The sequence below is a fragment of the Carettochelys insculpta genome, chromosome 28 (assembly GCF_033958435.1).
Source record: "Carettochelys insculpta isolate YL-2023 chromosome 28, ASM3395843v1, whole genome shotgun sequence".
NCBI classification, from domain to species: Eukaryota; Metazoa; Chordata; order Testudines; family Carettochelyidae; genus Carettochelys; species Carettochelys insculpta.
In genome coordinates, this window is record NC_134164.1 from 4734442 (window position 1) to 4861876 (window position 127435).

Consider the following 127435-nt stretch of genomic DNA (forward strand, 5'->3'; position numbering starts at 1 on the left):
CAGTCTATGACTCCTAGAACCGGTTGGGTTCAAGCATCAGCTGGAGATGGTAGTTTACACACGCACACCAGTGCAAATGGCTGCACAAGGTGCAGTGCGAGAGGGAGTCAGGGACACCACTGGATTTTCAGATGACCGGAGAAGACTTTGAACAGTCGCAGCAACAAGCAAAGCAGAGCAAACGATCCTTTTGGACTAGCCAGGAATGCACAGCCTGAGATTTCATGCCAGGGACATAATCCACATGTAGACTAAGGGCTCATTTACACGGCATGTTGGCGCTGTGGCAGTTAGGCAGCTAGTTTTAATCTTAACTCAGGTGAGTCACAAGGGCAGTGAAGATGTAGCAGCCCAGACTTCAGTGTGGGCTCCCCCTGCCGAGACAAGCCCGTTGGGGACCGGGGCTGTGCCACCATGTCTTCACTACTCTTGTAGATTAAAACAGGCACAGATAGGCACACTGGTGCTACCTTCATTTGTGGTGGGGAATCTACCTGTGGGCTAACGCAGGGGTGGGAAACACCCAGCCCATGACCCAGGATAACCCATACACCTGGGTGCAGCTCACTGTCCCATGGAGTGGCACCAAGACCACTTACAGCAAGCACCTCAAATGACTCCATGGCCTTAGTGGAGAGGCTGCTAGCTCTTAGCTCTTACTAGTGAGGTGCCTTCACTAAGCTCCAGAGGTTGCAGGTTCAAGTCCTCCCATGGGTGGTTACAAGTGGGGGCTTTTCCCACTTCCTCAGCAAGGAGAAGTGTGTAACCTGCACACCTAGCTCACAGTTCCATGTGGGGCACAAAGACCATGGACAGGAATAACCAACAAGCCTCCTCTCCAGCTTTAGCTGACAGGTGTCTGTGCTAAGCTCCAGCTGCCTCAGGTTTGACCCTGCCTACAGGCAGTTACACCAGATCCAGCCCCCTGCTTAATTTGCTCAGCAAGTCTGTGCTGCAGGCTTGGAACGTCGATGCCTTTCCCACGTGCGGGGCCTGGCCAGCCAGAACAGGTGCCCAAAGCTGAGTGTGAACAAGGGCTTTTTTGGTTTTGGTTTTGCTTCTCGTTCGGGAATCAGCGAATGAGGGGGGCTCGTTTTTGTGTTTTGTTTTGCTTTTTACCTGTGTGTGGCCCCTGACTGATTTTTCTGTGGCTCGTTGACCCCGACCCAAAAAAAAGCTCCCCCCGCCAACCCTGGGCTTGTCTTCTTGCATGGCATGCCAGCAGCTACCTGTGGCCTTGTAGTGCATTAGTGGCGATCCTGCACAAATGGGAGAGCGGCACAGCTAACCTACCTCCCTGAGAGGCAGTAGCCATGCCAATGGGAGAAGCCCTTCTGTGAAAACATCACCACCTATGTCAGGACTGGGCTGGCGGCACCAGAGCCCGGGCTGACTCAGTGTTGCCTAGGGAGGTTTTTCACACCTTTAGCTGTGCAGTTACACAGATGTGTCTGTGCCTCAGCTAGGCTGCCCGCTGTGGCAGAAGGTACTGCTGAGGCCTCCTTCACTGTCTGTGACTCTCAGGGAAACCAGCCGTTTGTTTCTGGGAAGGCAGAGTTCAGCAGCATTAATTATCATACTGCTTTCTCTCGAGGGGGTGTTAGTACCAGTGGCTCCTGCGCCGCCCCCCCACCCCCGCTTTCCCCTGGCTCGAAGGCCTGGGTCCCTCATTTCAGTAGCGAAAAGGCCCCATGAGGCATAACTGGGCCTTTCATCTGGTGCACGCGCCCCGCATGGCGAAAAGAAGCGAGAAATGGACTTGCTTTCCCCACCCCCTTGTGTAAATGGTGATGTGAACAAGAGAGCTACCAAGATAAAGAGATTAGCAGAAAACTCATTCTGAAAAAAGAGTAATGTGCTGTCTCGGTAAAAAAAAGCACTGAGCCCTGGCTTGGAAAAGTACTTTTGCCCAGGCAGAGTTAACCACGTGCTGGAGTAACTTCCAATGCAGGCCCCAAGTCCCTGGGGCCAGAGCAGGAATGTGTAACTTGGGTAAAGGTTGCGGATTAAGGCTCCTAAGGCCAAATCCCAGCCTGGAGTCTGCTGGGGCATTGCAGGAGACCCATGAAAAAAATAAAAGAGGGAAAAAAAAGATCACAGAAAGTAAGTTTTAAATAAATGACAAAGTTACAATCAGTCGTTATTTTTAAATTAAATCTCTTCTGAGAACATTACGAATGGCTGTCCTGACATCTGTGGTGCTGTTTACTTTTTCGTGTAACAAAGTGGACGTAGCAGCTGGAGTTGGCTTTGATGGGAGTCCGGGAACAGTTGGGGGTCCGTGACTGTTTGGAGAGGGTGACTGGGGGTCTGTACTCATCAAAGTGTTGGGAGCCACTGGCATAATCTAATGTCCTGCAGGTGTTAGGCTTCCACAGAGCATGGACACAAGATGACCTGCCTCCCGAGCCCCTCCCCATATTTAGTTATGCAATTTTTTTCATGCAATCGCAGTCCACACCGTCCTCCTTCCCCTGCCCGGCCAAGATTCTCTGCCCCGAACCGCACTGGCTCTGCTCGAACCTGGCATGTCCCGTGATGGGCTGCCCTGTATCTTGGGCCATGTTTGTCCGCTGCTATTTTCAATATTCTTTGCCAGCACAGGCTCCTGCACTTTCCAGGACTCCTTCAAGAGGGAGCCTGGGCTTACGTGTAAGGCTGGATGGAGATCTAAGAACCCTGGCACCCGGCTCTAGCCCCGGCTCTGTGCGACCTTGGGAAAGTCGCAGGACTTTTCTAGAGCTCTGTTTAGCCTTCTGCTAAAAGGGAGAAATACTCCCATGCACCCAGCAGGGCGGACAGCCACCATGGGCTCCAGGGGAAGGTGTGTGTGAGAGGATGGTACTCAGCACTCTTGGAAGGGGCTGGGTCTTGGGCAGAAGGGGCAGGGCCTCAGGCATTCAGCCCTTAGCTCCTCCCAGACCGTGGTGAGCCCCCTTCTCCGGTGGCATGCGAAGAGGCCTGGGGCTTTGGCTAATGCATTGCAGCAGCAGCTCAGAGCTTTGCACCCCAGCGAGGCTGCATGCACCCACCTGCTCTCTGTCTTGTCTATTACGGGCAGGATTTTGCGAGTGGCAGGGCATAAGGGAGTTCAAAGATTCCACTGAAACCGTCCAGGGACAGGGACTGTCTCTGTGCATGTGTACCTAGCCCAATGGGACTTGACTCAACCCAGGCATTTAGATGCTAGTCGGACAAATGTCACAAGTGTCCCCCAGGCGGATGCACTGGCAGAGGCCTGGGCCTAACTCATTCCAGACTTTGACTGGAGAATGTGGCATGAAGACAAGGCAGCAGGACCCACCTCCCTTCCCAAAGCAAGTTCCAGACATCGGCTGATGCCCAGAGACTTTCTTGGGCAGATCTTACCTGGGAGCTGTACCATACACTCTCCCCTACCTGTAGTACTCATTCATTCTCAGAAAATCACCAGGTACATTTTAAGTCCCCTCTGCTTAATTCATCGACAACGTGGTTCAACCTTCTGCTTTTTTTCTGCTGGCAAAGCCGTCTCCTTCCAGCCTTCTCTGCTGTGCTCTCCCGCCCCTCGCCCCCTTCATTCATTCATCCCAGAATAAGTGGCTGCAAAAGTTTTTTTTTTTTGTTGAGCAATAAAGAAAGTGAAAAGAAGAACTTTCAAAAACATCAGGAGGAAGGAAATTACTTGAGCAGAGCCTGGAGTCAGAAGGGTAAAAATACCTGCACTCTAGCTGTTCAGCCAACATCTCTGACCCACTACTCTAGTTTGCTATGTATTAATCTTGTGGATGCAACGAAACCACCAAGGGCAAATCGGAAACAGGTTCTTGCAAAGCAGACATGAACTGTCATAAAGCACCCACACTGATTCTTAAATGTTGACAGTCACAAGCTGCAAGTTCTCCCCCTCTCTCCAGGAGCAATGCCCGATGCCGTGTGCTCCGCAGCGGACAGCACCAATGCATGCTGCTGCTTCTCATTTTGATACTTAGCAAGGAAACCATCCATGGAAATACAACTCTGACTAGATTAAGCCCCACACTCAGTGAATCCAAAACAACGCTTTACAAGGATCCGAGGACCTAGAAATGCTGTGCAGACCTTCACCAACGGAGCCTGCTGAGGCTGCTTTGAAAGAGGGAAGCATTGTAAAATCATCCCCACTCCACTCCTAGGGAAATCAAGGCACAGAGAGGGGAAGAGACTCATACCAGACTGCAGAGGGAGTGTGTGGTACAGCTGGGGACAGAATCCACATGCCAAGTCCCCGGCTCGAATCCTTACACTGGGAAGGAAATGTCCCTTTTCTCATTTACAGCGAGGAAATTCACATCGGTCTTGCAATCTAGTTAAAGAGACAGTGCCACCTTTTTGGTTTTTTTGTTTTTTTACAAATGAGAAAATTGAGGAAAATTAAAACAAATTTTATAAAACATTTGCAATAGAATTTTTAAAAAAAATATTTCCAGGCATTGCTCCTTCCCTCTCTCCCCAGCTGGACTGGCTGGGGAGCCTCCCTAGGAGTGCAGCTGAAAACCAGCGTATGGCTATTTCGAAAGGATGGGGAGGAGGCACTCACCACTGTCCATGGTGTGACTTCCGCTGGTGCTATAGCCTGCAGGTGAGCGAAAGCACCAGGTAATCCTGTGTGCTGCCAGTGGGCAGCGTTAGTCAGCAAGGGTCCCTTTTGAAACTCTGCCTTTTATACCCAGAGCTGTAAAGAGCACATGACATGCCGACAAAAACGCTGAGATTTAAGCCGTGCTCCTCCCACCCGCCCTCTGAGCTGCACCTTTCAGCACAGAGTGCACTTCTGCGTTGGACAGCTGAGGTTCCCCTGTGCAGAGGCCTGGAAAGAGCAGTAGGGTCTGTCCCGGTGCCAGTGTACAAGGAGGGGGCTGTAGCCAAGATGGGAGGGCAGCGCTCTTGTTATTTCACCTCCTGGTCATTCATCCAGGTGAGACGAGACAGCGATACAGTTCGTGTAATCCCCACGCCTCAGGGTGCAGCTCACTGGCCCACGTCGTGTCACCCAGCCCACTTACCCAGGGAAAGAACAAGTCTCCTCTGCAGCCTGAACGGTGTGCCTGCTGGCTTTTAGTTCAAGCTGTAACAGCTCCTGCACTAAGCTACAGAGGTCCCAGGTTTGAGCCCCTCTGTGGGCAGTTGTGTTAGCCCAGCTACCAGCACAGAAGCAGAACACACAGAAGGAGGAAGCCTGTCCCCCAACAACGATCGTTTTATTTTTGACCATTCCAATGGCCAAAGCAGGTGGGCTACTTTTGACAGTCTCCCTCCCCACCCCCCCAAGAACTTTTTTTTTTTAACCTCTTCCTGGAACGAGGTTTGAAAAGGAAAACCACACAGCAGAGTTAGGTAAAATACTTAGAAATCGTAGGTGGAATGGTTTTGACTTACACACTTTACTGTACATAGGAGCAAGTGTTTTTTTTTAATTCTCTCCCGGCCAGCAGAGTGATCAGGTCGATAGGAGCCCCCCTCCCGTGCTTGCAAAGACAAAGCGATGTTGGCTGCGGTCAGAATCAATGAGAGTCAGGGGAGCCAGGCAGATGTTTTCAAAGTTTCTTCTGCAGCTTCCTGTGTACTCTTCAAAAGCTGTCACTCCTCCGGGCAAAGAGCTGTGTGTTGGCAGAGCTGAGTGAATCTATGTAAATAACTTTCTGCAAAGCGCGGATAGAAAATTTTAAAATAACGTGCAACGGGCTCTGCGCGCTCTGAGTTTCGAAATATTGTCACCCGTTGCTTAGCCATATTCATGGGGTTTCTCCTCCCTCAGAAAAGGAGATTTGATTAGTGACCACTAGCTTCGAATCCTCCCAGATGGTTATAACTGTCTTACCCAGCATGTGAAAATGTGCACCACCACATGTGATGGAATAGCTGATGCCCACTGTGGATGGTGATAACTGCTCTGCTAATCAGCTGGGCAGCACCTAAACCTCTCCAAGTGATAGGCTCCCAAGGAACCCTGCTTGCTGTATGGCTCAGCACATGGACCACCACACAAACAGACAAGCCCAGCACCCAGTCTCCTTCAGGCAACCAGCAAATATCCACCAAACACCAACATACATACTACAGACAACCACTTACCCCAAGGGTCCTGTAACTGCTCCTCCTTCACTTGGAGAGCTCGGTCAGTAAATTCCCATCAGCTGCTCCTGTTTGCTAAGCTCCGAATGCTGAAGGCCAAACTCAAACCTCAGACGTGCTAAGTCCTGTCCTACTTCCAAGCCCTCTCTGTAGGGTCACATACTAAAGAACTGTGAAACAATAACTCGGGACGTATGGGGGCCCAGACTACTCACTTTTCTGCTTGCCTTCTGGCTCAGCTGGGAAAATTTCACTCAGAATCAGTGAAAGACGCCCAGATTAATCTAAACTGAGAAGTCAACAGGTCATTAAGCACCGAAAGACAGAATTTCGAAAACTACATAAGTGTTCAACTGCCACTGACTTTCAGTAAGAGTAGGGTACTTAGCTGTCTTTGCCACCTGCCCCCGAAATGGAAGTGCAGTGAAGCACTTAAAACTTCATGGAGACAAGTTTGCCATCTTCTCCCAAAGTGCAAAAATGACTTTTTGTGCCAGAGCAGCACAGAAAAAATTCCCCATGCAAAATAAGGTACCCAGACGGTCATATCTCCCAATTCACTCACCAAAAGTTTTGTTTCCAGCTTCTTAAATTCCCCTGCCCATTCTCAAACTGGTCAGAAAAAAATCCCAGGGAAAAAAATCAGTTTTGCTGAAGTCAGCCGTCCCCTGTGTCCTCCCACCAAACAAAACAGCAGAAGTGAAATCTCAAGGGAATAGTTGGCATTAAAATCAGTCATTTTAGGGGGATATCCTGAAAGATCAGCTGAATATTGGCTCATCATGTGGTTAGTGCAATACTGCCCGTCCACTCAGAGAAGGAAACATGGGGCTTTGCAACAGGCTGATTTTGCAGATAGTCAGGGTCAGGCAGTTTGCCAGAAGGGCTCTGAATGCCAGCTAACCACAATCCATTAGACTCAGTAATTGCTGTTGGTGAACCAGCTGCAAAGGGCACATGCATGTGGTCACTGGGAATCCACCTCCCTGGTTCCATTACGTTACTGTGCTTCATTTCAGTTCTCTTTTTAAGTAGAATGGCTTGGTGTGGGGTTATGAATAGTAGGCATGTTAGGGAATAATTTAGCTCTCCAAGCAGGAGATGAGGATCCTGATTCTCCCACAGACGTGCAGTTTTACCACAAGCAAATCACTTGCCCAGATCCCTGCACATTCACCCAATGCCCATACACTAAGGAAAGTGGCTTCTAGACTCTCATATTTATGTCATGATATGAACTAAGCAGAACTGCTTTAGACAAAGCTGCAAGGCCCATACCTGTAAGGAGGCCAAAGGGCCCACACTTCACCAGGAATGGAACACTAATCCAGATGGGATTTAACTAGAAGCCAATATAAAGTCCAAGAGCTAGTTAAAGCCTGTAGAAACCTGAGTTTTAGTTCTCTACGTTGAGGGCTTTATACAGCTTTCTAGTCTAATGCAATTTGATGAGATGAGATAGTTCTCTGAAAACATGCACTCAATGTGCAGCAGCAGTCGGAAAAGCAAACAGAATAGGAATCATTAAAAAGGGACAAAGAATCAAACAGAGAACATCTTATTGACGCTATAGAAATCCACAGTACATCCACATGTTGAAAGCTGAACAGGTATGGTCACCTCATCTCAGAAGAGATATCTTGGTACTGGAAAAAGTTCAGAAAAGGGCAACAAAAATTATTAGGGGTTTGAAACGGTTGCCATATGAGGCAAGATTAAGAAGACTGGGAATTTTCAGCTTAGAAAATAGAAGACGAAGGGGGGGACATGAAAAAAAAATCTATAAAATCATGAATGGGGTGGAAAAAGCGAATAAGGAAAAGTAAGTTGCTTGTTCCCATAACACAAGAACAAGGGGTCACCAAATGAAATGAATAGGTAACTGGTTTAAAAACTACAAAAGGAAGTATTTCTTCTTGCAGCGTGCAGTCAGCAGCCCCAGGAAGGAGACAGAACGGGTGGACCCAGGAGCAGCGCCCAACACGGAGAGCACCCCATCACCACCAGGGCATACCCACAGTCAGAGGGGCTATTGCCGCTCAGACGATGACGGCCTATGGGCTTACACAGTCACCCTCCAGTGGCAAAATGAGGTTGCTGAGCAGCAGCTCTGGCAGAAAGGGGAGTGACAATGGGAGTGGGCATGGGCCTTGGACCAGTGGCTGGCTGGTGTGGACTGCCTCCTGGACATCTTGGAGGCCAGGGGCCACCATGCCCACCCATGGCCTCTGCTACTCCCCATTCCCACTGCAGCCATTGCTCCCACTCCTGCCCCTGCTTCTCCCAACCCTCCTCCCCCTGACTCCATGCCCCAAGTGGTGCTGCAGGCACTGCAGTGGGCAAAGGCCATGGCTGGCCCCCTGCCTCCCAAAGCCCCTGATACTCACCAGATCCCCCCTGCTCCTGCTTCAAAGTCTGACTCTGCCAAACGGCTCCCACTGCTATACCTTCCTGTGCTCCTGGCCCCAACCCAGCCACAATGGGGACCCCAAACCTGGGATGGGAAGGGAGCCCATGGCCAACATGCTCACAGGCCTCTGCCCTCTCCCTGGACTAATGACTCCCAGCATGCAACCTGTGAAACTTCTCGCCAGAGGACGGTGTGAAGAGCAAGACTTTAACAGGGTCCCAAAAAGAGCTAGATAAATTCCTGGAGGGCAGTTCCATCAATGGCTTATTTTCCAGGATGGGTAGGAATGGCATCCCCAGCCTCTGTCAGAGGCTAGAAATAGATGATAGGAAAGGGATGACTTGATGATCATCTATTCTGTGTATTCCTCTTGGACCCCTGGCCCTGGCCACTGTTGGAAGACAAGAGCCTGGCTAAATTGGCCTGAGCGAGTATGGCCATTCTTACGAAGGACAATAAAACACATAGGAGGGACTCACCAGAGTGAATACAGGGCTGCAGCAGGCATCTTTTTATAATTTAGGTGGAAACAATCAATGAAGGAAATAACGAAGAACCATTAATAAGGTGCACCAATGTGGTTAAGTAGCTGACAGCTCACTGGGCGTAGACAACACACAGAAGTTGGGCTTTGAGTTGCATTTTTTTTTCTTTAAGTCGAGGAACAATCGAGACAGCTGCAGAAAGCTGTTGTGCCAGCAGCAAAGAATTAACCTCCCGCAGGAGATTGTGTGAGGAGATAATGAGAGGAGGCCAGACCTGGCAAAGCATGAGGAGGTTGCAGAGATTGTATAGAGATGACGCCACAGTGATAGCTGGGGCCATGAGGCCAGTGAAGGACTTGGAAGAGAAGGAGCATGGTTTTGCAGATGAGGAACCAACAGAGAGCTCTTAAAAACACAGGTCTGAGTGTAAGGGCTAAACTATACTTATGAGGAGGTTGATGTGGGAAGATCGATCTTCCAGAGTTCGATTTTGTCGCATCTGTTAAGATGTGGCAAAATAAGCCTCTATGGGCTCGGTCATCAATCCCTGTTGGACGTCGACATGAGACTTCTGAACCCCGGACTACACCAGGGAAGAAAGTTGTTCTGGTACACTGATTCTAGCTATGCTAATGGTGTAGCTAGAATTGCACATCTGAAATAGACTTTCTTCCCTACTGCGAGAGTCTGATGCAACCTTCTGACCTTTGGATAGGGTTAGGTTCATGTACGCCCGCTAATGTCTAACACTAAAATGTAGCTCCCAACAATGTAACTCACTCACTACTACAACTTGACAACAGTTGCGTCGATGCATGGTCCATGCAGATGGTATGTTGGTACATTGACTGTTGCTGCCTTTCAGAAGCTGTTTCACAATGCCCCATGCTGGAAATTAAATAGGTACAAGGGCACCTGGAGAAGAGTCACCCTACCAACACATGAAGAGTACTGTGGACGTGAGAAAATGACGTAACTTAGGTCAGCTTAATTTTGTCATGTAGACTTGTCTTGGAGGAAGTTTTAGATGTCAGAGTACGAAGGGGCAAATGCATGAAGGAGCTATTCAGTTGAGTGGCAAGGTGTGGCAGGCCAGTCTGTGCTGCAGAGGGAATAATACTGTAGTCAGGCTTGCCGATTGGTCATTGAGCAAACACAAGTGAGGGAAGTAGACTACTGGAGCCAAGGAAGATGTTGGTTTCTCTATCACCCAAAGTCTTTAAGTCAAGACAGGACATCTTTCTACAACAGTGTTTTCCAAACATCAAACATTTGTGTAACCCTTTTGGGACTTCAGCCTTATCGGCATAGCCACTCTCCCTGTGCCGTTCCCATGCTTATCTCCTGATTTTCAGTAATTTATTTGCTGCCATGTACCCCTTGAAACCTTTTTGCATACCACCAGCAGTACGTGTATCACCCTCTGGAAACACTGTTCTAAAATATCTGCTCCAGTTAGTTCTACCACTAACAACTGGGCCTATTTCAGAACAACTTGGGTGAACTTTCCGGCCCTTGTTATTCAAGAGCTCAGAGTTGGATGATGATTCCTTCCAACTTTGAATTCCATGAATCTATGTAATCTCAGACTCAATGATGCTTCCAAGAGTACTTTGAAAGGTGGGAGGTCAGCATTAAGGAAAGAGCGGTTATAACGCACACACCTAATGACTTATGAGACCATTCTGGGCCTGTCTCACTTACTTGGGGATCACAGCTGTGGTGATCAATCCCTTGAGGGTTGAGTTAGCAGGTCCTGTGAAGACCTGCTAAATCGACCGCCAGTCGCTCTTTTGTCAACTTCAGTACTGCACCAAAATGAGAAATGTAAGGGAAGTTGCCAGGAGAGTTTCTCCTGTTGACCCTCCACAGTGGAGATCCCACGGTAATTTGACCTAAGGTACTTTGACTTCAGCTGCGGTATTTGTGTACCTGGAGTTGCATAAATTAGGTCAACATTGTCCTGTTGCGTAGACCTGCTCTAAGAGAACTGTGTATAGGATGGCTAATCAATGGCTATGAGTGGATACAATACTTAAGTCTACAAATATCTGAAGGTTGTTAACACCAATGATGGAGAATAATTATTTAGGAAGGTATAGGGATGTATAACTAGATATAAAGGGATAAATCAAAGAGGGAAAATCAGGCTGAATAGATGAAAAATTTGCCAGTGGTGAGATTAGGTTATTGTGTCACAGACATGGTGGGTTTAAGCTCAGCACTTGGGACATTTAAAAACCAGAGACTAAAGACTATACATAAGAACAGGAAATATTCCTGCATTGTATGGGTCACATAATTGGTATTCCTCACCTTCAAGGTCTAGAATTCTGTGACCACACTCCATCCTTGGTAGAAAATAACATGATCTGTAGACTTTGAGTTTGCATTTTTGTGCTCTAAATTTTTCCCACTTTCAATGTTTTTTTTTTTTCTTCCCTCATTTCTTTCATGCTTAAGAACGCCAAAAGTGGGGGTGGGATTTCAAAGGATGCTTTCTGGTCCGTCTCAACAGAACAAGGTAACAGAGAACAGAACTAAACTCTAGCTGTTTATGATGAATTGTGGCCTTTGACATCTAGCAAATGTGCAAAGCAAATGAGGGATGTTGCTGTGACAACATGTTCAGCCTTGACAATAACAAAAAGCCACTTCAAAGAAAACCCAGAAGGTCAAAAAGCAATAGAAAGGGAAGAGGAGAGAACAAAACAGCAAGAGACAGAGGAAAAACCAGAGCATGGGCCCGAGCCGTCAAACCTGCATCTGGCCAGATGAACGCCCGTTGGTTTCAATACGAGTTTCATCTGAGGGAAGTTTGCAGGATCTGGCTCCAAATCACTATCAAAAGCCCGTAAGACAATAAACAATAATGCTTTGTACTTTCAGATCATCTGCCACATTTAGGGACCCTCACAGGACTTTATAAACACGGGCTAAGCTTCAGAAGCTTCTGCAGGATGTAGGTTACCATCACAGGAATCGTTCTACAAAGCAAAAAACGTAGACCTTGTCCAAACTAAACAGCTGGGCTATGTCTACATGAGAGGGTTTTTCCGATGAAACCGGGCTTTTGTCGAAAAAAGCACGGAATGTCTTCACGCAGATGACAGTCTGTTGACGAAAACTGGCACATCCGCCGGCAGTATTGTGCCTTTCCGCACTGAGGAATAACACTTTTGTCAACAGTTTCCTGTCAACAAAAAAGCCATATAGATTCTCTGGGGGCCCCATGGCGACAGACAGGGCTTCTAGTTCACCAGGCAGCTCTGTTTGCAGAGCTTCCATTCTGCTGTTCTGTCAAGAGAAGGCAGGGCAGTCTGGATGTCCTCTGGAGAGCAGATTGCTCTTTCAATCTGCTTTTATGTGTCGACACGATCCATTGACAGAAGTTTTGCCAAGAAATCCTTTCCAACAGACACTTCTGTTGACAGATGCTTCTTGTGCAGACATAGCCTTAGGTTGATGTAAAGCAGCTTATGTTGACCTACGTCCAAGTGTCTACACTACAATGAAGTTCCTAGCGATGTAAGTCACCCACTGTATTGACCGAGGAACTCCAGCTTTGTCTATGTTTACCTTTACTGTTAGTCTACTTCACCTATGCAAACTGCATAACTGCAGTTGACATGCCTACTGCAGTAAGGTCAATGGGGGCTCCTCTCCCGTTGATGCTGGCTGCCCTTCTTGTTTTGCTGGAGTAACACCATTGACAGGAGTGCGTTCAGAGATCGCTTCGGTGACACAATAAATCCATGCCTGGTGGATTGACCCCTGGCATAGTGAAGACACACCCTCCCTCTCTGCAAGAGCTGTACTGCTGAGGTTGATGTCTGGGTAGACACTGCCTTACTCACATTGCCTCTTGGATGTCAGCCCCGCAGTCAGGGGTTGATAGCCCTGAGCCTCGTTGCTGCCTCTGGTGAGGGACTGCTGGTAGGGAGGACAGCTCAGCTGACCACCGCCTGGTTTGGGATCTCTCCCCTTTCTTCCTCAATCCCGCCCCAGGAAACACTGGTAGAGCTCCAGATTTATGAGCCCCAGCAGTGGCACTTCAATTGTTGCTGCCCCACAAAGGCAGTTTAATCCTTGGACGCGCTCCTGGTGAAGACACACATTGCCGACAGAAGCTAGTGTGAACATCAAAACCCCACAGTAGTTACTCCGTGGCTGCCAACTACAGAACTGTGAAGTCCTGATCCACCATCCCAGCTGTAACGATTAGACTGCTTGTGACCACTAACACAGAACATCTCTGTCCCTGTTCCTGGGCAAGAGGGATTTTTGGATTCTGCACCAAGAGACGTTATACCTATTCAGGAAGCACCCACTCCCAAAGTTAGAAGATTTGTGGTCGATTCAGCAAAGGAGCGAAGTTCCCCCAAAAGAATGACAGGCTTACAATGCTGCCCGTTCAAGAGGAGATCCAAATGCTGAAGGATCTGGCTCAGGGCAGCTTGTGAGGGACTTGTTTCAGAGGTCACTGTGTTAGTCTGTTTTAACAGCGATCACAAGAAGGCTTGGGGCACCTTAAAGACTCACATTTGGGCACAAGCTTTTGTGGGCTGGCACCCACTTTGTCAATGTTTCGCAGGCTTGGTCTACACTAGGGAACAAACTCAATCCCAGACGCACAATTCTAGCTATGCCATTAGCATTGCTAGAATTGATGTATCAGAACTGACTTTCTGCCCTAATACAGACGGCAGCTCTTCAGGGTTGTGCCAACATCCCTTATTCCACGCAATGGTGTGGAGTACCAAGGTCGACAGCCAAGCCCAGAGAGATCCATTTTGCCATATCTTCACACACATGGCAAAATCGAACTCCAAAAGATCAATTGTGGCGTATCAAATACCTGATAAGTATAGACATATCCTCAGTCAATTCAATAACTGGCAGAGATCTGCATTCCAGCTCACAAAAGCTTATGCCCAAATAAATGTGTTAGTTTTATGGCGCCACAGGGCTCCTCGTTTTTCTGAGAGACTGTCTTGTCCATGTGCTGTCCCCAGTCCAGTACATAAAAGAAACTGAACAGGGCAGTCTGCACTCATGCAATGCCCCCTCAGTGACTAGGGCTCGCAGCTCACGATAGTTGGATCTGGTGAATGCAGCAAGTTGCACTTAACTGCATGGCATCTGGTTGCCTTTGAAAAATCCCACTAGGTATCCAGCTGCATATACAGGTGCCTAAATAACTCCAAAATCCCAGATCTATGTTATCTGACAAAAAGGTGTGTTCTTACAGCAAGAAAGCAAACCTGTTCATGCTGTCAGTGTAAAATCCTAGCAGAGATTTTTACCATAGCTATCATTTTAGCGCAGTGTTGCTAGTTAAGGTCAAACCTAGCAGGAGGAATGGGGGTACAGAACTTGCCTAGTGGCAAAAATAATTTTGCCTTGTTTTCACTCAAGTTTACAATTACAACACGAATCCTTGTAAAAACCCATCTATTTTGGCAGGGAAGACAAGTATTTCCTGCAAGCTGAGCATCTGGGCTGCCGCCCATGAGATTTAGGTGCTGCCCTGTTGATTAGCAGAGTGCCCACAGACTGTGTTTCTATTGCTGGTGCACATCTGTCTATGCCTTCGTGAACATAACAAAATTTATTCTGCCCATGGATAGGAAACAACTAGAGGGAACACTGAGGACATAATGTTAACTTCAGTCTGGGAAGTGCAGTGACAGTATTTTACACTTCCTCGTTACCTTTCCCCCAAGAATCAGAAACACCTTTGCAAACATTAGCGACCAACATGTGCTCTCTGTTAAATCAGCATTAACTCTGGATTACCTCCACTTACAACTGAATTGAGTGCAGTGGAGTTACTCCAGATTATATGTACCTGAGAAAGGAATTTGACCTCTATTAATTGCATTGAAAAGCTTCCGTGCAGCAAAAACCACCAGACACAGCTAGCATGTGGGAAGTTAAGAAAATAGGTATTAGATTATATGACGTTTAGTGCCTCCTTTCTGCAGTGCATGCAACAGACGGGGCCAGCACATGGTGAAAGTATTTACTGACATTGTGTGGTGGTTCTTCTCAACCACATTTTCTCACATTCTGCAAAAAAACAACTGGAAGTTAAAATCTTGTGCAAAAACTACACAAGACCCTTGAAGCGCTTTAGCTTTTTTGGAGACCTCAAAGGTGGCTGCAGACCTTGGGACAAAGCGCACAGTGCTAATAACTCAGTTGACAAAATACTTCATGAAAACCTTACCCAGCAGTTGAAATTTCACTTTGGGCTTAACAATCAATTATGTTCCATATTAAAGAGATTAATGACTCCTTTTATATGTCACCGAAGCAATTTTCTCTCTGTTGTGTCCCAATACTATCTTTTTTTTCCTTTCTTTAAGTACACCTTTGCCTAATGTGCAGACCTAATGAATTCCACACACAGTTCTTCCAAGGCCTTGTTTTACTGTCTGTTGTTGCATGTAAAAAGTGGCTTTACGTTTGGCAATAAAAAAAAACAAAACTTAGTGGCGTCTTCTTGATTTGTCCACTTCTCTCTTCCATAGCTTGGGACAGACAAGAAATCCACAGCTGTTGCTCACAGTCAATGATGAAGCAAGGTAAGAAAGTTTTTGGGACATGTATTGTAATTTGGGATTAATGTATCCCACAGCCTTAACAGACAGGGATATATACTTCCAAATTAGATAACTGTCGTTTCAGGCTCTGTTCCAAATTTGGTAAGCCATATGTAATGTGCCCTAGCCAGAGATTCTTGATACCGTGCTTTCCAGAGCTCATTGCTGGTCAATGTTTTCCAAGCTAGAATAGAATAAAGTATAAATTATTATCCCTGACAGATACTTAGCTGTAATTCTTATTGTATCTGGACAGCTACAGACAAAGGCTCACAAAGGACACCTAGTGGCTGCATTCCCTAGTCCCTCATAACCCTACCTTCATTCATCTAGCTCAGATTCTTTCTATGTAATTCACTCACTGATTTACCCTGCAATAGGTTTGATTTGACCTATTTGATTAACACTGGTAGATACTTCCATTAACAAGATGCACTGAAATTGGTGATAGGGGTAAGCAAAGAAACAAATCAAAATAAGATTGCGTGTGTTTTATGTATAAGTGAAGAGACAAAAATTTTCAAAGCCAGATTTTAATTTTCATTCCACACTGGCTGTTTTTCCCAGACCAGTGCAATATGCCAGGACAAGTCCCTTTACTCACCCATAAGACGACAGCACACTCCCTTACTTCGGCAATTAATCCCCACTGTTGTCAATGGTTCAGCTTTGGGATAATCCTTATAAACCAACCTATTCAAGGTACTGCTCATCAGCTAGAGAATGTTAACTCTTTCCCAGCCAGCTGCTAGAGAATTCTAGATCCACAAAGGTATTTAGGTGCCTAGCCCCCAGAGTATTAGGCTCCATTGCAAACACACACAACCAGCACTTCCTATATCTTTTGCAGAAAAAGTTCCCTAGGTGTTTAAGATTCTGCTTTTAATCATGTGCACTCCAGCCCCCTCCAGGCAACCTATCTCCCACTTGAACGGTATTCCTGGCAAGCTGAGCACTTGGGCAGCCGCCCAGCAGATTAGCAGCGTGCACACAGTTGGCAGCATGTTTCTACATTGCTCATGCCTCAGTGCACATAACAAAATTTATTCTGCCATCTACTATATATTTGAGAGATTTTGTCTGATTGTTCAAAAACTCCTCCTAAACTTTAAGAGCAAGGAGCACCAAATTTGGAATCCAGCTTCCTCTTATCATAACTTAAAGCAAGGCACAGATAGGCACCTAGTGAGATTTTCAAACTGCCAAAGTGGCTCAGGTTCCTAAATCCAATGGGTGTCGATGAGCTTAAGGCACTTACATTGTTTAGGCCCTTTTATGTCTATGTACCACTTTAGGTGCCTAAACATCTCTGCAGATCAGGGCCTGGTTCTGAGATTAATACCATGTCATGCAGAGCTTTCTGTGCGTTTTCGTTTCTTAGGATTATGCTTTCATGCCTGTGTTTCTTGGGAGCCTTTCCCACCCCCCAGTGCCGTTACTGATAGAAATAAGGAAACTCTTTACTGCTTCAACTGCTTAGAAAATATTTAATAACAATCCACTAGTGGGTGCTGGAGGCCTAGCTCTGAGAACTGTCCAGCAATGAAGCAACAGACCTGGCTGACTTGCTTCCAGCCCCACTAATGGTTACCTGGTGAAACTGCTTCCAACTAACTGCTTCCAACCACAGCTACCTGATACTTAGGGACCTGCTCACAAACGTACCTCATAAAGCACCTAACTGTATAAACCTATGCAAAACTGCTGTGCTATACAACATTTCTCCTCACCCTAGCTCAGCGGTGATCAATTTATGCACAGAAGCATAAGGCTTATAACATTCCTATCCTAGCTATTATGGTTACGAACAGCCTTACTCATAATTGTTTACCGGGGTAGTGTGCACCCACAAACCCAGGTCGGAGTCCCCTGTATTAGGTCCTGCACACACACAGAGTGAGAGGCAGGTTCCTGCCCAGAAGAGTTTGAAAGCTAAACAGGCCAGACGACAATATAAAAACAAAGTGAGAAATGTGACAGCAGCTAAGGTTGTAATTCTGATTTTTTCTGAGGTGGGGAGATTGGGATTCATTACACAGGGATAAGCTATTTCAGCAAGTTAGGTGTGGATTTATTTGAAGAGTTAATTCTAGGTGCTTGAGCTGGTACGTAAAACATCTTTGCAGGTTTATCATGAACTAGGTCAAACAGGTTCTACAGTGCTCAGAAGAATTAATTTTACCACTGAAAAAATTACCTGCTCCTTTTCATACACACCCTCTACTGAAAGACATCCTGTCTCTGCCAGTAATTAGTCAATTAAAATATGCCATGGGAATATGTCTTGCTGAAGATATAGAACTTAGGAGAAACCACAACCTTGCAGATGAAAGCTGTTACAACATAGGAGTTGACAATAGCTACCTCTCTGCATGTCAGCAAAGGGCTTTATTAAAGAAAGGCATCTTTACATCTAATCAAAGGAATGACTAACCATTAGCAGTTCCTCCAATAGCACCAATACTTCCTTGTTTCTGAAGACCATATTGTATTGATTAGATACAGATCAGCAACATACCTTGAAAAAAAATCCCGGTGTGCAGTGTGTCTAGGGATTTCCAGGGAGAATAAGAAAAATTAGTGTGTCAAGTATTTTATATCTAAATTAACCATCCCACTAAATACAAAAAGTGCTAATTGGGAACAAAATGTTAATAATTTAAAAGGGCAATAGCCCTGCCTTTCCAGCCTCTTCCAATGACTAGAATAATTTGATTCTAACAATAGGAGTTCCCCTCTGTGTGTGTTCTGTTGATAATTATATGTTCCAAATGGGAACAGATTAACAGAATGGCAAATGCAAGCGTGATGTTTATCCCTCAGCAACTGAGGAGACTAAAAGCAGTGAAATAAATTTACAGAGTGGTTACTTTAACTGCTGGAGTAAGAACAGATTACAGCATGTTACGTTTTCATATTGACAGCTGTCAGTTTTCAGGCTTAATATCTTCTGCACTAATAGCACAAAACAAACACTAATTTACAGGCAATTATATTAGTAACTCAGACCCCGATCTGCATGTCCCACCTAACCCCCACAATCAATTCATGATTGGCGGAGAGGCAAGTGTGCATCCACCCGTTATATGCAGGGCCTGATCCCATGGGTGGCCTCTGACTGTGCCTACCAAATCCGGTCCAAATAAAACCTGATCAGGGTTGCAGGGAGGTGCTGCTACCTCCCACCGTCTAGGAATGTTCTAATCCCCAAGCTCTAGGGTTCTCAGATGAGTCTTCCTCCATCTTGTTGGTTGGAAAGCCTCTGGGCTGGAGTCATTCTCACATCCTCTCTCTGGGACACACTCACCATTGCACTGTGGATAAACACTCAGATGTCATAGGTCAAGAGTAAACAATTCTACAGTCTACATAAAGTCACTGCTGGTTCAGAGTTTAGGGAAGGGCACTCTTCTAAGGCATGAGACCCCCATTCAAGTCCATTCTGCCCTCTGGCAGAGAGCCTAAAACTCAAACATCCTAGGTGAATGCTCTCATTGCTGGGATAAAAGTTACAAGGTAGCTGGCACCTCCTCTCCCTTAGCTCCTTTGTGTGGACCAAGTCAGGCATCAAATTCCTTCCTGTAAGAATCACAGAGAAGCCTGACTTCCGATGAATTCCTATTCAAGGATTACTAAGCAGAAACAGGCACCTGTCTGACAGAGGTGGAGGGGTGAGTGGGTGAGGACTTAGAACAACCCTCCCCCATCAGCACTTTCTTTGTATATGTAACCTAATCACCTAATTCAGGCTCTGTGGATTGCAGTGGTGTTACTGTGATTTTCTAGGTGGCAGGATGCTCAGTCTTGTAATACCTCAGTCTCCTTGTGGATAAAGGCTTTTGTGATCCATATTATTTGTGTAACAGTCTGTGAACTTTTAGAGTCTAACACTTTTGGAGGGGGTAGTTAAGATAGATTCCTTTGTGAACAAGTTTTGCCTTTGATCAGGAAGGCAATTTTAAAAAACTCTCTCTTGTAGTGGCAACAATTTGCTACTGCTTATTAAGGTTTCTCTTCCTCTCAAGACATGATAAAAATGCGACGTGCATGAGCAATTGGATTATCAAGCTATTTATGTGTCTGAATCAGATACTTATTTTTTCAGGAGGGTACCAGCCTTTAGAAGTGATGGGACAATGCGCTGAGCGATTTTAAAACCACCCACACATGCTTACTTTTCTGGAACAGTTACAATCAAACATGTATGTTTCAGAACAATTTATTCCTTCCAAGAATCTTAGCAGCTGTGTTTTACGTAAAGCTAAAGCTTGGAAATACCTGAAATGTAATATTACCAACACAGATACAGCTATTTCAGCTTAACGTTGGAACAGCACTTACCTCAGGAGAGGCTGACTTTTACAGACAGTATTTAGAAAAGCTTTCATGTTGTTGGTCTTTGTTTCACATTGCTTGCTTTAAAAAGTATACAAAGATGTTAAAAAAAGAAACAAACAAACAAATCAAGAAATTTTTTCCACAAGAATCGGGTGCATGTTTTAGAATTAACCCTGCCCTTCCCCCCCACAATAAACACTTTTCTCTTCAGGACACATGCCAAAAAATCAGAGTTTTTGTCATTTTATCTCTATAAAGCTGTAACAGATCCACTAATTACTTCCTTACTTCCAACTGTGTTTTTATCTTTGCACTTCATGCTACCAATCTGCAGTACTTACTAAAAAAAACAGGTGTGCAGATGTGTACAATTTAACAAACATCTAAAATTAAATTATCTGTAGTAACCGGTACATAACCATTCTTGGTGTGCAAGCAATATGCAACAGCCACTGGCCTGGTTATATCACAAGTATTCCTCACTACCTCAACAAGCAAATGTTTTGAAAATGTGTTATTATTCCAACAAGATTTGCCCAAAGGGTAAAACAAAACATACACATGTTGAAACTAGGTGAAACTTGTGATTATGTGCACGTGTGTATAATTTCCACAATAAGGACTTAAAGCAATAATCTAGATGCCAAGTCCCACTATCGTTTCACATGAGAACCCACACTGTAACAATTATTGAAGGCAATCCAGCAAAAGCCTCTACTCAGCACCAACTGTCAAGAGAGGTTTAGAAACAGTATCTTACATCTTCAATTCTCCTTCTGAACAATGTGTACATGAATCTGAAGCAGTGGTTCTCAACCTGCGGCCCGTGAGCAGTTTGTAACAATATGGCCCATATAATTGTGGGCTGCATGTGCCTATTGCAGTATATGATTTAGTGACAATTTGAAAACAAAAGGCCAAGTTCAGACCCCTTAATGTTTTTGAAATTCTCTGACATCAAATCCTTGCTGTGCAGCCCCCTTAAGACAGAATTTAGGCTAGGATGTTAAGAACAAATACTACACTTGATCTTCGGTTATGACTAAGTTCTTCATCTCTTGCAAATCAATTATTGCTTTTAGCCCAACCTAACATACGTAGAAATTTCACTTTGTTCTCACATTTAAATTAGTATTTCAAATCAGTCAAGGGGAGTTAAATGTTTATATGCAAAAAGAGCACAAGTCAGCGGCTCCTTATGGCATCTCTGCTTCAAACCCTGTGTTCAGTGGTCTACATTTAAAAAAGACACCATGAGAATGTTTTTTAGAGATCTGTGGCATGTAAGCTCTTAGGCCAAGAACAAATACAAAAAGCATAAACCAAAAAACAATCCCAAACCAAACATTATTGCAGAATAACTGTTTACATGTATTATATGACAGAAATGATGCTCATGTAGCACGGACTTGAAATTTTAATTCACCTCTGATTTAAAAAGGGAAACATGCTGGGGAGAGCCATTTCTATCAAACATAGTCAGTGTCTTACAAGACATAACACAGAGAGAGGTATATTTTTTTTAAAAAAGTTCTATTTTATTTTGTTCAGAACATTTAAAAAAAGACCAAAGGTTGGTTTGTTTTTTTTAAAGACCATACTATTAGAAATACTACTATTTAGTAAAAACAGCCTAGGGTTTACATGAAGCAAATGCATCATGTGGTCTCTTGTAGCAGGAAATAAGTCATGAAATGTCTGGTGACTGCCTTATTTTATCAAAAATTACTGAGCATTTTATTTGGAAGGGGTAATTGTTCAGAGGAAGGGGGACAACAGAATATTCAGGTTTTGAAACTCCTAGAGCTCTTGAAAGATCAAGTCATGCAAGGTGGCTATTTGTTACTGTTTGTTCTGTGTTCACAACAGTCAGCATTGGAGGGCAAGAAATGTGACATGTCTGAGCATTCCATTGCTTTATATTTTACCACACATTTGGATAAAGTCCTTTGTATTGAACAAAAAGATCAAAGAGCATAGATGAACAGGGACTGATGCAGATTCAAATCTCACATTACATAATATGGCCCTGGGGCATACCAAAAAACAATAATAGCATTTGAAGCATATCAAGCTTCTAATCATTTGGAAATGTGCATATGACTCTTCAGAACACACAAGAACAACTTGCCTTTTCTCTTACGAAACAGCTGCTCTTACTGTATGAAATGGAGCAGAGACCACACACAAGAAATAGGACCAAGCCCTGCTGAGGAAACTCTTCAGAGTTAAAGGCAAGTTTTCAGTGAGCAAAGGCTGAAGGAACTGGTGCTTATTGGAGGTATTGCACCCGGCAAAAATGGAGGCAGCTTTCAAAGCAAAGCAGCTTTCACTTTGCTGTGCTTTTACCCTAACACTTCATGCTCTTTTCCTGACACAGAGATGGCAAACATGACAACTACCTGAAAGACAAATCCATTACTTCAGCCAGAGAAATTTTGTTTGAGACAGAGAAAAAAAGCTAAAACAAAACAATGAAGGGGCTTATGCAGCAAGATGACTGATCTTCTTATGATGGCCTGGGAACCAGTGGAGTTTCCTGGTTGGCACCACTGCAAACTGCACCAGAGCATCTAAAAATTCTCATCCAATCAGTGTTTATTGTACAGAAGTGAATTCAAAAGCTGCAGTGTCTCCAACAGCCAATTCAATGCTACTTCATTAGCATCCAGGGCTGAGCACATATTTTGTACTCCCTTATGGCAAGCAACATGATGGCTAAGGCTGAGAACTGGAGCAGAACTGGTGATCTTCACAAAAGGTCAAACCCGAGCTGTACTTTACCTCATCTTTAGCAGAGTGGGAGGGGATGCCACTTCAGTCATCAAAGTTGCTCCTAGCTAGGACAGAGTAGTTACCTGATGTTTCTTATGTAACAATCATTAACAGAGGTCAGGGAGGCAAGAAATCAGGCCATCAAGGATGCTATCTTTATGTATATCATAGAGCAATGGTTAAGGACACAAATACCATCTCTTCTTTTGAAGGCTACTAGTAAGACATTCCTCACTCCCTAAAGGCCCCTTTAGATTGGCCATGCTGGTATGGATGCATTAGGTTAATCAAGTAGTTAATGCCCAGCATCCTTTGGTGACAAATGATATGGACAAGGAAGGCAAAAAAAAAAAAATCTCACAGCACATTTCAAACTCAAACCAATACTTTGTTAAGAAGAGACATGGAATAAGCTGAGGTTTACTCTTTCTTCTCACTATCATCAGGGTTGGAGTCCACCGGAGGCTCCTCCACTGTTGCACTATTACTTTCTGAACCAGTGTTACTGTCACTAGTTCCTTCCTCTGCAGTACTGTCAATCCCTTCCTGGCCACTTTCCTTATCTTCTGGTGTGGAAGTTCCTTCCTCACCGTTCTGCTGGTTCTCTGCAGTTTGTTCTGGGTGAGCCTCCTCTGGAAGAAGACATTACAGAAGTGACATTTACACCTGTCCAGTTGGCTATGCAAATACATTTTAGGAGCTAGAGAGCTACAGGGGAGAAAGAAAGGTCAGGGATATCTTTGATACTCTGAAATCAGCATCTATATTGTTTAGAAATTTTTAGTAGTGTTTGCTTTGGAAAGATTTCAAAACATAGGTGTACGTTCCACATTATGTCCCTTCAGCTTCTAATCCTAAGTAGAATGCTAGCCACAAATTAAAAAAAGAAAATGAGCAATAAAATCCCTACCACATACACCTATCGCAAAGTATTATGACAATGAGCTGTGGTGGGAAATGATGCAGCAATCACAGTTACAGTTTCTAATTTTTGTGCTAGTGCCACCATTTTTGGTTTGACAAGCAAATCTGACAGTCGGGGCAGTATGCAAAGTTTAAAGCAAACAGGCACAGTGAGGGAAGTGCAGATTTCTCACAGCTGTTAAAAGCAGAGAGAGGGCTCCCTCTCCACCCACTCTAATAACCAAAGTTATTGGAAATCTTTCGAAAGTTTTGGAAACCAAATCTTTTCTGCGGGGTGTACCAGGCACCCTATGCAATAGGCTGTTGTACTTGCTATATTTCTTTTCCCCTTTTCAAAACTCATGTTAAAGCTGAAAAAAAGTCTAAACCTCAGTTATGGCCCTTCCTGCTTGTTGCACTGATGTAAGAGAGTTCTGAAGCCAGTCTTCAGATGCACATACCTGTCTCCATGGGGATGCTCTCTTCCTCCTTCTCCTCTGTCTTGTTAACTGCTTGCTCTTCCTCAGCAGCTGCATTAGTCTGACTGCGCTCAGCTTGCTCAGCTGCCTCTTTTTCCCTTTCCTCTTGCCTCTTGCGGGCCTGTTCCTCAGCCTGAGCAATTTCTGCTGCTATTTTTTCCATGTCCACTTCCACCTTCAAACTGCATAACTGGCAATCAGAAGAGAAAAACCCTTTTATTAGTCTAGTACTTTGCTCTCTCAGGTTAGCATTGTGACGCCAGGCAAAGCAGATATCGCGAGCGTTGTGAAACAAACAAAACAAAGAAAGACGAAAAACCTCATTCTGTGTTCAGTAGTGCTGCATGGGACACATTCTTTGCAATTCTCAGAGATATGTGACAAGACTATGCCACAAAACCAGAAAAATAAGGTAGGCCATGATTCTCGGCTATATTCAAGAACTACACACTATGTTTGAGAAGCCTGCATACAAAGGCGATTTTAAATCATCTTTGTCATCTCCGAAAAACAACAAGAAGTCCTGTGGCACCTTATAGACTAACAGATTTTTTGGAGCATAAGCTTTTGTGGGCAAATACCAACTTCGTCAGATGGGTATTTGCCCATAAAAGCTTATGCTTCAACACCGCCGTCCTCGAGCAAGCTGGAATCCCAACCATGCACACCCTCCTCAGGCAGCGTCGACTCCGCTGGCTTGGTCACGTCCACAGAATGAATGATGGAAGGATTCCAAAAGACATCCTGTATGGTGAGCTAGCCTCTTGCAAAAGACCTCCCGGATGCCCCCAGTTGCATTACAAGGATGTCTGCAAGAGAGACCTCAGAGAGGTAGACATCGAGCTGGACAACTGGGAAGAACTAGCAGACGACCGCAGTAGATGGAGGCAGCGGTTACACAAGGACCTTCAGAAGGGCGAGTTGAAGATCAGACAGCGAGCAGAGGAGAAGCGAGCGCACAGAAAGCACAATAAGGACTTGCCAGACACCCACTACATCTGCCAGAGATGCAGCAAGGACTGTCACTCTCGTGTGGGTCTTTATAGTCACAATAGACGCTGTAAATGAAGTCCTCAATTGAAACTTTAAAGGGCGCGAGCCATAGTCTATGCAGACTGAAGGATGCCTACTACTTATGCTCCAAAAAATCTGTTAGTCCATAAGGTGCCACAGGACTTCTCATTTTTGTGGATACAGACTAACATGACTACCCCTCTAGTATTTGTCATCTCTTGATCTGGGAACACAGCATTGGTCTCCTTGACTTAAGTTATAAAAGTCTGAAGGCTGCTTTTAATTAAGATAGCTGCCCATATCCCCACTAGGTCATTCTGAAGCCTGGAATCACCAAGGTACAGGGAAACTTCTGGCCAATACTTCATGCCTTCTTTATCTCTGGCAGACACGAAATATTGTAGAACATAAACTCTCTATATTTAAAGGTGCTAAATAGGGGCTGGGTAGAGGATTCATTTTGAATAAAGTGCAACAATAATCTCCTAAGGGAAGAGAGACTATTTTAAAGCTGTACCCTTTTCAGCTCATTGTTAAAGGATTCTGTGCTTTCCAAGAACTTCCTCTTCTTTTCCTGGTGACGCTCTTCTATTTGTAGGAGCTCAGCTTCCAGTTTTCGCTACAAATGAAAGTGACTGAGTTACGGAACTTAATACTCAAATATACCCAACCCTGGATAAAATACTTTGATACATACAAACCATGTTGATGGATTTTTTTTATATCTCTCTTACTGTTACGATGGAATCTGACTTCCCTGATTTGATGCTCAATAGCTGAAATGTGTAAATGAGGGAAGTCTCCCATCCCCAAGTTGTAGCAATAAGAATTAATAAAGAAAGTGGATTAATTATACTGAGCCCTAAGGAGTTGTACAGGCCCTTTATAAACATATAGAATGATAGGTGTTTGACCTGAAGATCCTGAAACATTCACACGTGCAGTCTAGGTCTTTCTCTATATTTACAGTGTCTAGCGTGCATTACGTTCACTGGTACAACACAAAGAAGACTGAAATAAGAGAAGGAAGCAGGAGGCAACACATTTTCCCCTTTGTTTTGCAGTTAAAGAAATCTCCCCTGTTCCTTGTGTCTGACTAATTTGCTCAAATGCTCTGTGTTTGTGTCAGCCTTGCTTTTTCAGCTGGTATCTGTACCGGTGATGTTACATGAAATGTGTTTTAAATGTGACTTTTTATTAGACATTCATACTTTTAATTTAGGGTTACAAATGTTAAAAGGGGGGTAACTTACCACATTAAAAAGAGGGCCACTCACAAATACACAGCTATAGATAAAAAGCTATTGAAAGTCGCAAATGCACTAGTTTCTTTAAATCAAAACTTCTCTTTACATGTGCTTGCTGAGGACTGTGATATTGTATTGTGATATTTAAGAGGTTACAACTAAGAGTTTAACCTTTACCTCTTAATTACTCCATTTTATCCTTTAGTAAATACAATGTCACAATTTTATATGATGCATGGTAATCACAGAAATTTGCACTTATCCCTTGCTCCTCCCAAAAAGCCAGGGGGAGGTTAGTTATCTGGGGCATGAAGAGTAATGACACTGCAACAAGTACATTCATGTCGATGACCCAAATGATTTTAACTTTGGAATACAGCCCAGAACAATTACATTTAATAACTTTAAAGGTAATTAATCCTTACCTGATGAACCATTAAGGACTGAACTTGGCGTTTGAGAACTTGCATTCTAGCTGTAGTGACAACAGAGCGGACATCTGGCACCACGCTTTCACTCAATATCTCACTGATCAGACGATGGTTCCTCTGGAAACGAGCTGTCGCTGTGTGCTTCATAGAAAATCCATCATCATAATCTGAAAAAAAATTTAACAAATTTGACAAGTCACGTGACAAGTCTCATTAAAATACACTGCAGTCCTCAGTTCAATCAAGAACAAAATTGTGGTCATGACACCACAAGTCAGTTTATGTACAAAGACACTAGAATTATGGAGCATTAAAATAATCAAACAAATTCAACTCTGAGACACAGTACCTTGGGGTACTGTGAGATAGCAAAGCATGGGAGCTATGATTTCAGTCAGATCCTACAAAGGGCAACAAACTGATCTATCCTCTGTAAACAGAAATCATTAGTGCCTATGCTAACAATACTTTTCATGTGTCAAGAATGAGAGAGATGAACAACACACTGACTACACAAATTATGATAATGAAACTTCACACATTATGGTGTTCATTACAATCCATTCCTCACTAAAACACAGAAGAATTCAACAAAAATTTGTGTCTCAAACCTAATGGGTCTAGTTTTTAGATGTGCTGAGCAACTGTAGCACCAACTGAAGTGAAACAGAAATGGCAGATGCTCAACATCTTGGGTCTTAATGCAAAAAAGCCACACAAATAAAACCTACTCTAACTTTGTTCCCAAACACCAGCAATTAATAAGTAACAATCACTTCCTCGGAACATCTGAGATAAACATGCACTAAAAGAAAGTTACAGGTTAAGAAATGTCCAAGTGCTTCTTAAGGGACAAGGAGAAAATACCAGAGAGAGGTTTGGTCTCAAGCCTATGATGAGTCACCCTAACAGGTAGACCAAGGCTTTTTTCCTTCAAAATTATTTTATTCTCAGTTGTGGTTTTTTTATTTTACACAACTTTTCTAGTTATAAGTCCATGTTGATATTGTTGCTCCCCTCATCACAAAACAGGAGGGAACAAAAACTGGAAATGAATTCTGCTATGTCAGAAAGCATTTCTGAGAAGGCCAATTTTGACTGTAACTAGTGAGACTGAATATTACTTTCCTGGGGAAAAAAGCTCAAGAGTTTCATGTTTGGGATGTATACAGTATTAGATGAATTTGAAAATAAAAAAAAAAGTGGAAGACAGTAGAAATCTTGGCACAGTGCTATTTCATAGGTTATTTTTCAAGCCTTTCTAATCATCAGCCCTAGAATTTCATCAAGGCTACATCTACGCTACAGAGATCTTTTGAAAGAAACCCCTCCTGAAGATCTCTTCCGAAAGAACCCCTTTCAAAAGAGTGTGTCCACACACAAAAAAATGGATTGAAAAATCAGGTCCCAGGAGGACTGCTCTTTTGAAAGAAGGGCCCCAACAGAGCACCTACACATGGTTTCTTTCGAAAGAAGCTTTCAAAAGGGGAGGCTCTTCCTGAAACGGGAAGGGAAGAGCGATTTTGAAAGGAGAACCACATTCTTTCGATTTACTTTGAAAAGAACACTTTGTGTGTAGACACTCTGCAGGATCTTTTGAAAGAACTTGCTAGTGTAGACAAAGCCCAAGAGATTGCTACTAGAAGCCCATTACATCTGTTTTTGCACCAGACAACTTCTCTTAGGCTACATCTACACAAGCCCAAATCTTTGAAATGGCCATGCAAATGGTCATTTTGAAGATTACTAATGAAGTGCTGAAATACATATTCAGCACCTCATTAGCATTCAGGTGGCCCCAGCACTTCGAAATTGCTGCAGCTCGCTGCTGTATGGCTCGTCCAGACAGGGGTCCTTTTTGAAAGGACCCCACCAACTTATTCCTGGGAATAAGGGGATTTTGAAGATGGTGGGGTCCTTTCGAAAAGGACCCGTCTGGACGAGCCGCGGCAATTTTGAAGTGCCGCAGCTGCCCACATGCTAATGAAGTGCTGAATATGTATTTTAGCAATTAGTAATCTTCGAAATGGCCATTTGCATCAGCTTGTCTGGAACCAGACCACAAAGCTCAGGGCTCCCCTCCATGATACCCAGCATGCAGCGGGTGTGAAGCCCCAAGCCTTGTGATCCGGATCAGATATGCCACAATCCAGATCCAGATCCCTGATGTTCTCCCAGCTGGAAGGAGCATCAGTGGCTTGGGGCAGCCTACCTGGAGACTTTCTACTACTGCTCCAATTGGCTAGAATTCCAGCCAAGCAGGGAGGAGAGGGTACAGAGCTGCATCCACAGGTGCTGCAAAGGTAAGTGCACCTCTGTTGCCCAGACTCAGTATGCTCAGGCAACTCCTGCACCCCACTCCCATCCAGACCCCTCACCCCCATCCTGACCCCTCCTTTCCAGACCCTGCAACCCAAACCTTCCTTCTCGTCCTGTTCAAACCCTGCACGCCCCATCTCCACTCCTCTCCTGCCCAGACTCCCCACCCACACTCTGCTGCTTCTGCCCTGCCCCTCCCAGCCCCCTCACCCCCAGCCTGACTCCCCCTTCCCTCCTACACCCCAAACCTTCCTGCACCCTTCCACTCACCTAGACCTACACCCCCAGCCTTCTCCTGTACCACCTCCTGTCCAGACCCCTATTCCTCTCCTAGACCCCCCCACCCCTTCCTGCCCAGATCCTCCCAACCACAGCTCGCTCCTGCACCCCACTCTGGTCCAGATCACCCACGCCATCCCCCTCCTGCATCCTCCTTTCTGCCCAGAACCCTTAGCCCTGGCCCTCCTACAGTTGGGGGCCACATCAGTAAGATATTTTTCTTTTTTGCTTCTCACTTCTGTAGCACAACCCCTGCCCTGCCTGCCACTGATTTGTCGATGGGTCAGTGGTGCCCAACCTGAAAAAGGTTCCCCACCCCGTCCTAGATTGAAGAACCTTCTATCATTGGAAAATCACAATCAGCCATATGTGATTTCATCGTGGGATTACAGGTCCCTTTCTATGCCATCAAATAGTGGATCAAATGCACACCTGACAAACAAGTACATCTGCCTTTAGTGTGTGGCACTCTTGGCTCTGTGCAAGTTGAATGAGACACAGGTATAATCAAGTTGTAATGCAGGCTGTGAAATGCCAGTGGCTAAAATGTCCTAGGCACATTCATGTTTTACGCAGCCTATACTATACACAGCAAGAAGTGCCCCTTGCCAAGGAGATTACCTCTGGGCTGCTCTGGGTGGGTGGGGGAGGTATAACTGCCTGGCTGCATTGTTCACTGTCAGGTTTCAACAGGTAATGATTCAGCCTTTCAGCATCATTTTATAAACTGAAATTGACAATAGCGTTGCTTGACTTTTCTCAGGGGGTGTGATATGGATGCCAAAGTGCTATTTCCTTTCAGTTAAAGAAAATATTTTGACAGTTTCCTCATTCCTGCACTTAGTGTTGACGAGTTATCTTTTGACTGAAGGAAGCAGTTGAACTTAAAGTGTTCAATCACTATGAGTGTGTCTACATTTGCTCCCAGCTTTGAAGGGGGCATGGTAATCAGAACCTTGGGAAATTACTAATGAAGTGCTGCGGTGAATACACAGCACTTCATTAGGCTGATTCTCCCTCAGGGCAACTTCAAAGTGTCCAACTTTGAAGTTCCAGCATGCACGTACCTCCCGGCACTTTGCAGTCCCGTCTGAGGAGTAAAGGGACTTTGAAGTAGTGCGGGCACTTTGAAGTGCCCGCGGCTACACACATGCCAGCACTTCAAAGTTTGATGCTTCTAAGTTGCCCTGGGGAAAAATTAGCCTAATGAAGTGCCGCATATTCTCCACAGCACTTCATTAGTAATCTCCCGTGGCCCTGACTACCATGCCCCTTCAAAGTTGGGGACAAGTGACACAGCTTATATGGAATAAATCAAAAGACAATCAAGTAGGGTCTGCCAAAACGACTTGCACCTATTATTAAAGTACAACTTTCCTTTCAAGTAGGACCAAGGGAGCCCTATGAAGTAAAAGGTACTGCCTGAACTACAAACAGGTCAGTGGCTTTTGTCACAGAGATGACAGAAAATGTGACTTTGCATAAAGTCAGTGAAATCTTGGAAATGGCTGTAAAAATAAATATGATTAGGCCCCCAAATCAAGCATTGTTGCCACCTGGTTCTGCAACCCCATGTGCAATCAAACTAGACCTATCAGGGCCTCCATTTCCATCTGCAGAGGGGCAAATGAGACAAAACCCAAGTGGCACTGCAACTCTGTGAACCAGGTCACAATGTTGCTGAAGTGAAAATGACATTCAGCCCCCAACCCCCTTGCCTCTCCTGTAAAATTTAGAACAGAATTTTTAGTAAAATTGTAGCCTGTGCCACTTTGGCTGTTTGAAAATATTTCTAACAGGACTGCCAATTAAACAGACACCATTAGAGCTTTAAAAGAACTGTTTAAGAGTGGCATGGCTGCTAGTTGTCATTTCAGTCTTAAGCTTAAAAAGAACAGCTACGTCACCTTAACACAGTTTGGGGTAAGATAATTTTGAAAGTTAGTGGTAAAGTTACATGGGTCATGTTTTCTTTGTTATAAGCTGTGCAGTGATTCCCATTATAGTCTATGGGTAAATTAGTCAATTAATAGCTTCCACAACTGAGGGAATAAATAAAGCAACTGCTTGAAACTTACTCTAGATTTTATATCCTAAGGAGACAATATACCTCACAAAAATGCATACAAATCTCCTTTCTGCTTACCATCTGGGTCTTCTGCTGGCTGGATGCTCATGTAGGGTTCACCTTTCTCCATACGTGATTGTCTTTGTCGGCTTTCTTCTTCCAACGCAGCTTCAGCCCGACTCTTTGCATTGATGTAGGCAAGGTAAGCGGGCGAATTATGGTAGGCCTTCATGGATTCATTGTACTCTATCTGAAATTGGACAGATATCATTATCTACTGTACACTGGCAACCCTATTTTGCTTATTGACATCAGCCAAATGGTCCAAGAGGACAATCTGGAATGAATGTGTTGACTCTGTTTTAAATCGCACTTCTCTTTTACATAAATAGACTCTCTTTTAAGTACATAGAGAATAAGGCCAGAAGGGAACATTGTGATCGTTTAGATGACCTCCTGTACACCATAAGCCAGGGAACCTCCACCATGCAGTCCTGCAATAGACCCATGACCTCTGTCTGAGTCCACAGATCTTGATTTAAAAGCCTTCAAGTTAAAGAGAATCCCCTGTTTAATCTAGTTCAAACCAGCAAGCGATCATGCTGCAGAGGAAAGCAAAACAATCTCAGGGTCCTTGATAATCTGACCTAAAGGAAAATTATTTCTCAACCCCAAGAATGGCCATCTGTTAGACTGTAGGCATGTGGGCAAGGCCCACCAGCCAGATTTCTGAGACAGAATTTTCTGGAGGGGGAAAAGAATTACACAAACCTTGTTCATACTACTCTTGATTTACGGTGCACTACTAATTTCAGTGGTGGTGGTTTACCTGCACACAGGATTCAAAAGGAACTTAATTCTGAAAAGTCATCTATTGTCCAAACTCCTCTGATTAAAGACTAAATCGTACATTCAAGTTGTTATTTTGTCTACAGCCACTGTTGAGTCAGCCCACTGTTTCCAAGTCTAATACTTCCAATCTTTACAAATTCAGAAATCCTGAGAGTTAACCTGATTTCCTGTCCTCCCTCATACCATTAACACTTGTGTCAGAATCTACTCCCTGATTCCATCAGGATGGGCCAGATCCATTATTTTTGTCAATTCCATCATCACGTACTGCAAATCCCATTTTCCATTTTTTGTTTTGTTTTGTTTTCTTCTGTCCCTCCCTACACATGGCTGGGGTGATACAGCCGGTCTATTTTCTCACTTCAGGAGCAGAACTGTATCACTCCACCTGCCTACATTGATTTACTTACCATTCCAATCAATTCTTTGCATGTCATTTTAAAACCTGTTTGTCTCAATTTTGTAAAGCATTTTCACAGAACCACAGAAATGCAGTGCTGGAAGGGCAGTCATCAAGTCCTGCCCCGACAAAGACAGGAACAAGTAAATCTAGGCTAACCCTGACATGTGTTTGTCCAACCTGTTCTTAAAAATCTCCAATGACGGGGATTTCACAACGCTCCTTGGAAACCTATTCCAGAACTTAACTATCCTGACAGTTAGGTTACACGGTAAGGAAATTTTCTAAGTCTCTCTTGCTGGAAATTAAGCCCATTACTTTTTTTCCTACATTCAGTGGACAAAGGAGAACAAGTGATCACAGTCCTCTTTCTAAGAGCTATTAATATATTGGAAAACAGGCAAGCCTCTCTCGACCCCAGTTTTCTGTTTTCAAGATTAAACGTGTCCAGCCCTTTACCCTCTCCCATAGATCAGATTTTCTAAACCTAATTGTTCTTGTTGCTCTCCTCAGGATTCTCTGCAAATTTGTTATACCTTTCCTAAAGAGTGGTGCCTAGAATTGGACATAAGTGCTCCAGGTGAAGACTCACCAATGCTGAGGGCAATGGGACAATAACCTCCCATGTGTTACATACGACACTCTTCTCAATACACCCCAAAATTATATTAGCCCTTTTTTTTTTTGAAAGTGTATCATATTATTAACTCATTTGTAATTTGTCATCCCCTATTATCCCCACATAATATTTTGCAGTACTACTTCCTGGCTATTCTTCTTTTGTAGTTGGGCATTTGATTTTTCTTTCCTAAGTAGCATTGTGCACTTGTCTTGGTTGACGTCAGTTCTCCAATTTGTTCTGAATTTTTTCCTGTTCTCCAAAGTACTTGCAACCCTTCCCAGCTGCGTAGCATCGCCAAATGCTTAACCATACTTCTACTCCACTCCATTATTCAAGTCATTCATGACCTTTGTTGAACTCTAATAGAAACCCCCTCTCAGGCTGACAGCAAAACATTAATAAGTGCTCTTTTGAATCTGGTTTTTAATGGAAATATTTTGGATGAAAACCATTCTAAGCACTTATTTGATCAGGTTACTTATGACATCAGATGCATGCAATTTTAAAACAACACAATACATGAATAAGAGATGTCAAACAGCTTGTAACTGACTAACATAGCTTTGGATATCTATTGTTGTAGCAGCCTTGCAAAACTCTTTAAAAACTGTCAGCATAAACACAAAATATATTATTGCCCTTTGCCATTATGATCAGATAAAATGATATTTTCTTGCCTACCCGCGCCCCCCTCCCCCAAAAGAAAAAGGCATTCTGGCACATTACAATTTTGCAAGTCTGTACAGAGGGGTAAAAGTAACTTAAATTTCTTACAGATACTGTCCTATCATGGGTTGTGATAGGACAGTAATGCTACGTCACATCAGACCAGAAGTGAACGTATTCCACCTGACAAGAAGTAAAAACTGCAAACAGAAATATCGTTAATGTACAATATATGTAATAAAGCAATAACTCTGATCTTCTGTTATTAATGCAGTTTCATTCCCACTGGAGTATGTGTGAGTATGGGGAGGCTTAGGGCAGGGGTCTGGAGAGATGTGAGGAAGGCGCAGGAGTCAGGGCAGAGGGTGGGATGTGCCAGAGGCTCAGGGCTAGGGGTATGTGAGGGAAGTGCTGGAAGCTCAGGGGAAGGGGCTGCATTTGGGGATCGGGTGGAGAGGGGCTCAGGCAAGGGGTGGGGGAGACACCAGGCATATGGAGCAGGGGGTTGGGAGATGCAAGAGGCACGGGAGGAGCAGGGTGTGTGTGGGAGGTGCAGGAGTCAGGGCTGGTGGTGGGGTGACAATTGATGGGGGAGGACCTGGGGTTGGGTAATCTTACCTGGCCACAAGGAAGCTGTGTGCCTTTACGGGGTTGGGGGGGCAACCCTGCAAGGAAACTGGTAGCAGTGTGAGAGACCCTCTGCCTTCTTCCCAAGGGCCACTGGCAACAGTGCACACTAGGGATGGCACGTAACCTCCCCGGCGCTTGGCTCCCTTAAAGCATGCCCCCAGCTGGCCTCTTTAACGAGCCTGCTGCTTCACTGGGCTGTGCACGTCCACTCCCCAAAGCCAGCGTCCAGCAGCAGGAGCCTGGCTGGGATAGCACATTGCAAGCTGCCTCCCTGCTGGCTCTTTAAACGGCGTGCTCCAGCTGGCTGTTGCCAGAGTGGCGCATCAGGGCACAGTCCCTAACTTTCACCTTTGGCTGTACCATAGAAAGCAAATCATACACCTTTATTCATAACTGACCAGCTGAAGCTATGGAGCAACAGTTTTGAAAGAGCATTTTGTTGTGGAAATATCAAATCCACTCAGTTAAAATTCCCATTCAAACAAACATTTCATTTTGAGTTGGGTTTATATATGGAAGGTCCTGTTGACAATTATTATTGAAGAGGTTTACGAGTATACATAGGGACCGGTAAATGATAACCCTCACACACACCATGTAGGGAAGATAAAATCTAATTTTCAGATTAGTTTCTAGAAGACAAACATCAAACAGCATAGGATAGAAGACATATTGTGGGAAACAATCCTGGAAAGGTGTAGATGACCTAATAAGTTATTTTCTATTTATATGTACTGTGAAATGTTACAAGGCCCTAATTTAGCAAGGCACTTAAGCATATGCTAAACTGAGAGCACAAGAATGCTCCATTAACTTCAATGGGACTATTCATGTGCTTAAAGTTGAGTCCATGCTTAAATACCTTGCTGCACTGGGGAACAAGCTTAGCTCTTCTATGCCAGTGATGCCAAGGGCACAAGATGGGAGAATCAGCATTAATAACAAAAGATTTCATCCCTTTTACCTTTTCTGCTTCATATTCATTCAAGTACTCTTGCTTCTCCTCATCAGTGAGATCTCGCCACATCCCTCCAATGATCTTGCCTATTTCCCATAACTTCAAGTCAGGGTTGGATGCCTTCACTTGGTCCCAGACCTTAACAGAAATAGTTGGAGTTTTACTACTGATATTCATCATAATATTCTTTCAGAAAAGATCTCTATAAAACAAAGCTACATTAAGAATGCCTCTAGCTACCTCCAGTGATTACTTTGTGGGGACAAGAAGACAGTACTAAAGTCATCTACTGAGATCGGCAACAGCCTGTTTACTGACAACAGCCTCAGATGTGAATCTTGCCCTGAAACCTGTGAATTCTATTCTAAAATGCACATCACTGTATCTCTGGGGAAAAAACTGAACATATGATTCTGCAAACATGTCTAGCAGCATTTATGTTCAGATACATGACAACGTGCATTGAACTATTCAGAGCAGAACTTAGGCCTTTATGCATTCAACAAGTTTTCAGTTGTCATGCTGATCAACTTCCATTCCAACAAGTTCTGAGTCCATCAAAAACCAGCATTATTACTTGCCATGTGTGCCTAGGAATACCATTTAACTTGAAACTGGATCAGACTCCTGACTCTCCACAATACTCCATTTCCTACTGCCTCTCAAACAGTTCATGGAAGAGTGAAGCAGTGCTACGGATTAGACAGGTCAAAACACGCACATTCCTCCCACTTCTTCTCTTCAAAATCTAACAGCAGCACATTATTATGTCACAATGAGCACTTTCTTTACAGAGGAAGTTCTCACAATATGTCAAAAACTGATGTGTGGAGCAGGTGGATCTTTGAGAGCAGAGGTAACAATAGTAAATCACCATTTCTGAGAAAATCTTAATTTCCCTTCTTCTAACCCTGTAGATAAAAGTCATGTAACACAGGGAAAGAGAAGGTTCTGACCTTTCGTCTTCCTAGAAGAGGTCGACCTATGAGTAGACCACTGTTGCCATTATTCCGATGGGGAAAGCAATTGCATTTTAAAATCCCTTTTGTGGATAAACAAGTTCTGCAGGTTGAACCTTTCAACAGAGTTTAGAAATTGGAACTAAAAAGACTCACATCAAATGTTGGCATAAACTTGACCTTTAATACATTTATTCAACCTAAATCTAAACATGTCTACCCACCTTCCTGCTGTACCGCATGTAGGGCATCAGAGGCTTATCTGGTGGTTTTGGGGGTTTAGGAATTGTAATGCCAGAGGAAGCCTATAAAAAAACCCAAAAAAACCCACAGATGAATCTATTTCTTAACATGAAAACTAAGAACTTCAATACACAGTAGTCTGGGAATATAAATACTCTTGTATGTTAAATACATATACAGGTACTATAACTGATCCTCAGAATACGTGGCCAAATTCCACCTGCAGAGCCCCCGATTTATTTGTCCAAGTATTAGTTTGAAAAGTGTTACTCAAAAAAATCCAAAAGGGGACAATTTTTTGAAAACCAAAAGAAACACACTAAAATTTTCTTCTGCTCACCAGCCCCAACAGTTTCTTTTCCTCAGTTTGATGAGAATGACTGTTATGGTACCTGTTCCAACAACTAGAGAAATAACTATGGGAAAAAAGGTAAAGGAGAAAGTGTGAAAGAGCAGGAAATTATCTAGACATTTTTTCATTTAATCCATCTTGGAAATACACTTCTTCACAAAACCTTTTGATGGTAACTTGAAGCTGATCCAAATAGTCAAAAAAAAAAACATCCCTATGAGACTGATCCCTCAACCTGTGCTTCATTTGAGTCCGAATTGCATTGTTCTTGTCCAAATTAGACTGTGAGCTCCTTGAGAGATCTGGTCTTCCTTTACGTTTGTACAATGCCAAGCACGTTGCCTGCACTTAAAAAAAAAAAAGACACTAAACAGTAAGTGTTATTGACTGAAAGCTGTAATATCCATTTATTCTTCTGTTCTCTTCCAGCTACACACCATCTCATTTAAAACTAATGCATTTATAACAGGACAATGTTTGTTTTATACCCTCTCCCATAGGTCAGGTTTTCTAATATAAGTTTATACCAGCTGTAGATTCGAAGGGCCCCAATCCTGTAAAAGCCCATGAACAGTTCCATTAAGTTCCATGGGACTATCTGCATGTCTAAAATTAATCAAGTTTAAGTAAATATTAGCAGTACTGGGGACTTTAGTTCCACAAATATTTGAAAATGGCCAGGAGAGGTAATGCTTAGTATTCTTGTTTTCAGTATTTTTAATCTGGATATTTTTCTGTTTCACTACATTTATGAAATTCAATGAAACAATGCAAACATATTTGCATAGGATTGTAATGTACATGAGGTGTATGCATTACCAAATGTATACATATATACACACACACACACAGACATGGATTTGAAAAAACATTAACTGAAACTGTTTAATGCTTTTAAATTAACAGGAATTTAAGGGTACCATATATAATTTATATATGCATGGCAGAGGAAGCTGTATATGCTTATGACATACACAAACAATGAAAATTCTGACAAATCTAACCTATTCATGTATTAAGAAACATAAATGTAAGTTTAAACACCTGTTTAATCAAACGCCAGCTCATACCTTGACTATAGGGCAAGGGGCCTTTTCTTCAAGCACCTTATCAACCAAGCTAAATATACGGAGGTTAAAGAGGTATGCTGTATTAAATAGTGTCCCCTATGGAAAACTGACATTTTTAATCTGATATTACACTTCGAGGTGGCTAGAGGTTGTGTGCATAAAAAAATGTTACATCTTTGGAAAAAAATTACATAAAAATTAAAATGACCATTTTTATATTAACATTTTTAGAAAATACTGGCTGTGTCTACACTAGCCAAAAACTTTGAAATGGCCATGCAAATGGCCATTTCGAAGTTTACTAATGAAGCGCTGAAATACATATTCAGCGCCTCATTAGCATGCGGGCGGCCACGGCACTTCAAAATTGACGTGGCTCGTCCAGACAGGGCTCCTTTTCGAAAGGACCCCGCCTACTTCGAAGTCCCCTTATTCCCATCTGCTCATAGGAATAAGGGGACTTCGAAGTAGGCGGGGTCCTTTCGAAAAGGAGCTCCATCTGGACGAGCCGCATCAATTTCGAAGGGCCGCAGCCGCCTGCATGCTAATGAGGCACTGAATATGTATTTCAGCACTTCATTAGTAAACTTCGAAATGGCCATTTGCATGGCCATTTCGAAGTTTTTGGCTAGTGTAGATGTAGCCACTGTGTGATTACAGTGTTTACATTAAATATTAGGAGAAAAGTGTGCATCTAAAAGTTTTATCTTCTTTCTTGTCTGTATGCTAATCAAGTTCTGCATCTTCATGCAAGCTCAGAGGTAACCCGTATCAGTAGATTTCCTCTCACTTTATCTCAAGTATTCTTTAAAGGGCCTACAAAGCACCTACATTTCATTCAAACAAAACCAGGCTCCCTCATATTTTATCAACTACTCGTTTGGTTGGAGAAGTCACTCCTGAATCTTGATATCCGATACTAACCCTAAAGAGTAAGACTGAAATGGAAAATAAACATGGGTCCCTTAAATGGCACAACAGTGCCATGTAATCACCAGTTACAATTTCTAGTTTGGAACTTGCCTTTCCTCTTATTTTGTGCTATAAATGCAGTGAAATTTATAAACCCTTCTTTCAAGAGGAAAATATAACCCATACTCATAGATAAGATTCTTTCCTTAAATGTGCAGTGATCACTGAGGTTTTGAGCCAGGGAACTCTAAACAGATTTTCCACACTTCAGATGGGAATAATAGGTCTCTCTTGATCTATTAAATAGAAGTTTATCTTCCTGTACAAGGCTTCACAATGAAAGGGAGAGATAGGAAAGGGGAGAAGATAGGTGGAAAAAAAAAATCAGAGTTAATATTCTGTTTTATAAAAGTGGCAGCAGCCAAGATTCAGAAGAACCTAACTCTAAAGCCATTTCTGGTCAATTCCTGTTGTTTGCCGGATGATGTAATAGTTGATTCTCCTACCGTGACCCGGCTGTTGGTGCCCGGGTTCCCTCCCAGCCTGTAGTTGTTGTAGGCCAGATGGCTGTATGGATTGTATCCCACAAACCCTGGTGTGCTGGGCATTTGCTAATGGAAACAAATGAGACAAAAACACGAATGAGAAATGAGCTCAAACGAGGAAAACACAGGAATGAAAATGATCTGCAATATGGCATGCAAAAACAACCAGAATTTAAACAAGCAAATGAGGTGTAGCAGTTGATTTCCTCTCAACATGTAAAGTATTCCAACAGAAACTTGTTCAGGCAATAGGATTATTAGCTGAATGTGTTACTATAAAGTCACAACTGTCATTTGATGTTTTATTATTAAGTGTGCAAATTCTACCACGTACTTGCTATATACCCTGCTTATGTATATTATAGTTTGCAAACTTTTCAGAAATGGCCAAACAATTTAGGAAGAATCTAGTATCCAAAGAAACAAGAAAATTAACATACAAAGCAATGCAGTGTATACTGATGATGTGGAAATCAGCAATACCATCACTCACTATGTGCACCAATGGGAAATAAGCTATTGGCCAAAAAGATAAAACAAAATTTGATACTGAGAGTAGTAGGAAACAGTGGTTCCAAAGTGCAATCTGTGGACTAATGTGGAATATGAAGCCTTTCCTGATGGTCTGCAAAATTAAATATTTTAGGAACTATACATTGGGGTGGGAAACAGAGGGAGATTTGATTAGGAGGCTAGAAGAGAAGGTGATTCACAGAGGTATCCTTCCCTTATGAAGTAGTCTGCAGAATTAAAGAACTGGAGCACCACTGCAATGGAATATACATGTTAGATATACACTTTTTGTAGTTATGTCATCATATCAATATTTTAAATAGCTTCTAAAACAATTACATAATTAAATGAACACTTTAAAATCCATTCTAGATTTTAAATTCTGTAGGTCAGTTTGTGTAAATGTCTCTAATAAAGTAGGTTATTACATGTGGATTTTTGCACGTCATTCTACCATTACTGTCTCATTCTCTGCCTCTCTCTTCCAGTTCATTTCTGTCATGATCCTTTCTCCATGTTTCCCAGTGCTTGAGCCCTCCTCCCTGCAGCTATTTAATATTGAGCTCACCCTCAATTGCACTAGTGCTACTGCCTGAGTACAATTCTTCTGTGACAAATCTTTGAGCTTTGTGTATCACCCTTCTCTATTCCTTGATGGTTTTAAGTCTCATTCATGCAGTGTGTAACATAATGACTCTCAAACTATGGGTTGGGACCCAAAACTGTGTTGCAACTCCATTTGGATGAGGTTGCCAGGATGGTTCAGACTTGCTGGGTCCCAGGGCAGAAGTGCAAGCCCCACTATCAGATGCTGTGGAGGCTTCTGCCCTATGTGCTGCGACTCAGAATACAGGGCTCCCTCCAAGGCTGAAATCTTGGGGCCTCAGCTTTATCCTGCTCTCACCCCATCCCATCCCACCCTGGTCAGTGGGGGTCGTGTGGAGTCAATCTTCAGTCCCCCATTCCCGGATTGTGTTGTAATTGCATCAGAAAGGGGCCACAGTGCAGTGCAAATTGAGAACCACTGATTTAGCTACATTCCTCAATAGAGCTGTGGTTTTAATTATCAACCCATGATAGAATAATGATTTAACAGGTCTCAAAGCACATTTTGCCAATGGGATGTATTAAAGAACACTGTTATAAACACAGTTAAAATTAAGTTAATTGTTCCTAAGAACCAAGATGTAGAGCCTACATAATAAATGGAAGAGTTTTATAATCTGATGTGTATATTCACTTCATAAATATTTTAGAGCAAGAATACATTGACACATTGCTGTCACTATACAGATACAGAAAATGCAGTACTAAAGTTACACCCTACCAGCAAATCTTTAGACATTAACGTGTTTTACTCCTAAAAGCCTCTCAATCAAACACAAACACAGTAGTTGCCATTACGCCAATCTGTCATATGTTAACTACCGTACGTAAATTCACTTTTCAATAAGCAGATATTTTAACACAAGATCAGCAGTGTATGAAATATAGTAGAATTTAAGCGCATTATAATAAATCTCTTTTCCAAAATAGCTGGATAACAGTTTTATGTGTTATGATTGCAAAAGACACACATCCAATATTACAAGAAAAGCACAAGAGCAATGTTTATTTAATCCATACTGTCTCAAATTAGGTGAATTACTACCATTTTCTGTATTAAGCACAGTAAGATTTGATAATGTAGGAAAAAGGCAACACATCCATGTCTGTGTCTCTTATCATTTACATTCATAGAGTATAGATTAGAGTCTCATGTACTGTATATGAAGTACAATGAAGAGTACATATAGATGATATACATAAAATAGGCACCACACATTGCTGACTGCACCTCTAAGGATCACAAACAGATGCACATTTTGCTTATTTGGCTAAAGAAATTAGCGTGAACATGAATAAAGCACCCTTTCACAAAAATGCATTTATGGAGAGTCCCACTGAAGTCAGTAGTATTCTACAGTTATACCAGGACCGGAAAGCACAGATCTGATTGCAGGATCAAGGCCTGTCTCATTAGTCTGAATAGTAATATAAAACCAAGAAAGATATTTGCAGAGTAAACAACTTTTAATAAAACTTTGGATTCAAGTTGCTACCAAAATGTGAATGCTTATGCAAAACGAGTTTTTTTTCCTCCCTAAAATTTGTATGTGAAAATTTGCAAAATTTCTTTAACATCAAACATACATTTACTGCTCCATGAACTCTTTAAATGTGGACTTTGGTTTAATTAAAAAAAAAGTTTGCATATTTCTTATTTTGCAGTTTCTGCCTAGAGAACTGAGGGGAAAAAATAATATTGTAAGAGCACTAATGTAATTAAAGGGTCTGTTGACATTTTCTTTGACAAGTCATTTCCCTTGTGCCTCAGTTTACTCTTCTATGAAACGGGGACATTATTTTCTCCACCAGACAGTGCTGTGATGTTTAAATTTGTGAAGCATTCTACTTACTGGATGGAATTTTTATAAGACTACAAACATATTTTCAGATGCCTTTCTTGACAGATTAAATAAAATTTTTCAGGTAAACCCTCAACAGACTGGTTCCTTTGCAAACTGAAGTTCTCACTTTACCCAAAAAAATCTGCAAATGTCCTTGCTCCAAGCCTAGTTTTCAGGTTTTAACATCAACATTTTGTAGTCTGTAGGAAATATATTCACACAATGCTTGCATGACAAAACATGATGAATTTCAATAAATTTGAGCAGTAAGATTCTCATCATGATGGGTATATTACTGACCCAATATAAATGAAAGTTTGCATAATTCCACATAACTATGTGAATACAAATGAAAGCAATCTGCAAATACAAATTTAAAAGTACTATAAAATGTTAAAAACTTGGACCAACATTAAGTTCTTAGTGGCGAGGAAATTAAGAATTACATCAGCTACTTAGTCCTTAGTTTACTGTTCTATCCAACTGGAATATTTACAATGGATACTTAGGTATCAGGTCCAAATCCTAGAAATGTTCATTCTCCGCCACCACCACTCCATATTTAATTTCACTCATGTAGACAACCCCACTGGCTTCAATGTGAAATTAAACACAAATTTAAGTGTTTGAAGGATGTGACCCTAAGGACTGAGTGAGTCCTAGTCCAGCTTCCCCACCTTTTTAAAAATTCTGAGATCAATGTGATTAAATGTTGTACGTCACTTGAACACTTCAGTGCAAACAGTTTTAAGTTCACAGTATGTTAATATGGGTAGGCGAGACTACCAAATAATTGTCTCAAAGCCAAACAATCAGACTTGTATTAAGGTCAAAATTCATTATACTTACGGTTGCGGGAGCAGGAGTGGGAGGTGGGGCATAGGATGGCCTTTCTGTTTGAAAGAGAAAAGTAAATGCATAACTTCCTGACAACTCTGAGATATCTTATGCATACGACATCCAACAGTGTGCGAGGGACATAAGAATAATTTGCTAAGAAACTTACGATAACAAGACGCAGCTCTGTCCCAGTGTTATAATTTCCATTGACAAAATAAATAATAATACAAACAAAAACAAAGGATAGAAGAAGAAGGGATGAATTTCAAAAAAGGTGTTCCACCATCAGATTACTAACTTTTAATTTAGATGTACTGAGGTGGGGAAAAACGTAGAAAGAGAATTTGGAAAAACAGCGCTATCCATGGCGGAAATTAAAGCACACTGGATTTTCTTCAAAAGCAACAAAAGGGATTTGAAATCTATGGTATGTCACGTAACAATATGTTTTACAATTTAGCACTTATAGGCTAAATTTTACATTCAATTGTCCAGTTTACCTGCCCAGTCCCACCCCAAAATGTTTCATCCATAGTGTTTGGCAATACATAGCTGGCATTAAATAAAAGCACAGAGAGAGCACATCTTGTCCTACTTCATTTAGAAGATGCACAAAAGCGAGTGCTGAATTTAGTCCAAATAGCTTATACATTTACATAATTTATATTTACTAAAGCAGAAGCAGATGATCTTGTCCCTTAGTGAGGATGGTCCTGCCTGGGGGAGGGCAAAATTGTGGGAAGTATGCATCTCCAAGAATAACTCCACTGGTCATCTACATGCGTGACTGAAAAAACAAGAAGTCCTGTGGCACTTTATAGACTAATAGATTTATTGGAGCATAAGCTAAGCTTTCGTGGGCAAAGATCTACTTCATCAGATGCATCATCTGTCCTAGGCATGTCACTGAGGTAGGCATGATGCAATGGGCCTTCTGCCATACGGAGGACATGCCTAGATGGGTGAGACTATCCCAGCCTTAAAACTGAAGAAATGGCTAAAGCAGCTATGGGCAACCACAAATCCTGAGTGGACCGCATGAGTGGCCATCCTTCACCTCAGTGCCCTCTGCCCCCTTCTCTCCCCATCTCTCATGCACTGCGGCACCGCACTTACCTGATTCTCTTCTCAACACTTTCGGAGTGCACAAATCACCCAATTTGTGCTCTGTCCCTGCTCCTCCCACTCCCTTCCAGAGCTGGAATGTCATGAATCAGTCGATTCTTAGTGTTCCACCTCTGGGAGGGAGGGGGACTGGGGATGGAGCATGAATCAGGCCATTTGTGGGCTGCAAATGTGCTTGGGGGAGAAGCAGCAAGTAAGCGTGGGGTCCTGGTAAGTGAGAGGGATGTGCGGGAGTGGGGCAGCCAGGGGGTCTGCCAGCTGCAGGTGGAACCCTACTGGGCTGCATGTAGCTTGTGGGCCCCAGGTTACCCACTACTATTCTAAAAAGCAATTCTGCAGCTTGGCAGATAGGACATTTGTGTGTTTCTTTCATCTTTTGGAAACTTAAAAAGAAATCCTCCATGTAAAGCCTGGGCTGTTAAGTTGAAGCGATATCTAATACCAGCTAATGGGTAGTTCATTTATAATTACTGTACTTGATAACATTTCTCTTACAATGTCCAGTAGCCCTTTCTCACGTCACAACAATGGGATTATTGGCATGAGTAAGAGCTGCTAAACAGATTTGACTTGTTACATTTAAAACACAAATCAACACAAAACAAAACAAAACATAAAACAAAACAAAGTAACTTACTTGACATTTTGGTAGATAAATTTTCAGCCAGCTGACATTATATCTCAAATTCTGAAAAACAAAATGAAGAGCATGATGTCAGACTGTTAAGGGGAACAATTTTTGTTTTCATGAACTGTTAAAAGAGAGAACACAAACAGAGCTTCCACTTTTCAGGGTTTATTAATTTCATCTTGAGGGGTTTACTTTTTGCAGTTTTGGAGTTCTATGTCTATAAATGCACAATCAGTTTTTTGAGGGCTCTCTGAATATCCTGTAATAAGTAATCTGGGTAATGTTCCCCAATATGATTTAATGTAGTAAAGTTCAAAACAAGTCCATTCTAACGCACACCAGGGAAACACCAGCACACATCAACAGGGTCTATATGGACACTAGTATGCTTTAGAAATCACAGGTCTACAACCTGTTCTAATGCTCCATGTAGACAAGCTCTTAGGCATAAGCAAGCATCTCCAGTGTTTACAGTTTACTGGATAAACTCATATTTCATTTTTTGTATCAATGGTGTTTTATTAGTGTTTAAGAATATAACAATGGCCAGTACTGGAGCTTCTGGGGGAGCATACAGAACACAAAATTCAAGTCATTCACGCCTGTTTTCTGGCTCTCGAAATCAGAACTTTAGGTCTACTCTCTGCAAGCATAACACTGCATCCCTGACCATCGTGGAAAACAGTCACAGATGGAATTATTCTTCATGAAATATTCTACATTTTTGAAAAAAATCAGTTATAATTTGGCCATCACAATATTCCTATGAATGATTTCCACAGGTCAATTGTGTACTATGAGAAAAAGTATTTCCTTCAGTTTGTATTAAGCTGTTTACTGGTTAAAACCTAACTTAAAGGAACCCTAATTATAACAATTTATTTCAAGTCACAAGTGTGTGAAGTGAAGGAAAACAAACAACCTTCCAGAAAGTAGCTCAACATTTTCTTGTAGTGACAGATGAATTTTCTGTAAACTAGCTTGGCCCTTGAGGCTGAATTACCAGGATGAAATAAACAGCTCTGAAACTAAATTCAAGATTTGCTTGATCTGATTCTTCAAGATTTTACTTGTGCGTTGCTTTTAATAAAACTTGTAGTACTATACACTGGATTTCAATCACTTGTCTTATACAACTAGCATCAAAGACTGGATATGAATGCAGGAGTGCACATATGTTAATCTAAGTAACACTGTAAAATATATACCAGTTCAGAGTTATACACTGTCACTTAGCTAAATTGCACAAGAGAAACAGAAAAAAACAAGTAAAACCTGTTAAAGATAGTAATGTCATAGTCAGTGGGAGTTAACCATTGCAAACAGTTGCAGGAATGAGCCCATATACGTAAAATGCTCTGTAAAACAATAGAAATATCCTGCTAGCTTGTCTCATTAATGAAATTTTAAATCTTAAAAGAGCAACATTTGGGCCCAATCCTGTAAATGTCCACTAGCTGATATTAATATTTACGGCACCAAATATTAAAACTACTACGCATGTGCTTCAATTCTGAACCTGCGATTATTGCCAGAGGTAATGGACTACTTATGCCTGTAAATTTCCATGCACGCTTGAGTAACTGCATGCCTAAGACCTATGATTGGAATGCACTATAGGCAACACTAGAGAAGCTCTTCCCACAGAAGTTATGCTTTGAGTCACCACTCACATAATTCAATGAAAATAATGTCTACATATGTCAATTTTAAATGCAGAGCAACAGAAAGATCTCACTACTCATCCAATTTTTGGGAGACTGGGAGGGAATGTGCAAAGTATACAATTATAAGAACATAAGAATGGCCATACTGGGTCCATCTAGCTTAGCATTCTGTCTTCTGATAGTGGCAAATGGCTTGTGCCCTAGGGGGACAATACAATACAATACAATAGGTCTAACATGGCTATCTCTCTGTTACTATCCTATCACTCATACCCAGCTTCTGACAGAGGTTTAAGATACCACTCCTGCCCATCCTCGCTAATGGGCATTAACGGACCTGTCCTCCATGACAACATCTAGTTCTTTTTTGGTACCTGTGACAGCCAAGACCATAACAGCATCTTCTGGCAAGGAGTTCCACAGGCTTATTATGTATTGCGTGAAGAAGTACTTCCTTTTGTTTAAAACCTGCTACCTATTAATTTTATTTGGTGACCCCTAGTTTTTGGGTTATGGGAAGCAGTAAGTAACTTACATATTCACTTCCTCCACAACAGTCATTATTTTATAAATCTCTATTATACCTCCCTTAGTCATCTCTTTTCCAAGCTGAAAAGTCCCAGTCTTATTATTAATGTCTCTTGATATCAAGGCCTCTTTCTATCCCTAAACATTTTTGTTGTCCTTTTCGGGACATCTTCCAAAGCAATATACAGTAGTGACTCGATTTACATGAGGGCTGTGTTCCCATCCACCCTCGCATAACTTGTAACTGGAATTCTGCATAAGTTGGGGGGGGGGGGCTTTTTCCCCTGTGGTATGCCTATTCTGCAGCTGGGGAAGCAGCAGAAGCACCTGGAGCTTATTTTGAAAGGTAAGTCCTGGGGTTGGTGGGGGGTGCAGTTGGGGAGGGTTCAGCCTGGTGGTGGGTTGTGGCTGTTGGGGGCGGGGGGGGGCAGGAGGCTTAAGGCTGGGGGGAGTTGAGCTAGAGCCACATGCAGGGGCAATGAGCCAGGCTGCAAGCGGTTTGAACTGGGACCAGGGGCTTGAACCGGGACCAGGGGCTTGAACCAGGGCTATGGGGGTGAGCTGGAGCCACGCAAGGGGTGGGGAGCTGGAACCAGAGCCAGGCACAGGGGCAAGGATGAGCTGGAGCCGTGCACAGGTGGTGAGCGGAGTGGGGCAGAGGGGATGTGAACCTGGGCTGCGTGGAGCTGGGGGGTTGAGCCGGAGCCACACATGGGTGTCGTGAACTGGAGCCAGGCCATGTGGGGTTAGAACTGGGGCCAGGATGTGAGGAAGATTGTGAGTTGCACTTATAATGCAACTTAAGTGAAACTCAAAATTGTGCATTTTGAGGCTTTACTGTATCTTTTTTTAGATGAGACAACATCTGCACACAGTTTTCCAGATGTGGGCATACCAGAGATTTATAGAAGTAATAACATATTCTCCATCTTATTATCTATACTTTTCTTAATGATTCCCAATACTGTTAGCTTTTTTGACTGCTGCTGACCACTGAGTGTCTATTTTCACAGAACTATCCACAATAGCTTTCAGATGTCTTTCATGACAGGTAACAGCTAATTTAGACCCCCATCATCATGTAATATGTATAGCTGGGATTACATTTCCCAATGTGCAACACTTTGCATTTATCAACATTGAATTTCCTGTGCCATTTTGTTGCCCTGTCACCTAATTTTGTGAGCCTCTTTGGAAGTTGTTCACAATCTGCTCTGGACTTAACTATCTTGAGCTGTAGCATAGAGGTAGCTGTGTTGGTCTATACTCCAACAAAACAAAACAGCAGAAATGTTGCACTTTAAAGGCTAACAAAATCATCACCAAATAAATCATTCTGTTAGTCTTTAAAGTGCTACATTTCTGCCGCTTTCTATCTTGAACAGTTTTGTGTTATCTACAAATTTTGCCACCTCACTGTCCATCATATGTAGGATGCAAATTCTACCAATCTTTAAGAGGAGGAAAATGCTAAGCACTCAGGTTATAAAACCGAACTTATGTCCCCTGTGAACACGGGATTTCAAACCTAAAGTGAGGTGGGGAGAAAAGGGCCCAGTTACCCTCCCACCCTGAGAGGTGCACGGGGGGAGCTGGCTACCTACCCCCCACCTGTGCACCCCGCGGGGGGGGGAGAGCTGCCCCCCGCCCTGCGAGGTACATGAGGGACTACCCCTCCCGCGCCAATGGGCGAGTACGTGGGGGTGGGGAACACCGTCTCTCTTTTCCTTTCCCCCATCCCTCCCACGGCCTCTGATTCGAGGGGCCGAAGCCCGCCGCTGGGCCTGACGCAGGCCCCACTCACACGCAGCGCCCAACCTCCCGCCGCCCCTCAGACACTCACCGGCTCCAGCACCGGCCTGCGACCCTTTGTTCCCAACCAACAGCGAGCTCCAGAGTGGGCAGCAGCCACTCGGGAAAACCACCTACCTTTCTGCCTCAGCACATTCCACACTGGGCCACCACCTACCCTGCTCCTTCACTCCCTCTCCAGCTTTATTCCTAGCCGGGACCCCTCATACATCATCAAGGATTTTTTATCGTCTACATCAAGGCAGGAAAAGGAAGGTTATTCTATGGCGAATCTGTGGAGTCGAGCGCCGCAGCCCACAAGAATAGCCTCATCGAGGCGGAACGTAGATCACATAGCGTGACAGGACACGCGCCGCAACGTAAGTGACGCGTGAGGAGGCGCGCAACATACTCGAGACCACGTGATGCGCAGGAGTGGGGGAGGGGAAGTGTTTGGAGGCTTGTGCGCGCTTGGCTATTACGCGTGTCTCGCGCCTCAGTTCCGTCAGCGGGCAGCTCGAGGGGCGGGAACGGGGCTTGGCGCGTTTTCCCCTCACGCGGCCGTTGGTCGCGCGCTTCCCGGCGGGCAGCCGTTGTTCGATGACGATGGATTGAGTGAGCGCTCGTTTCAGCCTGCTGGAGTTGCGCGTCTCGGCAGGTTCCCGCCTTCGCACCTGAGGAAGCAGCCTATGCGGGCCATACAGCCGTGCCATGCAGGCCTTTGTTACTGCTTCGCTATGGCGCAGGTGCCTCGGAGCACGCCGCCATTGTACAGCGGGCTCATTTAAAACGAGGGGCCCGGGGAGATGGGACGGCCACATGCCCATATTGTTACCCCCGGCTTTACTCTGGAACAGTTACCAGTATAGAAGGAAGCACTTAGGCGTGTTGCACCAGCACGTATCCTTATATGAGGTGTCCCTTTCTTGCCCATAGTATTATTGCTATAATATGAGGAGCTGCATGAGAAGATGGTACTGTCAGATGGTTATTTCTTAAGCCCAGGTGCCCCCACCTGGGTGCTGCTTCACTCAGCTCATATTTTAAAGGAGGCTGCGCAGGGTGAGGCATTGCTGGACATGGTTACTCTTAATCACGTCTCCTTAGATGAATACAGTGTCTGAAGCAAGGTATGGGGTTCATGCTGGCAGAAATATGACCAAGTGTTTTCTCTGAGGCATTTAGACAAGCTCTGAACCACGCGTTGGTCACTGAAGAAATGTCACTTTTGCAAACAAATAGAAGAACAGGGACCCTGGCCTCTTTAGCTCCCAATGTGTGGCCTATAAGGAAGACTTACTCAAGTACAGTGGATAAATCCATGACTTGCATGTGGCTACTGAAAGACAAACGAAGGTGCATATATTATGATCAGCTTTTTTCCATCACCAGAAAATTTAAGAGAAAAAGGTCAGAAAATTATTTTATATGTTGACAATATATTTTCACTCAAGTTTTTGCTTTCTGCTAGTAAAGGAGTTCATAGAGAAGTGCAGGTAGCATTCAGTGTTAGAGGAGGGACTAACATCCATGAATCCTTGATGTCTCCCTTGGGTTCACACGACTATACCACACTTCTCTCCAATCTAACAATAACATGATTTTGATAGGATAAAAAGCTAAAATGCTGAGAACCTTTATATATGGTCATGTGAGTTTATGTTTTCAACATATTTCTCAATGGCATTTGCACACTGGTCATAACTGTGTAATCTTTAAGTGGCTGTGCATTTATTTTATTAGAGTAGTCTCTGTGCAGTTAGTCACTGGGTTGCAGATGAGGAAAAAACAGTTTTTCCCCACATGCTTTTTGTTATAATTTAGGTCTTGTGTTTTCCCTTCTGAAAATAGGTTTACTCTGCCACTGCTAAAAGAGGGAATGTGCTTCATGTATTCTTTTACCAGGAAATACTGATTTGTAAAGTAATAAAGGGACAGCCTCTTCCCCGAAGATTCTGCTTGTGGAGGTGCATGCAGTGTTGTAGTCCTCTAAATTTATCCCAGAATATTAGAGAAACAATATGGGTGAGGTAATATCTTTTATTGCACCAACTTCTGTTGGTGAGAGAGAAGAGCGTTTAGGCTACAGAATCTTTCACTAACATATGTAGTTCCAATAAAAGAAATTATCTCATCTAACTTGTCTCCCCTTAGATATGTTAATTAAAAATATCAATATTTGTACACGTTTTCAGAAGTGAAACAGTGGCACTTTTATCCACTGATGGATAAATTTAAACTTTTTGATACTTAAGTGGTTAAATTTAACCTTGGTTAAATATGCTTGCCTGAACCTTTAACCCATAACTTGTTAAAACTCCCACTAACTTCAGTGATTTTTTTCTGAGTCCTAATGGGTGTTATGACTGAACTGTAAGGCCCCCTTGTTTCAATCATGGAAAGGGTTTACAATCCACATTGTACCTAGAATGTAGCAGGAATTTGTAGAGATTTTTTTGACAGCTGTTAAATACTTGTCTTTTCAAATGTACAATTTTTAATTATATTAATTTATAGCTTGCATAATCATTTGTGAAAGCAAGGGTGGAAGGTTTCACACAAAAGGGGGGGCTTCAGGGTTTCATGATTTCTCTTCATTATAAGAACATAAGAATGGCCATACCAGGTGAGACCAAGATCCATCCAGCCCAGTAACCTGTCTTCCAATGGTGGCCAATACCAGATGCCCCAGAGGAAGTGAACAGAATGGGTAATCATCAAGTGATCCCTCTGCTGTCATCCGCTTCCAGCCTCTGACAAAGGCTAGGGACACCATTCTTACTCATTTTGGCTAATGGTCATTGATGGACCTGATCCCCATGAATTTATCTAGTTCTTTGTTGAACCCTGGTAAAGTCTTAGTCTTCATCTGGCAAGAAGTTCCATAGGCCTACCATGTGTGGTGTGAAGGAATACTCCCTTTTGTGCGTGTTAAACTTGGTTGCTATTAATTTCATTTGGTGACCGCTAGTCCCTATGGGAACAAATAAATAACTTACTCACTTTTTCCACCCCTTTTGTGGTGATTTTATAGACCTGTGTCATATCTCCCCTTATTCTCCACTTTTCCAAGATGAAAAGGCCCAGTCTTTTAATCTTTTTATATGGCACTCATTTCAACCCTCTAATAATTTTTGTTGCCCTTTTCTGAACCTTTTCCAATGCCAATATATATTATATGAAGTGTATTCAGGTATTCAAGATGTGGGTGTACCATGGATATATAGAAGCAATAAGATAATCTTTGTCTTATTCTCTATCCCTTTTTAATGATTCTTAGCATTCTGTTTGCTTTTTTGACTGCTCCTGAACATTGAGCAGATATTTTCAGAGAACTATCCAAAATAGTCTCAAAGGCTATGTTTACACTTGCCTTTCTGAAACGGGCGGGCAAACATGGCAGATTGAACATGCAAGTGAGGGGCTAGTTTGTATATTCAGTGCCTCACTTGCATAATGACAGCCACTTGCCATTCTGAAAGCGCTGCTTTCAAAATGCAAAACAGCTGTGTAAATGGGGTTCCTTTGAAAGGAAGCCCTGCTTTCAAAAGCACCTTGCTTCCTGATTTTTTTTTCAGGAAGAAGGGTGCTTTCAAAACTGGGACTTCCTTTTGAAGGAAGCCCAGCTCTTCTAGAATGGCGAGTGGCTGTTATTGTGCAAATGAGGTATGGTGTATGCAAATTAGTCCCTCATTTGCATTTTCAGTACACTGTATTTGCATGCTACTTTTGGAAGGGAGGAACTAGTGTAGATATAACCCAAGATATCCCTCTTGAGTGATAATAGCTAAATGAGTCCCCATCATTTTGTAAGTATAGTTGGGATTATTTTTCTGATGTGCATTACTTTACATTTATCAGCATTAAATTTAATTTGCCATTTTGTTGTCCAGTAATCTAGTTTTGTGAGACTTCTTTGAAGCTCTTCACAGTCTGCTTTGTTCTTAACTATCTTGAGCAGTTTAGTTCCACCAGCAAATTTTGCCACCTCATTGTTTACCCCTTTCACCAGATTATTTATTAAAAGGAGGATAGGATTGGTCCCAGTGCGGACCCTTGTGGGGGACACCATTAGTTACCACTATCCATTCTGAGAACTTACATTTATTCTTATTGTTGGTTTCCTGTCTATAACCATTTATCAATCTATGAGAGTACCTTCCTTTTTATCTGATGACAACTTACTTTACTTACGAGCCTTTAGCGAGGGACCTGGTCAAAGGCTTTCTGGAAATCCAAGTACAGTATCCCCACTGGATCCCCCCTTGTCCATATGTTTATTGACCCTCCTCAAAGAATCCTAGTATATTAGTAAGGCATGGCTTTTGTTTACGGAAACCATGTTGACTTTTCCCAACAAATTATGTTCATCTATGCATCTGATAATTTTATTCTTTACTACAATTTCAGCTAATTTGCTCAGTACTGACGTTAGAGTTACCGCTCTTTAATTGCCTGATCACCTCTAGAGCCCTTTTTAAATATTCATGTTACACATGTTCCAGTCATTAGGTACAGAAGGTGATTTAAAGGAGAAGTTACAAACCACAACTAATAGTTCTGCAATTTCACATTGAGTTATTTCAGAACTCTTGGGTGAATGTCATCTGATTCTGGTGACTTGTTGCTATTAAGTTCATTAATTTGTTCCAAAACCTCCTCTAATGACACCTCAATCTAGGACAATTCCTCAGGTGAGTCATGTAAAAAGAATGGCTCAGGTTTGGGAATCTCCCTCACATCTTCAGCTGTGAAGACTGAAGCAAAGAATTCATTTAGTTTCTCTGCAGTGGCTTTAGTGTCTTTGAGTGCTCCTTTAGCATCTCAGTCTTCCAGTGAGTCCACTGGCTTTTTAGCAGGCTTCCTGCTTTTGATGTACTTAAACATTTTGCTTTTACTTGTTGAGTTTTTGTATAGCTGTTCTTCAAACTCGTTTTTGGCTATTTTTACTGGCTATGTCTACACATGCCTCTCCCTTTCGGAAGGGGCATGTAAATGAAGCAGGTCGAAAATGCTAATGAGGTGCTAATATGAACATTTAGTGCCTCATTTGCCTAATGCCAGCCACCCTGAGCATTGAAAGTGCTGCTTTCAAATTGCAAACTAGCTGTGTAGATGGGGTTCTTTCAAAAGGAAACCCCGATTTCGAAAGCATCCTTCTTCCCAATTAATCAATAAATAAATTATAATACCAGGGAACACGCCACCCCACAATGGGAGATGGAATGTAGGAAACCTGGCTTATGATATTTGTAGAGAAGAGCTATAGCAAGAATGTGTTGTAATTGTAGACTAGTCCACTGCCTTCCTTTTAGCTTTAGGGTGTGAGTGTGTACATATAGGTGTGCAAGCCCACAAACAGAGAGATGGAGTGGGGACAAAAGGAAGATTTGCTTTGTGGCCCAGCAATTCAAAAGGGTTTGGGGCTCCTGGCTGCTACCACAGAAGTATTGGACAGAGCCTTAGGCTGTTTACATTGCAGTCAGAGCACTGTGCAGCATGTGCTCCAGGCAGCTCTGAGGGCTGGCTTGGAGGGAAAGGTTGCAAGATGGTGCTGTCTGGGTAATACTGAAGGCTGGCTACCCCAACCCTGCCCTTTCTTCCTGATGCCCTGCCCCTTTTGGGAGCATGGAGCTAGTCCCCCCACTCCTCACCACCACCACCTTGCCCAGGTGCCTGGGAAGTCTGTCAGCTTTCTCTTTCTCTCTGTGTCTATATACTCTGTATAAACCTCCCTTCCTTCCTTTTTAAATGCAAGTTCCTGTCAAAATCACATAGTATGCAGTTTGAAGCTCAATTTTATTACTCTTTATTGCAGAGGTATCATTTACTTTGGTAAATTCATATTCCTGTTCAAAGTGCCTCAAAACAGTTTTAACTTAATTTAAATTCAAGTATTGTAAAAGACATAATAAACAAAAAAGCTGCATAGTGGAATTATTAGACAGGCTATTACATTCAGGATGCCAATTACTCAAGTATTAACTCTACCAGATCAATATTTGACTGTTAAGGTTAATGTTAATTAGTTGCCTTAGTACAGTAAATATAGGAGAATGGCCTGCAGTATAAATGCATGGCTTTTACATTAATACAAGTTAGAAGCAGTTAACTAAAGAGTGGTTTAGGTTTGCAGTGTCAGTATCTGTTTTGCATGCCATAAGTAACTGGATGGTTGCTGACACCTGAATAAAATTTGGACATGCTAACTTGGAATAGCAGAAAACACAAGATCTGTTTTTTCAGAGATACCTTTTGCTTACAGCTCCCCTGTACTTCAGTTAGAGTTTGGAAGGCAAACATCTGTGAAATTCCTCATATGCAAACTGTCATTCTACTTAAACACATACGGTGTTTAAATTTAGTTTCACAGTCTATTAAAGAAAATGTATGTGCCAGTTTGTATTTCTGTTTTTATGTGGAAAGAAAGTTATCTAACAGCTGAGGTTCACTCATGCCACTTTGAATTAGAATAACAGAATTGTAGAATACTAAAACTGGAAGGAACGTGGGGAGTTCATCAAGTCCAGTCCCCTGCAGCACTCATAGTGGGACCAAGCATCATCTAGACCAGCAATGGGCATCCAAGAATAACGAATGGGCTTCATGACTGGCCCTCCTTCATCTCAGTGGGGTGCACCACCTGCAGCCTCTGGATCATCTGTGTGCTTCACTCCCCCACGTGTGACTTGTAATTGGGGCTCTGCATTTCCTACTCCCTCTCTTTTCTCCCAGCAATTTTAGAGCACCACAAATTGCCTGATTCGTGTTCTGTCCATGCTTCTTCTTTTCCCCGTCAGAGCTTGAGAAGAGCTGTGAATAGCTGATCTGTGGCATTCCAGTTCTGGGAAAGAATGGAAGGACCCAGGACAGAATGCAAATCAGTGGATTCATGGTGCTCCAAAAGTTCTGGGATGGCATGAGAGGAATAGGAAGTGTGGGGCTGCAGTACTCCTGCACATGTGAGTTGCGTGGTTGAAGAGGACAGACAGGATCTGCAAGTTGCCCACCGATGATCTAGACCATCCCTTAAAATATTTTTCTAACCCATTCTTAAAAATCTCAATGAGTGAGATTCCATGACATCCCTAGGAAATTTATTCCAGTGCTTAACCACCCTGTGGAAGATACCACAAAACATTAGTAAAATTTTGACTTAAGTTTGTAGTCCTTAACTGGTTTAATTAAATTACATTAAATAAGCTCAGACATAATAATGATACTGGAAGCCAACAGTGTAAATAGCTTTTTAAAGATGATTTTATATAAATTAGTTTAAGTCATTACTTTTTGTAACATCCGGAAATGCATGAGAATAATGGTATTTTCAAAATTGTGTGATGACTACATTTTTAACAGCTTCAAGGAACTGTTTATTTCTCTCTCTCGGCAGACATTTGATAACAAGTAGGATGTCTTCATTTCACCCTCCTATGTGTTAGTCTGTTGATGGCTGAACAGCCCAATTCTGGAGCCCCAGATCTTATCATAGAAGGGGCAGATGCTGGTAGCTGTTGGAGGGGTGCAGGGCAGTTTTTCCACTCTTTTTTCTCCTCCTTTCCTCGTCTGCACTGTGGCAAGAGCTCTCGGATTGCGCCATCCCCTCACATAACTGCTCTCCATTGGAGACAGTCCTGGACAAGGTTCTCCCATGTGTCAACACCAATGCTGCACTTTTTATGTGTGTCTTCAGCATGTCCTTATATTGCTTCCTCTGGGCCCCAACGCTCCTCCGTCTTTCCTCTAACTTGGAAAACAGAATCTTGTTTTGGGAGGCGCTCATCAAACATCTGAACCATGTGACCTATCCAGCAAAACTGATGATGAATAAAAGGGTTTGCGCACTTATCCTCCCAAGATATATTTAGCATTCTCCTCAGGCAGCGGCATTCAGGTGCCTTCATCTGATGCTTGTTGTCCAGGTTTCACATGCGTACAGTAGTGTTGGAACAACTGCTGCATGGTATATAAGGAGCTTTGTCTTAGTGTAGATGTCATGGTTCTTGAAGACCCTTTGTTTCAGGTGGGCAGGAGCAGAGTTTGCACAGCTCAGACAATGCTGGATTTCCATGTCGGTGTTGACTTTAGTGGAAAGATGACTTCCAAGGTATGGGAAATGATCCACAATTTCCAGCAGTTCTCCCCCGACTTCTGTAGAAGGTACATGAGATTGTCCTGTTGGCAAGGGTTGAAGGAGCACCTGGGTCTTTTTGATGTTCCATGTGAGGCCGAGATTCTTGTATGCTGTGGTGAAGGCGCTTAAGATGGTCTGAAGGGCTATGGGAGAAGGAGCAGCAACCATGTTGTCATCTGCATATTGGAGCTCTGTGATCAAGGCTATGGAGGTCTTGCTTTTAGCCTTCAATCTCCTGAGGTTGAAAAGCTTCCCATTCATTTTGTAGACAATCTTCACACCATGTGGAAGCTCGCCATCAATAAGGTGCAGGGTCACAGCAATGAAGATGCCGAAAAGTGCTGGAGCAATGATGCAGCCTTGTTTGACTCCCATTTTGACCTCAAAGGGACTGTTTTGGGATCTGTTGCTCGATACTGTGGCAGTCATGTTGTTGTGAAGCAGCCTCAAGATGCTAATGAATTTTTTTGGAGCAGTCAATCTTTGAGAGGATGATCCACAGGGTGCTGTGATGGATTAAGTCAAATGCTTTGGTCAGGTTGATGAAACTCATGTGTAAGGCTTGGTTTGGTTCACAACATTTGTATTGCTGTTGCCAGGTGGTGAAGGTCATGTCCGCTGTTCCGTGGAATGGTCAGAAGCCACAGTGGGATTCTGGAAGAATTTCTTCTGAGAGTGCCAGGAGTTGGCTTGCAAGGATTCAAGCTAAGGTTTTCCCTGCCTTTGTCAGGAGGGAAATGCCATGATAGTTTCCACCATCTGATTTGTCACCCTTCTTGAAGAGACTGATGATTGGCGTGTCTCAGAACTCGTGCTGCATCTGCTTCCTATCCCAGATCTTGAGAATCAGAAGATGGAGTTGTTTGTGGAGCTCTGGCCTGCCTTCTTTGAAGACTTCAGCAGGGATTCTGTCTAATCTAGTTACCTTGTTGCTCTTCATCACTTCGATGGCAGCTTGGATCTCATTCAGGGTGGGAAATGTTGCAAAAAGTATTTTATTTATTGCTCCAATAGTATTACAGATATATTAGTCCAGAGGGAGAAGCAATTCTAAGATTTTTCATTTTATGTTTATATAATACCTGTACAGTAGAACCTCAGAATTACAAACACCTCGGGATTAGAGGTTGTTCATAACTGAAATATTTGTAACAGTATACAAAACATTTTGGTTGTTCTTTTGAAAACATACAACAGATTATCAACTTAATATGGCTTTGTAAATTCACTATATAAAAGAGAAATGTTTCTTTTAACTATCTTAATGTAAATGAAATAAGATGAACAGTTTTTTATGCCATCAATTTTTTTAAGCATTCCTTTTATTTTTTCAGTCATTTACATTTAGCACTGCTACCTATTTATGTAGTTCAAGTTCCAAATGAGATATACAGTTGACTTGTTAGTTTGTAACTCTGAGGTTCTACTGTATTCCTAAAGTCTGTGAACCTTTCTAGTAACCCAGTGAGGCTGATCCTGCAAGACTTCTGTGTGTGATACTTCCACTGAAGTCATGACATTTCATGCATGCAGGGCTTTTGGGACTAGGCCTAGTGTTTTGTATTTCATATCAAGTGGAATCCTGATCCAAGTGAAGTCAGTTGCAAATCTCCTACTGAGTGGTCTGGATGTCACCCTCTGTATTTCACTGGAAGTCAGAGAGGCAGATAATGGGAAACTTATAGATATAGCAAGCTCAATGGCCTAATGTTCAGTTTTAATGTAAAATCATGGTTTGATTTTAATGGAGAATTCTCCTTAGAAAATCAAAGGCATGATATAGCTCAATATTATTTCCATGTAAAACCATTCTTAAAAAATATGTGCATGGACACACAGGAAAAAACAGACTTTTAGATGTGTTACTTTCTCAAATAATTGTTTATAAATTAGCCACTTTTAAAATAATTATTTGTAATAATTTACATACTTGAAGAGTTTGTATTTATTGCCTTTTATAAGTTAAAAATGGTTTTAGATGTGTACCACCCAGTGTGATACTTTTATGTTCAAAGTGATATGAGGATACAGCATGATTTATCTTGAAGAACTAAGAAAACAAAATGCTCTGTTTTCATTAAGTGAAAAGAGAAAACAGGCTTTTGTTACAATGGTTAAGTAAAGGCATAAAGGCATAGTTCAGTTCCTAAAATTTGATGAGATTCTACCAAGTAAAGCAAGGCTTTTTTGTTAGGGGGGGGACAAACAGAGCAAAAAACTAATAAACGTTAGCTTCCTTGAAGTATAATACCTTTACCCTGCTCTTGTTCATTTAAGAAAACATCACAATATTTATGTATTTTTTGAAGCATATGCTTAGAAACATTTCATAGTTGTGACACGATAAGGGGAAGATGTGGTCCCTTTAAATCTGTCCTAAGATTATTTATTTCCAAAAATCATAAGTGACCCTGGAGTTATTTTGCTGCAAGTTAAGGTTTGATAGATGGAATACTGCAAGACCTTCTCATTACCAGCCTGACTTCAATGTCTGGTAGGTTGTTCTGTTTAGTCTGTAAGCATCCATCATCTGGGGATGCAAGATGGAGATCAAAGCGCAAAGAAACAGATTTTTTCCTTAAATGAGGATTGTCCTTAAAGAAAGATCCTTCCCATTCTTTAATAACTTCATCCACTTTCTCTGTCCTGAAACAATAAATTAAATGCAAATGTGAATATTGTATGAATTCTGCAGGCACAGTATCTTCAAAGTATGCTTTTAAAACATGATGAAAAATTCTGTAATGGTATATGAAAATAAATGTAGTAAATGCAAAGATTTCACAGATCTTGTTTCCCAGCTCCATTTTCAAGAAATATGGACTACTTATTGTAGAGAGATAGGAATGTATGAAAACCTTAAATCTAAACACCCTCAGATTTTAGTGGGAAGGTTACTTGAAATCCGGCTTCAGATCTGAGTTTTACAGTTGCCTTCTATATCAGTAATGGGAAAAAACAAATCCTTGGATCTGAATGCTTTCAAAATAAGGAGGGTAGAAGTCCAGATGCAGACTTAAAAACTTTAGCCTACTTTTAGTGCAAAGATAGAAGTAGGTAAGAGCCTAATTCTAGAATTTTTGCTCATGCAAGTAAACCCAATTTTAAGTAAATACAGGTTGAACTTGTCTGGCAAACTCCGTAATTTGGCATACTTTTAGTTAGGTGCATGATCACTTATCATGGGTGTGGCCAAGTTTCCCATGGTCCCATATAAGTTTGTTTCCAGCCACCAGGGTAAAAACTTCCTGTATACCCCACCTTGATCAGATCTAACCGCATAATATCAAAACAAGACAACTTAGTAGAGAGAGAAGGATACAGCTTCACTTACTGGTTGGAGTGCTATCTATGTTGATAATTACAACTTCCCCTCTCTGATAAAATAAGGATTTTAAAATGTTTTATTGTTTGGAGACACTGCGTTTAGGAAGAAATCACTTGAACGCAGATAACAGCTTTCCCATTTATTCCATCTCACGCTACAAGCTAGAACCAATCAAAACCAGCTGGGCTAACCTCCTAATGAGCTAACTCTGTTTCTAAGACAACAGTCAGGTCTATCACTACGACAACCCAATACACAACACAAAACAGTGACAAAAGTTTGACTATAGTAACTCCTACAAATCCTATTTTCTGTCCACGCAGATTTCTGTGCTGGTCTGCACTCTCAAGTTTTCATTCTTAGTTGAAGCTAGGTTATGAGTGAGTGCAGGGTTCATGTCCACCATGTTAGGCCAATCTATTGAGGACGGTTTCTCTTAAAAACTACAGTATCTTGAGGTCCTCAGCACACCTTGACAATTCCTCCTCCATGACTGAACCTGCTGAGATACTTCCGAATCATCATCTGTATCCCTTTGGGGTGATTATTGAATAATATACAGCACCAACTATTGGTGGAGGTATGTTGTCTACACTAATCTTATAGTTGCCTCTTTGGTAACAAAACAATATCTGAGAAGGGGTGCTATAGGGGATACACAGTGCAGCCCAAAGAGGTTTAATTTAAATGTGTAGAACACACATGCATAATTATTATTTTCTAAATTTGTGTTTTACTGTATAGTGCCATGAGCTTCAGCACTTTCCTTCGCAACACTTCCATTTAAGATTGCTTGCCTTGTCACTATTTGCATTTTTTCATCATCTTGCTTCTTTATGGCACCAGCTGTAAGGGAAAATGCAAATACATAAATAAATAAATAAATATTTTATTTAAATACACTAAATATTTTTTCTGAGGAGCTTTCTACTCCTTGTACAAGCGTTAGGCAAAGATTTCTTTATAATTCACGAGACTAGTAGGAGACAATCTTGGCTAGTATGCCAGCTCACCATCTTAAGGTACTGTAATCTGTCTCTCTGGGAGTATATCTGGTAACTGAGCTATCTGGCATATATGTTGTGGTCAGAAGTATGTGCTAGCTTTGGGCACACACTTAGGAGGAAATCTGTGTCTTACTCTGCATGTCTTCCTGACACACACAGCTGAATTCAGCCCTAACAAACAAAATTCCAGTGGCAGATGATCCAGCAGACCATGTTTCTGACCATCTTCTCCATTCTGGCCTGAGCAGGATTTAGCTCTAAATTGTTTATTTTGGCATTATTTATGACTAAATTATGCATTTAACTGCTTTTAAAGATACTGTAGAATGGAATCGTGATAATAGATTTGAGATAAGCAAAATCAGAAATCTTTTCTAGCTATGCATTAATCAAATACACAGCTGTATTTTTATCAGTAATATACTGTAAAATAACTTATGCACAGCACACATCAATATACTTTAGTTTTGTGAAGTTTAAACTCTTGGAATCTGGAGTACAACTTTTACTCTCCTTAGGTTATATCCATGTGGAAAAAACTTCTGGCCCATCACAATGCTAATTAGTTTTTGGTAGCTCCTGTTCAGGAAACTCAGCTGGGCAACACTAAGAATTGAAAAATTATTGTAGATTTATTCTAGGCATGTTCCCTTGTCTTAAAAACTCACTTGAACTTGTGATAAAGGCTGTCTTACTGCTGGTAGATGATTTTCTGTTACCTTTTCTATCACATGTAGAACAATGAAACCTGAAAAAAAAATTACAAATATGTATTAATATTATTTTAATCCAAAACATGAATGATGAGCAGCTGAGAGGAAAATATGCAGCAATAATGTGATTCACATATAGATTTAGTGTAGTCTCACCTTATTTTAATTGTAGGACTAAAGAATATTACTGAAAATTTGTATTTGTAGTCCAGCATTCTTTCCTGAAATGTTTTTGGTAATTTTGATATGTGCCAGAAGGACCTTTCTTAATATTTTTATTTTCTTTTTTTTTCAGAATGAGCACATTTTAATGTTCAGTAGTGTTTACATACTACAAAATAGCAATTTATAGGAAAAAATACTTGGGTCTCTAATATACTAATGTTTTTGCCTGTCAGGTTATGGGAAAGATAACCTCTAGCTTCTCCTGCATGGGTCAGAGGAGGCAAAATTCCCACTCATGCAGAAGTATTCCCAAGAAACACTTCTACTTGCAAAAGTAATAGAGTTTCATGTTGCCTATCCCTATTTAAGGGCAATTGGGCTCTTTAGTTTTAATGTGAAACCCATCAGTATTTCAATATTTAATATAATTATGCTAATACTGTAGTTACTCAGATGTGCACAGCCCAAATGCTGCCTTCATTTGCACTATATAGGAGATATTTCAGGTGAAATTTATCTAATTTATCTTCTGAGAATTCACACATTCAAAGTCTGGAACGGTGACAATGCTACTATAGGAGCAAGTACAGTGTATGCGGAAAAATGAGGAGCTGTTTTCACTTGTAGTTTTAAAATTATAATAATTTAATTTTTCTCTTTCAAGATTCCTCTCTTTAAAACTTCAAATTAAATCTGTATTGAATTATTACAGCAATATATTTTCAGGTTTTTGATCAACAGACTATTAGATTTTTTGGAACATAAGTAAAGAATTTCACTTCAAAAACCAAACCCCATAATTTTTCTAAGCAAAAGCATTGGAAATCAGAAAAAAATAAGCACTGCAAACTTTGTAAGATAAGGGGCTTGTCTGCATTTGCCCCAGCTTCAAAGGGGGCATGATAATCAGGGTGATGGACAATTACTAATGAAATGCTGTGGTGAATATGCAGTACTTCATTAGGCTAATTCTGCCCCGTGGCAACTTCGAAGTGTCGGCATTCGTGGAGAGTAAAGGCACTTTGAAGCAGCGTGGGCACTTCGAAGTGCCCATGGCTACATGCATACCAGCACTTCAAAGTTTGACACTTTCATGAAGGTTGTTTTATTGCTATATTTAATGGTGGAGTTTGTGTTGATTACAACTCTGAAAAGTACTGAAAACAGATGTTCTAAATTTTAGAGATAATATAAAAATAAAACACTTTCCCCAGCCTATAAAATACCTGCTTTCCTCTTTTTCCAGCAATCTGCGATATGTTGCTATCTCCTGTTCCAGCTTCATTTTAGAGTTCAGTAGTACTTCATGCTCTTGAAGCTGTTTTTCGATACCTCTCCTCACTTGTTGTAACTCCTTCTCTAAACCTTCAATCTCGGCCTTTGAACTCTGCAGTTGTATCTGATACTGCTGCTCTGTAGCATGGAGACAAGCTTCCAAACCTCTTTCCTGGTAAATAAATCCAATATTAATGCTTCAAAAAGTAGTTCAAAAAGTTAATTTCCATATAGCATTTAGTAATAATTCAAATGCTTTAAAATTTTTAAATGTACTTTTCAATTTATTTGCTAACTAATCTTTAGGGACTATAATAATAACCTGGGTAAAATAACACTTTTTGATAAGAAACAACCTCATTGCCTTTTGTATTTAATTTTCCAGTAAGAGCTGTAATCATGTAAACTCAATCAGAAGTCTTAGAGGGGTAGTAGCTGTGGTAGTCTGCATTTGCAAGAGCAACGAGGAGCCCTGTGGCATCCTGAAGGCTAACAGCTTTATTTGGGCATAAGTTTTGAGGGTAAAACCCACTTTTTCATTAAACATTGACTGGAAATCACAGAGACACAGACACACACAGATGCATGCAGAGGCTATGTCTACAATAACAAGCTTTTTCAAAAAAAAGGGTACTCTTTCAAAAAGTTCTTTGGCACATTTACACAGAAAATGCGTTCTTTCAATATTAAATCAGAAGAATGCAGCATTTTTTCTGGTGGCCCTCTTCTGCTCCCAAATGAGGAAGAGTGCCTTTTTTCAAAAGATTCTTTCAGGAAAAAAAAGTGTGTAGATGCCCTGGGGGCCCTTTTTTCGAAAGAACAATCCTCCATGGTGCTGTATTTTTCAATCCGTGGTGTTTCCTGGCTTGTTCTTTTGAAAGAGTGGCTGGGGTGTGGCCTCTCTCTATTGAAGGAGCAAATTGATTTTTCAATCAGTTTTTTTGTTTGTGATCCCAGTCTTTCAAAATAAGTTTTTTTGGAAGATATCTTCTGAAAGAACTTCTTTTGAAGAACTGCTGTACTGTAAACATAGCCATGCACGCATTTCGGAAGAAGGGAGTTCCTTATTAAATGTAGGACCAGTGTTAAGTCAGTTCATTTAGAGTGGATGTTAACTTGCTCCCAACCACTGATGAGGAGTTGTGAATACCAAGAGAGGGAAAATTGCTTTTGAGTGAGAGAACCTTTCTAAATCCTTGTTCAGTCCTAATTTGATTGTGTTGACTTCGCAAATTAATTATAGCTCTGCACTTTCTCTTTGTAGATTGGTTTTGAAGGGGTTTGTTTGTTTTTGGTAGAATTAAATCAATAAAATTAGGCCATGTCATCACTAATGAATTTTAGAAAAAATTAGACCAATGCTGCCACCAATTTACCTACACTAGTGGGAGCATCGGTATACACAGATATCATTTGATGTGACAATAGAAGCAGCAATTAGAAATTCATCTACACTACATCTCGCACCAGGGCAGATGAACTGGTACTAGCAGTGGTAGATGGATTATTGTCATTGAAAATGGAAGGACAGGCAGACAAAATCGTTTTTAGCACCATTACAAAACTAAAGATGATTCAGCAAAACATTTAAGTACATGCTTAACTTCAAGTATATGATCAACTTCTTTGATGCCTCAGGGCCCTAGCTTCAAAGATTCAGAATAACCGTGATTTGAATGAATCAGTCAGGCAGGATATTACTAGGAAATTGAAATGGGGATATTGTGGAAGAATTCTTGAAATTTTCAGCTGATCAGCAGAATTAAAAAAAGTAAACACAATAACAGTAGCTGCAGAATGATAGATTCTGAATCAAAAGATGTCACATTCTTAAGATTTAATAACTGACTGACATGTCCTGGCAGTTAACAACCAAGAGTAACAGATAAAGGTCCAAAGCAAAATCACTATGTATTTCTATTTGTCATGATTGGTTATATGTCATTGTTATGTATATTAAGCAATAGAATATTGCATGTCAGAATAAGAAATAGTTTCTTTTTTCAGGAAGTGGATAATACTGATTTTTGACCATGCTTACCACAGCCTGGAGAGATTCAATTTCAATTTGCATATGATGCCATTGTCGTCTGGCTTCACTGAGCTCTGCTCTAGCTGCCTTCAAAGCTTCTTCATCTGTTTCCATTCTTTCACTAGTAGCTTCTTCTAGCTACAGAAAATATAAACTAGGTGACAATATTACAAATAAAAATACTTTAAAATAATGAATATAAAATAAATGTAGTTGTTTTGAAAAAAAATTCTACTTCTCTCAAAACAGGTCTTTTAGATTAATCTTTTGTGGCAGTTGGATACATTTGTTCAAGGTTGTAATGAAAGGCTCATATACCATTATCAGAATATTGTAAACCCCAAGGAACCTCTTGTGTTGCAGCGTCTACTGGGAAGTACTTTGCTGCGTCTTTAATAACTGCTGCACTTCTTGGAAAGAATCGTAAGAAAACTGATTTCTTTTTGTCTGTCTTATCTTAAATAAAGAAACAGACACAACATGTATGTATATTCTACAAAATCATCAGATTATTAACAATATCAAGGCTAGATATATTTGAATGGATTGAATGATCATAATAGAGAAAGAATAAAGAACTCACTGAAATATTTTATAAATGGTTTTGAGGCTTGCTTTATCTTGGATGCAGAAAAATGTGGGGTAGGGATGGTCAGGCTAACCTATTAGAGTAATAACTAAACCTGATGTTTAGAGCCCTCTTCCCCTGCACTTTATAGCACTCTTTGTTATAATGCTGACCCAGTTTTGCTTTACCAACTGTATTATGGCCAAATTCATTCCTATTAAATAGTGAAATCAGTGAAGTTGCAAAGCTTATTTCAGGTCTTCTTCTGCTGATAGATAAGTTATATTAATTAAATTGTGAAGCATCATGACAGTAGCTGTAGTTATGAGATATATTTAATGACATTAAAATGGACATGTCAGATCAGTTTCTCCCATACACTCTGATAGGTATGATGCTCAGTACTTATGGGGTGTTGTTATGATAATGATAATTAGAGATCCTTTCACATTTCTGTGTTTTGCCTGCAAGCATTGGTGACATCAGAAGCACCTGAAGCAGAACATTTCCTTAGCATGCTTTTCTGCTTTACCATAGGCTTTTGTTATGACATCAGCTCTTACTGAGGAGAAGAATTCTCAAATTCAGGTCTTGGCAGGAGAATGAAAGAATGAATATTTTGTCTTTATCATGTTAATGTGTTTTTAATTTCAACAATCCACCATTATGGTAAGAAAAAAACATTTAAATCTCACTTCATACTGAACTCTGTTTTCTACTTGCTGTTTTATGTCTAAGTCCTGCAACACTTGTGAGGCCAGATTCCTCAGTTTGCTTTGTCTGCTTTGTGCTGCTCTGGTGATGGAAAGATGATGTCAGTTTTTTTAATAAGACAGTTAAACTGGGTTTGTGGCTGCTTTGCATCTTAAGAGTGGTACAAAGCAGTCAGTGTATGGGGGAATCTGGCCTATGGTGAGTAAATTTCTCAGTATTCAGAATTTCTGCAATATTAAAGTACAACAGGGTAATATAAGACCCAGATTTCAGTGTGGATTTCTTGGCATTTGATGAGTGTTGCCAGATTTGTCACATTATTTTAACATGTAATTTTTCTGAAGAGATGTGTTGTGTGTGAATTTGTAATAAGAGTATTTATAACCTTTAAAATATGACACAGAGAACAAATGATATACGTATTACAGATAAGTATGGTGTAGTTTTATAGAAACAACAGAAAATCTGTCGCAAGAAGGTCAAGATTTCCATAACGTGCTCAAAATTATAAATTATCTTTATAAATTATTTCTTTATGGCATTTCTACATGATATTCAAGATGTTTTTTTCCTGAGGGATAACTCTAAATGAGGCTTTAGGGTACCATACTATTGTATATGTCGTCATGTTTTTAGTCACAATAATATAACTGGCTCATATGTACAGACAAATACCCAGATTCATTACAGAGCATTCCTTTAGAGTGAGTTTCATAAGCTAAACATAGCATATTTTCTTAGCTTCTAGGTCTAGTCATACTGCAGTAAAATCCAAATCCCTTATCCAATAAAATTCTGCATTGAAAAGGAAATACTGTACCTCAAAAAGGTTGAGGCTGAATTTGGTAGACATAGATTGTCTCCTTATTCTCATTACCTTGGTTCTTGCTGAGAGGATGGTCTCTATCTGATTTCTTGTGATGAGCATTTCATAGTTTGCCCTCATCTCATTGAGGAGCTGGGACAGTTCCATTCTGCTCCCATCCTCCACCTTGACTAACGGAACCTTATTGATAGGATGAGCCATTTGCTGCAGAGCATACACTGCCTGCAGTGAAAGCAGAGGGAGAGAGAGAAAGCACAGCAGAATTTTAAAGATGCAGAGCTTTTTTTCATAGGAGCAGTGAAAAATCATCTGCTTTTAGTCAGGTTTAAAGATTATGATTAAAATTACAAATCTTTTTCGATTCTGAAGTGGTCAAAATGGCAAGACCCAAATACTGTGATGAAATGAGCATAGGTAGTGTCTTTATGTGTTTTTTATATTATACAACCAGACACTTACACAAGAAACTGGGGTCTAAAAGATATAATCATATGGTAAACTCTCTTTTATCCAGTATTCATTCAACTGGAACTGTCAAATAACCAGCACAAACATAAGCTCTCTGAACTGAGTGCATGAGCAATACCCACTTGCCCTGCCTTTCTCCAAGCTGCCAGAGGGGCTCCCAGCCCTGGGGCTGCCGGGTTTCTTCGGCCCAGCTGGCTTCTGGCCGGGGGGCTGCCTGCAGAGCTCTGTGCTCCAGCAGTATTCCCCCATGCCTGGGGCTTCTGGAGTTGCCCCGAACCCGATGTCACAGGGCTGGAGCTGACAGAGTTCCTGTGGCTGCAGGTGGCTCGTGGGACAGGAGATGCCAATGGGGCTCTGCACCTGAGCCAGCTCCTAGCCAAAGCGTGGGTGGGGTCCTTCCATCACCCAGCAGGGGTTCCAGTAACTGGGACTGTTGGTGGGGCTCTGCGCCATAGCTAGTTCCCAGCTGGAGGAGTCACCCAGCCCGCTGCCGGAGATCTTGTAACCGCTTCTCTATTAAGCAGCATATTTGAACATCCAGCAACCTCCTAGTCCTGCGGTTGCTGGATATGAAAGAGTTGACTGTATATATTGTTTTTGCTGTGTCCGTTCATCTGTCTGCCCAGGCAAGATTCTACCATGTCTCTCCCCGCAGCTCCAGCCCCTCTCCCACCCAGCGTGAGGCCTGGCCCAGCTCCCAAATGAAGGCCTCACCTCACTGTGACAGCCCTAGCCGTACCCCCTGGCCAGTGCAGGGCCCAGCTCATACACTTTGCGTATGTATTACAACAAGATTCTATCTAGAACATGCTTGCAGCTCAACTTCCTCTTGCAGGTGGAGCTGCAACTGAGCCTCTGGTGTTGACAATAAGATAAAAATTGTAGCTGACCCATGTGAATTTGAAAAATCAGAGATGGGGCACAGTACATTTCCCTAGCAGTACACTCCTGCATGTAGCAATCATAATTTGATTGTCTGAACTTCTGGAATGCAAAGGTTGGAAGTAAGTCAGTATTATCCAGTGAGAAAGTCTAGTTTTCCACTGGATGACTGGGCAACAAAATGACAGATACAATTCAGTGCTGATAAATGCAAAGTAATAAACCCTGGAAAACATAATCCCAAGGAATAGATATTAAGCTAGTAAATATAATAATGCCATTATATAATTCCATTATAGATCCATACCGTGCAGCTCTAGTCACTCCATCTTCGGAAGGGTTGAACCTCTCAAAAAAATGGGACTTTCTGGTCCGGCAACATCTGTGGTCCAGATGTTCCTGGATCAGAGAGCCCCAGCAGCTGGGAGTCGAGCAGCCGATGGCAGCAGGCCAGCAGCCCTGTTAGCCAGATGGTTTGTTTACCTGAGTGTCCGCAAGTACAGGGCCCTGCAGATCCCAGTGATGGCTGTTCATTGTTCCTGGCCAGTGGAACCTACAGGACATGGTGCACGCCAGGTCACCACTTCTTGCAGCTGCCATTGGCTACAAACAGTGACCCATGAACTCTGGGATCTGTGAGTGGCTATGCCTGTGGACACTCTGGTGAAAAAACTGTCTGGTTGTCTGCCAACTGCACACCCTCATGAACCACGTCCAGACCATGAACCAGAGATTCCCTACCCCAATATATAACTTATTGAATTTTACTTGTGAAAAAAGTACTTTTTAGAAATATTGAAGTGCATTTTAGTCCAAAGAATGTTTCTATCAAAATCTTAATCCCTGTGTAAAAGTCATTATTCAATGCCAGTTTTATCTACTATATCATCTTTTTATGGGGTGAAGAAAACATAATCAAGGCTCAGCTTAATGTATATCCCAAATTTCAAAAGACCATAGGAAGAACAAAAGAATGCTATGGTGGCTAAATAGCAGGTAACTGAGGCATTTAAAGGCAAAATGGCATCCTTCAAAATTTGGATGTTAAATCCTACGGAGTAAAATAGGAAGTAGCACAAATTTTGTCAAATAAATTGCTAAAGTATAATAAGGCATTCCAAGAAAAAAATTGAGAAGCAACTTGATAAAGATGGAAGAAGTAACAGTTAACATATCAAAACAAAGTGAAGGTTGAACCTCTCTGGTCTGGCACGCTGGGGCCCTGACTGGTGCCAAATGAGAGAATTTGCCAGACCACGAGAGGTCAGTATGGTCTAGCAGCATTACCAACACTGCCACAGCTTATGGGGTTCCTAGAAGACATGTAGGGGTAAATTAGAGCTAAATAAAAGTACATAAAACTGAGAGCCAGGACTGGTGGCTATAAACAAACTTCATGGGGCTGTGGAGAACTTGACTGCACCCATGATAAGTGGTCATTGTCTGGCTAATTGATATCATGCCAGATTATGGATGTTGCTGCACGAGAGACTACTGGACTAGAAAGGTTCAACCTGTACAGCAGAAGCAGGAAGCCTGCCAAATGGGCACTTGGGTCACAAGACAATAGAAGTGTTAAAGGAGTGCTCAGGAAAGACAAGGCTATTGCAATTGGATGCTAATTGAATTCTTTGCATTAATTTTCATTACAGAGGATGTGGCTGTGGTACCTACAGTAGAACTATCCTATTTGATTGACAAATATGAAGTGTGTCTCAAACTGAAGTTTTATAACAAACTGATAAATTAAATGGTAATAAGTCACTAGGACTAGATGATATTCAATCAAAGTTGTGAAAAAAACACAAATATGACATTGCAGAACTACTACCTGTAGTAGACATCCTATTACTGAAATCTATCTCTGTGCCAGATGTCTGGAGGGTAGCTAATATTGCCAATATCTAAAAAAGGCTCCAAAGGTGTTCCTGTTGATTATAAGCTGATGAGCTTGATTATAGGTAGAACCCTACATGGATACAAATGCCTAGTTGAGGATGTGGCTATCCATGGATAGGTATTGGAATCCACAGAGCTTGTGGGGTTCTATTCCCGAGAGACACTGTGGCCACTAGAGAAGAGTGTGGTCCTATTGCCTACAGGGCCAGGACCTTACGTTGACAGCATGGCTCCATCCCCATCCCTGCCCCAACCCCAGCCATGGCATCTCCAGTCTGTGGTCATCTAGTCCCACTAGTAGTAGGTTGGGGGCAGTGTAGCCACACGGCCAGGAGCAGCTGCCAGCATGAGGTACTGGCATCCCAGCAAAACAGGAACACACACCTTTAGGGCAGCCACAGTGTCTCTTGGGAGTAGAGCCCTGCTGAACCAAATGTCTGTCTGAGGATATTCACGTCTGTGGGCACACATTTGTATCCACAAAGGGCTCTAATTATAGGCTGTAAGACTGTAAAATATTTAAAAGTGACGTAGGAGACCAAGTTCAGTTTTCAAATAGGAATTTTGAAGCCTAAGTCTCATTTAATGTTTCACTGAAGCCTGGTATTTCTCATGGCCAGATTTTCAAAGGTATCTAGATGCCTGAAGGTGCAGATGAGTATCTAATGGAATTTTCAGAAACACCCATGTGTAACTCCTATTGATTTAAAGAAATGTTTCCAGGATCTGAAAATTAACTCTGCTAAAGTTTCTCATTGTGAAAAATCATGGTGCACATTCAGTCTATCTATATGAATGTGCATCTTATAGTCTGTATAATAATAATAGTTCATTGCTAATAGATTTTGGACATCATGTATAAAGCACAGGCCTTAAGACCACCAGCTTATTTAGGAAGTTTTCCATGTTGAATAAAGGAGGATTCTGAAAGTTAAAAATGAGGACTAATGCAAAAATTGTTCGCAATAGTTAAAAGATTTATTGAAAAACAGCAGCAAACAATGTATTTTTAGCATCCACAAGAAAATCCGTATCAGTGAAGTGAGAAGAGAAAGCATATACTAGAACCCTTATTTTTAAGATAGGGAAGTCTTAAGCCACTTAAAATTCTACATTTGTCCAGAATACTTCCTTGGTTTTGCATATGTTTGTAGACACATCTATGAGGATCCTCTGTTACTTGTTTCATGTTGCTTATTTCACATGTCTTTCTTCAACTGACTGGACTTGTGATGAGACTATTTTGCCATCCACCAGTTCTTCAACAATTGTTTTAACCACTCTAGTCTTAGATGGCTCTATAAATAAAATAGTAATAGAATTGTCCATTCAAGATATTAAAATAAAGAATCTCATAAAGTAAAAAATTATGGTCCAGTTAAATAAACAGACTAGCATGTCTCTTGGCAAATTTTATATATCTGTGAATAACATTTATTTGTCATTTTTCTGAAATACACAGTGCAGCAGAAAGTTGCCTATAAACATGAAAAAGAGGTTGAAATATTATCTTTGGCAGATAAAGGTGTAAATTAAGATCTTTGGGGCTTCTTGTCCTTTATAATGTAATGTATTACTAAATCTGAGCCTGAAATGGCAAAATAATCTTCTGGGTTGCTGCATGCTTTGAATGACCTCAGTGGGAGGTGAAGTTTTTTAGCACTTCAGAGTAAGCACTCAGCACTTTGTAGGATTAAAACATTATAACCTGATTCAGTGCCCAGTGGAGACAATAGAAAGTTTTCCATTTACTTTAATAGACATTGGATCAGGTTTTCAATAAGGCTACATTTACACAAGAAGCATCTGTCGAAAGAAGTAACTGTCAGAAGGGATGTACCTGCAAAACTTCTGCTGACAGATTGTGTCTGCACATAAAAGCAGATTGGAAAGGCAATCTGCTCTGTGGAATGTCTGATCAGAAGCTTTGCAGACAGGGCTGCCCTGCAAACCAGAAGCTTTGTCTGTTGACAGAATGGCCTGGGAATGTCTGTTGAGAAAAGCTTTGTACCTGAATGTGGAGAGGTGTTACGCTGCGGGTTTATGTGCCATTTTTTGTTGACAAAGCACATTTTGTGTGTAGACTTCCTGGGGTTTTTTCCAACAAAAAGCCCAGTTTTTCTGAAAAAACCCTTCTGTGTAGAAGTAGCCTAAGTAGTTACTCATACACTGAAATATTTTGTTACCAAGTTCTGAAGATTTCTTTACTGGCAGAAGTAATGTTACTTTATTTTGAAAATAAAAACAGTAACTTAATTTAATTACCTTTGATATGAACTCTTTGTTCTTTATATCCATGACCTTCAGATCTAAAACCGCTGTTAAAATAATTATTAATCATTAGCTACCTTACAGAACTTTGGAATTCTAAGAAAATATAATTATTTTGAGAGTAAATGTGTATACTGGTTTTAAAAACAAGTTATAGCTATCTTTTGAGAAACAGCATGGCCAATAATCAGTTTTGTAAGTTCCTGGAGATGCTGTGTACTGGATACATCTGATTACATTGTCTTTTTGGTTTTTAAAAAAAAGTTGAATAGCTAGTTGCATCAAAATGCTTTATGAGATAAAGAGTAAATAAAATTGTTCATCAAATATGGATGTTAGATCAAACTGCTTGCTCTTTTATTCCTGATTGAAAAAATGAAAAATTTCTATGGTGAATATTCTATTTACTGGAGTCATTTTAAGGAATTTTCTGTTGCACATAGGGCTTGTCTACATTACCACCCTACTCCAAAGGAAGGATGGTAATTAGGGTGTTGGGAGTTTACTAATGAAGTGCTGCACTGCATACACAGCACTTCATTAAGCAAATTCTCCCCCTGTGGCAACTTCAAAGTTTTAAACTTCAAAGTTCCGGCTTGCGTCTAGCCGCGGCTCGCTGGCTGGTACTTCGAAGTCCCTTACTCCTCAAAATTTTGAGGAGTAAAGGGACTTTGAAGTTGCCCCGGAACTTTGAAGTACCGGCCGATGAGCCGCGGCTAGATGCGAGCCAGTACTTCAAAGTTTAAAACTTAGAAGTTGCTGCGGCGGGGAATTCGCTTAATGAAGTGCTGCGTATGCAGTGCAGCACTTCATTAGTAAACTCCAAATACCCTAATTACCAGCCTTGCTTCGAAGGAGGGTGGTAGTGTAGACAAGCCCATAATGTTCTCTAATATTTGTAGATGCTAAGAAAGAACAGATAACAGCGATATGTTTTCAGTTCACTTAGGTGCATTTCAGTGGGCATTGCAAGTTTCCCATTGACTTCAAAGTGTGTTGTTTTAGGTCGTTGACCCCACAACAGAACCTAACAAAAATTGTTCTTTCTGAAGACCATTTAGGCTACGGTTCCACTATAACACAGTATCAACAGAAGTCACTGTTGGAAGAGATTTCCCAACAAAACTTCTGTTGACAGAGTGCAGCCACTCTCAAAAGCAAAATAGGAGTGTGCTCCACTCTATTGATAGAGGAGCCAGACTGCCAGGCTGCTCTCTCGACAGAACGGGCACCGGGAAGCACAGCAGACAGGGCTGCCCATTTTTGTTGATGCTCTATCTGTTGAGAAAGACCCACTGGGGGCATTCACACAACTACTTTGTTGACAGAAATCTGTTGATGAAGGCGTTATGCCTCATAGCTGGAGAGGAAGAACCCTTTGCAGGAAGGTGCTGGGTTTTGTCCATACACTGTCAACAAAGGCACTTCATATGTAAATATGTGGCCTGTTTTGTTGACTAAACCTCTGTTTTGTTGATAAAACTCTCTAGCACAATTGTAGCCTCAATGAAATGTGCTAAGAAAAAATCCTTCTTAGCAAACATAATTTAGAAAAAAATACATAAAGGCTGTGTCTACACTATCCAAAAACTTCAAAATGGCCATGCAAATGGCCATTTCGAAGTTCGCTAATGAAGTGCTGAAATACATATTCAGCGCTTCATTAGCATGCAGGCGGCTGTGGCACTTCAAAATTGACGCGGCTCGTCCCAACGGGGCTCATTTTCAAAAGGACCCCACCTACTTCGAAGTCCCCTTATTCCCATCTGCTCATAGGAATAAGGGGACTTCGAAGTAGGCAGGGTCGTTTCGAAAAGGAGCCCTGTTGGGATGAGCCGTGCGGCCGCGAGGCACATCAATTTCAAAGTGCCGCGGCCACCCGCATGCTAATGAAGCGCTGAATATGTATTTCAGCTCTTCATTAGTAAACTTCAAAATGGCCATTTGCATGGCCATTTCGAAGTTTTTGGATAGTGTAGATACGGCCAAAGATTCTAAAACTTTTAATCTCTCAGTCGCTTCAGATCACGTTGAAATCAGTGGATTTAAGAGCTCGCCAACATGCAGGATCAGATTTATAGTGCTGATAAGTAAGAAAAAAAAACCTTTTGAAAAAAAGAGTGTTTTTGAGAGGCCGTATTTGAAATGTGGGTTCAGTCCTGTGAGGTGCTCAACAGTCATGCAAGATTATGTGGGCCCTTACCTTCCACTGAAGTCAATGGTATTAAAGGTAATTAAGCACTTCACTAGAATGATCTGCACCTTATTGGATTTATCTCTCTGTACAGAAAACGGAATAGTGGTATGTTGATATTGATCTCTTATTTTTAAATTTGTTTTACAAAAAAATTAGTCTAAATACTTTTTCCATCAGGCCATTTGCTTACCCTCCTCCATTTAGCAGGCGTCTATAGGTCTCAATCTCCATTTCTAGACGAATCTTGATGCCAAGGAGCTGTTCATATTCTGCATTCTGGCATTCCATTTCTGATCTGATTTGCTTTAATTGTTCCTCCAGATTGCTAATCTGAAGCTGTATTTGTGAAAGCTGAACACTGTAGTTTCCTTCAGCTTCTGTCAAGGTGCCTTCAAGGGAGCATTTCTATCAGTGCATAACAGTGGCATGTTATTGGTGAAACTGATATGCTTGATTACATGTAAGGAGAATCTTCTTTAACAGTAAAAATAATTTATACCAAAGAATTAGAAAAATTATTTTCCATAACAATTAGAACTAAAATTACATTAACTTTTTTCCTGCCAGTTTTCAATACCTCTTGATGTGTTGAAAATTATTTCTCTGGTATCATTTTTCCTTTCTGCTCTCTCTTCTTCACTATACAGTTTTCTAGTATTACACTGCTAGTTTTATTGTGTTTTATTGCTGTATACTCTGCTTCTGTAATCCTTTTCTCAAGCAATGCACAGTAAAGTGTATTAAATTAATTGGAGATGTATATAAAAGAATTTAATTGTATGTTAAGTTTATGGAAACAAGTGAAACATCAAAGTGGAAATGTAAAATGTAATGTCTTTGGTGCATGATTATCTGATTTACAGGTGCTTAAAAAGAATTCAAAATTGTTCTTATTGGTGAGATATTGGAGGTGTAATTTGTGTGTTCTCTGTGCTTCTGAAGAAATTGGTCAGAGTCTTTTAATGCAATCTTTTTACAGATTAGAATGAATAAAATATAATCACAAAGAGAACTGATGAAATCACGCTATGCCAAAATGTTAGACATTAATTTTTATATCCCATTATTTCTTATTTACATTATTAATTTATCTGTAAATATTAAAACACTATATAGGCCACCAAGGGATTATTCAATATTCAGCATTCCCCTGAAACACATTGCCATTTTATGCTTACTTAAAAGGCTGTGGGCCATATTCCATAATTGATTCTGCCAAAAAGAGTTCCACTGAAAGTGGATAGATTCAATGTGTGCAATCAAGGTGAAATATTGACCTGTAATGCCACTTTTGAGGCCATGTCTATTACAAAACATTATAACATGTTTTTGAGACTGGTTACAATAAATCCATTTATTTTGATTATGCTTTCTAACTATTCAGCCTCATCACGCTTTATTTTGTTTGATTTTAGTATTTAATTCAGAAGTAAAATTGTTTCTCTGTGGTTAGAGTAAGCATAGGGGAGCTATCAAAACACATCTATATAGAGGCATTTATGCCCTTATATAATGCCAAACTACTGGATGAAGTTAATATGCGCATTGAATAGAATTTTTAGTGATAAAAGTTACCTTAGGTGGCAGCTATTACACACCTTGGCCAGAAGGGCTTGCAGCTCAAGGTCCAGGGTTTGGAGAGTATGTTTGAGCTCAGTTACTTCATGCCTGGCTGAGTCTGCTTCACCAGTATCATGATGGATCTGTTGCTGCAGCTGTTGACTCTGGAAAATTCATAATGCAATATAGTGAATACAGGGTAATAAAACAGAATCTTTTGATTTGAATATGCTTTCAGATAACTTGTCATCAATCATAATTTTACCATTTTATTAAATTGTTCTTCAGCCTCCCTACGATTTTGCTCAGCAAGGGATTCATACTGAAGTCTCATGTCCTTCAGAATCTTCGTTAGATCAACTCCTGGAACAGCATTCATTTCTACATTCACTTTACCTGTAGAGCCATGCTGAAAGCATTTCATTTCCTGGTTAAATTGAAGACAAGGAGATTTTAAATAGGTTGATTTAAATAGCTTTAAATAGGTTGGTGGGGGTTGATCCTGCTTGAAGCAGGGGGCTGGACTAGATGACCTCCTGACGTCCCTTCCAGCCCTGTGATTCTGTGAAGTTTCAACTCCAGAAGCAGGGAAAATTAAATAACTGAAATGACTGAGGGTCAAAATTTGAACGTTTTGAAATAGTAAATTGACCATAAACCATTCCACTTTTAAATTAAAGGACTCTCATTAAATTCAGTGCCAACTGAACTAAGATCTATATTTGCAAATGGAAGGCAAAGATCTTACTTCCTCGTGGTTCTTCTTAAGAAACATCAGCTCCTCAGACAGGCTTTCAAGTTGTGCTTCCAGGTTGGATCTGGTCATAGTGAGGTCATCTAGGACTTTACGCAGACCATTAATGTCAGCTTTAATACTTTGGCAAAGTAACAGCTCATTTTCATACCTTAAAAGTGTTAGGAGAATTTTGAGAATATAATCAGATCAGAAAGAAATAAATCAGTTTGGCTTGCAAGAAAAATATTTGATATTATAAAAGCAGAAATTCATTACAAAAGATGTGCGAATAATAGTTTTTTATTATCTGTTTATTTTAAATTCTATTTTTTGTGATTTGGCAAAAATTTTAATTTTAAAATTTTAAAAGTTTAGCTCTCTTGGACATTATTGTTATAAACTTAAATTTAATATTGCAGTTATTTTTGCATATTAATTCAGATTTATTTAATACTAAAAATTACAGAAAAAGGTGTCTAGGGACTATATGGTGTAATCTGTTTGTAATCCAAAAACAATGTTGAGTTATGCTTAAAAACAAATGGCATGAGAGGGTGCCTGTTTTTACTACTCCGTCATTAATAACTGGTTTTCATTGAACTCACTTAAGTTTGAAGTCATCACCAGCAAGCTTGGCATTGTCAATCTGCAAGATTATGTTGGCATTGTCCATAGTTGCAGAGATGACCTGGATAAATAGATCAGGGATGAGGCAATATGAAAATTGTGAAAATATCGTTTGCTTTTAATTTTGAGTCAGCACTAGCAAATTTTAGGGGCTAAAATTAAAACTTCATCTTTTAAGAAAAATGTGTTTATATGCACTGTAAACATAGAGGGAGATATGATCTCTTTCCCTTTTTAAAAACTAAGTATTTCCTTTTTAGGTTAAACTAATTTTCATACATAAACAGTAAAAAAAATTGAACATACTTAATAGTAGATTTTTAAATATTAAATTAACAAGTATATGTGTATGTGTGAAAATCAGTTAATAGAAATATTCCCTAAAGTCAACTGCTTTAATTATTATTAATGTCAGCGAAAAATAATAGATGTCTGAAATTACATTGAGCAGAATTTAGCACTTGGTAATAAACTATAACTCACAAGCAGTACACGAGTTAGCGCAAGATACAAGGTATACGCCATTGTAAAGTGCTGAAAAATTATTACCTGATTCCTAATATCTTCAATTATCTGGTAATATTTGCTGTAATCAAAGCTTAGCCCAGCAGCAAGATCATGTTTCTCATACCACTGCTGGATTTTATGTTCAAGATCAACATTTGCCTTCTCCAGAGCACGTATCTTATCCAGGTAGTTAGCTAGGCGATCATTAAGATTCTGCATGGTTTCCTTTTCATCACCAGAGAGAAGGCTGCCATCAGCCTCACCAAAGCCTCCACCATAGCCAATACCCAAGCCTCCAAATGAGCTTCTGCAATAGGCACCTCTATATCCCCCTCCAACCAATATATTACCAAAGCCATCACAATAGCTTCCACCAAAGCCACTACCTGCTCCCCCTCCTAATCCACTACTTAAACTGACACCAGATCCCCCAACCAAATCACATACACTCTTACTACCAAAGCTAGCTAGTCTGACCGATCCACCACCTCCAGCAAGTGAAGAAACCCGCTTGGATCCACTAGCAATCTGGAAAGACATAATGCTTTACTGTTGCTAAAAGTTGTTAAAAAGTAACAAAGACATCAAAGTAGAATGAAAGAATGCCTTCTCCAAGGCAGTTCCTTTACCTTTTTATGCAGAATTATTAGGGTGTTTCCCCTGGATTCCTCCTACCTCTGACAGTTTTTTTGCAAACTCAGCATACTGTTAACCATGATTATTTCTCCTATATAGCATTTAAGTAAATGGTGACAGTTCATGCAAAGAGGTTAGTGCCCTGAAGATGTTTGTTATATCAGGAATAGAGCAGGGTGGAACAAAGCTAAGGAGTTATTACATTTTAATCATAGATGAGTAATTCCTTGTCTTCTTCCAAACCTCAGGCATAACTCTCATAATTCCCAAATAAGATAGAGCAAAATTTCTAGGGACATATATTTGTCATTCTTACTTCCAATCGTCTTACTTCTAAGATAATTCATAAAAATGGCAGCCTTGATGTTTGATTTATTTTCATGCAGTTTCCTTTTTAACTTGGTAAAATGAGATCTTAATAATTCTAAGAGTACATCTGCACTACCCAGGAGATTGACCTGGTCAGGATTGATCTTCTGGTGTTTGATTTTGCATAACTAGTGAGGATGTGTGAAATCAAACTATCAGGGATCAGTAGTTGACTCCTGTACTTCTCATTCTCCTGAGGAGTAAGGGAGGTCAATGGGAGAAACTCTGGAATTGATGTAGCTACAATTGACTTATCTGGTTGTCCTCACTGAGGGAGGTCAGTGGTACTATAGATGCACGCTTTTAGGCCCTTAAGTAATTTCTTCAAATATGCCTTTACTAATAAAATGATTGCCGCTGCCAAAAATTGTTCTCCTTGGCCTCTGAGGTTAGGACAAGAAGCAATGGGCTTAAACTGCGGCAAGGGAGGTTGGACATTTGGAGAAACTTCCTAACTGTCACAGTGGTTAAACACTACAGTAAATTGCCTAGGGTGGTTGTGGAATCTGCGTCACTAGAGATATTTAAGAGCAGGTTAGATGGACATCTATTGGGATTGATATAGATAGTGCTTGGGTCTGCTATGAGAGCAGGGGGCTGGACTCGATGACCTCTTGAGGTCTCTTCCAGTTCTAGGATTCCATGACGTTACTGTTTGTAATTTTGTTTTCAGAGTGCCTTCCTGCAGAAGTAGTTTGCGTATTTCATGTTAAAATATAGGTATAGCAGTCTGTTATTATTTTTTTAAAGATTTAAATGACTAAAATGTATGCACAGCCTGGAATTCCTGATGCTTTATTTTTTCTTAGGAGAGGTGGCGAGATTTGGAGATGGGAATTTGGAAGTAATCAGGACCACTTAGGTACAAAGCATGGAGTCAGTAAATCGTTGCAGAACTTTTCCCATATCTGTTACTTATGTGCTATTTTTAAAATATGAATAAGAAGCAGTCCTGCAGCAGCTTAAAGACTAACAAATTTATTAGGTAATGAGTTTTCCTAGGTAAAGGCAGTAAGTCCATCCTTGATCTCTTGATCAGTAAGTCCACTCTTCAATCTGCTAAAACTTAGAACTGTGCTTAAGTGCTTTACAAAACTGGGATCCGTTTACATGCTTAAACTGAAGCATGCAGTTAACTAATTTGCTGAACTGGGCCAACATTCAGTAAGTATGTGTGAATTATTACGTATTTTGTACCAACCTTTTAGTTAACAATCCAGTGAATTCTAGGTACTCTGAGTTGATTTGTGAATGGTCTTTGCAGTAACAGAGGGAGAGGATAATGTACGTGGTTATTTGACTATTTTATTGTTTTATAAATTGAGGTTGCTTTTGCATATAATTACTTTCATTAGCTGTGCTAATGAGGCTATTATTTTAGCTCAGTCTTCTATATCTGTACAAATCCTTCCTTTGTATCCCAGTTTGATTACACAGTTGACTGAAATTCAGAGTAATTGTAGAACAATTAAGGTGACTTTATGTTGAGCAGTGTTGTGTTTAATAGATCATGACGAGGAAGTGAAGAGATACTTCCTTGTCTGCCATTCTCTCAACTGAGTAGATGATTTTCACTACTTTCTCATGTGTTAATGGTCTTCTCACAGTGGGCATGCATGCTGAATTTTTGAAAAAAATTAATATTTTATTGTTTTTAGGTAATTCAGAAAAATAATTGTAATAAAATAAGACTTTTTAAACTGAGAATATTACAGTATAAATATTTGTCAGTTTGGTATTCAGCTTTAAATGAAAATAGCTTTGTCAACTCATGCTTGACTTTTGGCGCAGTACCTGTAGATGATATATGTTAGAGAAAGATCTTAGTCTAAAGATAAAGGTACCAGAACACTTTCCAACTTTCTGTATTGTGGGAGGGGAAAGATGATTCCATCCCAGATGTAATTCAGCTAATTGGAAGCCTCAGTGAGAAGAGGGAAATAAATAATATATCGTACAAGATCATTGTGATTTATTTAAAAGATTATTTAAACTTTCCTCCAAATAGATAAATAAAAGTAAGCTGCTTTCAAATACTGAATGCTTCACAACTAAATGTAAGTTAGTTGTTGCTTGAAATGTTTCTAGGGCATAAAACAGCCACAATATTCTAGTTTGACTCAGTTGCTCATTTGTCACATATTGTCAATCAGTTTTTTGTTATCAAAGAGACAGATCACTCATAACATAGATTATTCCTTACCAATGTTCCTTCTAATCTTTTTTCATCTATTTGCAGATTTTTTTCCATCCATGTGTGGAATGTTTTTTTTCTGAGCATCCAGCATGTGTGAACATGTGCCATTACTAGAAATAAAACCCTAGCTGTGAGTGCTCCACTAGTCATCTGGCAGCATCTGCATCTTTCCTGAGTGGCTGCACAAGTGTGCAGTTTACAGGAAACACTGCTTCTTATACTTGTGTGGGTATATAGAGCATTGAAAAGAGAAGGAGTCTCACTTGCATTTACTCAGTACAAGCAAGATCTCTCAGAAATGGGTAAGGACTGCTTAATACATGTATATGTGCCACTATAAGGGCAAATGTTTCCAAAATGGAAGAGGGGGAAGAGGAAAGTTGTCAGGACATGCTGGGGAGTGAGCAAGCTGCACACTCAACGAGTGGTGTACCTTTTATGTCCCTTCCATACGTCAATGGACTGGGGCAGAGGCTGTATTTTTAACATGTGGATTGAAGTCACTGGGCAGCCTTTGCAGCTCTTGTTATTGCTTCTAGCTGGGGTCAACTTCAGACCCTGGCTCAATTTAGAACAGGATCAAGATTTCTGTAATATATATGTTTGTGGCTCTAAGAAGACATTCTGACAGTAAAAAAACATGAACACAGAGGAGCTCTTACCATGCCGCCTTTTATGCAGTTACACTCCCTATACAGGAGACTGTGAGATAGTGGCTGAATTAAAAATAACTATTCCACCTGGAGGTTCCTGTATGCTCAGTTTAGTCGTCAGAAAGTGAATGAAGTATTTTTTGTGGCTCCTTCATGCTGCCTATGTAAAGGGCCTGTAAGAAATAAGAAACCCTGGACCACAGATTTTGAACTCTTTTAGAAGATACTGGGACAGCTGGAGCTAAAGGAGAAGAATCATCCTTACCTATACGCAAACTATGCAGCTGCATATGACAGCTGAAAATCTGGGAAAGCTGTGGTCTTAATGTCCATATATCTGCCTCTTCTTCACTGTATTCTGTAGCTTTGCTTCCTCCTGCGACAATCTTGTTAACTTAAAATTGAGAAAGCCAGTGTTATTAACAACAGAACCTGTGGAAGTGGTAATGAAGCCATTTAACAGGCATGTGCCTACCTACCCCCATAGTTTTCTGAATTTACCATCTTAGTCTACAAGACTTTAGTTTAAAACAAGAGTGGGGACCCTTTTTAGGTTGGGGGCCACTGACTTACAGAAAAATCAGTTGGAGGGGCCACAAGTGAGGAGAAAAAAAAACAACCTTGCAGATGTGACCTCTAAATGAGAAGCGGAAAAAACAATTACCTCATTAGTTTAAAATTTGTTTTTTCAAGTATTTCATTAATGTATTGTTGAAGATTATAATATCATGTCTCCAAAAATTGTCTCACCCCTTGGCTATCATTGGGCATAGTTTAACAGTACAATTTAGGGTCCCATAAATCATAAAGATGGCACTGCCCAGGAGACTAACAACTTTACTTACTTACTTGACTTAAACCCATGTACTCTGAGACTGGGTCTACACTTGCCCCCAGTTTCGAACAGGGCATGGTAATGAGGATGATGGGAGATTACTAATGAAATGCTGAGGTGAATATGCAGCACTTCATGAGGCTAATTCTCCCCCATGGCAACTTCGAAGTGCCAAACTTCGAAATACCTTTGGATACGTGCATGCCAGCACTTCAAAGTTGCAGCGGGGGAGAATTAGCTTAATGAAGTGCTGCATATTCACTGTAGCACTTCATTAGCAGTCTCCCATCACCCTGATTACCATACCACCTTCGAAGTTGGAGGCAAGTGTAGACAAGCCCTGAGTGGAGCATAGGTCATCTGCAACTCTCCTCCACTTCACTCTGTCTTGAAACAAAATTTCTAGCCAACTCCCCAGTTGTTGTCCTTCAGTCTCAGTAGATCTTCCCCATGTTGTCTGAGGTCTCCCTCTTTTGCATTTTCATTGTGGGTTCCATGTAAGAGCTTGACGGACTATACTGAATGATGGTTTTCTAAGAATGTGCCCTAGCCAGCCCCACTTTCTTCTCTTGATTTGAACGTCAAGTGATTCTTTTCCTGCTTTATTCCAAAGCTCTGCATTATTGACAGTCTTGTCATTTGATGTGAAGAATGAACCTCAGAAATCTGTTTATGAATGTCTGTAGCTTGTGCTTTGAAGACTTTTTAGTAGGCCAGCTCTTGCAGCCATACAGGAGCACACTCTTCCCAGTTGTTTTGAAGATTCTCAGTTTCGTATTTGCAGATATTATTTGTGAACTCCATATGGGATGAAGAGTCTTGAATGCAGCTGTTGCTTTTCCCTATCCTGGCATCGATATCCTTGTTTCTTCCTCCATCTCTGCCCAGAATACTCCCCAAGTAGGTGACTTGCTCCACATCTTCCAGGTCATCCCCTCACGCTATGATGGTGGTGTTGTTGGACAGGTTGATTCTCCTTGTTTTGGTCTTTCCCTTGTTAATGCTCAGTCCAATCATTGAGGCAGTTTTGTCTAGCGTTGCAACCTTTTCTTCCATGTTTTCATGTTGGTGTGAAAGGAGAGCGACATAGTCAGCAAAATCAATGTCCTTTAGCTGATTGAAAAGTGTCCACTGAATGCCTTGTTCATGGCTGGCTGTTGTACTGCTCATAATCCAGTCTATTGTGATCAAGAACAGGAAAGGTGACAATAGGCACCATTGGCACACTCCTGAGAGTATCAAAACAGAAAAGCAATCCAGTAGCACTTTAAAGACTAACAAAATAATTTATTAGGTGATGAGGTTTCGGGGGACAGACCCACTTCTTCAGACCATAGCTATACCGGAACAGAACAGACATACCTGAGAGTATGTTGAAGGATTCTGTCAAGACACCGTTGTGAACAACTTGACATGTTGAAGGTTTGTATGTTGATGGTTCAGGTTAATAAGCTTGGATACTGACAAACCATTGACAAACATGGTACCAGTCTCCTCAAAGGAATGTATCATTTCAGGAATTCCAGTTAATTTTACATTTGTTGTCTCTCTCCTGTTTTTTCTATTCATTTAAACATGTAATATCACTAAGAATAACAGTAATACAAGACAGTAGAACAGACAAATGTATATCATATTCTAAAAGTCAGTTGAACATCATTACTCTAGTACATAATAGTGATTACCTTCAGTGAAATTTATATTAATTTATATTACATCATTAACATTTTGCTAATCAAATTGAGCCTTTGAGTTATATAATAGGACCAGTACTGCACCCATTGAAGTCATCAAGGGTTTTTCTACTAATTTAGATGAAAAAAAGAGCAATAAAAAGCTCCTTAGTTGGTAGTATTTTTTCAGGGTATTTTGACTAATGTATGGATGGATTGTAATTTTTACCTCTTAGCTTGAAATGATACCCTAATGCTTGGGAAATAGCCAGGGTTGAACTCTGGGAAATGGTTGCTTCATCAGTAAGAAAAACCCTAAAGCGAGGGAGGGACGAAATTATAGCAACAATATTTTCATAGATTTACAAGACAGCAATTCTGACAGACTTTATGGCTACGCCTACACTTACCAAAAACTTTGAAATGGCCATGCTAATGGCCAGATGGAAGAATACTAATGAGGTGCTGAAATGCATATTCAGCACCTCATTAGCATGCCGCCAGCCACAGCACTTCGAAATTGCTGCAGTTCACTCACTTGCGGTTCGTCTACATGGGAGGTCCTTTTCGGAAGGACCCCTGCCAACACTGAAGTCCCCTTATTCGTATGAGCTCATAGGAATAAGGGGATTTCAATGTTGGCAGGGGTCCTTCCGAAAAGGACCCCCCGTGTAGATGAGCCACGCGGGAGCGAAACGCGGCAGTTTCGAAGTGCTGCAGCTGATGTTATGCTATTGAGGTGCTGAATATGCATTTCAGCGCCTTATTGGTATTCTTCGATTTGGCCATTAGCATGGCCATTTCGAAGTTTTTACTAAGTGTAGATATAGCCTATATTGGATATTTTAGTAAAATATCAAATATTTCAGTAGAATCTTAAATAAGATATTTTGAGTGGTAGGTTGGAATCTTGCCCTAGTGGATGTGGGGGGCAAAAGATATTTTACCTAATTTAATCTGATCACACCTTTTACCTGAGCATCTAATGCTCCTTATATTTTCTTGTTTAAGCAGCTCACCTATGTAACACAGGGCAATGTTTCAGTGGGTTAGTGGCACCTGGTGGATCTGTTATGACATTCTTATTTTTTGAGCACACAGTGATGTATGCGCCCAGCTTGCTTTGCTGGCCATGGCTGTACCACTTCCACTTTGCTTTAGGGATATTAAGGGGAAGGAGTTTAGATTGCTGTAACTTCCGTTTCTGTGATATGCATATTTTATGTATGGTCTCAATTATGAAAACATTTTTGTCAAAGTATTTTTGTGTTCTAAGTTTTATTCCACGATAATTTAGATCACACTTTTAAAGAGACTTCTTGAAGATTGTTATCTTAGAGAGATGTCATTACCTTCTGAAACAAGAAAATAAGAATAGCCATACTAATTCAAACCAATCGTCCATTTAGCTCTGTGTCCTGTCTTCGAGCAGTGTCTGGTGCTGATGCTGCAGAGCAAATGAAAAGCTAGTATTTAATGATCCATCTTCTGTTGTCCAGTCCCAGTTTCTGGCAGGTTGAGGTACAGTAGAGTCTCAATATTTGCGGCTCCAGGGAGGAGTGCCAGCATCCACAGCTTCCCTGGGGCTCCAGGGAGAAGCACCAGCAGCTACAGCTTCCCCAGGCAGGGAGCCCAGCAGCCATGGCTTCCCCAAGGACCTAGGGAGGAGTGGCGGCAGTCACAGCTTCCCCATGGCCCTGCAGAAGAGTGCCAACAGCGACAGCTTCCCCTAGCAGGGAGCCCCGGTAGACACAGCTTCCCCGCGGCTCGAGGCAGGGAGCCCCAGCAGCCGTGGCTTCCCCAGGGCTCTGCTCAGGGAGCCCCCACAGCTGCAGCTTCCCTGGGGCGGTGAGCCCCCCCCCCCCGTATTTGTGAAATTCAACATTTGCAATGGTTTTCAACATGGAACCCTTGCGTTTGTTGAGACCCTACTGTATATGGAAACCTAGAGCGTGGGGTTTCATCCTTGCTATCAATACCTAGCTTACATGAGCTTATCTAATTCTTTTTTGAGCCCACTTGTACTTTTGACCTTCACACTGTCCTTCAGCAATGAGTTCCACAGGTTTATTGTGCATTATATGAATCGTTATTTCCTTTTATTTGTTTGGAACTTTCTGCCTGTTAATTTCATTGAGTGATTTCTTGTTCTTGTTATAAGAACTTTCTCCACTGGCCACTTTCTTGACAGAACTGGCTCAGCACCCCAGAAGACAGGAGTGCATGAACAGAGAGCCCTTCCAAGAGCCCTCGCCAGGCACACCCTTCAAGGGACTCCCCCCCCACCTACCTTCTCTGCCCATGCTGAAGCTTACTTACCTCCTTGAGGAACAGATAAGCTAGTGCAGGGTTCACATGCTTGCTGAAAGAGAGTTTAACCTTTCCAGTTAACCATGGTGCCATAGGAGCCCCCAGGCTAGTGCTGGACCCACTTCCACACACTCAAGCTGCTGATCATCCTGATTGTGGCTGCCCTCCACCACGTCCGGTGGGACAGACTTGCCACTAGGATTAAGTCATGGGCCCCCAGGGCCCCCACCCATACCCTCCCCAATTAACCAGCTGGGTCTGGAGGTGCACCACCAATTCTGACTGGTGGGACTGGCTGGTTATGGGGCGGTGGGACAACCAGCAGTGACTCCAGAACTTCTGCATGAGGAAAGAGATCTTCCTTGAGCTCTGTGCCTGGGTTGCCCCTGTCCTCTTCAGACAGGACAGCCAGGTGCATCTGGACACCCTCCTGGAGAAGCAGTTCACCATCGCCCTCTGGAAGATTGCCACCCCAGATAGCTACTGCTCAGTGGGCAACCAGTTTGGCGTGGTGAAGTACACTGGTGGCGCTGTCCTCATGCAGGTAAGACATTCTCAGGCTGCAGGCCTTGAATGGGGGAAGGGTAGGTGGATTCTGCCCAAGAGGGACTCTTGGGCAGCAGGGGAAGAGGGGAGAGGATTCTTGGAGACCCCAGGGGAAGGGGGACTGGAGGGGGAAAAGTATCCCACTGGGGCCCAGGGACTCACTCACTTATGTGTGTTCACACTCCACCCTATGCAGGTAGTGACAGCCATCAACACCATTCTGCTCTTGGAGGGTCATCAGCATGGCAGATGTGGATCCAGTCATGGTCAACTTCCCCAGCCTGGGGTTCCCCAACTGCTTCGTAATAAATGAGAGGACCCACATCCCCATCCATGCCCCAGACCTCAGTGTGGATATTACTCCATCATGCTGCAGGCCCTGATCTACCATCAGAGACAGTTCCTGGACATTTATGTTGCGTGGTTGGGCTGGGCATGATGCGCAGGTGTTCCACAGCTCCAGCCTGTGTCGGAGGATGCAGGGTGGCATCTACATCCCCCTCCGGGAGCTGGCCATCGGGGACGTGCACATGCCACTCTGCATTGTGTGCCATGCCACCTACCCCCTCATGCCCTGGCTCATGAGGTCCTACACCGGCCACCTGGACCCCGCCCAGGATCTCTTCAACACCCACCTTAACTGGGAGCACAACCAAGTCGAATGTGCTTTCAGCTGTCTAAAGGCACGGTTTAGGTGCTTCCTCACCTGCCTGGATGTTGGAGGAGCACAATGTCCCCCAGGTTGTGGGAGCATGCTGTGCAAAGGCTGGGATGGGGGCTGGAAGAATGGGGAGGTATGGACAGGGAGGGGAGCTGTGGTGGGGTTGGGCTCAGCATGGGGAGCCTGGAGAATAGGGGACACTGGCTGAAGGGGTGGGGAATGACCATGGACATCAGCCAGTGGGAAAGTCCATGAAGCCCAGTGGGGACGTCAGGTGAGGGCAGTCTTGGTGGGCACAGGTGGCTAGGCCAACTGGTCCTGCAAGATGTCAGAGATGATGGCCAGGTAGAACATCAGTTCAGCCCAGGCCTGCATCTGCCATGCCTGGTCCACCTGGTCCTTCTGCTGCCACTGCTCCAGGAGGTCATTCTGCCTCCTAAGGGCAGCTGTGTAGGCCCACAGAGCTTTGTGATCTGGGCAGCAGTGAGCCCTCTGGCTGCAGGCCTGCCCTGGCAGGGGTGTTGCACCAGCCCTCCCTGGTACCGCCTCCAGACTGCCTGGCTCCAATCCCTGGACTGAGCTGGTTGGCCCTGCGGTAGGGCTGGGCTGGCCCTCGGATGGTGCAGCTGTAAGAAAGAGAGCGGGAGAGATAATGAGTCATTCTTGCACCACAGCACCTACAGCCCTGCCCTTCACCCTCTTCTGTGCAGCAGCCCCTGCCCCCATGCTGAGGGATGTGCCACGGGACAGCAGCCCAGGGGGACACCAGCCATACAGAGGTCCCTGCATGGGTGATGTGTACACAGGGTGTAGCCTGGCCCTCCCTGCCTTGCCTCTGTGAATGTGGCCTGTGGCACTGTCTGTAGGAGCAGGTGCTGACTCTTGCCTGTGGGCATGCCTGAGAGCTGCAGCCTTCCGTGGTGTGTCAGGGGCTCGGGCTGGAGCCTGGGTGGCTGGCCCACTTCCAAACATGGCAGGGGTGGGTGCACCCCGCCTGCCACACCTCAGAGTGTGCTATGTGCCAGATACTTACCAAAGGGTCTCTCAAAGAGATCTGGGGACACCCTGCTGGATGTGGCCTGGCTTGAGGATCCCGAGGCCATGGCAATCACAAGGGTCCTGTCACTGGACTTGCGGTCCTGGATGGCTCAGGCTGCATCAGGGTTCTGGGCTGGTGGTCCTCCAGCTGTGGCTCCTGCTTGGTCAGCAGTCCCCGGGGGAGGGAGGCCTCTGCAGCTGTATCTGGAAGGATGGTGATGGGGAGCTGTTGTTGCCCTGAGGAGGTTGTGCAGTTCTTAGTAGTAGGGGCAGGTAGAGGTCCTGCCCCAACCTTCTTGCTGTGTCATGGACCTGGGTATACCCCTGCTGCAGCTCCTTGACTTTCACCCAGATCTGCTCCATTGTCCGGGCAGGGTGGCCCTGTGCTGGGAGAGCGGTGGTGAGCCAGGCATAGGCAGGCTCATTTTACTGGTTTTCAGTGGGATCCAGGAGCAAGGACTCCTCTCCCTGGAGGCCCAAGAGGTCCTACAGCTCAGGCTCTGTCCAGGATGGCGCCTTGGTTTTTTGTGGCGGGGGGGTGGGTCCTGGGACCCCTCTGCCAGCTCACTGGAAGGCCCCAGGAGGCTTTGAGGCTGCTGGCTGTCAGCCATCAATGTGATACTACTGTGGTGGGTGGATGCGAGGGCATGCTTGTCAGAAGTTTGTGTGCCTGCTGCTTCCACACATTCAGCTTCCTTACGTGGGATTTCTGGGGCTCCCTACACCTTTAAAACCAGCCTGGGGCAGGGAGCAGGGAGCTGTGATTGTGGTGGACAGGGTGTCTCCCAGGTCCAGCTGGCTGGCACCATGGAGGACCTCTTTGTTGGCAGAAGGGCCCTTTGGAGTGTCCACATGGCTTTTTCGTCAACAGAATCTATTGACAGAGGCGTTCTGCCTCGGGGTGGGGGTGGGGGGGTAGAATGCTGTCCATGAAAGTGCAGAGTTTTGTCAACATGCTGTCAACAAAATTCATTTTGTGTGGATGCTCTGTGAGTTTTTTCAACAAAACCCCCATTTTGTTGACGGAACTCTCTAATCTAAACGTAGGCATTGATTTTAATTGCAGCACACAATACAGTACAATTTCCCAGGCACCATAGGCAAGGGGAAGTGGGAGCAGCTATGGAGGCTGTGCCAGCCCGGCTGGGCTTAAGTAGCCTCCCCAGCCACCATCCCTTTAATTGGTTAACTGGTGAAACCTACCAGTTTAAATAGGATTTTACATCGCTACCAATTCAACAAACTTACCAATTCAGCAAAATTTTACATCCCTATTCCCCACCCCTGAGTTAAATAGTGTAGCTGCTGTAGGGACTTATCTTTAGATTTGAGCATGCCTCATTCCCCCGGGGCTTCAAGTTGTGTCACAGCTGCAATCTGCCTGTGCCAGTGAGCAACCCCTACTGCAACTGTTTGCAGTACTTTGGTGAGGCACTGTAAGGGTTCTTGTCTCTCTGCTGTGGCACCTCTTGCTGGTCACCTGAGGTGTGTCTACACATGCACAGTATTTCGAAAAGACCGGCCCTCTTTCAAAAGAGTGAAGTGAGCGTCTACACGTACCATGCACTCTTTCGATGTGAAATTGAAGGAACACAGCCCAGACATCGAAAGCTGGACCCCGATCCCGCATGGGAAAAGCACCACCCATCAAAAAACATCGAAAGAAGGCACATGTAGACGTGCCACAGCCCGCTCTTTTGAAAGAGTCTTCCACGACAGCGCGCAGTCCGAGCTTGGAGACGCCCTGCCCCACCAAGCAGAGCTCCATGATCCGCACGTCTGACTGCTCTTAAAGCTGCACGGACCCAGAAACCACGTGGCGGGAAGCTGAGAGTAGGAAAGCTGCGAAAGCACGAGCTTCAGGCAGCACACCCTCTCAGCCACACCTGACAACAGCGACAGCCACATGGCCAGCGTCTGGCAGTCCCCTGAGCCACAGGGTCCCCCGTCAGAGTCCCCACAGGGCTCCATCCCTGAAAAAAAGAAAAGGACCACCTCCTGGACGGACTGTGAACTGAGAGACCTCCTGGGCCTCTGGAGGGAAGAGGAGGTCCTCCGGGAGGGGGGCTAAAGCGGAGGAATGCTGCTGCCTTCGCCTGCCTTGCCCGGGACTGACCAGCCAAGGCCACCCGGAGTGGACCCCGGAGCAAGTCCGGAGCAAAGTTAAAGAGCTCCAGCAGGGCTATGCCCGGGTCCGGGATGAGGCTGGACGCTCAGGAGCAGGCCCTTTCACCTGCCCCTACTATAGGGAGCTCCATAGCATCCTGGAGTCCTGGGACAGCTGCCCACCAAAAGCGGTACTGGACGGCTCGGCAGACCAACCCGAGCCGGAGGAGCTGCAGGAGCCAGGACCAGCCAGCCTGAGCCAGGGGGCAGACACCACACGGGACTGGTCCAGTGAGGAGGGCGACCTCGTCATTGATGTCCCCTTGCGGTCGTCCAGCTGGGCCACAGGGAGCTGGGCGTCCCTGGAGATCTTTGAGGTCCCCCCCAGTAAGTGCACAGCGGGGCCAGCACGCCTGTGAGCAGGGAAGGGGTGGCACCCCTGACAGTGGCCTGGGCACAGGCCTGGAGGCCTAGGGCCACACACCCCAGCCGGCCACAGCCCAGAACATGACTTCTGCACCTGCCAGCGCCACCCAGCACCCAGATCCGTGGACAGTTCCAGGCACCCAGTGGGATGCCCATGGGCCAGCCCACAACCAGGGATGGTTCCACTCGAGGGGAAGCCTGTGTGCACTTGTCGCCACAGGGTTGCCATTTCCACCATGGCCAGGCCCTGGGAGGGTCGGGGGAGGGAATGGGGTCGAGGGAGGGACAGGGTCCTGGGGGGAATGGGGACAAGGTCCTGCTTGGAGACTGACATGCTATCCATCACCCCTTGCAGGTGCAGCAAATGAGGGCTCACGCAGTCCATCAGTGTCAGTGGTCCCCCAGAGCCCCCCAGAGGTATTGAACAGAGGCTGGGCACCCTCAGCAGCAGCGTTACACTGGGTGCGCAGCCAGAGGTCACAGCGTCACCCAGTGGATGACCCTGCCAACCTCTGCCAAGTGAAGCTTACGGAGTGCCGGCTCCAGCTGGAAGAGTCTGACCTAGCGTGGCGGAGGGAGGGCTGGGACAGGCTCATATCCTGCCTGGACGCCATTCATGGGACTTTACAGGAGCACGTGGGCAATGTGGCCCGGCTCCTGGCCCACCACAACCCCTCCCCCAGGTGCCCAATCCCCTGAGTCCCCCGCAGGGCCCCCCACCAGAAAGGTTCCACCCAGGGTCCCGTGCCCACCCCCCCCCGAGTCTTCCACCCCACCTCACACAGATGCCCCCCCGCTGTCCCGCCACGCCCATACCTTCTGGTGCTCCCCACCCCATCCCGGCCCTGCTGTGGCACTCGCTCCTGGAGGGGAAGGGGATCTTGGGGCCAGCGTGGCTCTCGGCCCACAGCCCCCTTGCCCGAGTGACCCTCCCAAGTCTGGCCCCCTCCCCACCCCCTTCCAAGTTCAGGCCCCCTCTCCCAAATCTGGCCCCCTCCCCATCCCCTTCTGAGTTCAGGCCCCCTGCCCCCTCTCCCAGTTCTAGCCCTCACCCTATACCCACCCCACACGTTGTACATAGTTGTTGAACTTTTACACCAGTTTTTTACAGTTTATTATTGATAAAGGTTTCTGTTGTGCAGCACTACCCGTGGTTCCATGGGGGGGAGGTACAGCATGGTGGTGGTGGCAGTGCATGTGGTGGGGGGGTTGGATGTATGGGGGGAGGGAGAGGTGTGGGCATGGAGATGCTCAGTGCGGCCCCGGGGCGAGACTTGCACGAAGGGCCTCCCGGATCTGGACACTGTCGCGGTTCGCCTGGCAGCTGGCGACAGCAGCTGGCTGCTCGAACCCCATGGTGGCCTCAGCTGCCCACCTCTGGATGTAGGCATCCCCCTTGGCCTCCACAATGTTGTGGAGGACACAGCAGGTGCCCACCACTTGTGGGACATGGTGCATGCTGTAATGGAGTTGGGGGAGTGCATGTGTGAGTCAGGCTGGATGTCCGAGGCAAGCAGCAGCTCCCAGTGGCTAAGGATGACCCTGGGGCTACAACTGGCAGGTAACACCTCTGCCTGAACAAAGAGCAGGGAGGAGCTGAGCTGGGTTTTGAATCGGGGGCGGCAGTTAGAGGCTAGGAAAAGGGAGAGCTGGAAGGCAGCCAGCCTGAGGAGGGGGAAAGCTACACCCCAGAGGGGCACCCCTCGGGGTCTTCTCCCCAGGACAGGTTGGAAGGACTGTCTCTGGTTGCTGTGCTGTCGCTTCTGTGAGAAACTGGGCTTCTGTTGTCTAATAAACCTCCTGTTGTACCTGCTGAGTGAGAGTCACTCCTGCCAGCAGACAGGGTGCAGTGCAGGGGGACCCCTGAACCCCATCACACGTGCCCACCTGTAGGTGGGCAAGAAGGCACCGCCACCACCCCTTGAGGCGCCCAAAGGCCCACTTGACCACGTGCCAGGCCTGGTTGAGGTGGGCGTTGAAGGCATCCCTGCTCGGGTCAAGGTAGCCAGTATAGGGCCACATCAGCCACGGCAGTAGGGGGTATGCCGCATCCGCAACTATGCATAGCAGCATGGTGGTGTCCCTAACTGGCATTTCCCACTGGGGGTGAAGGTGCTGGCCTCCATACGCCGGCACAGGCCAGAATTGCGGAAGACCCTGGCATTGTGGGTTTGCCCCGACCAACCCACATTCATGTCCATGAACCGGCCTTTGTGGTCCACCAGGACCTGGAGGACCACCGACTGGTAGCCCTTCCAGTTGATATAGCGGCCAGCACTGTGTGGTGGGGAGCGGATGGAGATGTGCGTCCCGTCCAGGGCACTGAAGCAGTTCAGGAACCCCAACGAAGAGAAACCCTCGATGATGGAGTCCAGATCCCTGACGCAGATGACCCAGTGCAGAAGCATGGCATTCAGGGCATGGACAGCCTGCAGGGAGGGAGGCCGTGCACTCTCGTGAGGGCGTGGTAGGGTGTTCCCAGCTGGCGACCCTCTCCTGCCCCCCCCCAGCCAGCAGCCCCCCCTCCCAGCTCTCACCGGCCGGTGACCCCCAAGGGGTCCCTGTGTCCATGGGCCCCCTTTCCGTGGTGGGAGTGTTCCCCGGGCCCAGCTTACCTCCATGAGCACTGCTCCAATGGTGGCCTTGCGCACCCCAAACTGGTGACCTATTGAGCGGTAGGAATCCGAGGTGGCCAGTTTCCACACCGCAATGGCGACTCACTTCTCGAGGGGAAGTGTAGGCCACATGGTGGTGTCCTGATGCCTCAATGCAGGCGCCAGCCAGTGACACAGTTCCTGGAAGGTGTCCCGGCTCATACGAAAGTTCCGGAGCCAGGTGACATCATCCCATTGCCCCAGAACCAGTCACTCCCACCAGTCCGTGCTGCTGGGGTGGCTCCACAGGCGCTGGGGTGCAGGCTGGGCATGCTCCGTGTGCTCAGGGGGGCTGTTCTGTCTCCCAAGGAGGAGGGGAGCCCCTGGTGACCGTGCAGATGTGGGCAACAGTGCCCACGATGTCTGCATCCAGTGCGAGTGTCGTCGGCCATGGTGCTGCTGCGCTGGGGTCCTGCATTGCTCCTGGCAGCTCAGCAGGCCTTGGCTAGCGCAGGGCTGGGGAGGTGAAGGGGGGCCCTTTAAGGTGGCGGCTGGCTGTGGGCCCCGGAAGGGCTTGGCAGCCATGCAACCCCCGTCTGCAGCATCTCTGCCTCCCTCCTTTCGAAAGAGCGCTTGGACACGTGCGGACACTCTCTTTTGAAATAATGGGACGGGGTCTTCAAAAGAGTGGGTCGGAACTGCGATCCGCCTTTGCCCTGTGGTTGTGTTCTTTCAAAAGATGGTATGTCGATTTCTGAATTTCGATTTTGCTCTTTCGATGGTGGGCTCCCATGTAGACATAGCCTTGGAGAATTAGCTCTTGTTCATTCTTGAAGTGCCCTCTGCTAATTGGTGCCTTGACCTCTGTTACCTGTGTCCTCTGTTGGTTCAGGCCCTGTGTCCCTCTGGACCCCTGGTGCCCTTTTCCTCACTGTACTGCCCCACAGCATTGCCCCTGCACTCTGGGGTCCTCCACTCTCAGGGAACCCCAATCCTCTATATCCACCTTGCATAAGTGACTCACTGCCAGTCATCGTCTAGCCCCTGCCACAGGGGCAAACTGCAGTCTGAAATGGCAAGGGGGTGTGGATCTGCTGCTTTCTTCTGCCCTGTCTGCCTTCCTGCTGCCTAATACCCCTTAGCCCCTGTATCAGGCCAGTAGCCTGGGACCTGGGTCAAGCCAGAGCTAATCAACTCTGCCTGCCTTTCACCAGCACCGCTCTGTCTGATGTACCAAGTCACTGCGTTTAGAGAATGTTCCCTGTGTCAGTATTTGTCATAACTCCGAGCCTTTATCGCTAACTCTGGATCATACTTTTAGGCAGAAAGCTATATGCAAATGTTCACTTGTAGCTACATATGTATTCGTTAATGAAGACATCTTTGATGCTGCTTCTCAGTTTTCTATTTTGCTAGTCAAACTATTCAGTAAAATTTACAGATATTCATGAAGGTTTAGTGTTATTGTGGAGTCCCCTAGTGCAATGTGGTGGTATGTTGATAATAATTATGAGTAGTAATAATAACTACTTGTGTCACCACAATGAATGTTCATGTTTTTTTACAAAATACGGACTAAAACAGTTCCATTCCAGAAAACTTAAAATTAAGTCATATGAATTCTTCATTTGGAAGTATTATGTTCTTGAATTAATTGTGACTGGTTGATGGATTTTCTTAAGTGTCCCTAGCAGTGAGGTGGCAAAGTTTGCAGATGACACCAAGTTGTTCAGGACAGTCAAAACCAAAAGGGATTGTGAAGAACTACAAAAAGATCTCAGCAAACTGAGTGATTGGGCAGCAAAATGGCAAATGAAATTTAATGTGGGTAAGTGTAAGGTAATGCACATTGGAAAAAATAACCCAAATTACACATACTACATGATGGGGTCAAATTTAGCTACGACAGATCAGGAAAGGGATCTTGGAGTTATAGTGGATAGTTCTCTGAAGACATCCACGCAGTGTGCAGCAGCAGTTAGTAAAGCAAATAGGATGTTAGGAATTATTAAAAAAGGGATAGATAATAAGACAAAAGATATCATACTTCCCCTATATAAAACTATGGTACGCCCACATCTTGAGTACTGTGTGCAGATGTGGTCTCCTCATCTCAAAAAAGATATATTGGCATTAGAAAAGGTTCAGAAAAGGGCGACTAAGATGATTTGGGGTTTGGAACGGGTCCCATATGGGGAGAGGCTAGAGAGACTGGGACTTTTCAGTCTGGAAAAGAGGCGATTGAGGGGCAATATGATAGAGGTATATAAAATCATGAATGGTGTGGAGAAAGTGAATATAGAAAAATTATTAACCTTTTCCCATAATACAAGAACTAGGGGACACCAAATGAAATTGATGGGTAGTAGGTTCAAAACCAATAAAAGGAAATTTTTCTTCACACAGCGCACAGTCAACCTGTGGAACTCCTTGCCAGAGGAGGCTGTGAAGGCCAGGACTCTATTAGGGTTTAAAAAAGAGCTCGATAAATTTTTGCAGGTTAGGTCCATAAATGGCTATTAGCCAGGGGTAAAGTATGGTGCCCTAGCCTTCAGTACAAGGGCAGGAGATGGATGGCAGGAGATAAATCACTTGATCATTGTCTTCTGTTCTCCTTCTCTGGGGCACCTGGGATTGGCCACTGTCGGCAGACGGGATACTGGGCTGGATGGACCTTTGGTCTGACCCAGTATGGCCATTCTTATGTTCTTATGTTCTTAGTAGTACAATGTAAAATGAGTGGTGTGAGGCTTGCTTTAGGTTCAGGTTTTAAAGTAAAATCTCATTTACAGCATTAGGGCTCTAGACTATGTTGTGTGGATCCATCAGGAAAAAAATTAGGCAATGTACTTACACTTCATAATAAATGCATCTTCATACTCTGGTTTGTTACAGAGTATGGGCTTTAAATTGGGCACCATCAAATACTGCTTTGCTCATAAGCTTAAACAGTGCTTGAATGTAAATGTTCTTGTTTCAGGTACAAATGCTCTTTCTTAAGTGATGACTAAAATTACGAATATTCTCACACAAATTCAATGATAACGCAAGGCATTGCACAGAAAAAGTAGATATTCAGTAATGACAATTCTAAAGTTATGATAGCACCTCTCAAAGAGTACTTATATTTTAAAATATTGTTTATTGTTTTTCATTGGCAAAAAGCTGGCTATTGTGTTTAGAATAGCAGAGTAATTTGTATTTATTATTCATTTATCAAAATTACAGATAAAAAGTCTACTGTATAATAAGGAACTAAAAATTTAACATGCACACTAGATATCTCTTTTCTCATTTATCCACTAATAACATAACAATAGCTAGATTTGAGATATATATAATTTGAAACAGAATTTTTATTGCATTACCAAACTTTAGAGAATCAGGATAGTATTTTTGTTTTATATAAAAGAATAAAATCAAAGAAAAAGAAAGCAATATTCACTCATCACTTCAGACAGAAGGATAGAGATCCAAATTTATGTCTCTTCATGGGGGTACTTGTCAAAGAAATAATAAAGGGATCCTCTGGAGTATCATGTTGTTGCTTACATCTTCTCTTCAACTTCCTTTACCTCGGATGAGACAACTTTACCATCCACCACCTCCTCAATAATTGTTTTGATCTTTCTGGTTTTTGTTGGATCTAAACATTAGTTAAAAATGAATTAGTTTATTAAAGTGTCTCCAAATGCAGAATGGAATTTGGAGTGCTGCCTAAGGAATGATAGAGATGTCAAAATGAGTCCTAAGATAGCCATTGTGCAGTTGTGCTTAAAATGCTTCTGTATGCTTGTGAGACATGGACAACATACTAGCACTACATTAAGAAACTTGATCAGTTATGTATGCTGTCTTTGGTCTGTTTGCAGGGTCAAATGGTGTGACAGGATTCCTAATATCGAATTTTTTATTAATCGTTGTTGGATATCTGGCATAAAAAATGCTCAGTTCAGCCAAATGGAGAAAAGCGAGGGCCATATTTATGGCCAATTAAATTTATAAAGCAGAGCTATCTACACAAATAACTAATTATGACCTTACTCCTTTTACAAATAAAAATTAAAGTTTCTTGACATGATGAGTTTTACAGTGTAGTAGAATAGAATGCCATTTACAAATTTAGTTACAGCAGTTGTTTTATAAAATTATTTTAATTGGGTATTTTCTCTCCTATAAAAACTTTAATGATAATTTTACACCTACATTGCATAGTACTTAGTAGTGTAAACTCACAAATCTAATTATCAGTTGAAGGTCTGTGCTCATGATTAGTAGACACTTGTAAAAATAAGTATTATCCCAGGAGACTCTACCCACCATTAGAAGAATCCAGTGACTGTGTTTGTGATTTGGAGCTTGTCAATGATGAACTTTCAAATGAACCTCCTTGTCCCCCAGCTAATCCACTTCTGCAAAGAAATCACAGATGTATAACATCACAAAATAGTTGTCTGATCAGGAGTACAAAACGGAAAGTTTTGTTTGCTTTTTTAAATCCTGGATGAGGCAGGAACAAATTCTATCTGATATCTTCTTAATTTTTAAAACAGAATTTTGAGGAGTAAAGGGACTTCAAAGTAGCGTAGGGACTTCAAAGTGCCCGTGGCTACACGCGTGCTGGCACTTTGAAGTGTGATGCTTCGAAGTTGCCACGGGGAAAATTAGCCTACTGAAGTGCTGCGTATTCACCACAGCACTTCATTAGTAATCTCCTATGGCTCTGATTACAATGCCCCCTTTGAAGCTGGGGGCAAGTGTAGATCAGCCCTGAATGTAATTGTTACATTATCTCTTAAAAGTAATGAATGTGTTGTTCAAATCTGTGTGTGTGATAGGTCATATTTTCTATTGGTTTGTGGGCCATCAGTCCACGTCATTTCTACTTTCTTGGCATTCACATTGAAATATTGTTGGATTCACATTGGATTCACCACGAGCAAGAGTAAAAAGATTTTTCGATTTCAGTTCTTTACTTACCCAAGCTCCCCATCTAGCAGACGACGGTAGGTCTCAATCTCCATTTCCAGCCGTGTCTTGATATCCAAGAGTTGCTGATACTCTGCATTCTGGCGCTCCATATCAGCCCTGACCTGGAAAAGCTGAGTCTCCAGATTCCCAATTTGAAGCTGAATTTGTGAGAGTTGAGCACAGTAACTTGCTTCTGTTTCTGCCAGTGTGTCTTCAAGGGATTTTTTCTGCATGAAAATAACGCATTATTGATTAAATGTAATCTATGACTGGGAAGAAGAAAACAAATAACTGGGAAGAAAAGTGGATTAAGATGACAGAGAGAAGTGGTACTCTTTCTCTTTACATGTAGTGACACATTTAAAACTTTTCTCCTTAAAGTCAAACATTAATTTGTAAAATTCTTGCTTTTGGCTTCTTATTATGTATGTAAACCATTTTTGCCATATCCAGTCATAACACTGTATGGGTGTGTCTACACTAGGAACTAACTTCGAAGTTAAGCGTGACATTGAAGAGCAGAGAGTCTATACACATTTTCCCTTACTTCAAAGTTAACTTCGAATTACGGAGCCCAACTTCAAAGTCCTTACTCCATTCCCAGGAATGGAGTAGTGCCCTACTTCAAAGTTTAACTTCAAAGTAAGCAACTTTGAAGTTATTTTTGTAGTGTGGACACCATATTTGTTTTATAATGCATTATTTGTTATTTACATATTCCAGTTATCATTGGAGTATATGGACTAAAAAGAATAGAGAGTTCCCTGGGATAATTGAAAGTTAAGCTTAAATATAGTATATCTGAAACTGGAAAAGCTACTCTGAGTAGGCGCTGTCTATCAGCATACCATGGCAAGTTGAGACTGTAGTTCAATTTCCAGGCCCTGAAGAATGCGTTTTAGATCTGTGATTTCACTTTTTCCTGACTGAAGTTGTTCAGTGTTAGTGGAGATTTCCTTTTTCAGTTCCACACTCTGAAATGTCAAGGAAAAATACAATATAATTCAGCTACTACAAATGTTTTTCTTATATTTAACTGTTCATCTGAATTGATTATATCTAAGATGTTTACTTTTTCAGTGAACCATGCTTCAGCATCTTTACGGTTCTGTTCAGCAATGGCTTCATACTGTCCTCTCATGTCATTCAGAAGTTTGGTCAGATCAATTCCTGGAGCAGCCTCCATTTCAACACTGACTTGGCCAGTAGCATTACCTTGGAAACTTTGAAGCTCCTAGAAGAATAAAAAGATGTAATGGCGTGTCAGTGTAATAATGAACAAAATTATCATGTCTGAATTATGTATAAAGGAAAGTGTACAGTTTAAGGTCTCTTTCATTCAATATTAAACCTTCCTAGCCTATCCAATCTACTGCTTTCTGTACTGTTAAATTTACCCTATTTTAATTATGAATTTCTTTTCACTCTATCTTAGCAACCTCCACAAAGCATATCAACAGTCTTCCCATTTCAATTTTTAAACCTTTTTTGATGGTTCTGAGTTACAGAGAAGTCATCATTTTACCAACCAATGCCCTACTCTATTAGTAGAAAATCACTGAAGGGAGACACGGGGTTCTAGTTTCATTGCCTTCACAGGTTCCTCTGATTCATTTCTGTATTAGCTTTCAACTTGAGAGAAGACTAATCCTTGGTGGAAAAATGTATGAAAAAACTTAATCTTTGACACAGTTTTGCCACATCTGTTGAAAACAATACATCTGGCTTGTTTTCATGACTCTGAAAAAACTACGAAAAGATCTTTCAACCTGGTTTTCTTTCATTCATCACGGAACAGACTGACAAAAAACTAGGAAGCACTGTTGTGAAGAAGCGATAGCATGAGTTTAACATGTATTGCATATTAATGAAAGAAAATTTGCTGACAGTTTAGTGTCCTGTACATTTCCAGAACAAACCTGGAAACTCAGGAGTAGCTGGAAGGAAAACATGTTGCTGCCTGCCAAAAGGCAAAAAGTAAATAGTTGAACTTTGTAAAAACTAAACAGACTGTAACATGCTTGTGCATCTTACAGTTCTTTTACACCTGATATTTTTAAAGATCAGAAAAGTAGTCAAAACATGTAATCTGAAGCTTTTTCATTCTTGCGTGGCAGATTCAAGCCTATTTAATCTTTTGCAATAGTCAGCTGTTTCTTTGCCACACCCATCTTGGCTTTATATTATACCTTTACAGAGGCAACTTATACAAAGCATATATTCTTTGGAAAATTGCTTAATATATTATTGGAAGTGAATTTGAGGAATCCAGTAATACTAGCACCATTAAGAGCCCACAATTTGTCTTTTTGTGTGCATCTTTCTGTGTTGCTCTCTCCTGCAATTCCTTCACAGAACTGAAAACAAATCGAGCAACAAAAAGCTCTTTATTGTGATGAAAAATCAGAGACAAGACTGACATTGCATATCTCCTCTCGTTTAGTAGTATATTTTAGAGTTTTAGTACAGATCAATTTATGAGAACATTACAATACTGAAGCAACAAATTTGTCTACCTCTTCATGGTTCTTCTTGAGGTAAGCCAACTCCTCATTTAGACTTTCTATCTGCATCTCCATATCAGTTCTGGTCAAAGTCAACTCATCCAGAACTCTACGCAGACCATTGATATCAGCCTCCACGCTCTGGTGAAGGGCTGCTTCATTCTCATACCTTAAAAAAATCATAAACCAGGCTTTTGTACCATAAATGGGATCAGAGTAACCCATACAAATACAAATAACTGTTTCTTACATAGTGGTTGCATCCTTAACTACCAATGCAAAACCAATGTGTTGTAATTGTGATTGTTATTAAATTGCCCAATAATATTTCATTTAAAATTTCAAAGAGAAAAAGCTGAAAATTTTTGAATCTATTTCAGCTTTACATAAAATATTAATAAGAAGTTTCATAATAGATTTCATAATTGTACTTTCTACTTACTTCAGTCTGAAGTCATCAGCAGCCAGTCTAGCATTATCAATCTGCAAAACGATCTTGGCATTGTCAATAGTGGCATTAATTATCTGGAAGGACAAGCAGAATGCCCAAAGAGTGATTCTATAACCTGACAGATATATTTATTAATATAATAAAGTAAGGGACATTCATTAAACACTTGTACAATATATAACTAAAATATTTAGGACCAGTTTCTCAGCTAAAGTAAATAAGCAATTTTAATTTATACCAGTGAATTTCTGACTCATGGACTCTGAAGTAGCTTTTAAGATAATCTGTTTATAGCAGAAATTGAATTTAGGATGCAAGAAGTATGAAGGGTATTAGGAAAACTCTATTTTAATTATCAAGAAGAAGAGTGATAATCTGAGTTAGTAGTAGTTAATTTTATATCTACCTTTCCTTTAATTCATATGAGACCAGGTGAGTTTACATCATTACATCAAGGCTATAAATACACAATTTCTATAAATTTGTTTAATCTGCACTACAACAAAAATGTTCTTAGTATCAGCTCAACGTGAGAAAAAATTTGCTTTTAGTTTCTCAAAGAATTTTATAATTTTCACTTAGGACAATATTAAGTGTATTTAGATTACAGAAACATGGAACAGTTAGGTTTTTTTGTTTTTTACCTTATTCCTAAGGTCTTCTATTATTGGGTAATATTTATTATAATCATGGCCAGCTCCAGTACCAGCAGCACCAGAACCATTTTTCTCATACCACACATGGATTTTACTCTCCAGCTCAGTATTGGCCTCCTCCAGAGCATGTACTTTGTTCAAGTAGGCAGCCAGACGGTCATTCAGGTTCTGCATGGTTTGCTTTTCTGTGCCAGAGAGAAGGCCGCCATCACTACCAGGACCAAAGCCATCTCCAAAACCAGCTCCTGAGCTGCTACCAAAACCACCTCCTAAACCTCCACCAAAGGTACCACCAAAGCTGCTGCCAGAACCTCCACCAAAGCCAGAACTAGAGCCAAGCAGAGAAGCAACACCAAAGCCTCCACCACCGCTGGAACTAGATACTCTGACCCGTCCCCCACTAAGACCACTCCTGGTTGAAAATTGCCGAGATCCTCCCCCACTATGCATAGAAAAAGCCATGGTGCTCTGATCTTGTGCAACAAGTAGGTGAAATAATAGGGTAGTTTAGAGGACAGTTTTATATACCAAAAGAAATGGGTGTTTCAGTTGTACAGTCCACGCCTCCTTAAGCAAAACACTTTTTTCTTTTTTTTTCATCTTAAAAATTTCCTGATGAAAGTAGATCATGTATGCAAATCCGTATTGTCCACTCATGTGAAAATACATCACCTTCCAAATATTTGTTCTGCAAATAGCGGATATGGGTGGAGGAAGAGCTAAGCTTTCATTATAATTTTCGTCGAGCACAGAAAAGTCATCTGTCTTTCAAATTGCTTGTAAATTGTTTTTTCCACATTCTAAAATTAATCTCCTTTATAATTTGTAGCAGTTCCTATAGGAATAGACCTGAGAAAATCAGTAGAAAGTTTACTTTAATCTCATTATATTTCTCTTCGTCTCAGTTGTCATGTAAGATAAAGAAAAGAACAAAAATATTATTTTTATAAAAAATCACTAAAGTTTGAGGAGAAAGCAATACCATCACTTTGACACCAATAACAAGTGTGGGTGGGGTAAAGTTTATGGAGAAATATTTTTGACATATCAAGCAACCATTTTATGTTGCACTTTTAAAAGGTTTTCCTTGTTTCTTTAAATTGTCTGAAATGATTCAAAACTGTATTGTGTTTGTAGTTTGTTCTAATGAAAAGGGGGTCTACCACATACATGTTTTCTTGGGTATCGAGCAGTATTTGTATTTGAATCTTCTTGTACTACTATCCCAAATGTATGTATCTATAAGTGAAGAAGGAAATATTTTATTAAGTTCAAGAGTCACTTTTTAGGGGGCAAATATTTTACTGTTCAGTGACACTAATACTATTTTCACTAATGAACTCATAAATAGGTCATGCATAGACTGGTATATCTGTTTTGTATTTCATTGAACTGTATTTCCTTCACAGTAAGCAGACAAAAGTTGTAGTAAAATTCTGTAGTGATGGGAAGGAAAAAAGAGGGAGAGAGAATTTGAGTTGGTATACTTTTTTAATGTCTGTAATTGGATATATAATACCTTACAGTATTCATTTTATGTTTTAAAAGGACTATAGTTCTTGGAAATTTTCTGTTGTGTGTGGTTTTAAATCTGAACTAAAAATATTATACCAGTTAAATCTCTCTAATTTGGCACTCTCTCATCTGACAACATCCATAATCTGGCATGATTTTAGTTAGCTAGATGACCACTTATCATGGCTTGGCCAAGTTTCCTGTGGTCCCATGAAGTTTGTTTACAGCTACCACTCATGGCTTTCAGTGTTCTGTTCTGTTACTTAGTTGTAATTTACCCCTAAATATCTTCTAAGAACCCAGTAAACAGTGAAAGTGTTGGTAATGCTACTAGACAATATTATCCTCCTGTGGTCCAGCAAATTCTCTCGTTTGGCACCAGTCATTTATATATATAAAATAAAATTCAAGAGGTAACACACAATATACATACAAAGACTTTTTTTTTTGTCAAGCTGAAATCACTTTTGTTTTTGTTTGTTCTTACATAATTTGCTAATAATATGGGTATACAGAAAACTTTGTAATTATTAAATTACATAGTTAGATGTCACCTCAAGTTTACAACTTTTTAATTTATCCACATCCTGGAGCATAGGTATGCCTTTGACAGAAATTCAGGATGTGCTGTGTTGGTCCCTGAGAACAAAGGAAAAAACAGATTTAATTAGAGGAGTTGTTTGTTTGAATATAATCAGTCTGATGGTGTCTGATTCATGGTTGTGAAAGATAAAAAGTATGTTCTTTGACAGCTGTGTGTACACAGTTCATGAGAGAATGAGCAGATAACTTTTCAAAAGGAAAACTCTTTTGTGTTTGTTTTGTCAAGAGAATGATGTGCACTTATTAAAACAATACTCCGTGTGAAAGACAGTATGCAGTATCCATTTTCTGCTGGAAAAAGGTGTTTGTAAAATACTTCTTAATAACTTTTAGCCCAGGGATTCAGGTACTCTGCTCAGATGTTAGTGACACCCAGTTTAAGTCCCCTCTTGACATGGTAGGAAAAGGGATTTGAACCATAATCTGTCATCTCAGAGGAGTGCTGTAACCATTGGTGCCTTGGGATATTCTGATGTGGGAGTTCCCTTAATCTTTCCTGTTGAGGCCATGATAGTGCGGATAATATAAATAATTAAAAACTCACTCAAGCAGGAAGACTGATATGTGGGTCTGTCACATACTAGGTAGCAGCATTAATCAGCAGGTTGTTGAGTCATTTTCATGTTCATGCTTTCTTGTGGTTGTAGTCGGGCCAGTGATCTGGCCAACCCAAATGAGACATATATTGGTAGTATTGTACTGTGCTACCAGATATCAAGGGGCAGATGCCCATTCTAATATAGAGGATGGCATCACACTGTTTAGAATTTCTTCATTGAGTGCTGTCCCAGTGGCTGTTCCACTGTAGAGCTGTGTCCATACTAACCTGTTCTTTCAAAAGAGCAGGTCCCACTTTGAAATAGCACTCAGCGTGTCTACATATACTGCGTGCTTTTTCGAAGATGGAATTGATGTTAGGTGCCACAGGAATTGAAACCGCTTTTCCAAACAGAAAATAGGAAGAGGCTGCTCTTTTGATGTCTTTTTTTGAAAAAGGATGTGTGTAGATGCTCCACGCCCCACTTTTTCAAAAGAGTGGGGTCCGCCATGGCAGCAATCAACAGTTAGGGGGAGACATGCTGCCCAGCCCTTGTGGGGCTCTGTGGTCTGTGCATGCAGTGGCTCTTAAAGCCACATGGACTAGGAATTCCTACTGCAGGAAGCTGAGAGCATGCAAGCAGCAGCCATCATATGTGGTGCCCCTGCACACCTCAGTAGCCACCAGAGGGCGATGGCCACCAGCCAGGCACGTGAGGAGTCCTAGGTCCCCCCTCTGAGCACACCCAGAGGTTCCAAGAGTCCAGCCGGGGGTGGGAAAGCATGCCTGGTCCTGGAGTAAGCATGAGCTGCAGGACCTGCTGGGGCTCTGGCAGGAGGAGGAGGTGCTCTGGGTCATGGGGAGCAAGCACCGGAATGCAGATGCCTTCGCCTGGCTGGCTGAGGACCTGACTATGTGGGGTCACCGTGCCTGCATTCCTGACCAGGTCAGGAGTAAGGTGAAGGGTCTGTGCCAGGGTTACATCTGGGCTCAGGACTTGGTCAGATGGCCAGGGGCCACCCCCGCTTCCTGCCCATATTACAGGGAGCTCAGGAGCATCCTGGGCCCTGGGACACCTCCTCCCTGCTGGCCTCCTGGACACCTCAGCCGAGGAGCCCTAGGTGGGAGAGGAGCAGGAGCCAGGACCAGCAGCCAGCCCCACACCACCAGTGCTGAAGATGGAGCCAGCCTCGGCTGGGATTGGTCCAGTGAGGAGGAGGAGCTGGTCGTAGACCTCATCTCCTGCACCTCCAGCTGGGCATTGGCCAGACAGCCATCCCCTGACCTCGGCGGTGGATCCTTGGGTACGTGCCCAACAGGGAACCACACCCTGGATCATGGGGGGGGGATACCATACATAACTGGGGGTTCCCCACACCCCTGGCAGACCCTGGCCTGCCAGGGCCCAGCTGGACCATGGCCCCAGGACAGAGGCAAGGCTGCCAGTGCCCGTCAGCACCCGTTACCCTGGACACCGCTGTGCCCTGCCCCCAGGGAGAGTGGGGGGGTGTGGACCACACAAAGGGGCTACCCACAGAGCCGCCGCGACAGGGGACTGAGACCTAGCATCCACATGGGCAATGGGGCGGGGGTCGGTACTTGTGGCCTGTTCTTCTCCTCCCCCATTTCCGCGGCCGCACCATCTGAGGACCAGGAGACCTTCGCTCTGTTCATCATACCAGACAGCCCCGTGGAGGCAAGGGACGGTGACCAGCTGGAGCCACCATTAGTGCCAGGATGGGTCCGGTCACAACAGAGCCAGAAGTGGCTGGCAGAGGTCCCTCACCTCGCCACCTCCATCCTGTGCCAGGTGGAGCTGGCCAAGTGCCAGCTCTGTTTGGAGGAGGGGGAGGCCACCTGGCACCAGGCAGCCTGGGGAGAGTTCCTGACTATGTTACGGAACGTCACAGCCTGCTACTGGGAGCTCCTGGACTGGCTGCTCCCTCCAGCTGCCCTGCCTTCTGCCCCCACTGCTGCTCTTCCCACCGTGGCCCGACCCGCCAGCCTCCCGGGAGAGGACCCCCTGGCCTGGACTGCTGGCCCAAGGCCAATCCCCGGCCCTACTTCCCTGTACTCCCCGCCCCCTCCCAGCCCCACTGGTGACCCCAGACTGGGTGGGGCATGGGACCCAGGGCTGGCCCTTCTTACCTCCATCACAACAGCCCCAACTATGGCCACGCTCACACCAAAATGGTATCCCACAGAGCAGTAGCTGTCTGGAGTGGCCAGTTTCCAGACAGCTATCTCAACCCTTTTTTCCATGGGGAGGGCTCGCCGCATCCGGGTGTCCTGGTGTGTCAGGGCAGGAGACAGCCACTGGCAGAGCTCCAGGAAGGTCTGCCGCCACATCCAGAAATTCTGGCACCACTGGTCATCGTCCCACTCCCGCCTGACCAGCTGCTCCCACCACTCGGAGCTGGTGAGGTAGCTGCAGAGCCGATGGAGCACCTGGGGGTGGGGTGGAGGAACCCATGTTCTGGGGCATCCCCTTCTGCCCCTTGCGGGGGGCCTGCCAGGACCTGCAGGGTGGCCAGCAGTGCTGTGGCCAGGAGGGTGCCCACTTTGCTGGTGGCAGCCAGCAGGGTGTTGAACTGCTGCTGCTCCATGTCCATTCCTGTGGGCAGTGTGTCTGCAGGGCTTGTGGCAGCTCTGCAGGCCTCGTGCTGTTCAGGCCGAGGGTGTTGGGGAAAGCCCCTTTAAAGGAGCAGATTGCTGTGGCCCCGGAAGGGCTTGGCCACCCTGCGATCCTGTCTGCAGTGTTTCCTGGCCCTTTCATTCGAAAGAAGCCATTGGTGGGTATAGACGCTCTCTTCCGACATTCTGGACGGCCCCTTTCAACACAGTGCAGGGCCCTTTCAATGGCACTTGTCAACGGTGCCGACCCTGGCCTGTGTGTAGACCCCCCCTTCGAAAGGGCGTCTTTTGACCACTCTCTTTTGAAAGGTGCCCTTTCGAAAGGACGCTTAAGTGTAGATGTAGCTTAGGTGACAGTGCATCCTCACATCGGTGATTGGAGAATTTTCCTAGAAGTGTCTGGCTGTGCCGCACATGCATGCTTGCTGTCTCATGGTGCAGTTGGCACCTCTTTCTCATGGCTGTGGTGCAGCCCATGAGAGGACCTTCCCTCTTATACCATAACTGCTTACCTTCCTTAAGAGCTTTTGGTGAGGGACCTTGTCAAAGGCTTTCTGGAAATCCGAGTACATTATATATACTGGGTTTCCCTTGTCAACATGCTTGTTGACCCCCTCAAAGAATTCAAGTAGATTAGTGAGACATGATTTCCCTTGACAGAAACTTTGTTGACTTATCCCCAAACAAATTATGTTCATCCATATGTCTGATAATTCTGTTCTTTACCAAAGTTTAAACTAATTTACTGTACTTATGTTTGATTTACTGGTCTGTAATTGTCAGGATCATCTCTAGAGCCCTTTTTAAAGATTGGCACCACATTAGCGCTCTTCCAGTCATTTGGTACAGAAGATGATTTAAAGCATAGATCACAAACCACAGTTAATAGTTGCACAATTTCACATTTGAGTTCTTTTAGAACTCTTGGGTGAAAGCCATCTGGTCCTGGTGACCTATTACTGTTAAGTTTATTAATTTGTTTGGAAACTGCCCCTCATGTCACCTCCATCTGGGATCATTCCTTAGACTTACCGCTTGAAAAGAATGACTCAGGTACCATATGTCACATGTAAGGTTTATTACCAGAAGTACAAGGGAAATAATGTTGATAGTTGAAGTTTCAATATCATTAAAGGATATGTCAGACACATGTTGCTAAGTGTTTTGCACATGTATGATCACTACAGTTTTATGAAGTTTTTTCATAAACATGTAGCTATATAGTAATTGCATGTTACTGAAAATAATTTATTAATTATTTTTAGAAGGTCCGTAATAATAGCTATAATTATATGTACCATAGTTAAGATAAATAGAAATAATCATGGATATATAATAAACTAGCATTCACAGTGTCTATATTCTCTCACTGAATGGTCCTCATTTTGTAATCAACTTGTCAATCACCATGTGAGTAAAGATCTTTTAAAGGCTATTTGTTCTTTGTAATACAATTATGCAAAGTAATTTTTGATTAGTGGACAAAAAAGGAAGATATAGCACATTGGTTCCTAGTAGATAACCTGGCAGTTTTCTTTTAGCTTGATCCAAGTACCATTGGAATAAACAGAAAGCCTCCCACTAGACTTCTGTGGCAGTGTCTACACTTGTGATGAATGGGAGGCATCCCAGTATTCAGTTAATTAAATTGCCTGTAAAGGGTTAAACCCAGAGGTAGTGGGGTCCTCTGTTTGCAAGCAGCCAAATGAGCCAGTAGGAAGAGGGAGGGGGATTTTTTGAAATGGAGCAGTTGTCTGCTGGGTGAGTCATTCATGTGGTCAGAGGAGAAATACAGTGATAGCTTAAGTCTGAAACCAGGCTTTGAAGATTTCAATAACATCTATATTCGAAAGCAAACTTGGAATAACAGATATGCTGGTAGAATGGAAACGTTTAGTCAGACATGACTAAGTCAGGTAGTTTTTTATTTTGGGTTTGGTGTGAGACTTCTCAAGGTGGCTGATGTGCAACTCTTCCCCCTGTACACTGTAACTTTTAAACTCAATCCCAGGGAATTAATTCTCAGTGCCTGCAGACATGAAGGTACATATAGTGCTGCTGGCCCACCGGGACTAACCTTGGTGCACTGTGCCCAGTTTATTGCCCACCCCAGTGTAGATGCTGAAGTCCATTATATTGCCATACTGACCTCCACCAGTCTCACAATGCCCACCATGACCATTCTGATCATCATTTTGAACTCAACAGCCCTGCAGATATGTGTCTCTACCCTTTCACAATTATGAGATGTTCTGATAGGACTACAAATACAGAGGTAGGCAGGCAGAAGGGTGTGTGTGTTTCAGAGGTTGCTGTGCCATGCGGAGCCAAGGCAGGAGGTGGTAGGTGATGTCAGGCATGTCCATCAACCCCTGCTTTATGACTTACTGCTTTCATTGGCTGTCTGAACTTAGAAATAATATGCTGACACATTTTCCCTTAATGTGTACACTCCTGCAACACACACACTGTCTCTTCCCTCATACACACACACTTACTTTCCCTCCACACTTCGGTGGAAAAGCAGCTAGCAAAATCTCATAGCCCATAGAATGATGGGATTGAGACATCTGCAACATATGATACTATACCCATCTAATGAAACATTGGAAACCCTTTCCAAAGCACCCTATGGACATTTGTACAGTGGGATAACTACCCAGAGTGCACTGCTCTGTGTGTTGATGCAGAAACTGCTAGTGTGGTTTCACTCTTCTGACATGAGGTGGATATGCAACAGTGGTTTAATTAAAGCGGCATAAATTTTGGCGACAAAACTTTGTAGAGTAGACATAGCCACAAACAGTACAAGCCAATTTCTGTTGAAGATTAATGAAGTAATTTTTGCCATCGACTCTTAAGAAACTCGGGGGAATCTCTGTGCTGATCCTGCTTATATCTTCTCTTCAATTTCTTTGACTTTGGAGGAGACAATTTTGCCATCAACCACTTCTTCAACAATTGTCTTAATCTTCCTAACTTTATTTATTTCTGGAAATGTAATTACACAACGTGTTAATTAGGAGCATTGGTCCTGCTCTGGGCAGAGGGCTGGACCAGATGACTTGCTGAGTTCCCTTCCACCCCTAGTAGTCTATGATTCTGTGATTAAAAGAGGCATAAATTTTTAATGCTTACTTCAAACTAGAACTATACTTTTAGTTTTCCAGCCTGCTAAGCAGACACATTTGGAAGAAGTCCCTTAATGGCACATTGGTATAATCAAATGTAAGGAAATTTAATACACACATGAAAAAAGCAAAAGTACTGATCATGTATAAATTTGCTCTTCGATTTAAAAGTGAGTTTAACAATGAAAGTGCCACTTATTGTTAAATATATATTGAGGTTCTTCTGAAGTATAAATGGCATGATAATTTCAGTCTGAAGTCAAAATTCTGAGTAATTAGGTGTCTTATTAGTAGAATGTCTACTGGTCATAGCTGGGGCAAATGGAAGGATTCTTTGCCAACTTGCATGGGTTGGTAAAAAAAAAATCCCTTTTTATGGAAAAGAATAAACAAAGTAGTACTGTCCAATTCAGTCATGTGAGGCCAGTTCTGTAGTGGAGGTGAGGGAAATACCCATGTAGAAATGAAACATAAAGGATGATGTATGTGATCTCGTGAAGAATATACAGCTGAACACAAGGAGGCGCCAATCTAATAAGTGTAAATATGCAGAGGTGATGCTAGCAGCTGTTTTTTGATAAGCAAACTTTCTTTCATGGTGTACAGAATATGGCCTCTCTACTTCCTGAACGTCATCTACATCACCGTGTACTTCTTACAGAACCGTTATTTGAGTGAGTCTTTTACTCCTTCTAAGCGATTTTGCCATAAGCTTTCACTGATCTAATATTTGCATCTGAAAGACTTATATACTACCTCAATGTTTTATGTTAGCTTATGTAATTTTAATGCAGCCAAATTAGTAGGAAGCAAATATGAAAATATGAAAACAAAAATATCAGTTACGTACCTCTCTCAGACTCTTCTTCATAAGATGTCACTGTAGACTGTTCTACATTAGCTATCTCTGTTTGGAAATGTCTGTTAAATATATGAAAAAATATCCTATGTAAACAAAGATGCTTATTACATTAAAAGAATAGAGGGATCACCAATCTTTGTACATTTAACTTGTTCACTTAAGTTCTAGTACAGAAAGGGACATAAGCACGTGCTAAACATTGTTTTTCTTATTAAAGTTAAGTTTCGTGGATTAATCTCATGCATTTAGACAAACAGTCATCTCCAAGAAGGGGGCGGGGAGAAGAATGGAACAAAGCCTAAGTTAATGAACACTATGTCAGATAACTATGAGAGGGCTTGGTAAATACTGAATCAGTCAACTTCTTTAGCAGCCACTAGTTCAAAACGTGCTCTGTGCAGCCGAATATGATGACTGTCAGGAGGAAAACCAGTGTGGGGCTCCTTGAAGAGTTCCTACTGCATCTGGGTTATGAGGAATGGGAAAATGGGACAGACTAAACTGGGAGTATGCATCAAATAAGAAGTGATAAAACTGGGTGGGGGTACTGTCCCACCATGAACACTGGTATAAGGGGTGGGTATTTTTATCCTGTAAATTCTGGAATACATATGCCTTCTATCTCTGTGTGTCTTTCAATCTTTGATCAACAATAGTTACTACAAGAAGGTGTGACAATGCAGTAATGGCTGAATCTTGCTTTACTGTTTGTGGGAATTGGCCAGGAGTGCCGCTTTGTTTTCAGATTCCCGGCCAAATCCCGGACTGTCCCCATCCTCCCTCATGGCACTGCTTTTCAGAGCCAGGGTGCAAAGGGTAATGAAGAGCACCTTTGTGCTACCACTGATGTTGCCCCAGAAGCTGAACGGTTCAGTGCCATGTTTTAGGAGAGGCTTGTTACCGTCATACCATATGCAAGAAGAGTAATTTTAATTGGTTAATTCACTGTTACTTTTGGGGGGGAAAGCATTTGTACTATTTTTTTAAAAATACGAGTATTTTTCTATTCTAGAGCATCACTGCCTTTTCAGTTTACTTGTTTGTCTAGTGTCAGCCAAATGAAGCAACCAGTAGAGTAACCATTGTTGGCAGTAGCAAATTTTAATATGAAGAAGCATCAGTTATGCATTCCTTTATTATAAAGAGTATTTAGAAAAAAATTCTGACTTGATATAAAACTTAACTAAACAGACTTCAATGATATTCCGTTTCTTACCCACTGTCTTCTCCCTCCAGTAGGCGTCGGTATGTGGCAATTTCCATTTCCAGCCTGGTCTTTATGTCTAGGAGAGTATTGTACTCACTACTTTGGCTCTCCATGTCAGCTCGAAGCTGCATCAGCTGTGCCTCTGCATTGCCAATTGCAGCCTGTATTTGGGCAAGTTGTGAACCATAAAGTGCTTCAGTCTCAGCTAGGGTGTCTTCTAAGGCCTTTTTCTACGGAAGGTGAAATAATAGAGGACTTTAGGGATTTGCATTATTCAAATGGACTTATTTGTGTTTTGAAATTATGTTTATGTCGAAAGATCTTATATTTTCTGTAAACAACTGTTAAAGATGTTCTCAATGTTCAGTTTTAGCTCTGCTTTACCGTACTAAGTTGGGACTGCAGTTCTATCTCCAGGCCCTGGAAGGTGCGTCTCAGATCTGTGATCTCAGTTTTTTTGCTTTGCAGTTGTTCAATGTTAATAGTGACTTCCTGGTTCACTTCTTCTGTCTGAAATGAAAACAAAAGGCAAAAAAAGGTGTACTGGCTGTGAAGCACAATTTTAAATCTTGACTGAATTCTCTGTGAGGTGCTGCTGCTCTGTGTTCAGTGAGACTTTACCAGTCGATCAAAGTGGTCTTTGGCCTCTTCACGATTTTTTTGTGCCATGTTGTCATATTGCTCTCTCATGTTTTCCATAATCTTGGCAAGATTAATGCTTGGAGCAGCATCCACTTCTACGTTAACTGTGCCACCTAGCTGTTTTTGCAGTTCGCCAACTTCCTACAAATAAGATCACAAGAGCAGTGTCAGAACTGTGAATACAATCCAGGAGTCTTGGCTCTCAGTTTTGCATTTAGTGGTGGCCTACAGAACCAAAGGCTATTCTTTAAAGGATAACCACCACACCTTAATTTTCAGAGCATCTAAAAAGTCATGTTTTTCCACACAATTAGAAAGAATTTAGGTATTAAAATTAATACTATGACCTATTATTGCTAAGAGGAATAGTTTGTGTTAAGAATTGGAACAAAGAAGCCTGATTATGTGTTATATTGCAGGCTTTTGGTTAGCAACCAACAGAATAGCAAATTAATTCCAAATTTGCAAAGTCTGCCTTTTGAAAAAAATGGGAGAAACCATGATTGGTTAACATTCTTAGTTTTATCTTTTTACTTTTTGTTTCTGAAACTATAAGGTTATGTTATTTCCACATTAACAATGGAATTTTTATTATTCTTAACAAGATTTGCATGTCAAATGTTTCCAGTGTCACTGAAAAATATGTTACTTTTGAATGCGTTTGCCTGCTGCTCTCACCTCTTCATGGTTTTTCTTGAGGAGAGCGAGTTCTTCATTCACACCTTCAATCTGTAGCTCTAAGTCTGCTTTTGACAAGGTCAAGTCATCAAGGAGTCTGCGTAGTCCAGCAATGTCATTTTCTGCATTTTGTTTGAGTGCTAGCTCGTTCTCATACCTGGAAAATATTAATATGCATCATTAACATCTTAATGTACAATTAAGATGTTCTTACAGATGTGCTTTGCCATGATGAGTTGGGACTGCAGGTCTATCTTAGAGAATCACTACCTATTACAAACATGAGACTTAGTCTGCAAGTTGCCTTTTTACTGACTCAAGGGAAAAACAATTTGATTCTCAATTTTAACACCAATAACTTTTTTATCAAGACAAAATATACAAGTGTATGTGTTTGGTTTCTGTATGAAAATCCGTTTTGTATTACTCTCAATTTCAGTGGGTTGAACAGACCCCGTTCCCTCCTAAAAACACATTTGCCAGAAGACCCTGCTGGCTTTCAGAGAAGTAATTTGAGTAACCTGAGTGGGTAAGAATTGTCAATAACTGATCATAGAGCTTACTTCATTCTCAAGTCATCAGCTGCTATCTTGGCATTGTCAATCTGCAGGAGGAGTCGGGCATTTTCCAGCTGTGCAGCACAAATCTAGAAAAGAAGATAGATTGTCAAGTGATGTGGAGTTAGCAAACCAGTATTTAAATTTATAAAAGTAGCTTTGGTTGGCATTTTAAAATATGGAATCAGATTGTTCTCTTTTCTGAAAATCTTGATAAGTATTCCTCTCTAAATTATGGTGTTAAGAGAAGCAAATCTACAGTTACCTGTATGCTCTGGAGACTATACTATATGCCATCAGCATAGCCCCTTATTGTGTAGCCCACTGACATAAAGAATTTTTCTTTCATTTCAGGAACATCACCTTTCTGAACAACGTTAGTTATGTCAACGGAAGCACTTTTCTGTCAACCTAGCTTTGTCTACACTCAGGGTGGGAAGGTTGTCTGCTTAACTGTGTTGCTCAGGGGTACAGGTTAACCTTGATTGATGGAGCTATGCTATTGTTTGTGTTATTGTCTATGTTACCATTTCCCATATTTTTCCAGATCTGAAGAAGTGGGTCAGTCCCATAAAGGCTCATCAGCTAATGAGTTATATTATTAGTCTCCAGGAGAAATTATATAGTTAGTGCTTCAGGACTGTTTTTTTTGTTTTGTGTAGCTATGCTGATAACTTTTCCATGTAGATTAGAAGTGATTTCATGATAACAGCTTTCAAGTACCTAAATGGTTGTTACAGGGAGGAACGAGAAAAATTATTCTTCTTAATCTCTGAGGGTAGGATGAGAAGCAATGGGCTTAAATTACAACAAGGGAGGTTTAGGTTGGACAGTAGGAGAAACTTCCTAACTATCAGGGTGGTTAAGCACTGGAATAAATAGCCTAGGGAGGTTGTGGAATTTACATCATTAGAGAAATTCAAGAGCCTGTTAGATAAACTTCTGTCATGGATTATTTAGATGCTTGGTCCTGTCACAAGTGCAGGGGACTGGATTCAATGGTCTCGTGAGGTTCCTTCCAGTTCTGGTATTTTATGATTCTGTGAAGTAAAAGTGAGCCAGCATGGCATATCAGCAAGGAGCAGGTGGTCCACATTATAGCGCTGCCACCACAATGCTTTTACATTGTTGCCCGTTTTATTCACCCAATTGGTAGCCTTGCCAGTAGGGTCTGACAGCCATGGCAGGGACACCAACAGGAGGAGCAAAAGGGGCAGCTGTTGCACCACCCCATAATTTAAAAGGGTGGTGTGACAGCTGCCATGCATTCTGTTAGTGGTGATACTTTGTCACAGGAGGCCTTTGGCAGGTATAAAAATAGAATTTCATAAAGACTCCCCATAGATCAAATATTGGAGAGACAAGTTGGTGACTTAATGCCTTTTATTGGGCCATCTCCTGTTGATAAGAGAGGCAAAGGTGAGCTTATATATGTCAGATAGGTAAGATAGTGTGATAATTCACTCATAATGTGAACACAGTCTAAGGGCTGGTTTACTGTACATGAAAAAGATGCATCCTGGTTTGCTCAGCACAATAGTCAGAAAGTGAATTCTCTCCAGATTTACAATGAACTGGATTTTCAAATAAGGTTTAAAACTTTTGTCCACATTGCTGAACATCTTTCTGTCAGAGACCATCTGTTTGGTATGTAAGATTTGTAAGACTGAGCATGGGGACAATATGTAAAATTATGGCACATTTGCCTTTACTGCTACTTTACCTTTTGAAAAGAAATATAGTTCACACAAAAATAACATTTGAACAAAATGCTGAAATAAAAATGATAGCTGAAACTATGTGGAGGAAATTAGTGAATCATGAAACTGCAAAGAGAACTTTGGATTTTTTAGATAGCCTCATTAAACAGCCCCTCCCAGGTAACAACAGTTTGTCTATTTACTGTTCTCCAGGTATAAAAAAATAAGAGATTAGATTAAGTGCACAGGGACACACACAAAAGAAGAAGTGTGAAGTGAAGCCCACAAATAAATAAAAGGCTATCCATGTAGGTAACCAAAATGCTGTCTTTAATGCTTCCCTTTGTCTACTAGACATTTGAGAGAGTTTGTCTGTTCAAGAACTCCTCCTTAACAGTAAGAGCTAGCACCACCAAATTCTGTATGCAGCTTCCTCTTATCACGTAAAGCAACATAACCATTTGGTTGTGCCAGGAAAACTGGATGGTGTCTGGAATGTGACTGCTTTTCATAAAACCATGTAGAAAAGACACAAAATCATCAGGCAGGTGAAAGGGACTGGCTGGGAGTGTGCTCTCTTACAGTCCAGGACTGCCTTTCGTGAGCCTCCGATCCCCCTCCCCTGCACAAGCAACCCTTAGGCAGGACATGGGGAGGCGGCACTTCAGCTTCAGCTATTCCTCCAGATTCATTCAGGGACATTGCTGGCTGTTCCTCTTTGCCAGGAAGTGAGGGAAAGATACACGGTTTGCTGCACTCCTCACTCTGAGTGGGGAGTGCAGGGGGCAAACAAACCTGGACCTGCCTAAGCCAGGGGATATGCAACTTCCTTCAGCTATACCCATTGGAGCAGTAGCAGCCATGCAGAGGTGCTTCTCACTTGGTCCCAACCTGTTGCAGTGGGAGGTGGCTGAGGTAATCTTCTCTCCTCAGGGCACCCTGTAGACTGAACCCTTCATCCCCAGTCACACCCCAGAGCAATGATTTAAGTGGAGCATGTACATTTTAATTTTGTTTTCTAAAAAATAAAAATTAAGAACCTGAGCAATGTTGAATAAATTTTCTAGTAGATAAATAAAATTGGTGGATGCTGAGAGGTCTTTTAAATAGACAATTTAAGATGAGCAACAAAAGAAATCTTACCATTTGCTCTAGATTTCCTACCTTTTGTAGGTATGAATCTGATCCCTAATGCCACTTTGTCCTGGGATTTTTTTCATTCAGTGACATTGAGACATTACTTGTAATTGAGTGTTTGGTGATCCATTTATAATTGATCATAGAATTTATGGCAAATTGCAAAAGCACTTTCAAAACATATTCATAGACATTTTTACAGCAATATAAAATATGTAGTCAGTTTGTCACATCACAATTTAACCTGCATCTTGCCAGGATTAAATGGCTAATGCACTTACAATGAGACCACAGTGAATTAAAAAATTAAAAAATGTATGTTATACAATTAGCTGACTTTCTTCGTGCTATAACAATTTAGTACAGAAGCATATAAATATGCAAAATAACAAATAATTTTGGCTGCTCACCTTGTTTTGGAGGTCTTTAATGATTTTAAAATGTGGACTGTGGTCATGCTTTGTAGCAGAGGAGCTGTTCTGATACCATTCCCTGATCTTCTTTTCAAGCTGAGAATTGGTCTTTTCTAGAAAATGTACTTTCTCGAGATAGGAAGCCAAACGGTCATTTAGATTTTGCATGGTCATTTTCTCATTTCCAGTAAGCAGGAGGTCACTACCACTAGTTTTGAGCTGAAATCCTCCTCCAGAGTGACTGCTGGTAGAAATGCGGGTGCCATAGCCACCAGCTCCCCCATAGACACTCGGTGCCCGGTATTTTTGGATTGCTGCTTTTGTGTAGGTTGAACCACCTAGGCTGGATGCAAGAGTCGGGAAATTGGAGCTTGTACTGGTATGGTAGCTTCGATAGGATAATGCCATTGTTGATCTTTGTTTTAGTGAAATAGCAAAGGCACCACGAGATTCAGAGCAGCTAGAGTGGAGAACACTGTATGCTTCTTGAACCTTTATACTTCATCTGAAAAAGAGGCACGACATCTATAAACTCCACCTCTGCTGACACACAGTTTTATTGGCATCAACACCACAAAGGCTCAGCATTTTGCACCCTTTATCTGAATAAACTAACAGAACTTTAATCTGCTCCTGTGTGCTCCAGTGTGCCCCCAGGTAGTGGGGCATCTCTGTGAATTTTTTAAGGGATAAAGTAAAACACATTTAAGCTATCAAAAGATTTATTGCATTGTCCCTGATGCCACAATCTCTATGTCCCTTTTAGAGAGGAAAAAACGCAATAAATATGTTTACTCTCTCTATGTAGATTATGGCATAAAAAAGCAGAGATATGTTACAAGGGATATAAAACTTGGTTAAGGTCAATAATGCATTTTTACTGGCAAGAAAGGCACTGCCTGAAGGATTGCTTAATATGTTTGTATGGATAATATGTGATTAGGTAAATGATTAGAAAATAATGTTTGTATTTACCATGTTTATTTGATGGTAAATGCAAAACAGCATTAACATTTTAAACATATTAAACATCCTGATTATTCGTAAAGATCAGGCATGTTACACATAATACCGGTTTTAAACAAGAACTTTATATTATAATTGAAAATGAACAAACCTTCAGTGCACTTGAAAATATAAAAGATCATTACTTTGTCATAAGATGTAAGTAAATGCAACTTAACAATTGCAAGAGCATTTGAAATCTCACTTCTCATCTCTATTTCCATAGCAGCAACTGAATCAATGGAGCTGTAGCAGGCATTAAGTTTAGCCAAGTTAATTTATCTTTAGACATCCTTACCTGCTGAGTTTAGCTGGTCTCTAGGGCTGCGTCTACACGTGCACGCTACTTCGAAGTAGCGGCAGTAACTTCGAAATAGCGCCCGTCACGTCTACACGTGTTGGGCGCTATTTCGAAGTTGAAATCGATGTTAGGCGGCGAGACGTCGAAGTCGCTAACCCCATGAGCGGATGGGAATAGCGCCCTACTTCGACGTTCAACATCGAAGTAGGGACGTGTAGACGATCCGCGTCCCGCAACATCGAAATAGCGGGGTCCTCCATGGCGGCCATCAGCTGGGGGGTTGAGAGATACTCTCTCTCCAGCCCTTGCGGGGCTCTGTGGTCACCGTGGGCAGCAGCCCTTAGCCCAGGGCTTCTGGCTGCTGCTGCTGCAGCTGGGGGTCCATGCTGCATATACAGGGTCTGCAACTAGTTGTTGGCTCTGTGTATCTTGCACTGTTTAATGAAAGTGTGTCTGGGAGGGGCCCTTTAAGGGAGCGACTTGCTGTTGAGTCCGCCCCGTGACCCTGTCTGCAGCTGTGCCTGGCTCCCTTATTTCGATGTGTGCTACTTTGGCGTGTAGACGTTCCCTCGCTGTGCCTATTTCGATGTTGGGCTGAGCAACGTCGAAGTTGAACATCGACGTTGCCGGCCCTGGAGGACGTGTAGACGTTATTCATCGAAATAGCCTATTTCGATGTCGCAACATCGAAATAAGCTATTTCGAAGTTGGGTGCACGTGTAGACGTAGCCTAGGACTGTTTTGTGGCAGAAGCTAAAGTGAAACAAATAATCTTTCATTAAATATTATTTTTGTGTTTTATGCCCTTATCAGATTCATTCATATATAGATACATATATAATTTGACCTGCATTTTGGCAACTACTATTGATTGTGCTTTGTGTATTAATGATTAACATTAACCAGATAGCCCTTTACCAAAAAACATTCTGCTGTTCCAGTATACTCATTTCCTTTATTTAAAAATATTTGCAAAATAATTTGTTTAGAAAACAGATTGCTTTCCTCCAACCCAACCTTGTACATGTACACACATACGCTATGCTCACTTGGCTATTTTCTAAAGAAATTTGAAGATTTTAGACTGGTCCCTGACATCTATTTTCCAAGTGTTAGTGAAGTTACATTTCCCCCCTACACAGAATTGCTATATCTGAAAAAACAATTAACCCTTAAAGAAAGATATGTCTTGCATCATTGAAAAGCAATGAAAAGATAGGTTAGAGTTTGCAAATTACTTAAGTATCTGGCATCATATGCACCCTTTCACTTTCTTTGTTCCAGCTATCTGATAAACACAAAAGGTATGTGTATCAGTGACAAATATATTTTCTAAGTTGAAAAAGGTATTTTTACTTGCACAATTCCGTTTCCATTTATTTGAACTAGACAGACTACTAACGTTGTTCCCTGATTAAGGAGAGGGTGGAAGAAAGGAATATGGCTAGTGGATTCATGATCATGCAGATCCGCTGACTTAACCCCAACTTGGAGACCATAGGAATTATAAACTACAGGCTATCAAGAAGTTGTTCTGGGCCCATGGCTTAGGAGGGAAGAAAGAGTATCTTTTGCCCTGGTCCTGATGGAGTTCACTCATGTAAGTCCTCTTTTCTCTGGTGCTTTACTAGAAACCAGGGCCAAAATTTTGTCCCATTTCAGTTAATGGAAAAACTCTCATGGATTTCAGTGAGGCCAGGCTTTCACACCAAGATTTCTGCTTAAAGGTCCTACTGCGGTTATAAGGTCTATTTTCTACTTGCATTGCAATGTGAACACAGAACTGTCAGGTTTCTGTATCAGGAGACCGTCTTTTACATCCCATGTTTAACCAATTAGTAGAATCAGTGAGGCCTTGCTAATAGCAATGATTTTAGTATGTAGACCATTCTGGAAGCTGAGTATTGGGCATAAGGCACTTAGGAGAACGGTGGAGAATAAATGGATTACTCATTGAATTTTGGTGTTTTCTGAACGTGTAAGGCATAGATGTGGACAGAAAGGGCAGTAACTGTAGAACCTCAGGGGGTTGCATTTACATTACCTAATTATATTTGAAGATATTTCTAGTCAAGCAGAACATTCAGAAAAGTACACAGGACTTTCATAGTTTGAAGCAATTGTGCCAGATGCTGGCATTCAAAGATTGGAGCTGAGAAATTGATGGAGTTTGTTATTCAAAAGCAGTCTCCTTCTTTTCCTTTGGTTTCCTTATGAGAAGGAAAATGAGTAATGAAGCAGCTTCTTGGAGTCTGTAGGAAATTGAAATAATAATGCAATAAGTTGTGACAGAATTCCTGTAGTAGGTGGTCCGTCGTGTCTGACAATGACATCTTGAGTTTGCACAGGCTCATTGGTTGTGGATTCGCATGTGGCTGAGGAGACCAAGCTTTGAACGGCATGGGCATTCACACTGGGGCCAAGTGAATTGTCCTGGCTCTGTTGGTGTGGCTGCTGCTGTTACATTCTTCCTCTCAGGAGCACCAATGAGGCATATGCTTCGCTGCTCTTCAAAGTTGTCATACATGTGTCGTATGAGAGCACACCAGCCTGTTCGGTCTTGTGCATGCTGCTCTAGTTGATCAGGTTTTAAACCAGCATGAGCAATGTTGGCCTTCACGCAGTCTTTATATCTCTTGCGAGGCCTACCTTGATTCCTTTTGCTGCGGGAGAGTTCACTGTAGAAGACTTGTTTAGGGATTCTAGACTCTTCCATTTGTATGATGTGCCTTGTCCAGCAAAGCTGGGCTTTCAGAAACATGGCTTCAGTGCTCTTGGTTCCTGCTGTGTCCAGGACTTCCAGGTTCGTAACTCTGTCCTGCCATCGAATGTGCAGTATTGACCTCAGGTTGCGTCTGTGGAAGCACTCCAGCAGTTTTATATGTTTTCTGCACAAGGTCCAGGTTTCACAGCCATGCAGGAGACTTGTCAGGACTACAGCCTTGTACACTTTCAGTTCAGTGAACTGTTGGATATTGTGCTGATTCAACACTCGTGCTCTCAGACTTCCTAGTGCCCGGCTGGCCTGGCAGATTCTGGCACTGATTTCTTTGTCAGGGGAGCCATCATTGGTTATCACACTGCCAAGGCACTTGAATTCCTCTACTGTTTTTAACTCTGTTCCTTCAATAAAGATTGAAGCGGGGAGAACAGCAGATCCTGGAGCAGGTTGAAACAGACCTCAGTCATGCATTAATCATGACTAGCAATTCAGGATGACAGAGGTTAACATCACCAAACCTTTTTGCATATATCAAGAAGGAGATGTGAAAAATTAGGTAATATCTAGAGAAAGATATACAGCTTTTTAGTTTCAAGGACAGTCTCAGAAAACCATCATCCAGCATTTTTTGTCAAACTCTCAAATGGAACCTGCAAAGAAAATACAAAAGAGGAAGACCGCAGACAAATAAGAAATATGATAAAATATTTCAATAAGATATTTCAAATAATAGGATAATATTATTAAAATTATAAGAAATAAGATATTATAAAATAGGTATTCTGAAATATCCTTTTTTGAAATAATGGGTGCGTCTACACTACAGTGCTATGTCGGAGTAGCAGGCACAAATTTGAAATAGCGTGTGCCGCGTCTACAAGTGCTACGCGCTACCTTGAAGTTGAAATTGACGTTAGGCGTGGAGACGTCGAAACCACTATTCCCATGAGAAGATGGGACTAGCGCCCTAATTCGATGTCTAACATCGAAGTAGGATGTATGTAGACGATCTGCATCCTACTACTTGGAAATAGTGGGGGTCTGCTATGGGGGCAGTCAGCTGGGATACAGAGTCATACTGTCCAGCCCTTCTGTTGCTCTATGATCTCCACGCACAGCAGCTTTTAAAGTTCCACGGACCTCAAAACCCCAGGGCAGGAAGCTGAGATTGTGCAGGCAGCTGCCATCACACATGCTGTCCCTGCACGCCCCAGTCAGACCCCCAGCAGCCAACAGACAGAGCTGGCGACTGTGCAGCCACCCAAGCTCCCCCAGGGCTCTCCCTCCGAGTCATCTCAGGGCTTTCAAACCTCCACTCAGCAGGGCAGGAAACGGGGCCCCTCCTGGACTGACGCCAAGCTCCATGACCTACTGGGGCTATGGGATGAGGAGGAGGTGCTCCACATAATGGGGAGCAAGCAGCAGAAAGCGTATGTTTTCACCCAGTTGGTCAAGGTCCTGACTACCCGGAGTTGCCCAGCCCACACTCTTGACCATGTCAGGAGTAAGGTAAAGGAGCTGCAGCATGCATACATCCAGGCATGGGACTCAGCCAGCCAGTCAGGGGCCACCCCTGCCACTTGCCTCTATTACTGGGAGGTTGGCCATCCTGGGACACCTCCTCCCACATGGCTATCCTTGACACTATGGCCGAGGAGCCTCAGAAGGATATGGAGTCAGAGTCGGGACTGGAAGCCAGCCTTGCACCTCCAGGGCCAGAGCTGGGGCTGGCCACGGAACCGTTGGAGTAGTCCAGCAAGGAGGGGAAGCCAGTGATGGACCACCCCTCCCACAGCTCCAGCCAGGCATCTGCTCGACGAGCTTCTCCTAACCATGCCAGTGAATCCTCAGGTATGTACCCCACAGGGCACACACTTCGAGAGCATGGGGCAGGGGAACCATACGTGACTGGGGCTCCCTAGACCTCCAGCAGACCCCAGCTTGCCAGGGCCCAGGCAGACCATGTCCCCAGGATGGCGCATGGCCGCCAGTACTCATCAGTACCTGCACCTATGGACAGTGCCATGCCCAGCCCCTGGGAGGAGGGGTGGGGGGACGGACCACACAAAGGGGTCACCCACAGTGCCACCACACCCATGGACGGGGGACAGAGGATGGTGTCCTGTTGCCCATGGAGGGCATGGGCCGTGGGGCAGGGCTCACTACTCACGGCCATCCTCTCTCTTCCCTGTTTCCTCAGCCGCGCCATCCAAGGGCCAGGAGAACATGGCGCCATCAGTCAACCTGGACAGTCCACCCTGGTTCCATGTTCCGACTGCCTGGGTGCATCATTGGTGCTGGGATGGGCTGGCCCCTGCTGGAGCCAGTGGTGAACCGGCATGGTCCCCAAGGTGGCTGCTGCCCTCTGGCACCAGGTGGACATCTCAGGATCAGCGGCTGCTGTTTGAGGAACAGGAGGCCGCCTGGTGCCGGGAGGCCAGGGCAGCCTTCATGGCCACATTTAACAGACCAACCACCTCCTTTGAGGAGTTGGTAGCCTGGCTGCTACCCCTCACCACCTCCCTGCTGCTCCCTCTGCTGCCCCACCTGCCACCTCCCCTGCCATCCCCCCACCGCAGCCTCACCTGCCAGCCCCCCAGGGCAGGAGCCCGCTGGGGTAGATTGCCAAGCTGAGGGCTTACCCCACCCATACCTACCAGTCCTCGTGGTTCCCAGCCAGCCTCGCTGGGGACCCCATCCACTGCTGCCTCAGAGTGATGGGCCAACGGCCGGCCCATCCATGTGCCCCCACATGTACATAGCTCTCCCCCATGTATAGAGTTATCCCCCATCACGTATATAGTTGTGATAATTGTTTTTCCAAAATCACATTCAACCAGTTCAAATAATTACCAATATATTTGGTTTAATTTTTCCTAAACTAAACTATTAAACTATTTGGCTAGTCTTTAAAGTGCTACTTGACTGCTTTTTGTTTTCCTATGTAACATGTGCTTGTTGAGGGGGAAATGTGCGGGTGGTGGGGGCAGTGTGTAGGAGGCACTCACTGAGGCCCTCCATTGAAATATTGCAGCAGGGCCTCCCGGACCCAGACCTCCTCCTGGTGGATCTGGCAGCTAGGGGCAGTGACTGGCTGGGAGTAGTCTGTTCTGGCCTCGACCACCCACCCTTGCAAGAAGGCCTTACTCTTACCCTCCACAAGCTTGTGGAGGGTGCAGCATGCGCCCACAACCTGGAGGACATTGGGAAAGCTGATGTCCAGGCAGGCCAGGAGGCAGCACCACCAGCCCTTGAGGCGCCCAAAGGCCCACTCAACTACCTGCCTGCGTGGTTCAGCTGGGCGTTGTAGTGCTCCTGGCTGGCGGTGAGGTGGCCCATGTAGGGGTGCGTGAGCCAGGGCTGGAGCGGGTATGCCGCATCTGCCACGAGGCAGAGGGGCATGGTGGTGTGCCCCAGTGGAATCTCCCTATGGGGGATGTAGGTCCCCACCTCCAGCCAGTGTCACAGGCCCGAGTTCCAGAACGCGCGGGCATTGTGGGTGCAGCAGGGCCAGCCCACACGCATGTCCTGGAATGGGCCCTGGCTGTCTACCATGGCCTGCAGGATCACTGAGTGGTAGCCCTTCCTGTTTATAAAGTGTCCAGAACTGTGTTTCGGGGCATGGATAGGGATGGGGGTCCCATTGAGGGCCCCAAAGGGGAACCCCATTGCAGTGAAGCCCATGACAGCTGTGTCCAGGTCCCTGACTCAGATGACCCTCTGGAGCAACAGGGTGTTGAGCACGTGCACCACCTGTGGGGAGGGGACATGGGCACCTGTGAGGGTGTGCAGGGTGCGCCCAGCACCCACCAGCCTGGGCTCCCTCCTCATCCCCCCCCATTGCGGGCTCCCTCCCCAAGTCCCTGGCACCCGCATCTCAGGCTCCCTCCCTGGCCCACTCTTCCCCAGGCCCCCACCTAGCTCAACAACCTTTAAAATGTTAACTCATGGTAACTTTTTATAGAAGAATTCTCTGCCCTTGTCAATGTGAATTGCCTTTGGACTTCAGCCCTCTGGGGATGTGACTGATGCATGTAAATGAATGAAGAATA

General features: G+C 42.7%; 5 protein-coding genes across 9 annotated transcripts; all 5 read right to left on the reverse strand.

Annotated features, from left to right (window-relative positions):
- Window positions 1-21448: 21448 nt before the first annotated feature.
- On the reverse strand, window positions 21449-49513 carry SMARCE1 (SWI/SNF related BAF chromatin remodeling complex subunit E1). Of its 3 annotated transcripts, none has more exons than XM_074978927.1 (11): window positions 49342-49513; window positions 45224-45274; window positions 43471-43514; window positions 39557-39724; window positions 36761-36841; window positions 35584-35715; window positions 31528-31699; window positions 26778-26950; window positions 25623-25724; window positions 24074-24281; window positions 21449-23341 (listed from the first exon to the last, which is right to left on the reverse strand). In XM_074978927.1, the coding sequence occupies exons 2-11, from the start codon at window positions 45228-45230 to the stop codon at window positions 23130-23132; spliced, it is 1299 nt and encodes a 432-aa protein (XP_074835028.1). In that variant the 5' UTR covers window positions 45231-45274; window positions 49342-49513; the 3' UTR covers window positions 21449-23129. The 3 variants fall into 3 exon arrangements, with proteins under 3 accessions (XP_074835028.1, XP_074835029.1, XP_074835027.1); XM_074978928.1 differs by lacking the exon at window positions 49342-49513 and adding an exon at window positions 49256-49334 and having other exon boundaries at window positions 39620-39724; XM_074978926.1 differs by lacking the exon at window positions 49342-49513 and adding an exon at window positions 49256-49334.
- A 10256-nt stretch (window positions 49514-59769) lies between these two features.
- Window positions 59770-68274, reverse strand: KRT222 (keratin 222). Its single transcript, XM_074979321.1, has 6 exons — window positions 68017-68274; window positions 65867-65995; window positions 63777-63997; window positions 62341-62420; window positions 61403-61511; window positions 59770-59983 (listed from the first exon to the last, which is right to left on the reverse strand). Exons 1-6 carry the CDS (start codon window positions 68272-68274, stop codon window positions 59770-59772), a joined length of 1011 nt encoding a protein of 336 aa, XP_074835422.1.
- Window positions 68275-72408: 4134 nt separating this feature from the next.
- On the reverse strand, window positions 72409-79652 carry LOC142002877 (keratin, type I cytoskeletal 12-like). The gene is made up of 9 exons (XM_074979349.1): window positions 79155-79652; window positions 78584-78666; window positions 77991-78147; window positions 77508-77669; window positions 77281-77406; window positions 75873-76087; window positions 75733-75763; window positions 73055-73082; window positions 72409-72512 (listed from the first exon to the last, which is right to left on the reverse strand). Exons 1-9 carry the CDS (start codon window positions 79650-79652, stop codon window positions 72409-72411), a joined length of 1404 nt encoding a protein of 467 aa, XP_074835450.1.
- A 19052-nt stretch (window positions 79653-98704) lies between these two features.
- LOC142002870 (keratin, type I cytoskeletal 12-like) lies at window positions 98705-104200 on the reverse strand. Of its 2 annotated transcripts, none has more exons than XM_074979335.1 (8): window positions 103727-104200; window positions 103074-103156; window positions 102644-102800; window positions 101200-101361; window positions 100976-101101; window positions 100137-100354; window positions 99477-99565; window positions 98705-98802 (listed from the first exon to the last, which is right to left on the reverse strand). In XM_074979335.1, exons 1-8 carry the CDS (start codon window positions 104198-104200, stop codon window positions 98705-98707), a joined length of 1407 nt encoding a protein of 468 aa, XP_074835436.1. The 2 variants fall into 2 exon arrangements, with proteins under 2 accessions (XP_074835436.1, XP_074835435.1); XM_074979334.1 differs by having other exon boundaries at window positions 99477-99568.
- A 7721-nt stretch (window positions 104201-111921) lies between these two features.
- On the reverse strand, window positions 111922-119763 carry KRT20 (keratin 20). Of its 2 annotated transcripts, XM_074979340.1 has the most exons (9): window positions 119353-119763; window positions 116112-116194; window positions 115549-115705; window positions 114850-115011; window positions 114613-114738; window positions 114238-114458; window positions 113788-113810; window positions 113010-113039; window positions 111922-112007 (listed from the first exon to the last, which is right to left on the reverse strand). In XM_074979340.1, exons 1-9 carry the CDS (start codon window positions 119761-119763, stop codon window positions 111922-111924), a joined length of 1299 nt encoding a protein of 432 aa, XP_074835441.1. The 2 variants fall into 2 exon arrangements, with proteins under 2 accessions (XP_074835441.1, XP_074835442.1); XM_074979341.1 differs by lacking the exons at window positions 113010-113039; window positions 113788-113810 and adding an exon at window positions 113152-113169 and having other exon boundaries at window positions 111922-112019; window positions 114242-114458.
- Between the last annotated feature and the right edge of the window lie 7672 nt (window positions 119764-127435).

Excerpts from the sequence above, each read along its gene's own strand:
- LOC142002870 (XM_074979334.1), bottom strand. The coding sequence starts at position 104,200 with ATGGCTTTTTCTATGCATAGTGGGGGAGGATCTCGGCAATTTTCAACC. Across the intron at positions 102,801-103,073 it reads GCTGATGACTTCAGACTGAA|GTATGAGAATGAAGCAGCCC; the intron begins GTAAGTAGAAAG and ends GATTTTTTTAAG. Across the intron at positions 101,102-101,199 it reads AAGCATGGTTCACTGAAAAA|AGTGTGGAACTGAAAAAGGA; the intron begins GTAAACATCTTA and ends TTGACATTTCAG.
- SMARCE1 (XM_074978927.1), bottom strand. Across the intron at positions 39,725-43,470 it reads CCACTCCTGCTCCCGCAACC|CAAATGCCCAGCACACCAGG; the intron begins GTAAGTATAATG and ends TGTTTCCATTAG. Across the intron at positions 36,842-39,556 it reads TGACCAGAAATGGCTTTAGA|GCTTCCTCTGGCATTACAAT; the intron begins GTTAGGTTCTTC and ends GTTTTTTTATAG.
- LOC142002877 (XM_074979349.1), bottom strand. The coding sequence starts at position 79,652 with ATGTCTTTCCAGATTGCTAGTGGATCCAAGCGGGTTTCTTCACTTGCT. Across the intron at positions 77,407-77,507 it reads AAGAACAATTTAATAAAATG|AGTCAACAGCTGCAGCAACA; the intron begins GTAAAATTATGA and ends TGAATTTTCCAG. Across the intron at positions 72,513-73,054 it reads TGTCAGCAGAAGTTTTGCAG|AGCCATCTAAGACTAGAGTG; the intron begins GTACATCCCTTC and ends TTTTATTTATAG.
- KRT222 (XM_074979321.1), bottom strand. The coding sequence starts at position 68,274 with ATGATTTTTCACTGCTCCTATGAAAAAAAGCTCTGCATCTTTAAAATT. Across the intron at positions 61,512-62,340 it reads AGCCTTTATCACAAGTTCAA|CTGGTGCCATAAAGAAGCAA; the intron begins GTGAGTTTTTAA and ends TTTCCCTTACAG. Across the intron at positions 59,984-61,402 it reads GAAGCTCATGGCACTATACA|GACAGAGAAAGTGGATGAAG; the intron begins GTAAAACACAAA and ends TTATTGTTTCAG.
- KRT20 (XM_074979340.1), bottom strand. The coding sequence starts at position 119,763 with ATGGCATTATCCTATCGAAGCTACCATACCAGTACAAGCTCCAATTTC. Across the intron at positions 115,012-115,548 it reads TCAAGAAAAACCATGAAGAG|GAAGTTGGCGAACTGCAAAA; the intron begins GTGAGAGCAGCA and ends TCTTATTTGTAG. Across the intron at positions 114,459-114,612 it reads TGCAGTCCCAACTTAGTACG|AAAAAGGCCTTAGAAGACAC; the intron begins GTAAAGCAGAGC and ends CACCTTCCGTAG.